General features: G+C 49.4%; 2 protein-coding genes, 1 long non-coding RNA gene and 6 other non-coding genes across 9 annotated transcripts in view; 6 read left to right on the top strand and 3 right to left on the bottom strand.

Annotated features, from left to right (window-relative positions):
* The first annotated feature begins 16,565 nt into the window (after positions 1 to 16,565).
* Positions 16,566 to 16,638, top strand: trnak-uuu (transfer RNA lysine (anticodon UUU)). Its single transcript has one exon. It is a non-coding gene; the product is annotated as a tRNA-Lys (tRNA).
* A 4,997-nt stretch (positions 16,639 to 21,635) lies between these two features.
* On the top strand, positions 21,636 to 21,709 carry trnak-uuu (transfer RNA lysine (anticodon UUU)). The gene has a single exon. It is a non-coding gene; the product is annotated as a tRNA-Lys (tRNA).
* A 7,507-nt stretch (positions 21,710 to 29,216) lies between these two features.
* Positions 29,217 to 29,289, top strand: trnak-uuu (transfer RNA lysine (anticodon UUU)). Its single transcript has one exon. It is a non-coding gene; the product is annotated as a tRNA-Lys (tRNA).
* A 1,962-nt stretch (positions 29,290 to 31,251) lies between these two features.
* trnak-uuu (transfer RNA lysine (anticodon UUU)) lies at positions 31,252 to 31,324 on the bottom strand. Its single transcript has one exon. It is a non-coding gene; the product is annotated as a tRNA-Lys (tRNA).
* Positions 31,325 to 31,877: 553 nt separating this feature from the next.
* On the top strand, positions 31,878 to 31,950 carry trnak-uuu (transfer RNA lysine (anticodon UUU)). The gene has a single exon. It is a non-coding gene; the product is annotated as a tRNA-Lys (tRNA).
* A 588-nt stretch (positions 31,951 to 32,538) lies between these two features.
* On the bottom strand, positions 32,539 to 32,611 carry trnak-uuu (transfer RNA lysine (anticodon UUU)). The gene has a single exon. It is a non-coding gene; the product is annotated as a tRNA-Lys (tRNA).
* Positions 32,612 to 53,381: 20,770 nt separating this feature from the next.
* On the top strand, positions 53,382 to 80,025 carry LOC144672009 (vacuolar protein sorting-associated protein 37B-like). The gene is made up of 6 exons (XM_078533942.1): positions 53,382 to 53,439; positions 53,521 to 54,223; positions 56,724 to 56,849; positions 66,960 to 67,131; positions 72,001 to 72,083; positions 78,824 to 80,025. The coding sequence occupies exons 3-6, from the start codon at positions 56,730 to 56,732 to the stop codon at positions 79,334 to 79,336; spliced, it is 888 nt and encodes a 295-aa protein (XP_078390068.1). The 5' UTR covers positions 53,382 to 53,439; positions 53,521 to 54,223; positions 56,724 to 56,729; the 3' UTR covers positions 79,337 to 80,025.
* A 1,045-nt stretch (positions 80,026 to 81,070) lies between these two features.
* On the top strand, positions 81,071 to 82,233 carry LOC144672010 (uncharacterized). The gene is made up of 2 exons (XR_013574051.1): positions 81,071 to 81,261; positions 81,302 to 82,233. It is a non-coding gene; the product is annotated as an uncharacterized LOC144672010 (long non-coding RNA).
* An 11,851-nt stretch (positions 82,234 to 94,084) lies between these two features.
* Positions 94,085 to 106,486, bottom strand: part of LOC144672003 (CD5 antigen-like) — a 45,717-nt gene continuing 33,315 nt past the window's right edge. The window contains exons 10-12 of the mRNA XM_078533938.1: positions 105,404 to 105,514; positions 98,968 to 99,076; positions 94,085 to 94,214 (exon numbers count right to left, since the gene is read on the bottom strand). Of these exons, the coding sequence (XP_078390064.1) occupies positions 98,982 to 99,076; positions 105,404 to 105,514 (206 nt within the window). The 3' untranslated portion in view covers positions 94,085 to 94,214; positions 98,968 to 98,981. The remainder of the gene's footprint in view (positions 94,215 to 98,967; positions 99,077 to 105,403; positions 105,515 to 106,486) is intronic.

Here is a 106,486-nt window from a genome sequence, read left to right as displayed (position 1 = left end):
ATGATCTATCAAGCGAAATGGATATTTACACTTTTCTTTCCAGTTTATGTTATGTGGGAGCATGTGGTACAATCTAGGAGCGAAACCGAATACACGCCTTGTGAGTATATCCATATTGGAATTCCTTGAATCAAACTTTTCAACTCCAAGAGTACTGTTTTAATGTTAAATTCTGTAACCAGCCTGTTTAGCGCGGGTTCGACAAAAAAAAACCTTCATGCTACAATGTTCCGTCATATTGCAGGTCCAATGGCGGGGTAAACCCTATTCGTGTGTTATAGTCATAGAGTCATCAAGGTCTACAGCACAGAAAAAGGCCCTTCGGCCCATCGAGTCTGCGCCGGTCAAACAAGTACCTAACTTTTCTAATCCCATTTTCTAGCACTGGGCCCATAGCCTTGTATGCCACGGCATCGCAAGAGCACATCCAAATACTTCTTAAATGTTATGAGGGTTTCTGCCTCTACCACCCTTTCAGGCAGTGAGTTCCTGGTTCCCAACACCCTGTGGGTGAAACAATTCTTCCTCACATTCCCTCTAAACCTCCTGCCCCTTACCTTAAATCTATACCCCTTGGTTATTGATCCCTCCACCAAGGGGAAAAGTTCCTTCCTGTCTACCCTATGACCCCATAACTCTATACGCCTCAATCATGTCCCCCCTCAATCTCCTCTGCTCCAAGGAAAATAACTCCAGTCTATCCAATCTCTCCTCCTAACTAAAACTCTCCAGCCCTGGCAACATCCTGGTAAATCTCCTCTGCACTCTCTCTAGTGCAATCACATCCTTCCCATAATGCGGATTCCAGAACTACACGCAATACTCTAGCTGTGGCCTAACCAGCGTTTTATACAGTCCTAGCATAACCTCCCTGCTCTTATATTCTGTGCCTCGACTAATAAAGGCAAGTATCCCACGTGTATTGTAAAACAAGTGATAGCGAACTGGCAAGCCGTCTTACATTTCTCCAATTTCATATCACGAAAGGAAAAGAGGCAAAAGCAGAGATGCACGTTAAATGTAGATGAAACCACAATTAGATTCCCTGCGGACAGTTCTGGACAGAAATGTATAGAGGCATCGGGGAAAGGGATCCCAAGGCTGATAGGGGAACTAATGTTTCGATTGAGGGTTTTTTCGCAAGTATATAAAAGGCCACCTTTTGGCAAATGCCGCGCACAGAAATAAAATTGCTTTAAAAATAAATAATTGCAATACATACTGAATGGAAATTCTATATTTTTGGCGGGGTGCACCGAATGCATTTTCGGCCAAGCATCCAATGCCTTTGTGTGAATTATCATGATGGACAGATATGAAAATGAATTACTGCTTACTCTCCGAAGCTGTGGCTCTGTCTGGCGGCGAATTTGACCAGTGCCTTGATGGTGGTGGCGGATGTGTTCCTGTTTCACGTCGACTTCGGCATTTGGCCCGGACCAAGATTATGTGCTCCCAGAAGCGCCGGATGTCATTGTGCCCTATCTGTGAGTACAGGATAAAATCTTCGCACATGATAGGGTCCCCCTTGTCCTCACTTATCACCCCACCAGCCTCCGCCTACAAAGGATCATCCTCCTCCACTTCCGCCAACTCCAGCATGATGCCACCACCAAACACATCTTCCCTTCAACCCCCCTGGCGGCATTCCGCAGGGATAGTTCCCTCCGGGACACCCTGGTCCACTCCTTCATCACCCCCTACTCCTCATCTCCCTCCCACGGCACCTTCCCATGCAACTGCAGAAGGTGTAACACCTGCCCCTTTACCTGCCCTCTCCTCACCGTCCAAGGACCCAAACACTTATTTCAAGTGAAGCAGCACTTCACTTGCACTTCCCTCAATTTAGTCTACTGCATTCGATGCTCCCAATGCGGTTTCCTCTACATTGGAGAGACCAAACGCAGACTAGGTGACTGCTTTGCGGAACACCTTCGGTCTGTCTGTCCGCAAGCATGACCCAGACCTCTCTGTCGCTTGCCATTTCAACACTCCACCCTCCTCTCATGCCCACATGTCCGTCTTTGGCCTGCTGCAATCTTCCAATGAAGCTCAACGTAAACTGGAGGAACAGCACCTCATCTTCCGACTAGGCACTTTACGGCCTTCCAGACTGAATATTGAGTTCAACAGTTTTAGATCATGAACTCTCTCCTCCATCCCCACCCCCTTTCAGATCCCCCATTTTTTCCCCAATAATTTATATAGATTTTTCTTTTCCCACCTATTTCCATTATTTTTAAATGCATTTCCATCCATTGTGTTAACTCTACCTTTTAGCCTTTTTCGATTCCTTCACCCCACCCCACCCCCACTAGGGCTATCTGTACCTTGCTTGTCCTGCTTTCTCCCTTTAATTAGCACATTCCTTAGATAATATCATCACCTTCAACACCTCTTTGCCCTTTTGTCTATGACATCTTTTGGTTATCTCCACCTATCACTGGCCCTCTATCCAGCTCTACTTGTCCCATCCCACCCCTTAAACCAGCTTATATTTCACCTCTCTTCTATTTTTACCTAGTTCTGTTGTAGAGTCATATGGACTCGAAACGTTAACTGTGCTCCTCTCCTCAGATACTGTCAGACGTGCTGAGTTTTTTGAGGTGTTTGCTTTTGTTATAAAATCTTCACACACTGCCGAATTATGCAAATCAGCTAACTCAGCTCCAGCACGTCTTCGCTTTATTTTATACAGACTGACTGAGAGTGGACAGTGCGGAAGGTGCTCGCTCCCATGTTCCTGCCCCACGCCAAGCTCCTAACCACTGAATCTAGCGATAGAAGAAAAACAATTGGCTTTTGCCTGACACACTTAACCTCGTGAAGCATCCTCAGCTGCTCCACAGGAGTGTTACCAGCCAAACCTGTCACTCAGACACAGGGGGCGATATAAGCTCAGGTAGCCAAAAACGTGGCAAAAGAAATGGGCTTGAGGAGCACCTTAGGGAGCATAGCTGCTGAGCAGACTGGTGCAAGTTGGTATATGGGCAGTGGTGTTTTGCTTGATTTCAAATTTAGGGAAGAGTGAAATCTAGCAGGCGGGCCAAGAGAGCATGGGATTGGTTGAGACTCCAGACACCAGGTACTGATGAGGGTTTTCCTGTCCAGCTACCTAGTTTCCACTCAAAGGCACACAGAAACAAATTGGACATGCTAAGCACGCCAAGCCTAAATATCTGACCCACCACAACGCCTCCATCCCCGCCCATCTAACCCCCCAACCAACCCCAATTCCCCACTCCCCACCACCCCCCGAGAATATTTCACAGCCTTTTATTGGTGACAATCTCATACTTCTCGTTTTGGATTCACCCAATAAGTGGGAAATGCATTGCCCTGCGTCTACCTGCTGACACCTCAACTTATTTGTAAGTATCTCTGTGATATTCACCGCTCAGACGCCTGTTTTCTAGTGGAAAGGCTCACTTGTAGGCACTATTAAATATCTTCTTCAGAATTCTCAAAACCAGCTTGGTTGAACTGCCTGTTGGAGACCAATTCATTTGTGTTTTTTTTTCACGATGGGGTCTCTACATATGGATGATAAAGGCGTGGGGGTAAATTGATCACAGTCAGCTACCTCTTGGGTAGAATGCTCGCCTTATCCACTGTATGACTTTTTATTTATCCGCTCCCCTGCCCACTCATTTCCAACGTGACCCTTGAATATCCCGCTATCTGAGATAGTGAGACAATACGAGTAAAATGACGCCCATATATGTAACTTTCCATGGAGGTCCATTAGATGGCAAATGGCGAGAGCTGTCTCCCAGTACATTGTTGCCCCAGGCCAATGCCCCATCCCATCTGTTTACTTTCCCCAGGTGCAACTATATTCTCTGCCCCATCCTCTGGGTTAAGTTCCTTTGAGTATTGTGCTGTTACCGTGGGCACGAGAATCCTCGTGGCCAGAAGTCATTTTGCTTATTTCCGAATGTCCTTAACATGTTCTCCCCACTGATACACAGGGATATCCTTACGAGCTCCTAATCATCCACTGGTTGCTTGTGCTGTTGGAGATATCCGTGCCAATCGCTGTTTCTATCCTCGGATGGAAGGCGCTGTGCAGAAATTCGAAGATGCAAGTCAATGAGGTTGGTAATTACACGAGACCTGTTAACATTTAGTGTTGACCCGCAGAGAAACAAGTGACTTGAATCTTCGCAGCGCCTTTTCTGACCATTATAATGCGTCTTGCACTGAACGAAACTGTGTCCTACCGATAGGAGTGTGATTATGACCAGCTGATATCTCGTGTGTGTTGGTTAAGAGCTCTGAGATTCAGAAGGATCTGGGTGTCCTAGTGCATGAATCACAAAAGACTAGCATGCAGGTACAGCAAGTGCTTAGAGGAGCTAACATAGAAAATAGGAGCAGGAGTAGGCCATTCGGCCCTTCGAGCTGCTCCGACATTCATTATGATTATGGCTGATCATCCAACTCAATAGCCTGCTCCCCGCTTTCTCCCCAAATCCTTTGACCCCTTTCACCCCAAGAGCGATATCTAACTCCTTCTTAAAAACATACAATGTTTTGGCCTCAACTGGTTTCTTTGGTAGCGAATTCCGCAGGCTCACAGCTCTCTGGGTGAAGAAATTTCTCCCCTTCTCAGTCCTAAATGGTCTACCCCATATCCTCAGACTGCGACCCCTGGTTCTGGACTCCCCCACCATCAGGAACATCCTTCCTGCATCTACTCTGTCAAGTCCTGTTAGAATTTTATAGGCTGCTCTGAGATCCCCCCTCATTCTTCTGAACTCCAGCGAATATAATTCTGTAGTATTACAGAATACTAACCGACTAAATCTCTCCTCATATGTTAGTCCTGTCATCCCAGGAATGAGTCTGGTAAACCTTTGCCGCACTCCATCTATAGTAAGAACATCCTTCCTCAGATAAGGAGACCAAAACTGCACACAATATCCCAGGTGTGGTCTCACCAAGGCCCTGTATAATTGCAGCAAGACGTCCCTGCTCCTGTACTCGAACCCTCTGGCTATGAAGGCCAACATACCATTTGCCTTCTTTACCGCCTGCTGCATCTGCATGCTTACCTTCAGTGACTGCTGTACGAGGAGGTCTCGTTGCACATTCCCTTCTCTCAATTTATAGCCATTCAGATAATAATCTGCCTTCCTGTTTTTGCTATCAAAATGGATAACCTCACATTTATCCACATTATACTGCATCTGCCATGAATTTGCCCACTCACTCAGCTTGTCCAAATCACACTGAAGCATCTCTGCATCCTCCTCACAGCTCACCCTCCCACCCAGCTTTGTGTCATCTGAAAATTTGTAGATATTACATTTAGTTCCCTCATCGAAATCATTCATATATATTGTGAATAGCTGGGGTCCCAGCACCGATCCCTGCATACCCCACTAGTCACTGCCTGCCATTCAGAGAAAGTCCTCTTTATTCCTGCTTTTTGTTTCCTGTCTGCCAACCAGTTTTCTATCCATCTCAATACACTACCCCCAATCCCATGTGCTTTAATTTTACACGCCAATCTCTTATGTGGGACTTTGTCGAAAGCCTTCTGCAAGTCCAAATACACCACATCCACTGACTCCCCCTCATCAACTCTACTAGTTACATCCTCAAAAATTCCAGTAGATTTGTCAAGCATGATTTCCCTTTCATAAATCCATGCTGACTCTGTCCGATTCTGCCACTGTTTTCCAAGTGCTCAGCTATTAAATCCTTTATAATGGACTCTATAATTTTCCCCACTCCCGACGTCAGGCTGACTGGTGTATAATTCCGTTTTCTCTCTGCCTCCCTTTTTAAATAGTGGGGTTACATTAGCTACCCTCCAATCTGTAGGAACTGTTCCAGAGTCTATAGAACCTCGGAAGGTGACCACCAAAGCATCCACTATTTCCAGGGCCACTAACTTCAGGACTCTTAACAGAACGTATCACTTATTGCGAGGGGAAATGATTGCAAAAGTAGGGAGATTATGCTTCAGCTGTACAGGGCACTAATGAAACCCTATCTGGAGTATTGTGTACAGTAATGTTCTCCTTATTTAAGGAAAGATATAAATGCATTAGAAGCAGTTCAGAGAAGGTTTACAAGACTAATACCTGGAATGGGCTGGTTATCTGATGAGGAAATGTTGGACAGGTTAGGCTTGTATTTACTGGAATGTAGAAGAGTAGGAGATAACTTGATTGAAACATATAAGAGCCTGAGGGTCTTGATTGGCTGAATGTGGAGAGGATGTCTCCTCTTTGTTGGGGAGGGGAGAGTGGGGGACGGCATCCAGAAGCAGGGGTCACTGTTTAGAATTAAGGGGTCGCCCATTTTAGACGGGGTTGAGGAGATTTTCTTTCTGTCTCAGAGGGTTGTGGGCCTTTGGAACTCTCTTCCTCCAAAGGCGGTGGAAGCAGAGTCTTTGAATGTTTTTTTAAGGCTGAGGTGATTCTCGATTAACAAGGAGGGCGAAAGGTTGTCGGGTTTCGGGGGGTATTGTGGGGTTGAGGTTACATTCAGGTCAGCCATGGTGGAGCAGGCTGGAGGGGCCCAGTGGCCTGCTCCTGATCCTTGTTCGTACGTTCGTATCTTCAAATCCATTAAATGAAGAATAAAATATTAACTTTGTATGGAATGGTCGCTGTGACATAAAAGCTGTGGGTGTCGGCGGAGGATGAATGCTTTTCAGATGCTGGCATGTTTCCCAAGGGTCAGCCTTGGACCAATGACTCTTTCCTAACTTCTAAAAATGAGCGAGAGCCTGGTGAAGGGAGCAACATGAGAAAGTTTGCGGCTTGGTACAATTTGATACATATTGATGAGTGGGGTTGCTGACTCCAGATGGCATAGACAGAATAGATGTTCTGGCCCTGGAGAGGGTCCAGAGGAGGTTCACGAGAACGATCCCAGGTACGAAAGGCTTAACATATGAGGAACGTTTGAGGACTCTGGGTCTCTACTCGATGGAGTTTAGAAGGATGAAAGGGGGATCTGATTGAAACTTACAGAATACTGAAAGGCCTGGATAGTGTGGACGGGGGGAAGATGTTTCCATTAATAGGAGAGACTAGGACCCGAGGGCACAGCCTCAGAGTAAAGGGAAGACCTTTTAGAACAGAGATGAGGAGAAACGTCTTTCTCCAGAGAGTGGTGAATCTATGGAATTCATTGCCACAGAAGGCTGTGGAGGCCAGGTCATTGAGTGTATTTAGACCGAGTTAGATAGGTTCTTGATTGGTAAGGGGATCAAAGATTACGGGGAGAAGGTGGGAGCATGGGGTTGAGAAACTTATCAGCCATGATTGAATGGCGGAGCAGACTCGATGGGCCGAATGGCCTAATTTCCGCTCCTATGTCTTATGGTCTTATGGTCTAATAGCGAAATGGGGTGAAGCGTGGTAGATAGAGCTGAACGCTGGTAGGTATAACGTTTGAAAAGGCGAATATGGCAGGTCAATGTACAATGACCATTCTGAAAAGCGCAGGTGAGAAGAGTAGTCTTCCTGTCCACACAGAACAATCATATCTGTTTTCATTCGTTCATGGGATGTGGGCATCGCTGGCTCGGGGCCAACATTTATTGCCCGCCCTTGTTCAAAGGGTACTTAAGTGTCAACCACATGTAGGCCAGGCCAGGTATGGCGGCAGATTTCCTTCCTTAAAAGACATTAGTGAACCAGATGGGGTTTTATGAGATTCGGCAATGGTTTCACCGTCACCGTCATCAGACTTTTAATTCCAGATTTTTATTGAAATCAAATTTCACCACCTGGCATGGAACCATAGAAAAGTTACAGCACAGAAGGAGGCCATTCGGCCCATCTTGTCCATGCCAGCCCGAGGACACCCAGGTGCCATTTCTAATCCCGCCTTCCTGCACCCGGTCCATAGCCCCGCAGCTTACAGCACTTTAGGTGCAGGTCCAGGTACTTTTTAAACGAGTTTAAAGTTTCTGCCTCTACCACCAACTTGGGCAGCGTGAGAATCCGGGTCCCCAGAACATTACCCTGGGTCTCTGGAATGCTAGGCAGTGACAATGCCCACTATGCCACCGCCTCTAAATGGAGTTACACAGTATGAAATCAGCTGATGGTGCTGCAACTTTATAAATAGCTGGTTCTGTGTCAGCCGGAGTGTTTGTGGACAATTCCTCACACCATACTCTTCAAATACCTAACGGCAATAAAACCGGTACATGGGGAAGTGTCCAGGCTTGTTACACAGGAAATGGACCTCAGTTGTAAGCAGAGGTTAAATTAGAGTCAAGTCGCTTCTAATTGGCAGAAAAATATTTTGGAGGTGACTTATTAAAAGCTTTTCAAGGCGCTGGGAGGATTCGATAGAAGAGTCAGAGAACGGCAGCTCCCTCTTGCGAGTGTGCGGACAGCCAAGGGACATGGAATTAACATTATTGGAAGCAGCTTGAGGAGAAATAAGGGTCATTTATTTCACACACAGTTGCCTGGATCTGGGGCGTTGTACCTGAAAAGAGAGAGTCTGGAAATTGCTTACAGAAGTAATTTTAAACGGGAATAGGACAGGTCGTCGAGAATGAAAACTTGACAGGTCTACGGAACCAAAGGATGGAGAGGAGATATGGGACAGATAATCACTGTGCTCCTTCAAGAGCTGGCTCAGTTCATAGCACCCTCGCCTTTGAATCAGAGGGTTGTGGGTTCATGTCCCACTCCTGGAAACCAAGAACTGTGATTGTACTCGAAAGAGTTGCAATCTGTGACTGTTGATAACTCGAAAGAGTTTCAAGAGGTCAGCACACGGGGGAGAGGCGGATGTGCTGTGGATGTAGGAGCTAGACCCGCATGGATAGCAGCAGGCAATGGACAGTGGAATACTTGGCGGGTTAAAGGCCAGGCTGAATGTCATTAGGGTCACAGCGCCAGGGGATCATGAAAGGTCTGGCAGCCAGTGTTATTTGGCGGGGCGGCTGCCCAGGACACCCAGGTTCCTGCTTGAATTCCGGCTCCGATCAGCTCATGATCCGGGCTAGACAGGTTATGTCATCGCTTCCTATTGATTCTGACACTGCTAATGTTGTTTTTAATAAAATGACCATTTAGTTAGCGTCAATGTCAGTGTAAATAAATTAAACTTTGTGTGGAATGTCGACTTCTGGACTCGGGATTGTGCTCAGTTTTTGCTTGTTTTTTGAGTTACGTTGATTTTCTGACTCAGGGCGAGACGGTTACCAACACCCTAGAGTTATTCTAATAATTCTGAGGTTCGTGTTCCCTTCTCTAAAAGACTGTTAAATATAGGTATATATGTGTGTGTGTATATATATATATATATATAGTGGATTCATACATATATATTCATAGGCACGTACATAAATATATTATATATATACTCGTTGAATTTTTTGCGAAATTCCATTCATACTCAAAATAAATCACTGCCATTTGAGGGGGTTTCCTTGTTCGCACCTAGGAAGTACAGAGGGTCAGAGGTGTACATGTCCAGTAGATCCATGAAGGCAGCAGCACAGGTAGATAAGCTGGTTAACAAAGCAAATGGGATACTTGCCTTTATGAGCCGAGGCGTAGAGTACAAGAACAGGGAGGTTATGTTGGAGTTGTATAAAACGCTGGTTAGGCCCCATCTAGAGTAATGTGTGCAGTTCTGGTTGCCAGACTATAGGAAGGATGTGATTGCACTGGAGAGAGATTCACTAGCATGTTGCCCGGGCTGGAGCGTTTCAGCTATGAAGAGAGATTGGATTGTCTCGGGTTGTTTCCCTTAGAGCAGAGAAGCCTGTGAGGGGACCTGATAGATCTATACAAAATTATGAGGGGCATAGATAGGGTGAATAGGAAGAAACGTTTCCCCTTAGCGTAGGTGTCAATGACCAGCGGCATAGATTTAAGGTAAGGGGCAGGAGGTTTAGGGGAGATTTGAGGAACCTTTTTCACCCAGAGGTTGGGGGGTACCTGGAACTCACTGCCTGAGGGGGTGGTAGAGGCAGGAACCCTCACAACATTTAATAAGTATTTAGATGAGCACTTGAAATGCCATAACACACAGAGCAACGGGCCAAGTGCTGGGAGATGGGATTAGAATAGATCGGCGTTGGATGGTCGGCAGGGATACGATGGACCGAAGGGCCTGTGTCTATGCTGTATAACCCTATGACTCTATGACTGTTCCTTTTCACCGTTTTGACGACAATTCTGCTTTCTTTCGCAGCCGCCCAATGAGTCCGCTCTTCAGGACCTCAGCTCTCGAACGCCCGTATCCCAGGGCCGGGCCTGTCCCAATGTGCCGCCGTCAGCGCCGCTCTAATCCACTCTTCATCGGCACAGCAGGAGGGTCGGCGGGAGCAAATCTGCCGCCGTCGTGAAGGAGTCCAGTCCATGACTGAGGTTGCTCTGGGCATCCAAGAACGCCCGTCGCTGACTGAACTAAAACAAACGGCTAAACAGGATAAAGAGACGTAGGGGAACTGGCCATCTGAATCTCAAAGGACAGGAAGAGGCCATTCCGCCCTTCGTTATTGTGCTGGCTCTTTTTAATATCTCTACAATTAATCAGTGTTCCCAAGTTATTTTCCCACCGCCCGTCAAGTATTTAATCAATGCACATTTGAAAGTTATTATCGTGCCTTCTTCCACCAATATTTCAAACCCTATATAAACATTTGCCCACTTTCCCTTTCATTCTTATCCCAAGTGCACACCCCTCCCCTCTCCCCTCTCATTCTCCCCTCCTCCACCTTGCCATCTTGTCTAATTACTGATATATTCCCAATAATACCTTTCTGCGCTCCTTCACTTTCTCCCATCTATCACTAACATGCCTCTCTTTCCATCCTCTGCCCAGTGCCGGTGTCTAGCCTCGCATCGCTTGTCTTCACCTCTCCTCATTGTTACCCACCCCCTTTCTCAGACTCACAGTCCCATCCTCCTCACGGCCTTTCATTGATTCTCGTGTTCGAATTCTCCACGCGTTGCACTTTTAAAACGAGGTTTGTTAGAAAAATACATCAAACCTCTGGGGAAGGTCACTTGGTAGAAACTGCTTCGTTCCAACCACGCCCAGGGTCCATGGGGACAGGGGAAAACCCCTTGCTCTACCCCTCCCCCTCGCAGATTCTCACCCCTTCCCCCGTCTGCCCCCATTTTCTCCATCAATTCCACACTGCACCCGTGTTTCAAACTCCGCCCTTCACTAGAAATGCTTCTCCGACGTGGTGAGGCCGTAGAGGGTGCGATCTGTTAATGAAGATTATATTCCTACTTACCTCTCTTTTCCCCTTTGAGTTGACCGCGTCTCCCTGGTATACAGCAGCTTGGCTTCCTTTCTCTTTCTGTGATTAAAACCACCGTGTCCATCCACAAACACGTCAATTCTTTACAGGGCTAAAAATAAACCGGCCCCTGTGCCACTTCTCCCTTGACTTGTTTCCCTCCACCTGCTCCCTCAATGCGCCTCTCCCAACCTCGCCGTGGGCGATATTTAGAGTTCACGGTTTAAAAGCGCCTGTCAATCCAATTGAGACCCGGAAAGCCAATCTCCGCCGGGCCGTTATCCCCATATCCCACCGAGGGCTTCACTCTGAACCGCCAGTGTCCTGAACACCAGGCAGTCTGGCGCAGTCTCTCCCATTCACAAATCAGGGAAAACCAGGTCCGGACAAACAGGGAAAAAAACACAAACCGCAGGAAGGTCTGAGTTACCTTTCAGCCCATGTGCCTAAATGCTACTGGTGGGTTTAACCCTGTCCCTGACCTACAGGCCCCAGGAAACACATTGGGCTGCGAGAGCGAGTTCCCACACGGAAGGATTGAATGATTAATATTATTAAACACGCTGCTCAGGAAAGCGCGGGGAAGGGGACAATGTCCAGCCTTCTAATGGACACCTTGCCCAGTCCAGTCTGTTTATTACCCAGAAGGTTACAGTTCTCACAATTTAGAAAGTTACTCGGAATTCGCTTCCATCCTTTCAGGGAGACGGGAACACACTTTCTCACAATCATCTCACAACAAGAAAATGATATGGCTTTCCCCCCCTCACTAACCTTCATGTACTGAGCCGTCACGTACCGCCCTCCAGTGTCCAGAATTCAAAAGATTCACAAGCATCTGTGCGTTTGGACAGCCGCTTTCAATCAAAATTCTCCTCTACATTGTCATCGAACACACCTCCTTCCCACTTCCCCCTCTCCCCTCTTCCCACTCCATCCCCTCTCTCCGCTCCCCTCCCTCTCACCCTCTCTCCTCCCCCTCTCCCCTCTCCAGTTCCCTCCCTCTCCCCTCCCCCATCCACCCTCCTCCCTCTCCACTGCCCCTCCCACTCTGCACCTCCCAGTCCCCCTCACCCCCTCAACCCCACCTCTTCCCCTTTTCCTCCCCATCTCTCCCTCCACCCCTGGTTCGGTGCTGCGAAATTCATGGATACTATATATGAAATTACATTCAGATGCTTCAGCGCAATGTCATAGCCTGTGGCTCAGTTGGCTAAAGGGCCGGTTCAGTGGTCAGGAGGTGCCGAGAGCTGCCCCAAAACTTATCTCAGATTGATCGGTTTCAACATCCCAGCAAAGGGGAGAGTATCAGCAGTTGTGGTGCAAATATCCACCCGTTAGAAACCTTCGAGACTGTGTGGTCAGTGCAGGGAAATACAAAGTCAACATAGTCCAGGGTAAAGTTCAGCGCTGAGTGTACCTGGTGGGACTGCAGCGGTTCAAGAAGGCGGCTCACCACCACCTTCTCAAGGGGCAACTAGGGATGGGCAATTAATGCTGGCCCAGCCTGAGAAGCCCATATCCCGTGTTAAAACTTAGTAATCTTCCTGATGTACAGGCATAAGGAGCTTTCTCGAACGTCCAGGTGGTGGCGGGAACTGAGACCGAACCCGCCCCCCACAAGGAAGGACTGAATGATCAACATGAGTGCACACCCGTCAGGATACGGGGGGAATGGGAACGCTAACACGTGAAGGTCTTGTATTTCCAAATCGATGAACTGCCCGGCAATATGTCATCGCCACAACTTAAGGGGTGACACAGAATTCGCCTTCTTGCTTTCACGGCGGATGACATCACACTTTCCCGCCACCAAGAACAAATGACGTCGTTGTCCTCACCCGCAATTGGGCCCCCCCGTCGATTTGTTACTTCCCGCTGTCATTCCTGGAACTGAATGTCGCTCCTGAACTAACCTCAGCCTTCAAAACATTGAAGGGCCCATTGCAGGATTTTGGGTAGCCGGTGGTCTCGTGGTACTGTGACCAGACTGGTCATCCTGCGGCCCAGGTTAACGATTTGGGGACCCGGGTTCAACAGATGTTGGAATTTAAGTTCAATAAATACCTGGAATTAAAAATCTAATGACCATCAAACCAATGTCATGAAACCCATTTGGTCCGCTGATGCCCTTTCGGGAAGGAAACCTGCTGCCCTCACCTGGTTTGTCCGACATGTGGCTCCCATGAGAAATGTGGTTGACCCTTAAAAAAACTCCCTGACCAAAGGTGGGCGATAAATGCTGAACTAGCCAGTGGCAGCCAACATGTGTCAAACAAATGCAATGAGCAGTTGCCACGTCACACCCTGCCACGGTGACATATCGTAGCAGTTAGTGTCAGCGAGTCGATTGATGAAAGAGAGGACAAGGGGAGTGAGTGGGGCTGCGGGTGTTGGAAATGTCCTGTGGAGGGCGGGTTTGTAATAAATGGAGAGTACGACTCAGATTGGAAGCATGCAGTGAATTATACATGTATCACCATTGTATTGATGCGCTCCAGAGTGTAATTTAGTCTATGTCGATGACTGGAATACCATTGCACTGTCTGTAATGACCGTGTTGAAATGTCTGTAATGTCCATTGATTGTGTTGAAGCTCCTCATGTTCTATGTGGAAATCTGGAATCTGATTGCACTTTTTGTAATGGCCACTTTGAAACGTTTTGCAATGTTCTTTCAGATGTTTTAAGAATAAAGCCTATCATTAACAATGTAAGTAATAGAGTATAAATGATATGAAGCATATATCTGTTGGAAGACATTTAAGATCGCAGTGTGAAAGCATGTTTTGGAAGCCCCTGTATCTCAATCGGTAGAGCGTCACAATTTCAACCTGAGAGGCCAGGGGTCAAGTTCCTCTTACCGCGTTGAATGTCTACTGCTGCCCTCAGATGAGGAAGAGATTGTTAATGAGCATTTTCACACAAGTCAACTGACCCTGGTTTGTGTTCAGTTTCCAAATCGTCTCGCCTTGCCGCAATTTCCTTTGGTTCAAACTTGTTTTTTCAGAATGTAGTTAAACATTTCCAGCTAGACTTTTTATTTTAATAAAACGCTTCCTGACTTGGCTCTTGATTGGCCGAGATATTCCCATTCTTCGGGCCAGAGGAAATGGGTTCTCTGTTGTGATGGTGGGTGTTATTTTGTTTAAATGTTTTTGGGAATATGGTGGTATTCTGTAGTGAAGGCTGTGTGCGTGTGTGTGTGTGTGTGTGTAAAGGAGTTAGATTCATGCATTTGTTATGAGAGGTTCTGGTGAGGTTGGATTTACAAGTAAATCGGTTGGATTTAAAATATACTTTATGAGGTAAGTGGAGAATTGATTTTTCAACTGCTGACTTTCAAAGGGAAGTTTAGAAGTGACAATGGACGTATAGAACTTGCAAATGTTTCTCAGGCAAAAATGGGGAAGGTATATTAAATTATTTTTTCACCCAAGGAAGAGGCATTAGGAGAACATAGATTTTTATATTTGGAGAATTAGGATTTCCTGCTTAGTAGACAGGCATTTTAACCAACTAAGCCACGGCACTGACAGCACCGAGATACTACTAAATCCAATCTTATCATCTGCATCAGTGGGTTTTCCTACCCGCATCATTTGGAATTGTTGAGACATGGTGAGGACTTCCTAACAGTACGAATGTTATGACCCAGTTGATAAATCTGAGTTATTTAAAATCCCAGAGCGAAACTTTAAATAACTGTCATAATCTATATTTTTAAGTGGTATGTTTGAGAGGCAGCTCTAAATTCAGGAATCAGACCACCAGTTCTTGATAGGTTTTTATATTAAACTAAATGAAACATCTTATTAAGTTACAACACATTTAAACACGTACACGTGGTTGCAAATTACTGCTACCATGACTTTTAACAAATTCCCAAACTAACCTCCGTTATTCAACAGCAACCTATAGACTTTATACAGACACCAGGCAAAGCATTTTCACCTTACAAATTCATAATGAGGTTTATTACACTTTGGGTCCTTTGCAGACACAGTGGGAGGCTTACAGGCTTTGAGCTTATATTGCCTCTGCCCTGCACACACAAAACTACTGCCTGTTATACCCAGCACATCTCATTGAATGTAAATTCTCATTGTATCACCAGCGCCTTTGAACTCCACCTCCTCTAACAATAATAAACCTTTCGTAGTACCGATTTTAGTAGGAATATAAACATATTGCGTGCTCTCTGCTAGCTAGATGCCATATTTCACTCCTCTTCTTGAATGTTCCATTCAACGAAAGGGAAATGCTCTCTACCTCTCTTATATCTCAAAACTAGTAACCATCAAAGCTCCCAGGCTAACTGGTTTCAAACTAATTTAGACGTATCCACAGGCCAACCCTGTATTTAAAGAAAAAAATCCAATAATATACATTAATAGCTTTATGACACGATTGATTGAAAACAGCGTCGCAGCCCACACACGAAAGATATTCAATTCAGCGCCTACAGGACAGAGCATGCGCAGTGCCGCCAATTGGATACCTTTCAAAATCGCACACGGGGATCATTTTTAATGGCACATTTACGTATTGACGAAATCTCGCCCTGCTGCACCAGTTCACACCTCTCAACGCCCTGTCATCCGAAATCATATTCTCCACCACCTGTGCGTGTCCGCCTGACACACGGACAATGAAAGGCCGGAGAGGTGACGCGTAAAGTCACCCTCTCTCGACACAAATGACGCCTGACGCGCTGAGCATGTCGATCATTTCCCATTTTAATTCTACATTAGATAGAGGTAAGAAGAGTGAGAGGAGATTGAAACACGGAACATTTTAAAGCGCTTGAGAGGATGCACTTTTTACACAATATTGCTCGCTGGAATTTTAAGCACAATTCACAAAAAGAAACTGGAGTTGGATTTTTGGCTGTAGAAATCGACGTCATTTGCACCGAGTCCAATGGGCATTCTTGTTTTCAAAGTGGATGACATCACACTTTCCCACCGCCAAGAACAAATGAGGTCGTTTTCTTAACCCAGAATCCATCGCCGTCAATTTGGATCCTCCCGCTGTCATTCCTGCAACTCAATGCGGGCTCCTTAATTAACATTATCTTCAACATGGTCAGGACTTAGTGCAGAAACTAGTGGGGGGAAAACTGTGAAATAGCGAGTAGTTTGTGGCAGTGAGAAGATTAATGAAGAGGAGGCAAAGTGAGGGAGTGGGTCTGCGGCTGTTGGAAATGTTCTGCAGAGGGCGGATTTGTTTCTAATGGAATGGAAAATAAAAGAAAGGGAGAGTGAAATGTCTGTTGTGAGACATTGAAAAGCGTGGTGTGAAAGAAAGCTGTCGAAGCCCGGATAGCTCAGTCGGTAGAGCATCAGACTTTTAATCTGAGGGTCCAGGGTTCAAGTCCCTGTTCGGGCGTTGCTGTTTAGTCTGTGAGCCTCAAGTCTGTCTGAAAGGGCAAGAAAAGAATCTGAGGAAGCCCCAGGTAACTTCGTCGGTACAGTGCCTGACATTGAATCAGAGCTTTTTTTTCCACCGCCCATGAGACCATGAAACACAATTCCTGCTGCTTTCTCCTGCTCCTTCAACAAAGGCTGAGATTGAGACATGCCAAGCTGAAATAGTCCACCCCTAACAAACTGTTTAAACACCAGAGATACCTCGATCAGAGCATCATTCCTGCTTCGACACTCAACAGAATGGGAGCCACAGTGTTCACATTTTACTCTATTTAAACGCACAGGAGCGCGGAACCTCTCTGGTTCCTCTGTTCCTGCTGACTCTCGGAGGTAGATATAATTCTGGAGTTGAACCCTGACTGGTGTCCGTCAGAATAACAAGGCAGGTGTAGCAGGTGGTGACCGTCCCGGCTGCTCCAATGTTCAGTTAGTCCACAGTTCATTTCCTACCTGACTCGCACCTTCCTGAATTGTCCTCACATTCCCTGATTCTCACAGGATCCCGAGAAATTATCGGTTTCGATCTCGAATATACTGAGCACCGTCCTCCCGTGTCCAGAATTCAAAAGATTCACAGGCATCTGTGCGCTCGGACAGCCGCCTCAAATCAAACTTCTCATTCACATTCTCTTCGAGCACACCTCCTCCCCTCTTCCCCCTCTCCCCTCTTCCTCCTCTCCCCTCCCCTGCTCCCCTCCCCCTTGCCTCCTTCAAGATCCCCCCACCATCTACCCCTCCCCACCACCTCTAACCTTCACCCTCCCCTCCAACCTATCTCTTACCCCTACCCCCACTCTCACCTCCCACACCTCCCCCACTGCCCCACCTCCCCTTTCCACCTCTCCCTTCCCCTCAACTTATCTCCCGTTGATGGGCTTCAACATCCCAACAAAGGGGAGAGTATCAGCAGCTGAGGTGCAAATTTTCACCTGATAGAAACCTTCGAGACTGTGTGGTCAACGCAGGGAAATAAAAACTCAAAATGGTCCATGATAAATTTCTGCGCTAAATGTACCTGGTGGGACTGCAGCGGTTCAAGAAGGCAGCTCACCACCACTCAAGGGGCAACTAGGGATACGCAATAAATGCTGGCCCAGCCAGCGAAGTCCACAACCTCTGAATATATTAAAAACAAACTTAGTAGTCTCCCTGATGTACAGGTGTAAATAGTTATCCTGAACGACCAGGTGGTGAGGCCAAATCCCCCCCCCACAGGAAAGGGCTGAATGATCAGTTTGAGCGCACACCCTTCAGGCAATGCGTGGGAGGGGCGATAATACGTGAAGGTCTTGTATTTCCAAATCGATTAACTGCCCTGAAATATGTCGTTGCCACAATTTAGAGAGTGACACCGATTTCGCCTTTTTGCTTTCAAGGTGGGTGACATCACACTTTCCCGCCACCAAGGACAAATGACGTCGTTGTCTTCACCCGAAATCCAACCCCAGTCGATTTGAAACTTCCCGATGTCATTTCTGCAACTGAATGTCGCTCCTGAGCGAACTTCAAAACATTCAGGTCTTCAGTGCAAGATTTCCGGGAGGCACTGGTCTTGTGGCATTGACATTAAAATTGGTAATCTAGCGACCCAGGGAATGCTTTGGGGACCTGGATTCATATCCCACTGTAGTAGATGGTGGAATTTAAATTCAATAAATATCTGAAATTAACAATCTAACGATGACCATGAAACCATTGTCATAAAAACCCACCTGGTGCACTAATGCCCATTTGGGAAGTAAATCTGCTGTCTTCACCTGGTTTATCCTGCCTGTGCTTCCAGACCCATGTTACAAATGTGATTGACTCGTAACAATGCCCCCTGAACAAGGGTGGGCTTTCAATTTTCACCTCGACAGTAACAGACAACATCCCACGAACAAATTTTTAAAAAAAGTTGCCATAACACACGCCACCACCGTGACATATCGAGCAGTTGGTGGCAGCGAGAAGGTTGATGATCGGGAAGCCGAAGGGAGCGAGCGGGTGTTGGAAATGTTCTGTCGAGGGCGGATTCGTGAGGCAGTAAATGGAGAGTGCGGCCCACATTGGAAGTATTCAGTGAATACTACATGTATCACAGTTGTATTGAAGCACCTCAGAGTGCGATTTAATCTATGCCGATAACTTGAAAACCGTTGCACGGTCTGACTGCCTATAATGACCATGTTGAGATGTCTGTAATGTTCATTGATTGTACTGAAGCTCCTCATGATCTATGTGGGAAACTGGAACCTGATTGTACTTTTTGTAATGGCCATTTTGAAAAGTTTTCTAAAGTTCTTTCAGATATTTTATGAATAAAGTATATTAATAATAAAGTGAGTAAGCAAATATCTGTTGTGAGACATTGAAGGTCGCTGTGTAAAAACATACTCTCGAAGCCCGGGTATCTCAGTCAGTGGAGCATCAGACTTTTAATCTGAGGGTGTAGGATTCAAGTTCTTGTCCAGTGTTCAATGTTTCAAGCTGTCTTGCGATGAGGGAGATATTGGTAATCAGCACTCTCGAAGAGCTCAACTGATCCTGATTTCCTTTCAGCTTCTAAATCGTCACATCTTGACGCAATTTTCTTTGCTTCAATCATTTTTCTTTCCAGAATGTAGTTATACATTTCCAGCTGGACTTTTTATTTGAAAAAAACACTTCCTGACTTGGCTCTCGATTGGCCTAGATATTCCCATTTTTCGGGCCAGAGGAAATGGGTTCTCTGTTGTGATGTTGGGTGTAATTTTGTTTAAATGTTTTTGGGAAAATGGTGGTATTCTATAAAGAAGGCAGTGTGTGTGTGTGTGTGTGTGTGCGCGCCCATGGTTAATTTAACTGGGGTAGGTTAATAAAGACAGTTTGTCTGTGAGGACTGAGGGATAAAAGTGTAAAGGCATTAGATTCATGCATTTTTAATGAGAAGTTCTGGTGAGGTTTGGATTTACAAGTAAATAGGTTGGATTTAAAATATACTTGATGAGATAACTGGAGACTTGCTTTTTCAGATGCTGGCTTTCAAAGGAAAGTTTAGAAGTGTCAAGAAACTTTTAGAACTTGCACCCGTTTCACAGGTTAAAAAAGGGGAAGGTATATCAAATTATTTTGGCTCAAAGTCGAGGCATTAGGAGAACGTAGGTTTTTATATTTGGAGAATTAGGGTTTCCTGTTTAGTAGACAGGCACTTTAACTAACCAAGTCACGGCACTGACAGCACCGAGACATTTCGAAATCCAATCTTATCATCTGCATCAGTGAATTTTCCGACTCGCATCATTTGGATTTGTTGACACATGGTGAGGACTTTCTAACAGTGCGAATGTTATGATCCAGCAGTTGATACAGCTGAGTTATGTAAAATCCCAGTGCGAAACTTTAAACAACTGTCGTAGCCTATATTTTTAAGTGGTATGTTTGAGAGGCAGCTCTAAATTCAGGAATCAGACCACCAGTTCTTGATAGGTTTTTATTTAAGCGAAACGAAACATCTTAATAAGTTGCAAAACATTTAAACACATGCACATGGCTACAAATTACTGCTACCATAACTTTTAACAAATTCTCAAGCTAACCTCTGTTATCCAACAGCAACCCACAGACTTTATACAGACACCAGGCAAAGCATTTTCACCTTACAAATTCAAAATGAGGTTTATTACACTTTGGTTCCTTTGCAGACACAGTGGGGGGCTTACAGGCTTTGATCTTATATTGTCTCTGCCCTGCACACACAAAACTGCTGCCTGTTATAGCCAGCACATCTCATTGAATGTAAATTCTCATTGCATCACCTGCCCCTAAGTAGTCCACCTCCTCTAACAATAAAACACCTTTCATAGTACCGATTTTATTAGTAAAATAAACATATTGCTTGGTCTCTGCTAGCTGGGTGCCATATTTCACTCCTCTTCTTGAATGCTCCATTCAACGAAAGGCAAATGCTCTCTACCTCCCTTATCTCTCAAAACTAGTAAATATCAAAGGTCCCAGGCTAGCTGGCTTCAAGCCAATTAAGATGTATCCACAGGCCAACCCTGTATTTAAAGAAAAAAATCCAATAATATACATTAATAGCTTTATGACACGAATGATTGAAAACAGCGTCCCAGCCCACACACGAAAGCTCAGCGCCTACAGGACAGAGCATGCGCAGTGCCGCAAATTGGAACCTTTCAAAATCGCACAAGGATATCATTTTTAATGGCACATTTTCGTATTGACGAAATCGGGCCCAGCTGCACCAGGTCACACCCCTCAACGCCCTGTCACCCGAAATCATATTCTCCACCACCTGTGCGTGTCCGCCTGACACTTGGGCAATGACGCGTAAAGTCACCCTCTCTCGCTACAAATGACGCCTGACGCGCTGAGCATGTCGATCGTTTCCCTTTTTAATTCTACATTAGATAGAGGTAAGAAGAGTGAGAGGAGATTGAAATACGGAACATTTTAAAGCGCTTGAGAGGATGCACTTTTTACACAATATTGCTCGCTGTAATTTTACAGCACAATTCACAAAAAGAATCTGGAGTTGGATGTTTGGCTGCAGAAATTGACGTCAGTTGCACCGAGTCCAGTCCGCATTCTTGTTTTCAAAGTGGATGACATCACACTTTCCCACAGCCAAGAACAAATGTGGTCGTTTTCTTAACCCTAAATCCAACCACGTCAATTTGGAATCTCCCGCTGTCATTCCTGCAACTCAGTGCGGGCTCCTTAATAAACATTATCTTCAAAATGTTCAGGGCTTAGTGCAGAAACTAGTGGGGGGAAAACTGTGAAATAGCGAGTAGTTTGTGGCAGTGAGAAGATTGATGAAGAGGGGGCAAAGTGAGGGAGTCGGTCTGTGGGTGTTGGAAATGTTCTGCAGAGGGCGGATTTGTTTCTGATGGAATGAAAAATAAAAGAAAGGGAGAGTGATATGACTGTTGTGAAACATTGAAGAGCGCTGTGTGAATGCGAACTCCCGAAGCCCGGATAGCTCAGTCGGTAGAGCGTCAGACTTTTAATCTGAGAGTCCAGGGTTCAAGTCCCTGTTCGAGACTGTTGCTGTTTAACCTCTGAGCCTCAAATCTGTCTGAAAGGACACAGAACTGCCACGAACTCGCTATGAATGTGACTGTCCAGCGTGTGGTTTTTACGAGTTCTGTTAAATCTATGAGTTTTCTTCCCTGAAGAAGGGTCATGGGGACTCGAATCGTTAACTCTGTTTCTCTCTCCGCAGATTCTGCCAGACCTGCTGAGTTTTACCAGCATTTTCTGTTTTAGTGGGATTTGATCAACTCAGCATTTACCATCGGCTGTGTCATAATAATTGACCAAGTTTTCGGCCACCCGTGAGACCCGCCCAGTTTTCTTCCTGACCCGAACTGATTCAGAAGTGGCTTCAGAGTCTCAATCTTTAGTTTCAAACCTAGTCTTGGTTTGAGTAGCTTCAATGGTTTTCTCTCTCTTTCAGAATGTTGTTCGACATTTTCCCGCTCATGATTTTTTTTAAACTGCTTTTAGACTTGGCTCTTGATTGGCCGAGATATTCCTATTCTTCAGGCTCGGGAAAAGGGAGCTTTCTCGGTATTTATCGTTTATTACCCTAAAGAGACCGCGATAGATCCAATCATCATCCGTCTGAGGCCAATAGGAAGAAGCATTATGCAAATTGTGCTCCTAATTAACCCAATAAAAAGCGGAATGGTGCTGCTGAATCTGCAATTCTTCCACCCCAGGTCAATACAATCCTGGTGTTGCTCTGATGAGTGTCTGTAAGAATGTCAGAAACAGGGGCAGGAGTGGCATCCACTGGCCTTCAGGACTGTTCCAACGTTTGATATGGTCATGTCTCACCTTGTCTGTAAATGTCACTTACCTTAACTTTTCTCATGTCCCTTTGTCCGGACAGGACACAGAAAAATATCCAAATCTGCCCCGAATACAATCAGTGCATCAGTTGCTTAAAGCTCCGTTTTTCAAGTGAGATGGACTCACGCACGTACAGGGATTTGAACCCTGGACCCTCAGATTAAAAGTTTGATGCTCTACCGACTGAGTTATCCGGGCTCGATGCAAATGCTTTTTTTTTAGATTTCCAGCATCCGCAGTTTTTTGTTTTTATATCGACGTAAACGCTGCTCAATCTTCTGAATTCTGGGCACGGGAGAACTGCGGAAGTGCGCTGATTATATTCAAGTCAGTGAGGGTATTTCCCGGGGCTCTGTCAGGTCAGAGGGATATGAAGACTGATCAAGAAAGGGCAATTGAGACAGAGGATGATTGATGAAGATATTGAATGTAGGAGCAGTCCTGAAGGCCAAGAGAGGCTAGTCCTGCTCCCATTTCTGATATTCTCAGAGACACTCATCAGAGCAACAAGCGGGATGATGTTGAGCTGGGGTGGAAGGAGTGTAGATTCCGCTTGTTAATTGGTTAATTCGCCGGACAATTTGCAAGTCGCGGTCTCCTGTTGTCTCCAGTATGTTAAAATGGAGAGTAGGCTGTCGGAGATATCCATAGTGTTAAATAGGTTAAACATGGAGAAAGTATTTCAGCTTGTTAAAATCTGGGGTCGCCCATTTCATCACAGAGAAGAGGAGAATTTTCTTCTCTCTGAGGGTTGTGCAACTTTGCAATTCTCTGTGCCTCAGAAGGCGCTGGATGCGGGGGTCACTGAATATTTTTAAGGAGGAGGTTGGAAGATTATTGGATAAAAGCAAACCACTGCGGATGATGGGAGGGGAGATGGGATTGTGGAACTCAAAACACCAACAGATCAAAGCCATGCTCGTATTGAATGGGGCAGCAGGCTCGAGGGGCCGAATGACCTTATTCTGCTCCTATTTTGTATGTCCTGAGGAAGGGATGGATGTGGGCCAATCAGTGGTCAAGTCAGGATGAACTTCTATCTGACAGAAATGCTCGCCGGGAATAATCAACACGGTTCACAAAGAAAGGGTCAAAGCTATGAAGACTTGGCGAATATGTGCGCTTGTGAATACATTCTGAAGCACATCTCAGTCTATTGCATTCAGGCAGCAAGAAACTCGGCGTCAACCTCTTACACTGCTGCGGTTCACACGAGTTGAATACATGGAGCTGAATGTATCACCCAAAAAGGGATTTAAACCCAGAACACTCAAATGTTAAGTCGAATCCTCTCGCAACCAAGCTCGATAACTGAGCTTCACTGTTTGTCAACAGATATCACATCTTCCCCATATATTGCATTTCATTCCCAGAAATCTTCCCGCCACAGACCATTTCCACCACACGCAGACCCACTCCCTTCTCTAGAGAAATCTTCTTCCTGTCCCCAATCCTCGCTATCCCACACAGCCCTGTGATGTGACAGCTGCTCTTTCATTGATTCTCCTGTTCGAATTCCCCACGCGTTGCACTATTAAAACGCGGTTTGGTAGTCCTACTCCCATTTCTGATATTCGCAGAGACAATCATCAGGGTTCAGGGTTCGGGTGCTGCTTTTTTCCACCGCCCATGAGACGCTGAAACACAATTCCTGCTGCTTTCTCCTGCTCCTTCAACAAAGGCTGAGATTGAGACATGCCAAGCTGAAATAGTCCGCCCCGAACAAACCGTTTAAACACCAGAGATACCTCGATCAGAGCATCATTCCTGCTTCGACACTCAACAGAATGGGAGCCACATTGTTCACATTTTACTCTATTTAAACGCACAGGAGCGCGGAACCTCCCTGGTTCCTCTGTTCCTGCTGACTCTCGGAGGTAAATATAATTCTGGAGTTGAGCCCTGACTGGTGTCCGTCAGAATAACAGGGGCAGGTGGTGACCGTCTCGGCTGCTCCATTGTTCAGTTAGTCCACAGTTAATTTCCTACCTGACTCGCACCTTCCTGAATTATCCTCATATCCCCTGATTCTCTCAGGATCCCGAGAAATTATCTGTCTCGATCTCGAATATACTGAGCACCGTCCTCCCGTGTCCAGAATTCAAAAGATTCACAGGCATCTGTGCGCTCGGACAGCCGCCTCAAATCAAACAACTCATTCACATTCTCATCGAGCACACCTCCTCCCCTCTTCCCCCTCTCCCCTCTTCCTCCTCTCGCCTGCCCGTCTCCCCTCCCCCTTGCCTCCTTCAAGATCCGACACCCATCTCCCCCTCCCCTCCACCTCTACCCTTCCCCCTCCCCTTCCCCCTCTCTCTTACCCCTCCCCATTCTTCTCTCCCACACCTCCCCACCTGCCCCACCTCCCCTTTCCACCTCCCCTCCTCGTCCACCTCTGCCCCTCCGCTCCTCCTGATCTCCCTCTCCCCCACGATCTGTGCAGTGAAATTCATGGATACAATGGGTGAAATTACATTCAGATGCTTCAGCCCAACGTCAGCGCCCGCGTCTCAGTTGGTGAAAGAGCCGGTTCAGTAGACAGGAAATACCGACAGCTGCCCCTCAACCTATCTCCCGTTGATGGGCTTCAACATCCCAGCAAAGGGGAGAGTATCAGCAGCTGAGGTGCAAATTTCCACCTGATAGGAACCTTTTAGACTGTGTGGTCCGCGCGGGGAAATAAAAACTCAAAAGGGTCCATGATACATTTCTGCGCTAAATGTACCTGGTGGGACCGCAGCGGTTCAAGAAGGCAGCTCACCACCAGCTTCTCAAGGGGCAACTAAGGATGGGCAATAAATGCTGGCCCGGCCAGCGAAACCCACATCCCGTGAATGAATTAAAAGCCAACTTAGTAGTCGCCCTGATGTACAGATGTAAAAGGTTATCTTGAACGACCAGGTGGTGGCGGGAACTGAGGCCAAAACCTCCCCCACCCACCCCGCCCCCCCACCCCCACCCTTCCAAACAAGAAAGGTATGAATGATCAATATGAGTGCACACCCGGCAGAAAGGCGTGGGGGACGCTGTAATACGTGAAGGTCTTGTATTTCCAAATCGATTAACTGCCCTGCAATATGTCGTTGTCAAAATTTAGAGAGTAACACCGATTTCGCCTTTTTGCTTTCAAGGTGGGTGACATCACACTTTCCCGCCACCAAGGACAAATGGCGTCTTTGTCTTCACCCGAAATCCATCCCCAGTCGATTTGAAACTTCCCGATGTCATTTCTGCAACTGAATGTCGCCCCTGAACGAACTTCAAAACATTCAGGGCTCAGTATAAGATTTCCGCGAGGCGCTGGTCTTGTGGCATTGACATTAAAATTGGTAATCGAGCAAGTCAGGGGAATGCTTTGAGGACCCGGGTTCATATCCCGCCATAATAGATGTTGCAAGTTGAGCTCAATAAATATCTAGAAATAAAAATCTAATGATGACCATAAAGCCATTATCACAAAAACCCAACTGGTGTGCTAATGTCCATTACGGAAGTAAATCTACCATCTTCACCTGTTTGGTCCGACCTGTGCGTCCGGACCCACATTAGAAATGTGGCTGACTCGCAAAAATGCCCCCTGAACAAGGGTGAGCTTTTAATGTTGACCTAGACAGTGACGGCCAACATCCGACGAATAATTTTTTTTAAAAGGTTGCCACATCACACGCCACCACTGTGACATATCGAGCAGTTGGTGGCAGCGAGAAGGTTGATGATCGGGAAGCCGAAGGGAGCGAGTGGGGCTGCGGGTGTTGCAAATGTTCTGTCGAGGGCGGATTCGTAAGGCAGGAAATGGAGAGTGCGGCCCACATTGGAAGTATGCAGTGAATACTACATGTATCACAATTGTATTGAAGCACCTCAGAGTGTAATTTAATCTATGCTGATAACTTGCAAACCGTTGCACGGTCTGACTGTCTGTAATGACCATGTTGAGATGTCTGTAATGTTCATTGATTGTACTGAAGCTCCTCATGATCTATGTGGGAAACTGGAACCTGATTGCACTTTTTGTAATGGCCACTTTGAAAAGTTTTCTAAAGTTCTTTCAGATGTTTTATGAATAAAGTATATTAATAACAGTGAATAAGCAAATATCTGTTGTGAGACATTGAAGGTCTCTGTGTGAAAAAATACTCTTGAAGCCCGGGTATCTCAGTCAGTGGAGCATCAGACTTTTAATCTGAGGGTGTAGGATTCAAGTTCTTGTCCAGTGTTCAATGTTTCAAGCTGTCTTGCGATGAGGGAGATATTGGTAATCAGCACTCTCGAAGAGCTCAACTGATCCTGATTTCCTTTCAGCTTCTAAATCGTCACATTTTTCCGCAATTTTCTTTGCTTCAAACATTTTTCTTTCCAGAATGTTGTTATACCTTTCCAGCTGGACTTTTTATTTAAAAAAGAAACGCTTCCTGACTTGGCTCTTGATTGGCCTAGATATTCCCATTCTTCGGGTCAGAGGAAATGGGTTCTCTGTTGTGATGTTGGGTGTAATTTTGTTAAAATGTTTTTGGGAATATGGTGGTATTCTATAAAGAAGGCTGTGTGTGTGTGTGTGTGTGTGTGTGTGCGCGCGCCCATGATTAATTTAACTGGGGTAGGTTAATAAAGACAGTTTGTCTGTGAGGACTGAGGGATAAAAGTTTAAAGGCATTAGATTCATGCATTTGTAATGAGAGGTTCTGGTGAGGTTTGGATTTACGAGTAAATAGGTTGGATTTAAAATACACTTGATGAGGTAAGTGGAGACTTGTTTTTTCAGCTGCTGACTTTCAAAGGGAAGTTTAGAAGTGACAAGGAACTTTTAGAACTTGCAAATGTTTCACAGGTAAAAAAGGGGAAGGTATATGAAATCATTTTGGTTCAAAATAGAGGCATTAGGAGAACATAGATTTTAATATTTGGAGAATGAGGATTTCCTGTTTAGTAGACAGGAACTTTAACCAACCAAGTCACGGCTCTGACAGCACCGAGACACTTCTAAATCCAATCTTATCATCTGCATCAGTAAATTTTGCTACACGCATCACTTGGAATTGTTGACACATGGTGAGGACTTTCTAACAATGTGAATGTTATGACCCAGCAGTTGATACAGCTGAGTTATTTAAAATCCCAGAGGGAAACTTTAAACAACTGTCATAACCTATATGTTTAATTGGTATGTTTGAGAGGCAGCTCTAAATTCAGGAATCAGACCACCAGTTCTTGATAGGTTTTTATAGTAAACGAAAAGAAACATCTTAATAAGTTACAACACATTTAAACACATACACATGGCTACAAATTACTGCTACCATAACTTTTAACAAATTCTCAAACTAACCTCCGTTATCCAACAGGAACCCACAGAATTTAAGCAGACACCAGGCAATGCATTTTCACCTTACAAATTCAACATGAGGTTCTTTTCACTTTGGTTCCTTTGCAGACACAGTGGGAGGCTTACAGGCTTTGATCTTATATTGCCTCTGCCCTGCACACACAAAACTGCTGCCTGTTGTAGCCAGCACATCTCATGAATGTAAATTCTCATTGTATCACCAGCCCCTTTGAACTCCACCTCCTCTAACAATAAAGCACCTTTCATAGTACCGATGTTATTAGTAATATAAACATATTGCTTGGTCTCTGCTAGCTAGGTGCCATATTTCACTCCCCTTCTTCAATGCTCCATTCAACCAAAGGCAAATGCTCCCAACCTCTCTTATATCTTAAAACTAGTAAACATCAAAGCGCCCAGACTAGCTGGCTTCAAGCCAGACCAATCCTGTATTTAAAAAAAAATCCAATAATATACATTAATAGATTTATGCCACGAATGATTGACAACAGCGTCCGAGCCGACAGGACAGAGCATGCGCAGTGCCGCAAATTGGATCCCTTTCAAAATCACACAAGGGTATCACATTTAGTGGCACATTTGCGTATTGACGAAATCGCGCCCTGCTGCACCAGCTCACATCTCTCTGTCATCCGAAATCATATTCTCCATCACCTGTGCGTGTCCGACTGACACTCAGGCAATGAAAGCCTGGAGAGGTGACGCGTAAAGTCACCCTCTCTCGACACTAATGACGCCTGACGCGCTGAGCATGTCGATCATTTCCCTTTTTAATTCTACATTAGATAGAGGTAAGAAGAGTGAGAGGAGATTGAAACACGGAACATTTTAAAGCGCTTGAGAGGATGCACTTTTTTTACAAAATATTGCTCGCTGGAATTTTACAGCACAATTCACAAAAAGAAACTGGAGTTGGATGTTTGGCTGCAGAAATTGACGTCAGTTGCACCGAGTCCAATCCGCATTCTTGTTTTCAAAGTGGATGACATCACACTTTCCCACCGCCAAGAACCAATGAGGTCGTTTTCTTAACCCTAAATCCATGCCCGTCAATTTGGATCCTCCCGCTGTCATTCCTGCAACTCAATGCGGGCTCCTTAATTAACATTATCTTCAACATGTTCAGGACTTAGTGCAGAAACTAGTGGGGGGAAAACTGTGAAATAGCGAGTAGTTGGTGGCAGTGAGATGATTGATGAAGAGGAGGCAAAGTGAGGGAGTGGGTCTGCGGCTGTTGGAAATGTTCTGCAGAGGGCGGATTTGTTTCTAATGGAATGAAAAATAAAAGAAAGGGAGAGTGAAATGTCTGTTGTGAGACATTGAAGAGAGCTGTGTGAAGGCGCCGCTCCGGAGCCCGGATAGCTCAGTCGGTAGAGCACCAGACTTTTAATCTGAGGGTCCAGGGTTCATGTCCCTGTTCGGGCGTTGTTTAACCTGTGAGCTGAGTCTGTCTGAAGAGACACAGAACTGCAAGGAACTCGCTTTGAATGCAACTTTCCAGCGTGTGGTTTGCCAGTGTTCTGTCAAATCGATGAGCTTTCGTCCCTGAAGAAGGGGTCATAGGGACTCGAATCGTTTACCTTGTTTCTTTCTCCGCAGACCTGCTGAGTTTTACCAGCATTTTCTGTTTTAGTGGGATTTGATCAATTTAGCATTCAGGCTGTGTCATAATAATTGACCATGTTTTCGGCCACACGTGAGACCTTGAAAAGCAAATATTTCCGGCCGAATTTTCTTCCTGACCCTAACTGATCCAGAAGTGGCTTCAGAGTCTCAATCTTTACACCTTGTGCCGGTTGGAGTAGCGTCAATGATTTTCTCTCTTTCAGAATGTTGTTCGACATTTCCCGTTAGCGTTTTTTTTTTACTGTTTTTATTCTTGGCTCTTAATTGGCCGAGATATTCCCATTCTTCAGGCTTGGGGAAAGGGAGCTTCCTCGGTATTTAACCTTTATTACACTAAAGAGACCGCGATAGGTCCAATCATCATCCGTCTGAGGCCAATAGGAAACTCTTTCGAGTTATCAACAGTCACAGATTGCAACTCTTTCGAGTACAATCACAGTTCTTGGTTTCCGGGAGTGGGACATGAACCCACAACCCTCTGATTCAAAGGCGAGGGTGCTATGAACTGAGCCACAGCTGACACCTCTTTAAAATTCATTGAAACACTTTCGAGTTATCAACAGTCACAGATTGCAACTCTTTCGAGTACAAACACAGTTCTTGGTTTCCGGGAGTAGGACATGAACCCACAACTCTCTGATTCAAAGGCGAGGGTGCTATGAACTGAGCCACGGCTGACACCAATTGCGCTGCTAATTAACCCATTAAAAAGCGGAATGGTGCTTCTGAATCTGCAATTCTTCCTCCCCAGGCCAATGCAATGCAGGTGTTGCTCTGATGAGTGCCTGTAAGAATGTCAGAAACGGGCAGGAGCAGCATCCACTGGCCTTCAGGACTGTTCCATCGTTTAATCTGGTCATGGCTCATCCTGTCCATAAATTTCACCTTCCTGAAATGTCCTCATGTCCCTTTCTCCTGACAGGACACAGAGAAATATCCAAATCTGTCCTGATTACAATCAGCGCAGTTCCCCCGTGTCTAGAATGCAAAGCCTGCAAAGTCCTTGAATGGAGAGATTTTGGAAGGTAAGTTGATGAAAGGACAGTGGCTGGGGACTGTGGCACTGGCTGTCAGAGTCTCAGAACAAGGCGTCGGCCATTATCACCGAGACGAGGAAACTGTTTTCATTCAAAGTCCTGTGATCCTTCTGAATTCTAGACAGGGGAGAACTGCGCATGCTCGCTGGTTATAATCGAGACTGAGGTGGATATTTCAGAGCAAATGGACATGAGGACAGTTCAGGAAGGGGACATTGAGGTAGGAGATGCACTATGACCATATTAAATGTTGGAGCAGCCCTGAATGGGCAGCAGATGCTGCTCCTGCTCCTGTTTCTGAAATTCTTACAGACACGGATCAGAACAACAAACAGGTTTACAATGACCTCGGAGCGGAAGGAGAGCAAATTCCGATTTTTAGTGGATGAATCGGGAATATAATTTGCAAACTGCCGGCTCCGATTGTCTGTAATTTGTTAAAATGGAGAGCAGACTGATGGAGATTTCTTTGGTGTTAAAGGTGTGAAATGGGGAGAAACTTATTGAGCCTGTCCCGTAGAACAGAAAGGTCTAGAATAATCCAGGCTCCAGTCAGGGCGCAGTGTTTACAAAAATATCTCGCTGTAAATTTACAGAAATAAATCAATCGCAGCAACACTTTGACACCCTTGGACCGACATTTTAAATGATGCCCCCAACCTGTACTTTGGAAAGTCCAAGCATCAGATGCTTAAAGTTCCGTCTTTCAAGTGAGACGGATTCCCGCCCGAACAGGGACTTGAACCCTGGACCCTCAGATTAAAATTCTGATGATCTACCGACTGAGCTATCCGGGCTTCATGCAAAAGTTACTCAATCTTCTGAATTCTGGGCACGGGAGAACCGCGGATGTGCGCTGATTATATTCAAGTCAGTGCGGGTATTTCCCGCGGCTCTGTCAGGTCAGAGGGATATGAAGACTGATCAAGAAGGTACAATTGAGACAGAGGATGATTGATGAAGATATTGAATGTAGGAGCAGTCCTGAAGGCCAAGAGAGGCTAGTCCTGCTCCCATTTCTGATATTCTCAGAGACACTCATCAGAGCAACAAGCGGGATGATGTTGAGCTCGGGTGGAAGTAGTGTAGATTCAGCAGCAGCTTTCCGCTTTGTAACCGGTTAATTCGCCGGACAGTTTGCAAATCGCGGCCTCCTGTTGTCTCCAGTGTGTTAAAATGGAGAGTAGGCCGTCGGAGATATCCATAGTGTTGAACAGGTTAAGTATGGAGAAACTATTTCAGCTTGTTATAATATGGGGTCAGAACAGAGAAGGGGAGAATATTTTTTCTCTCTCAGGGTTGTACAACTTTGAGACATTGAAGAGCGCTGTGTGAAAATGCGCTTTCGAAGCCCGGATAGCTCAGTCGGTAGAGCATCAGACTTTTAATCTGAGGGTCCAGGGTTCAAGTCCCTGTTCGGGCGTCGCTGTTTAGCCTGTGAGCCTCAGGTCTGTCTGAAAGGACACAGAACTGCCAGGAACTCGCTTTGGATGCGACTATCCAGCGTGTGGTTTGCACGAGTTCTGTTAAATCTGTGAGTTTTCTTCCCTGAAGAAGGGTCAAAGGGACTCGAATCGTTAACTCTGTTTCTCTCTCCGCAGATGCTGCCAGACCTGCTGAGTTTTACCAGCATTTTCTGTTTTAGTGGGATTTGATCAACTCAGCATTTACCATCGGCTGTGTCATAATAATTAACCAAGTTCTCGGCCACCCCTGAGACCCTGAAAAGCAATTATTTCCCGCCAAGTTTTCTTCCTGACCCTAAATGATTCGGAAGTGGCTTCAGAGTCTCAATCTTTACACCTTGTCGCGGTTTGAGTAACTTCAATGGCTTTCTCTCTCTTGCAGAATGTTGTTAGATATTTCCGCTAGCGTTTTTTTTACTGCTTTTAGATCGCAGCAACACTTTGACACCCTTCGTCCGACATTTTAAAGGATACCACAAACCTGCACTTTGAGAAATCCAAGCATTAAATGCTTTAAGCTCCATCGTTCAAGTGAGATGGACTCCCACCCGAACAGAGACGTGAACCCTGGACCCTCAGATTAAAAGTCTGGTGCTCTACCGACTGAGCTATCCGGGCTCATGCAAAAGTTACTCAATCTTCTGAATTCTGGGCACGGGAGAACCGCGGATGTGCGCTGATTATATTCAAGTCAGTGCGGGTATTTCCCGGGGTTCTGTCAGGTCAGAGGGATATGAAGACTGATCAAGAAGGTACAATTGAGACAGAGGATGATTGATGAAGATATTGAATGTAGGAGCAGTCCTGAAGGCCAAGAGAGGCTACTGCTGCTCCCATTTCTGATATTCTCAGAGACACTCATCAGAGCAACAAGCGGGATGATGTTGAGCTGGGGTGGAAGGAGTGTAGATTCAGCAGCAGTTTTCCGCTTTGTAATGGGTTAATTCGCCGGACAGTTTGCAAATCGCGGCCTCCTGTTGTCTCCAGTGTGTTAAAATGGAGAGTAGGCTGTCGGAGGTATCCATAGTGTTAAACAGGTTAAACATGGAGAAAGTATTTCAGCTTGTTAAAATCTGGGGCCGCCCATTTCAGAACAGAGAAGAGAATATTTTTCTCTCTAAGGGTTGTGCAACTTTGGAACTCTCTGCCTCAGAAGGCGCTGGGGACAGGGGGTCAATGAATATTTTTAAGGTGGAGGGAGATACATTGTTGTATATAAGCAAAACACTGCGGATGTTGGAAATCTGAAACAAAAACAGAAAATGCTGGAAAAGCTCAGCAGACCTAACAGCATCTGTGGAGAGAAAAACAGAGTTAAAGTTTCGAGTCCGTATGACTCTTCTTCAGAGTAGATCGATTCATGTTAGGAAGGGAATCAAAGGTTACGGGGGAGTTGGGAGGAGAGATGGGATTATGGAACTCAAAACACAAACAGATCAGAGCCATGATGGTATTGAATGGGGGAGCAGGCTCGAGGGGCCGAATAGTCTACCTCTGCTCCTGATTTGTCTGTCCTGAAGAATGGGAAGATCTCGGCCAATCAATGGCCAAGTCAGGATGGACTTTTATCTGTCAGAAAGGCTCGTCGCAAATAATCAACACGGTTCTCAAAAAAATGGTTCTGGAGTATGAAGTGGGTGAAGTGGATCAAGCATTGGTAAGTGATCATTCAGAGGGCAACGATTGTGTTCTCTTCAGTTTTAGGTTGGATACGGAAGGAGACAAAGAGCAATCCAAAGTATGATGAGATCACTGGGGGAATGCCAACTGAAATGTGGTAAGAATGGATCTGGCCCAGATAAATAGGAAACAACAATTAGCTGTCCAAATGGTAACACAACAATGGTCTGCATTTAAAGATGAGATACTCCAAGTGCAATCAAGGCACATTCCCACAAAAGGGAAAGGCAGGTAAAATAAACACAGAGGTTTCTGGATGCGAATGAGTTAGAGATTGCGAGGAAGCAGAGATAGTGTGCTAACGTCTGTTGTCAGGTAGATACTGTGGCCAGGAATCGGGCTAAATATTGAAGGTTCAAAAGGGAACTGGAAAAGCAAATACGAGAAGCAAACAGAAAGTATGAGAAGTGACTGGCAGCTAACACAAAATGGAACCCAAAGGTCCACTGTAGGCATAATAACAGGAAATGGGTGGTTAAAGGACGAGTGGGGTCGATTTAGTGATTTGTACATGGAAACAGGGCCACGGCGAACAGGTATTCAATGAATACTTTGCATCTGTCTTTAGCAAAGGAGAAGATGGTGCCCAGGTCTTGTTAAGGAGGGGGTGTAAAACACTTGAAGGGTTTGACATTTGAAAAGAGGAGGCATGGAGAGCCTGTCAGTACTTAAAGTTCATAATGAAAAAGGATAGGATCAATTGTATCCAAGGGTAATGAAGGAAGTGAGAGTGGAAATTGCAGAGGCACTGATCCGAATTTTGCAATCTCCATGTGTTGGTGCCAAAGGTCTCGAGAATTACAAATGCTACCCATGTTTTTCAAAAATAGGCGTGAAGATCAGCCCAGCATTTACAGGCCAGTCAGTTTGACCTCCGCTGTGTGGAGGTTTTAGAAATGGTAATTCAAGACAACATGCAGGGTCACTTGGGCACATGTGGGTTAATTGAGGAAACCAACAAAGATATGTTTAGGACAAAACTCAATTGTTTAAACAAATTGCCTGACTTTTTTGGTAAGGTAACAGAGAGCATCGATAAGGGTAATGCTGTTGATGTAGTGCACATGAACCAAAGGAATGTATTTTATAAAGTGGGGCACAACAAAGACTTGTGAGCAAAGTTAGAGCTCGTGGAAGGAAAGGGACAGTTGCAACATGGATATGAAATTGGCTGAGTGACAGGAAAGAAAGAGCAGTGACGAACATTTGTTTGCTTTCTGGAGGAAGATTTACATTAGAATTCCCTAGGCATGGGTGTCAGGACCCGTGTTCTTCTGTAATATATGTTAAAGATCTAGACCTTTTTTGTGCAGGGCCCAATTTCAAAATTTGAAATGATGCTACATTTGTAAATATGGTGAACCATGAGGAGAATATTGTAGCACTTCAAGAGGATGTGGACAGGTTGGCGTAAGGGGCGGACAAGTGGCAGGTGAAATTTAGTTGAGAGAAGTGCGAAGTGATTCCATTTGATCAGAAGGATGCAGAGAAGCAATAAAAAACAAAGGGTATAATTCTGAAGGGTTTGCAGGAGTAGAGGGACCTGGCTGTATATGTGCCGAGATCTAGATATGGCAGGGGGATTGGGAGAGTGGTTAATAAAGCGCAAAGCATCCTGAGTTTTATCAGTTGGGGCATAGTGTAGGAAGGCAAGGGGGTTAGTGGTATTGTCGCTGGACGAGTAATCCAGAGACCCAGGGTAAAGCTCTGGGGAACCCGGGTTCCAATCCCACCATGGCAGATGATGGAATTTGAATTAAAGAAAAACAAACTGGAATTAAAAGTCTAATGATGACCATGAAACCATTGTAGATTGTTGTAAAAACCCATCTGATTCACTAATGTCCTTTAGGGCTCTGCTATCCTTACCTGGTCTGGCCTTCATATGACTCCAGATTGTGGTTCACTCTTAAATGCCCTCTGAACAAGGGCAGTTAAGGATGGGCAATAAATGCTGGCCTAGCCAGCAACACCCACATCCCATGAATGAATGCAAAATAAAAACCCGTATAAAACACCAGTTTGGCCTCATTGTGTACAGTTCTGGGCAGCACACTTTAGGAAGGATGTGAAGGTATGAGAGAGAGAGTGCAGAAAAACATTCACAAGAATGGTTCCAGGGATGAGGAACCTGGGTTGCGTAGAAAGTTTGGAAATGTTAGGACTGTTCTCCTTGGGGAAGAGAATGGTGAAAGATTACGTAGAGGCATTCGAAATCCTGAGGGGTCTGGACAGAGAAGATAGGGGGAAACTATTCCCATTGGTGGAAGGATCAAGAACCAGAGGACACAGATTTAAGGCATTTGGCAAAAGAAGCAACGGGTGACACGAGGAGAAGTTTTTTCATGCAGCAAGTGGTGAGGATTTGGAATGCACTTCCTGGGATTGTGGTGAAGGCAGATTCAATTGAGGCTTTCAAAGGGGATGGAAGTGAATTGTTTATTGAGAGTGTCCACAAAGCCACAACTGGCTGAATGGGTTAGACGGATAGTCCAGGGAGGTGCAACCAAGATAGAGATGAGCCATTAGCTTATTTAATGTTGGAGCAGCCTTGAAGGCTGACAGAGGTTAAACCTACTCCTATTTCTTATATTCTTACAGACACGAATTAGAGCAACAGGCACGATTATATAGGCCTAGGATGGAAGGAATGCAGATTCACCAGCAGGATTCTGGGGTTCAGTAGGTTAATTTAGGAGTGCAATTTGCAGAATTCGAGTCTCTATTCCTTCAAGTATAGCAAAGTGAAGAGTAGTCTGATCGAAGTTTCTTGGTTGAAATGAACGGTTCGGATAAATACGAAGAAATGATTTCCCAGGGCTGGAAAAAAAAGTGTATTCTTGACAATACATCTGGGCCAACGAAAAGCAAAGTCAGGGAGGAGTATTCACATAATGGTTAGCGAGATAGAGTCATAGAGTTGGAGAGGTCTACAGCACAGAAAAAGGCCCTTCAGTCCAATCGAGTCTGCGCCAGTCAAACAAGTACCTAACTATTCTAATCCCATTTTCCAGCACTAGGCCCATAGCCTTGTATGCCATGGCATCGCAAGTGCACATCCAAATGCTTCTTAAATGTTATGATGGTTTCTGCCTCTACCACCCTTTCAGGCAGTGAGTTCCAGATCCCCACCACCCTCTGGGTGAAAAAGTTGTTCCTGACATCCCCTCTAAACCTCCTGCCCCTTACCTTAAATCTATGCCCCCTGGTTATTGATCCCTCCACCAAGGGGAAAAGTTCCTTCCTGTCTACCCTATCTATGTCCCTCATAATTTTATACACCTCAATCATGTCCCCCATGAATCTCCTCTCCTCCAGGGAAAATAAACCCAGTCTATCCAATCTCTCCTCATAAATAAAACTCTCCAGCCCAGGCAACATCCTGGTAAATCTACTCTGCACTCTCTCTAGTGCAATCACACCCTTCTGATAATGTGGATTCTGGAACTGCACACAATACTTTAGGTGTGACCTAACCAGCGTTTTTCCAGTTCCAGAATAACCTCCCTGCTCTTATATTCCATGCCTCAGCTAGTAAAGGCAAGAATCCCATATGCCTTCTTAACGATGTTATCTACCTGTCACGCAGCCTTAAGGGACTGGTGGACATGTATACCAAGATCCTTCTGATCCTCAGTACTTCCCAGGATCCTACCATCATCGTGTATTCCCGTGTCTTGTTTGTCCTGTCCAAGAGCATCACCCCACACTTATCCAGATTAAATTCAATTTGCCACTGATGAGCCCATCTGACCAGCCCATCTATATCCTCCTGTAATCTAAGGCTATCCTCCTCACTATTTACCACCCCACCAATTTTCGTGTCATCAGCGAGCTTACTGATCAACCCTCCTACATTCAAGTTTAAATCGTTTAGATATACCACAAACAGCAAGGGACCCAACACCGATCCCTGTGGAACTCCACTGGACACAGGCATCCAGTCACAAGAAACACTCCTCGACCATCACCCTCTGTTTCCTGCCACTCAGCCAATTCTGGATCCAATTTGTCAAATAGACTTGGATCCAATGGGCTCTTACCTTCGTTATCAGTCTCCCATGCGGGACCTTATCAAAAGCCTTGCTGAAGTCCAAGTAGACTACGTCAAATGCATTGCCCTCATCTACACACCTGGTCGCCTCTTCGAAAAATTCAATCAAATTGTTCAGACATGACCCCACCCCACCCCTTAACAAAACCATGCTGACTGTCCTTGATTAATCCCTGCCTCTCCAGTGTAGATTAATTCTGTCCCTCAGAATTGCTTTCAATGGTGTCCCCACCACTGAGGTTAGACTGATTGGCCTGTAGTTCCCTGGTTTATCTTTTCCTCCCTTCTTGTGTAACGGCACCACATTGGCTGTCCTCCAGTCCTCTGGTGCCTCTCCTGTGGCCAGAGACGTATTGAAAATTATTGCCATCACCCCCTGCTTTCTCCTCCCTTGCCTCACTCAATAGCTTGGGATACATTTCATCTGGGCCTGGAGGTTTAACTACTCTTAAGCCTGCCAGACCACTTAGAACTTCCTCCTTTTCTATGCTAATTTCTTTAATTATATCACAGTCTTTCTGCCTGATTTCCATACCCACATCATCCCTGTCATTTGTGAACACCGACACAAAGTACTCATTTTGAGCCCTACCTACGTCTTCTGGCTCCACACACAAATTACCGCTATGGTTCTTAAGGACCCTACTCTTTCCCTAGTTATCCTCTTACTCTTAATGTACTTGTAAAATAACTGGATTTTCCTTTATTTTACTAGCCAATGTTTTTTCATGCTGCCTTTTTGCTCTCCTAATTTCTTTTTTAAGATCCCCCTACACTTTCTATACTCCTCCTGGTCTTCCGCTGTTTTAAGCCCTCGGTATCTGCCATAAGCCTCCCTTTTTCTCTTTATCTAACTCTGTATATCCCTCGACATCCAGGCTTCCCTGTATTTGTTGGTCCCACCCTTTGTCTTTACTGGAATGTGTTGGCCCTGTACTCTCTCTATTTCCTTCTTGAATGAGTCCCACTGCTCTGACACAGATTTACCTCAAAGTAGCTGCTCCCAGTCCCTCTGGCCAAATCATATCTGATCTTATTAAAATTGGCCTTCCCCCAATTTAGAACGCTGATTTCTGGTGCATCCTTGTCCTTTTCCATAACAACCTTGAATCTAAGGGAGTCATGATCACTATCTACAAAATGCTCCCCCAGTGATACCTCTACCACTTGCCTGGCTTCATTCCCTAAATTTAAGTCCAGGACTGTCCCCTCTCTTGTAGGACCTTCTACGTACTGGCTTAAAAAGCTCTCCTGGATGCATTTTAAGAATTCTGCTCCCTCTAAACCTATCACACTATGACCAACCCAGTTAATATTGGGGAAGTTGAAATCCCCCACTCTTAGTACACTATTATTTTTACACTTCTCTGAAATTTGCCTACAAACCTGCTCTTCTATTTCTCTCTGACTGTTTAGGGCCTTTAGTACACTCCCAGCAATGTGATTGCTCCTTTTTTGCTTTTCAGTTCTACCCATATGGCTTCATTTGAGGAGCCTTCTAAGATGTCATCCCTCCTTACTGCTGTAATTGATTCCTTGATCAATATTGTGATAAACCCTCCTCTTTTACCTTCTTCCCTGTCTCGCCTGAAGACCCTATCTCCTGGTATATTGAGCTGCCAATCCTGCCCCTCTCTCAACCATGTCTCTGTGACAGCAATGACATCATACTACCATGTGTTAATTTGTGCCCTCAACTCATCTGCCTTATTCGTCAGACTCCTTGCGTTAAAACAAATACCATCCAACCTTGCCAAACTCCCTTTGCCTTTACTGGCATTTAATTTCTCTGCTTTCCAGACTCACCTGCTCTCTCTTTTAATTCTGGCTGTGCATCTCCCCCTGCTGAACCTCCTCTCAGGATCCCAACCCCCTGCCAAGTTAGTTTAAACCCTACCCAACAGCACGAGCAAACCTTCCCCCAAGGATGTTGGTCCCATTCCGGATCAGGTGCAACCCGTCTGCCTTGCACAGGTCCCATCGCCCCCAGAAATGGTCCCAATGTCTGAGACATCTGAAGCCCTCCCTCCTGCACCATTTCTCCAGCCACACATTCATCTGGACTAACCTTCTATTTCTATACTCACTAGCACGTGGCACCAGAAGTAATCCAGAGATTACTACCTTTGAGGTCCTGTTTTTTAATCTGTTTCCTCGCTCCCTAAATTCTGCTTGCAGGACCTCAACCCTCTTTCTATCTATATCGTTGGTACCGATATGTACCACGATCTCTGTCTGTTTGCCCTCCCCCTTTAGAATGCCCTGCAGCCGTTCAGTGACATCCTTGATCCTGGCACCAGGGAGGCAACATACCATTGGAGTCACGTCTACGGCTGCAGAAACGACTGCCTGCCCCCTCCCAATTGAGTCTCCTAGCACTATTGTACTTCCCCTCCTCCCACCCTGTGCATCTGAGCCACTCACAGTGTCATGAGCGTGGCTGCACTCCCCAGAAGAAGTGTCACTCTCACCGTTTTCCAATACAGAAAAACGGTTCTTGAGCGAGATGCACCCTGAGGATTTCCTGACTACCTGCCTGACACCTTTCATCTGACTGATGGTCACCCATTCCCTCTCTGTCTGCACTTCCATAAGCTGTGGGATGACCACTTCTAAAAACGTGCTAACCACGAAACTCTCAGCTTCGAGGATGCACCTCAGTGCCTCCAGCTGCCGCTCAAGCTCTGAAACCTGGAGCTCAAATAGCTGCAGCTGGTGGTACTTCCTGCACACGGGGTCAGCCAGGGCGCACGGAGTGTCTAGGACTTCCCACGTGTTGCAGGCGGCACATAACAAATGACTGAGCTGCCCTGCCATGCCTCTAGTTGAAAAGAAGTTGAGATTTACAAGACAATTCTTAGAAAAATGATTGAAGCAGCAAAAACCTTGAGGCGATGGGCATGTTTGGAAATTGAAGACGCATCTGAATCAATTTTATTTAGGGAGCAGGAGGGCTCAGTGTGAAATGCTGACCTTTTGTCACTTCTTGTAATTCGAACATTTTAAACTGATTTTAATCCTGGATGGGAACTTGAACCCTGGACACTCATTAAAAGCCTGATACTCTAGTCTACCTGCTGTAATATGGCTTCAAGCGATAGGAGCATGAAATCAAAAGAAAGGAAGTGTGTCGTGAGATCCAGTTTCATTTTCACTTTTGTTTTTAAGTAGAGCACACAGACACACACACACAGCTCTGCTGCTAATGTATCTTCAAGCTTTTTACACTTGTTTAAATATGTTCCCATGGGCCCAGTCTCAATAAATGAACCTGCAACGTGCTGACCCCATCCCGTATGAGTGATTTGTGCCATTTTGTCATTATAAAAACACAACTCCACTGACTGAGCTATTCGCTCTGCTCCCCAGCCACAGGTCTCTACCCTGTCTCAAAACCGACATTACACCATCCCCATTTCCTTCTTGGTAAATCCGCCCCCTACAGGACATTCCCACCACTCGCGGACTGACACCCATTACTCGCTCGTCCACAATGGCGTCTGATGTGACAACTGCGGTTTCCCAAGTTTATACACTGGGCCCTCGATATTTTGAAGATAACATTAATTTATGAGTGGCATTTAGTTGCAAAAACGGGAACGGGAATTTGCAAATTGACATAGATGGATTTAGCGACTAGGAAAACCATATCATCGGGTGTTCATTAGTGAAAAGCGTGAACCATCCACTTTGAAAGCAAGATTTCAGAAGACGGGAATAGCATACGGTCAATTACAGACTAACGCTCCCTTTAAGCTGTCCGATCAAACCCTCGCTGAGCATGTACAGCATAGGGTGAGATATAGAGTAAAGCTCCCTCTACACTGTCCCCATCAAACACTCCCAGGACAGGTACAGCACAGGGTTAGATACAGAGTAAAGCTCCCTCTACACTGTCCCCATCAAACACACCCAGGACAGGTACAGCACGGGGTTAGATACAGAGTAAATCTCCCTCTACACGGTCCCCATCAAACACTCCCAGGACAGGTACAGCACAGGGTTAGATACAGAGTAAAGCTCCCTCTACACTGTCCCCATCAAACATTCCCAGGACTGGTACAGCACGGGGTTAGATATAGAGTAAATCTCCCTCTACACTGTCCCCATCAAACACTCCCAGGACAGGTACAGCATGGGGTTAGATACAGAGTAAAGCTCCCTCTACACTGTCCCCATCAAACACTCCCAGGACAGGTACAGCACGGGGTTAGATACAGAGTAAATCTCCCTCTACGCTGTCTCCATCAAACACTCCCAGGACAGGTACAACACGGGGTTAGATACAGCGTAAAACTCCGTTGACAAGGACAAGACAATTGTGCAGGGTGGTGATACTGGTAATGGTAAGCCATATGTGACAGGAAAAGACAGTGCATACAAACATAAGAGTGCACCACAAAATAAGGTCAGGGTAGTGAAAAGTGGTGTTCAGACAGAATTAAAAGCCCTTTATCTGCACACACACAGCATTTGTAACAAAATGGAGGAATTGATTGCACAAGTAGAGGATTAAATGGTATCCATTACAGAGATTTGGTTGCTAAGTGACCATGGCTGGGTCCTCAATATTCAAGGGTATTTGAGATTTTAGATGGATAGGAAGGAAGGAAAAGGAGGTGGGGTAGCTCTGTTACTAAAGGATGAGATCAGCACAGTAGTGAGAAATGATCTTAGTTCGGGGTGTCATAATGTATAATTAGTTTTGGTGAAGGTAAGAAATAGGAGAGGAATTAAGTCACCGGTGGGAGTGGTCTATAGCCACCCTGACAGTAACTACACTGTAGGAAAGAGTATAAATCAAGAATTAATGGGGGATTGTAAGAAAGGTAATGCAATAATCATGGGAGATTATATCTTATTATTATCTTCTTATAGATCGGACAAACCAAATTGGCAAAGGTAGTGTCATGCCTGGGAAAAGATATATCCTATTCACAACATTTAAAACATAAACTCAAATAAATTAAAATGTCTAATGATGACCATGAAACCATAGCCGATTCTTGTAAAAACCCATCTGGTTCACTAATGTCCTTTAGGGAGGGAAATCTGCCATCCTTACCTGGTCTGGCCTACATGTGACTCCAGAACCACAATAATGTGGTTGACTCTCAAATGCCCTCTGAACAAAGGCCATTAGGGATGGTCAATAAATCCTGGCCCAGCCAGTGATGCCCGCCTCCCATGAACGAATAATAAAAGAAACTCATTACGGAATTTTCTGGAAGCGGCTTTTTCCTTTTTTAAGATGAATGCTGATGGGCCGCTCAAGATGGCTACCGAGGGTCATCTGACCTTTTCTATAGATTCAGAAACTGCCAAACTGCCTCAAAAGGACACGAAGATACCTGTTTGACCTGTACTGCAAGGTGGTTGGAGCACTGGGATAGAAAAGTTTTGCTACAGTTAAAAAGGGCTTTCATGAGACCACATCTGGAGTACTGTGTGCAGTTTTGGGGTCCACATTTAAGGAAGGATATACTTGCATTGGAGATGGTACAATAAAGGCCCATGAAAATGGTCCCCGGGATGAGAGGGTTGTCCTATGATGTGTGGCTGGGTAAATTGGGCTGATATCCGCTGGAATTTAGAAGGATCAGAGGCGATCTCATTGAAACACACAAGATTCTGAAGGGGCTGGACAAGGCAGATGCTGAAAGATTGCTTCCGCTGGTTGGGGAATCTAAAATGGGGGCACAGTCTCAGGATAAGGTGCCAATCATTTAAGACTGAGATGAGGAGAAATCGCTTCCCTCAAAGAATTCTCTACCCCAGAAGGTTCTCAATGCTCCTTCATTCAATATATTCAAGGTTGAGATTTATGGCCTCTCAGGGAATCAAGTGATATGGGGAGTGGACTGGAGGGTGGAGTTGAAGCACAAGATCAGGTATGATCGGGTTGAATGGCAGAACAGGCTCGATAGACCATATGGTCTTCTCCTATTTCTTGTATTCTTGTGTTCCAGAGGAGAGGTGTCACCACCTAACTCCTGAAATGATCCAAAAGGTGTTTCCTGACTTGAATGTGCAAGCCAAAGTATTATTTACATGTTTAATGTACAATCACGTGTTAACCATGTAACTGTTTCTTTATTTCTTTCATATGAATTAATGTAGACTGGGTTCTGATATAACCCTGCGTGCAGAATCTGTCTCGTGGTGATAACATGGACCATCGAAGTGAAGGGGGAACCTAGACCGAAGATATCTGAAGAACCATACCGAACTGCATTGTGGGCATGAGGATGCAAAGCAGGATGGTTAATTCAGCCAAGACAAATACCACGACGCCATGGGGAGGCGATGGCGTAGCTAATCCAGATGCACAGGGTAATGCTCTGGGGGCCTGGTTCGAATCCAGGTAACCTGGAAACCGTTGTCCATTGTTGTAAAAACCCACCTGGTTCCACCTGGAAGCCTACTGCTCTTACCTGGTCTGGTCTACATGTGACTCCAGATCAACAGCAATGTGACCACCCCCCTCCACCCCTTAACAAGGGATGGGTAATACAGAACGAATTAACAAACAAACAAAGCCTTGCTAGAACTAGCAAATTCTGAAATATGACTGAAAACTATAGGTAGATAAACTGACTGGGCCTTGTTAAGGGACAATAAATGTGCCTCTTTCTCCCAGCTTTGGAGATATGATAATAGCGTTGGAAATAACAAAGTGGAGCCAAACTGGCTGTGGTACTTCAAGTGTGACCTTCAAAAGGGGGCCTAACCAGGAGACATTTGGGGAAAGCGTGGAGATGTGTAGTGATACGATTAAGAAAACAATTAAGTGGGCTAAAACCAAGCATTACCTTATATGGCACAGGGCCATAGCAAAGAAAGGTATAAAGAAGGAGTCCACAGAAACATCGCTGCTGTCATGGGTTAGAGCGATTTGGTCAGTCACTCAGAGGACATGCACAGAGGATTTGTCCACAGGATTGACCACCAAGACGGAATCCGACTCTCACTCGCAGGGAAGCGAAGCAAACGGTATTATCGTGTGTGTGTGTGTGTGTCCTATTGCTTGGCTCTTTAATAAAGGTGTACTGCATTTGGTGAAACTTCATCCAAATTGTTGTGCGCCATTGGTATCCAGAGTAAAGGCAAGGACCTCCATACCAGGTAGAGTGTCCTGTAAATGGGCCGTTCCGATACCTGGGCAGTGATTGCCTCAAACCCCGAGGCGGGGATGTCTGCAAACGACAAACCAGGTTGTGGATGATCAGCTAAGCCAGCCCAACACCTTATCTGGCAAAGGAAACTGTGAGAAGCCACATGGTAAGGCTGCCATATTTTTCCCTTTTTAACCCTCTGTAAGTGCTGTCTGCAGAAAGACAATAAGGGCAGCACAGAAAGGGCAGCAGCATCCGTGCCTTGGTATCTGGAGACAGCGACTTCATGAGGTCTCCTCTTTAACTGCATCTTACTCAATTGTGTGTGTGTGTGCGTGTGTCTAGCACCCTTGCCTTTGAATCAGAGGGTTGTGGGTTCATGTCCCACTCCCGGATACCAAGAACTGTGATTGTACTCGAAAGAGTTGCGATCTGTGACTGTTGATAACTCAAAAGAGTTTGTGAGAAAGAGAGAGTGACGTAGCATTACACTTTTGGGGTGAATGTGTGAATAAATAATCCTCATTATTTAAACTCACGAAAAGCTTGCTGCTGGTTATTCAATTGTTCGCACACTCAGGGGTTACGAAACAAATATGTCTTCCTTCTAAAAAAAAAGCACGGTGATTATGGATAATAAGGGAACAGAACAGGGTTTTTAGCAGTTCCCTCTCACCCCTGTCTGTAACAGAATCCTGGAGGATGAGTTCATAGAGTGTATTTGGGTCAGTTTCTGAGAATAATACATCCTGGAATCAATATTTTAGAGTCGGTGATGCGCAATGAGACAGCATTAATCAATGACCTCATTGTAAAGGATCCGCTAGGCAAGAGTGATCACAATAAAATATAATTTCTCTCTTCAGTTTGAAAGTGAGAAATCTGGGTCAGAAACTTGTGTCTTAAACTTGAATACAAGGGTGTGAAGACAAGGCTAGCTAAAGTGGGATTGGAAAATAAGATAAAAAGTAAGATTCTAGAAAAGCAGTGGCAAACATTTAATGAGATATTTCATAACTGCCAACAAAGATATATTCCACTAAGAAAGAATGGCTGCCAAAGGGACGCACCACTCATGGGGCTGAATTTTACAGCCCCGTTTCGGCAGGGATGGGGCTGTAAAATGCAGCTAGACATTATAATCCCCATTGACGTCAGCATGAACGTAAAATCCCGCTGTTGTAAAATTCTGCCTGGATAACTAAAGAAGTTAAGTATGGCATCAAATTACAAGAAAATATTTAAAATTTTGGAAAGATCAGCCTTAGATCAGAAGATTAGGAATATTTCAGAAACCAGCGAAGGATAACTCTCAAAACTCTTAAACTGGAAGATAAATTCTACCATGTTATGATCACTCTTGCCAAGGGGAACCTTTACTATGAGGTCATTAATCAACCCTGTCTCATTACACATTACCAGGTCTAAAATAGCCTGTTCCCTGATCATTTCCAGAATAGATTCTTCTCAGAGATTGTCCGAAATACACTCTATGAACTCCAGGATTCTGATACAGACAGGAATGAGAGAGAACTGCTAAAATCAATGTCCCCTTCCCCTATAATTCGTAATTACATTTTTTTTAAAGGAAGAAGCGTGCATTTATTAACCCCTAAGTGTGGACAGTTGAAAACTAGCATGAAGCCTTTCGTGGTTTTACTTAAAAAAACAAAAAGAGAAATTAGGGTATGAGAGAAAATGAGGAATAACTATATAAAAACAGGCAGTAAAAACTTCTACAAGCATATAAAAAAAGGAAAAGAGTAGTGAAATTGAGTGTTGATCCCCTAAAGGGTGAGACTAGTGAATCAATAATGGGAAACAACTCAGTGGCAGAGACTTTGAACAAGTATTTTGTACTTGTCTTCAGAGCAGAAGACACAAAATGCATCCCAGGAATAGTAGAAAGGCAGGGGCAAAAAGGGAGGGAGAAACTTAAAACAATCTCGATTACTAGAGAAAGTGTATTAGGGAATCTAAAGGCTGATAAGACATCTGGTCCTGGTGGTCTGTATCCTAGAGGCTTAAAGGAAGTGGCTGCAGAGATTTTGGATACATTGCTTGTAATCTTCCAAAATTCCCTACAATCCAGAAATGTCCCAGTGGGGTTGGAAATCCACAAAAGCAAATCCACCATTCAAGAAAGGAGGAAGACAGAAAGAGGAAACCATAGGCCAGTTAGTCTATCATCTGTCATAGGGAAATGCTAGAATCCATTCATAAGCGGGTAGTAGCATTTAGAAAATCATAATACAATCAAGCAGAGCCAAAATGGAAATGAGAAAGGGAAATCATGCTTGACAATTTTATTGGAGTTATTTAAGGATGTAACAATTGGCAGGGTGGATATAGGACAACCAGTAGATGTAGAGTATTTGGACTGCCAAAAGGCTTTTGATAAGGTGGCGCATTAAAATGTTACTGAACAACATAAGAGCTCATGGGGTTGGGGGTTGGGTGATATATTAGCATGGATAGAAGACTGGCTAACTGGCAGGAAATAGTGTTGAGGTAAATGTTTTATTTTCACGTTGGCAAACTGTAATTAGATGAGTGCTGCAGGGATGAGTGCTGGGGCCTCAATTATTTATAAGCTATGTTAATGACTTGGATGAAGGAACCAACTGTATGGTAGCCAAATTTTCTGATGGTACAAAGATAGGTAGGAAAGTAAGTTGCGAGGAGGATACAAAGAATCTGCAAAGGGGTATCAATAGGTTAAATGAGTGGGCCAATAATTGACAGCTGGAGTATAATGTGGGGAAACGTGAGGTTGCCCACTTTGGCAGGAAGAATAAGAAAGCAAACTATTATTTAAATGGAGAGAGACTGAAGAATGCTGCAGTACAGAAGCATCTGGGTGTCCTTTACATGAATCACAAAAAGGTAGCATGCAGGTACAGCTTGTAATTCGGAAGGCACGTGGAATGTAGGTCTTTATTGTTAGGAGGCCCCTCATGGCAGACTGGCCAAGAAAGTAAGAGCCTATGGGATCCAAGGCAAAGTGGCACGTTGGATCCAAAATTGGCTGAGAGGCAGGAAGCAGAGGATGATGGTAGGGGGATGTTTCTGTGATTGGAAGTCTGTTTCCAGTGGGGTTCTGCAGGGCTCGGTGCTGGGGCCCTTGCTGTTTGTGGTGTACATAAATGATTTGGGCTTAAATGTGGGGGCATGCTCAAGAAGTTCATGGATGGCTTGAAAATTGGTAGGGTGGTAAATAGCGAGGAGGATAGCCGTAAACTGCAGGAGGATATCAATGGACTGGTCAGGTGGGCAGAGCAGTGGCAAATGGAATTCAACCCAGAAAAGTGTGAGGTAATGCACTTGGGGAGAGCAAACAGGGCAAGGGTTTACACCATGAATGGTAGGACCCTGGAAAGTACTGAAGATCAGAAGGACCTTGGTGCGCATATCCACAGATCCCTGAAGGTAACAGGGCAGGTAGATAAGACTGTTAAGAAGGTATATGGGATACTTGCCTTTATTAGCCGAGGCATAGAATACAAGAGTAGGGATGTTATGCTGGAACTGTATAAAATGCTGGTTAGGCCACAACTGGAGTACTGTGTGCAGTCCTGGTCACCACATTATAGGAAGGATGTGATTGCACTGGAGAGGGTGCAGAGGAGATTTACCAGGATGCTGCCTGGGCTGGACGGTCTGAGCTATGAGAAAAGATTGGGTAGACTGGGGTTGTTTGCCTTGGTGCAGCAAAGGTTGAGAGGGGACCTGATATAAGTGTATAAGATTATGAGGGGCGTAGATAGGGTGGATAGGAAGGCACTTTTTTCCATTAGTAGAGGGGTCAATAACCAGGGGGCATAGATTTAAGTTAAGAGGTAGAAGACTAAGAGGAGAGTTGAGGAGAAATTTTTTCACTCAGAGGGTAGTGGGAGTCTGGAACTCACTGCCTGAAAGGGTGGTTGAGTCAGAAACTCTTGTAACATTTAAGAAGCGTTTAGATATTCACTTGCATTGCCATAGCCTCTAGGGCTATGGGCCAAGCACTGAAAAATGGGATTAGTGTAGTCAGATCTTTGTTGACCAGTGCAGACATGATGGGCCAAATGGCCTCCTTCTGTCCTGTAATTGTCTATGAGCCTATGAGATTGTAATATAAAAGCAGGGAAGTCTAGTTGCAACTGTAGAGGACACTGGTGAGAGCATACCTGGAGTACCATGTACAATTCTAGTCTCCTCATTGAAGGAGGGATATGCTCTACATTGGAGACAGTTTAGAGAAGGTGATTCCTGGGATGAAAATGTTGGTCTATGAGGGAAGATTTGGCCTGTACTCATTGGAGTTGAGAAAAGTGAGAGGTTATCTTACTGAAAGATATAAGATTCTGAGGGAGGGAGGGGATGTTTGACAGGGTAGATGTTGAGAAGATGTTTCCTTTCATGGGGATTATCCAGAACTAGGGGACAAGGTTTAAAAATGAGGGGTGTCCTATTTAAGATGGAGATGGGAAGGAATTTCTTCTCACAGAGGGCTGTTAGGAATCCTCTTCCACAGAGACCAGTTGGGGGCTGGGTCATTGAACATATTCAAGGCTGAATTTAGTGATAATGTCACTGAGCTTATCATCCAGAGGCCCAGGCTAATGCTCTGAGGACATGGGTCCATGGGTTCAAATCCCACCATGGAGGCTGGTGGGATGACAATAATGGCAGCCATAAAGCTGCCATTGATTGTTGTAAAAGCTAACTTGGTTTGCAAATGTCCTTCAGGGATGGAAATCTGCCATCCTTACCCAGTTTGGCCCGCATGTGGCTCCAGCGGAAGTCCAGGCGTCAACCACATTGCTGACCTCATTGCTGGCCTTGCCTGTGATGCCCACACCCCATGAAAGAATAAATAAAACAAAACACAACTCCCCCCCCATCCTCCCCCTCACCCGCACCCACCCCCAAACCCCACCAAACTCCGCTTTTATCAGGAATTGGCTCTCTTCGTGCCCAGGGTTTATTTTTTGCGACGGGCCTCTGAACCTTTTCAGTTTTGGGGTGCCGTGTGATGTATAGCAGGACCAGTTCACACCGGTGCCACTTTGGCGCAAGGCAGCGCGAGCAATTCAATTTAAATTCTGCCGTCTACCGTGTTGGGATTTGGACCCCGCGTCCCTAGGACATTAGCCTGGGCCTCTGGATTACGAGCTGAGTGACTCTACCGGCACACCGCCATCCGGTGTCACGAAAGCTCAAGCGGTGGTGGGTGGGGGGGGTAGGGGTAAGGCCATTTGGCCCATCGAGCCTGCTCTGCCATTCGCGGCTGATCCGATTGTGGACTTAACTCCACTTTCCTGCCTGTTGAAGAGCCCTCACCCTCCCAAGCTTAAAGTGTGATTAATACCAACATCAAGGAACCAAAGGACAACAGGAACTCAGAGAACCCCTGTTGCTGAGTCTCTGAATATCCTTGTTATCAATTAATGCAGAGTGCAGAGTGGGTGTGGGGGAGGGGGGGAGGGGTGAGGTGGGGGAGGGGGGAGGGGTGAGGTGGGGGAGGGGCTTTATTACGTCACCTGAAACCCCTCTATCAGTGCAACAGGGTCATTCTCAACTGGTAGCTGCAGGGGAGGTAGGGAATAATATAAAAATCACCATTGCAAGCCCTTTACACTTAAACTAGATTTTCCCGTCAGTGATCCCAGGATATGAAAGGCCGATGGATCACAGCTGTTATTATTTCATGTGCTGTGAAAAATCTGAATTAAAGTGGTCACAGCCTGGCAACGGTCCCCTACCTGTCAAATGGATCAGTCCAATTCCCCTCCAGCTGGCCTGTTCTATGGTGAACCAATCCATCTTTCATTGAGGAGGGGAGATACTCGGTCTGCAATTTCAAATATGCATCTAAGTTATACACTTTTGGAGAACAAGAATTTTATTTATTTAAATATAATATCGGTAGAATTTTAAAAGGGTGTAAAGAAATTGAAGATGATAAGCGTGTGAAGCGATGGCAGCAAAAACTAATGAAAGAGCACTCCTATCGCTTGAGATGGCGGAGTCCACAGTCAGGGACTGTTCCAGTGTCCGCCATGGGAAAGAGAAGGGGGGGGGTAGGGGGAGGAGTCCGACGGGCTGATACTTAAATTGCGCAGGTCATGCGGAAAGCGGGCTGCTGAAGCACGAGGGACAATTTGGAGAGAACAGGAACAATCCCAGGTAAAAGCTCCGAGTTGCGCATTGTCGGATAGCTGAGTCAGCCTTGATGATGAAGAAGCCCCCCCCCCCCCCCCCCATATCTCTCAGGGTGACGCCGGAATGGTCGTGTCGGTAGGCGGGGCCGACCAGCGTCCAGCCCCTTCCCCCCCCAACCCCAACCCCGGGGAGAGGGGGTGATTGACAGAGCGGATCCCTTGCCTGAGTCATTGGGCCGGCGGCGGAGAAGGAGGTGGGTGCTTCGGTGGGGGAAAGAGGACGTTGGCTCGCGCAAGTCAGGGCCCGCCCCTTACCCGAGGCTGCGGCCTTCCACAGCGGAGACAGAGAGAGAGGGAGAGCGGGTTTGCGGAAAGAGGTCGAGTAAAATTAGAGCGGAGCGGGGCGGTTGGTGGAAGAGGTCCGGGGGGAGGGGGAGGGGGAGGGGGGGGGTAGGGGGAGGGGGGGGTAGGGGAAGACCCTCCACCTGCCTCAGTCTCACACACCTGTTGCTGGGGGCAACCCTCCGTGGCTGACCTTTCACCCCAGTGACCTTTCACCTCCCTCCACTTGTCCTGTTTGGGAGGTGTTGAAAGAGAGGGGGAGGAGGAGGAGGAGGAGGAGGAGGAGGGAGAAAGTGGTAAACTTTCAAACAGAGTTCACTCTCGCTTTTTACTCAAGGGGGGGAAGGGGAGGGAAAATACTGGGACTAGAGGGGGAATTCCAAGATAAAAGGAAAATAACTATCCTATCCTGTTTCTCTGGAAATAATCCTGTGCGACACAAGGAAGTGAATCCCGATTATTTTTTTCTTTGTTTTTATTCTTTTGAGGCCATCCAGGATTTTTAGGGAGGAGATGGGGAGGGAGGGAGGAGTGGGGGGGGGAGGGAGGGAGGGAGGAGTGGGGGGGGGGAGGGAGGGAGGGAGGAGTGGGGGGGAGGGAGGAGTGGGGGGGGAGGGAGGGAGGGAGGAGTGGGGGGGGAGGGAGGGAGGAGTGGGGGGGGAGGGGAGGGAGGAGTGGGGGGGGAGGGGAGGGAGGAGTGGGGGGGGAGGGGAGGGAGGAGTGGGGGGGGAGGGGAGGGAGGAGTGGGGGGGGAGGGGAGGGAGGAGTGGGGGGGGAGGGGAGGGAGGAGTGGGGGGGGAGGGGAGGGAGGAGTGGGGGGGAGGGGAGGGAGGAGTGGGGGGGGAGGGGAGGGAGGAGTGGGGGGGGAGGGGAGGGAGGAGTGGGGGGGGAGGGGAGGGAGGAGTGGGGAGGGAGGGGAGGGAGGAGTGGGGGGGGAGGAGTGGGGAGGGAGGAGTGGGGGGGGAGGAGTGGGGAGGGAGGAGTGGGGGGGGAGGAGTGGGGAGGGAGGAGTGGGGGGGAGGGGAGGGAGGAGTGGGGGGGAGGGGAGGGAGGAGTGGGGGGGGAGGGGAGGGAGGAGTGGGGGGGGGAGGGGAGGGAGGAGTGGGGGGGGGAGGGGAGGGAGGAGTGGGGGGGGAGGGGAGGGAGGAGTGGGGGGGAGGGGAGGGAGGAGTGGGGGGGGAGGGGAGGGAGGAGTGGGGGGGGAGGGGAGGGAGGAGTGGGGGGGGAGGGGAGGGAGGAGTGGGGGGGGGAGGGGAGGGGAGGGAGGAGTGGGGAGGGAGGAGAGGGAGGAGTGGGGAGGGAGGAGAGGGAGGAGTGGGGAGGGAGGAGTGGGGGGGAGGAGTGGGGAGGGAGGAGTGGGGGGGGAGGAGTGGGGGGGGAGGGGAGGGAGGAGTGGGGGGGGAGGGGAGGGAGGGGGGGGGAGGGGAGGGAGGAGTGGGGGGGGAGGGGAGGGTGGGGGGGGAGGGGAGGGAGGGGGGGGAGGGGAGGGAGGGGGGGGAGGGGAGGGGAGGGAGGAGTGGGGGGGGAGGAGGGGAGGAGGGGGAGGGGGGGAGGGGAGGAGTGGGAGAGGGGGGGGGAGAGGGGAGGGAGAGGGGGGGAGGGAGAGGGGGAGGGGGAGGAGGGAGAGGGGTGGAGGGGAGGAGGGAGAGGGGTGGAGGGGAGGAGGGAGAGGGGTGGAGGGGAGGAGGGAGAGGGGTGGAGGGGGAGGAGGGAGAGGGGTGGAGGGGGTGGAGGGAGAGGGGGGGAGGGGGTGGAGGGAGAGGGGGGAGGAGGAGAGGGGGAGGGGAGGAGAGGGAGGAGGGAGAGGGGAGGGAGAGGAGGGAGGGGAGGGGGAGGAGGTCTTCATTTTTGTCTTCATCTTACAGTCGAAGGAAGTGAAACCTGATTTTGTTTTGTGTTTTTTTTTCCCCACTTTTCTTTTTTCCAGACGTTTCCCTGGATTCGGATGGAGAGGATCTGAATCTTTTGCGGCCGCCCTGGATTGGCGGGTGGGGGAGCAGAATCTTGATTCGTCAGATTACCCTGGGCCTGGAGGGATTGCATCCCGATTTCCCACCCCACCCACGCCCTTCTTTTGGATTCAGAAGCGAGGGAATCGTGATTTCCAAGGTTATCCTGGATTTGGAAGGAAGGGAATCCTGATTTCCGAGATTAGCCTGAATTCGGAGGGAATGGAACCTGATTTCTGAGATTATCCTGGATTCGGAAGGAAGGGAATCCTGATTTTTGAGATTATCCTGGACCCGGAAGTAAGGGAATCCCGATTTCGTTTGGAGGTAATCCGGATTTTGCGACAGTGATTCCGGATTTGTGAGGGAATCCTGGATTCCCAGAGTCCTGATTTCTAGAGGGAGAAACAGTGACTCTTCGGACATTTCTCTCGCCTTTACTTTCGCTTTGAAAAAAAATTAAGGCTTCCAGGTTGATAACGATGTGTGGGGACGGAGTCGGATGAGTGACCGAGTTGTTGGGGTTCATTTTAAAACACGCACAGAGCGGTTTGTGTCGCTGCATCCTTTCGCTGCTAAATCCCTGAATTTATTCACGAACAAGAGCCAGAGGGCCCCATTTCTGAGCTGCATCCTCTCTCCTCCGTACAGCGAAGGTTTGACTACTGAAGGTGGCTTCTCCCTATCCCAGATTGCCTTCTGGATCGCCGTGCCTTACCCCTGCAATCTTCACCAGGTCCACAGGCTTGCCTGCGTTGAAGGAGTTGGGCTGTGTCCTCTGGGATTTAACGTTGAGGATTAAGAGCCGTTTTTTTTAGTGAGGTGGCGGGGGGGGGGAAGAAATCGCGGCCTCGCCTTTGTAGGATCGGCCCCGACACGTCGGTGAGGGAGCCGGGCGTAGACGCCAGCAAAGCGGCGAGACTGTGGAGTCGGACCGACAACAGGTACGGTGCAAATCACAAAGCGATTCCCGTGAATCCCCCCCCAGAGACCCCAGCCGAGAGGCTTAGGGCCAGCTCTCCCCGTGCCAGCGCAGATGGAGTGCTGCACTGTTAGGAGGCGCTGTCTTTCAGACGAGACGTAAAACCGAGGTCCTGCAGCCTCTTGTGGTCGTAAAAGTAAAATAACAAACCTGGCGGGCGCCATTTTGAAGACGAGCAAAGGGGTTCCGCGTGCTGGGACTCAACATTTATCCCTCATTCAACATCGCTGAAACAGGTTGTGTCAAGGCTGTGTGTGGGATCTTGCTGTGCACAATTTGGCCAGTGTGTTTCCTACATTACGACAGCAACAACACTTCCAAAGTGGCTGTAAAGCGCTTCGGGACGTCCCGAGATTGCGAGAGGCGTTGGACGAATGAAAAGTCCGGCTTCTCGCGGAATGATCCGGCACAGGAAAGGGCGGTTTGGCCCATCTTTTCCAAAGAACTATTCCACTCAGTGCCACTAACTCCTGCTCTTCATCGCCAATCCCAGCTTCTCCAATCCCTCCATTTGTAAAGCCAGGGATCCCTTGCTCCCCCCACCGCCCCCCAATCAGGTCAGTGAACTTGAGCACTAGGCCGGGTTGGAGCCTGGGCCTTTCTTGCTCTCTGTGTGTGTGTGTGGGTGGACAGGACTCGGTGTCCATCGCAGCTTGGTGCTTTAGCTCTGGAAATGGCGGAGGGTCAGAGGCTGTCTTTTAACAGATCTGTTTGCACCAGGGTCAGAACACGTGAATGCTGTGATGGCGAGATCACTCCTAATCTCCCCCCAGTCACAAACAAAACATTTGCAAATTGGACAGTTTTGGATGAAGCCCCTTTGAAACCAGGGTAAATGTTTCGGCTTTTTGTATCCTGGCGCTAAATTCTAATTGTCAGGGTCACTCAGTGATGTGTATGTACAGCTACACGGGGGTGGGGAACACTTGCATTATTACAGCCCCTTCTGTGATATCGGCAAAACGTTTCAGAGTCAAGAAGATTCATATGGACTCGAAACATTCTCTGTTTCTCTCTCCGCAGATTCTGTCAGACTTGCTGTGTTTCTCCAGCATTTTCTGTTTCTGTTTCAGAGCCACTGAGGTTCTCCCGTAGTGTGGTCACAGTTGTAATGTAGGAAAGGTGGCAGGCAATTAGCACAGTGCAGACCTCCACAGGAACAGAAGCAGAAAATGCTGGAAAAACTTAGGTCTAGCAGCATCTGTGGGGAGAAAAACAGTTAACGTTTCGCGTCCGTATGACTCTTCGGAGCTAAAGGGAAGTAAAGATGTGATGAAATTTCTACTGTTTAAGGTGAGCGGAGCAGGTGAGGCTGGATAAATCCACCCCGCTTAAACAGTATAAATTTCAGCACATTTTTACTTCTCTTTAGCTCCGAAGGAGAGACATACGAACTCGAAACGTTAAATGTTTTTCTCTCCACAGATGCTGCTAGACCTGCTGATTTCTTTTATCCAGCATTTTCTGTTTTGTTTCAGGTTTCCAGCATCAGTATTTTGCTTTCATCCACAGACAGGAATCTGATAACGACCAGATAATCTGTTTATCTAGTGACTTAAATTGAGTGACCTTGATTAGCCCCAGGACACCGGGAAAACTCCCCAGCTCTTGTTCGAAATAGCGTTAGTGGGATCTTTCGCATCCACATGAGAGCGCAGGCATGGCCATGGTTTAAAGTCTGACGCAAAAGGCAGCACCTCGGACGGTGCAGCACTCCCTCAGCACTGACCCTCTGACAGCACAGCTCTGCCTCAGCACTGACCCTCGGACAGCGCAGCGCTCCCTTGGCGCTGACCCTCTGGACAGCGCAGGGCTCCCTCGGCGCTGACACTCGGACGGCGCGGCGCTCCCTCGGCGCTGACCCTCTGGACGGCGCAGGGCTCCCTCGGCGCTGACCCTCTGGACGGCGCAGGGCTCCCTCGGCGCTGACCCTCTGGACGGCGCAGCGCTCCGTCGGCGCTGACCCTCTGAACAGCGCAGCGCTCCATCGGCGCTGACCCTCTGGACAGTGCAGAGCTCCGTTGGCGCTGACCCTCTGGACAGTGCAGGGCTCCCTCAGCGCTGACCCTCTGGACAGTGCAGGGCTCCCTCAGCGCTGACCCTCTGGATGGCGCAGGGCTCCCTCGGCGCTGACCCTCTGGACAGTGCAGCGCTCCATCGGCGCTGACCCTCTGGACAGCGCAGGGCTCCCTCGACGCTGACCCTCTGGACGGCGCAGCGCTCCATCGGCGCTGACCCTCTGGACGGCGCAGCGCTCCCTCGTCCAGCGTGAGTGTCAGACTGGATAATGGATCTTGAGCGGATGTGCAGCAGAGCTTGAATTCGCGAGCTTCTGATTAGGAGGACGATGGGGAGTTAGTGCCCCCACCCACTGAGGTGCGGTTAGCAGCTCATGGGCTGACGGAGCGGAGAGGCCGAGATAGTGTATGACTTCCCTCCTTGTGTCCCCTCTTCCTTCCCAGATCCCAATGGAAGCTCTCCAGTCGGTGTCTCTGATGAACAAGCTGAGGGGCTTGAGCCAGGCACAGCTCCAGGAGGTCCTGAACAGCCAGGAGAAGCTAGAGAGTTTGGTGTTGGACAGCGAGGAGGTGAGAGAATCGACCTGCTTATTAAATGAAATTAATTCCCAGCTGGGCAAGGCCGATATCTTATTGCACGGCCTGCCATTGTCCGCTTGATGCCGCGCTGGTGGCCCAAACCCTCATATCCAAGAACCAGCTGTTTTTGGAATGGGGCACGCATCGATTTCAGTTGAGCGAAATGAGCAATGTCACTCCGCAGAAATAAAATGGACGCATGCCACATTCCTAACCCACCTCGGTTGAGCTCCCTCTGAAACGAACACGACGCCTGCAGCCTGTGTGGTGAAGGTGTTCCCAGATTAGACCAGGGGAATTCCAGGATTGTGACTCAGCGCTGATGAAGGAATGGATGATACATCTCCATGACGTGCCTTTCTGTGTGTGTGTGTGTGTGTGTGTGTGCGTGTGTGTGTGTGCGTGTACAGAGGTGACCTTATTGAAACATATCAGATGGTGAGGGAATTTGAGAGGGTAGATGGATGTTTTCACTTGTGGGAGAGACTAGAACCAGGAGACACAGTGTAAGGAGGAGATGGGGAGAAATGTTTTCCCCTCAAACGGTCATTATCATGTGTAATTCCCTTCCCCAGAGAGCAGTGGAGGCTGGCTCTTTGAATTTATTCAAGGCTGAGTTAGGCAGATTGTTGATAGACAAGGGAGTCAAGGAAAGGGTATGAGGCAGGGAAGCGATCATAACCGGATCGGCCATGGTGGTGAAGCAGACACGAATAGCCTGCTTCCCTGCGGGATATTTCTCAGCAGAGAGATGGCCTCAGCCTCCCGTGTGGCACTGAGAGCTTTTAATTCCAGATTTTATTAATTGAATTTAAATTCCACCAGCTGCCGGGGTAGGATTTGAACCCGGGTCCCGCGTGAGTTTGGGGTCTCTGGATTACTAACCCAGCGATGTTACCACTACGCCACTGTCTTTCCTCTCGCTCTCCCTCGCTCTCTCCCTCGCTCTCTCCCTCGCTCTCTCCCTCGCGCTCTCCCTCGCGCTCTCCCTCGCGCTCTCCCTCGCGCTCTCCCTCGCGCTCTCCCTCGCGCTCTCCCTCGCGCTCTCCCTCGCGCTCTCCCTCGCGCTCTCCCTCGCGCTCTCCCTCGCGCTCTCCCTCGCGCTCTCCCTCGCGCTCTCCCTCGCGCTCTCCCTCGCTCGCTCCCTCGCTCGCTCCCTCGCTCGCTCCCTCGCTCGCTCCCTCGCTCGCTCCCTCGCTCGCTCCCTCGCTCGCTCTCGCTCTCTCTCGCTCGCTCTCTCTCTCTCTCTCTCTCGCTTGCTCTCTCTCTCGCTCGCTTTCCCTCGCTCTGGGCTCACTTAATGCATGAAGCGACAGCCGTGTTGATGTGAGCCCAAGGCTTAAATGCCGTGGATGAGTCACACACACAGGGCTCTGCATTCCCGTGGCTTAGCAAAATTAACGGCTGATCCAAGCCAAGAGTTTAAGACGATTACAGGATTTATTCGGGTAACCTGTTGGCGGGCGTTGGGGAGGGTGTGGGCTGCTTTACAGGGACTCCAGGACCAGAGAAGTGGAGGTAGGCCAAACAAGAGAGATGTCAGGAAGCACTCCTTTGTATAAAAGAGTGCTAGAAATATGGAACTCTCACTCCACCCCAGCCCCGTCAAAAAGCTGTGGATGGCTGATTCCACTGAGCTCTTGAGATTGAGATCGATTTTTTTTTAGGGGGTGTTGAGGGATCTGACACAAAGATAGGGGTCAATGCAGATGAGGTATAGTGTAACCATAATACTGGAGAACAGCAGAGCGAATTCAAAGGGCTGAATGGCCTCCTCTTCCTGCACAACAGGGTCGAGGGGTTGCATGGCCTCTTCCTGTTCCTGTGTAACAGGCTCGAGGAGGGGCTGAATGGTATATGTGTTCGAGGTTGCAAGGGCGGAATCACATGGGGAACCGAAGGCCCTCGGTAACGTGGCAATGCTGAGCCTGATGAGCTAATGCACTGTGGCCCTGTGGTCTGGCCTGAGGCAGTTTGGTTATGCAAATACCTGGAGACACAGAGAGAGAGAGCAGAGGCTGTAATACAAATACCTGAAGGGAGAGGTGGAGACGGCTGCGAGAAGCTGTATTTCAGGTTTGATCAGGAAGAGACGATTAGCAACCAGCAGCCGTATTTATTTCAGACATGGAGCACAGCCAGAGGGTCAGCACTGAGTGAGTGCTGCCCTGGTGGAGGCTCAGTACTGAGGCTGCGTCCTGTGCTGTCCCCCCACCAGGGCGCAGCCTGTGCTGTTGGAGGGTCACCCTCCACCTCCCCAGGGTGATGCTGGAGGGTCGTTTCACCCCCGCACCTCCCTTTCAACCCCGAGGGGCGAGCAGGTCTGGATCCAACCCCACCTTTCTCTCTCTCTCTCTCTCTCTCTCTCTCTCTCTACTTTCCATGTTTACGGGGAGCCTCGAAAGGGTTCACTGAGTTCCCCCCCCACCCTCCGGGGTCCGGTTCAACCCGCCCGGAACCGGCTGAAGCAGACGGGGGAGGAGCTGCGGAGCTGCCATTCTCCACCTCCCAGAAGTTTGCAGGATGGCTGCCTCAGCCTTCGCGTTTTTTGCCTGACCCTTGCTTCAGGCCTGAGCCGACGACTGGCATGGGAGAAGCGAACAGCGTCAAAAAAAAAAAAGATGAAGTCTGCCCCCCACTTCCCACCCCCCCCACCAAGAGCAGAGAGGTCAGTAAACTGTGACAGACGTGCCGGAGGGGGGAAGACGGGAGATGATTCTGAGTTGGCGCTCGCACCCGCTAAGCCCAACGAACAGCACGGAAAGAACAAATAACGTTGTCGTTGGATTATCCTGAGAACGTGTGTTACGCCAATTAAGAGATGTACAGAATCTAAATGGATGCTTGAGCTTTATTCAACACCGGGATATCTTCAAGCGCTGCTGATTCGCTGCTTGGGACCAGTATCACGTAACGTGGAACAGCGTTTGACGTTGTTCTGCCTGTCGTGGCTTTATTTCTCCCCCCTTCCACCCCCCCACCCCCCCCGCTGTAAACGGAGGGGCACGATTGACAAAATGCCAGGTCCTGAGAAAGCAAAGTTAGACCCCCGGATGGACCAAACTGGGATTGATTGAAAGAGGGGGGAAAACTGCCTCCGCTGTTGTGGAAGGGGCTGTTTGCGGCACGTCGCGCGCTCCATGACCTTTCCAACCGAAGCCCGGGCGGACCCTTCTCCAGGGAAGCGGACGACGAGATCGAAGCGATCCAAAAAAATCAAGCCGCAGAAGCGAATTATAACGTGGACGCAGCCGGAAAGGAAAGGCAAACTGTTTACACGCGGGGGATGTTAAAATAAAAACACAAGCTTTCCTCAGCCGTTCATTTGAGGAACGTTTGAGGACTGTGGGTCTATACTCGATGGAGTTTAGAAGGATGAGGAGGGATCTGATTGAAACTTACAGAATACTGAAAGGCCTGGATAGAGCGGACGTGGGGAAGATGTTTCCATTGGTAGGAGAGACTAGGACCTGAGGGCACAGACTCAGAGTAAAAGGAAGACCTTTTAGAACAGAGATGAGGAGAAACTTCTTTAGCCAGAGAGTGGTGAATCTGTGGAATTCATTGCCACAGAAGGCTGTGGAGGCCAGGAGTGTATTTAAGACCAAGATAGATAGGTTCTTGATTGGTAAGGGGATCAAAGGTTACATGGATAAGGCGGGAGTATGGGGTTGAGAAACTTATCAGCCCTGATTGAATGGCGGAGCTGACTCGATGGGCCGAATGGCCTAATTTCTGCTCCTATGTCTTATGGTTCTATGGTTCAGAGGGTCACGTCCAACGATTTGCCAAATGGAAAACACAACCGTCTCCGGAACGCGGGAACCACCTGCCTCTCGCCGGAGCGGGGGGAGCGAGGCACCAAGCGAAGAGGCGGGGAAAGCGAAAGGGATTTGCAGAGTTGCTCGGAGATCAGATTTGGCCACCCGACAGTCCAATCCCGCCGGATCGTCCCGTCAACGAAGCCCGGCGTGCGCCAAAATTTCTCACTCCCGGCTTCATGGCGGGATGGACCCAGCGGCGGGATTTGTGTCTTTCCTCGCTGCTCGATCTGTTTGACTCTCAGCGGGGTGGGGGGAGGGAGAGGATAATCGGCGCTTGCAGCAACGGTCGGTGGCAAGGTTTGGTGCTGCTCCGACGAGACCTTATCGAGGTTAAAGTGCATCACCGGCCGTGCGAGATTTTTTAAAATCGGAGCGAGCAAAGGGAGGCTTAGCAGGGCGCTTCTGAGAGGCTGCCCCCTCCTGCCTCAGGGGCTTGAGTCTCGAGAATGGATAACGGGAGAGAGAGGGAAACGGCGAGAGACTTTGAACCGGTATTTTGCACCTGTCATCACCGTGAAAGGATGCCGGTAGAATACAATCGCGGGGCAACAAAAACAGTGGGAGGCGGGATAGTTTTATCATTATCACCAAAGAAAATGTACTAGGAAGATTAATGGGCCTCAAGGCAAAGCAGCCTCCTGGACCTGCTGTCCTGTAGCAGAGGGCCTTAAAAGTATCTGCAGGGATAATACGTGCATTGGTTGCTAGCTTCTGAAATTCTGGAAAGGTCCCAGTGGGTCGGAAAACCGCAAATGTAACGCACCCATTCGAGAAAGGGGGGAGACTGAAAGCAGGAAGCTACGTACCCTGGTTAGGCTAACGTCTGCCAGTCTCCTATTCTCCCCAGCCCACTTTCTCCCTCCCCACTCCCCCTCCCCGTTCTCACTCTCGAGCTTCCCCCCACCCCCCACCTTCCCTGCTCTCGCACCCTGCCCTGCCCCATTCCCACGTTCACTCCCTCCCTCCCTCCACCGCCCCCATTCTCGCATCCTCCCTTCCTCCCCATTCTCGCTGTCTCATTCCCTTCCTCGTCCTGATGTCATTCCCTTGCTTTCTCCCACCCCCTGTTCCCGTGCTCACGCTCCCTCCCTTCCCCCAGTTCCTGCTCCCTCGCACCCTCTCCTTCCAGTTCTTGCTCTCTCGCTCCCTCCCTTCCCCAGTTCCTGCTCCCTCGCACCCTCTCCCTCTAGTTCTTGCTCTCTCGCTCCCTCCCCTCCCCCAGTTCCTGCTCCCTCGCGCCCTCTCTCTCCTGTTCTTGCTCTCTCCCTCCCTCCCCTAGTTCCTGCTCCCTCGCACCCTCTCCCTCCCGTTCTTGCTCTCTCGCTCCCTCCCTTCCCCCAGTTCCTGCCCCCTTGCATCCTCTCCCTCCTGTTCTTGCTCTCTCGTTCCCTCCCTTCCCCCAGTTCCTGCTCCCTCGCGCCCTCTCCCTCCCGTTCTTACTCTCTCGCTCCCTCCCTCCCTCCCCCAGTTCCTGCTCCCTCGCGCCCTCTCCCTCCCGTTCTTACTCTCTCGCTCCCTCCCTCCCCCCATTTTTGCTGTCAGGCCTGCTCCCTCCCCCTGTCTGGCCCTCACTCGCCGCTGTGTACTGTACATGTATGCGAGCGGGTTCTGAGACAAACACCTAGGCTGTTCAGTAACAGATTAGAGGAATTCTCTACAAACCAAAATAAAAACAGAATTACCTGGAAAAACTCAGCAAGTCTGGCAGCATCGGCGGAGAAGAACTCAGTCAACGTTTCGAGCCCTCATGGCCCTTCAGCAGAACTGAAGCATAGTTTCAACAAGGGAGAAATATAAATTGGTTTAAGGTGGGTGGGGGGGAAGAGACACATTGAGGGTGTGGTGTGAGCAGATAATCAAAAGATGTCAGAGACAAAAGGGTCAAAGAGGTGTTGAAGGTGGTGGTCTTTGTCTGAGAAAAGTGCTAATTAAGAATGCAAGACAGGATATTCAAAGTACAGCTCTAGTGGGGGTGGGGTGGAAAGACTAAAGGTTTTAGTTTTAGATTTAAAAATAATGGAAATAGGTGGGGAAAGAAGAATCTATATAAATTATTGAAAAAAAAGGCGGGTGGGGGGGGAAAAGAAACGGGGTGGGGATGGGGGGAGGGGGGTTTAAGATCTAAAGTTGTTGAATTCAATATTCAGCCCAGAAGGCTGTAAAGTGCCTAGTCGGAAGATGAGGTGCTGTTCCTCCAGTTTGCGTTGGGCTTCACTGGAACAATGCAGCAAGCCAAGGACAGACATGTGGGCAAGAGAACAGGGTGGAGTGTTAAAATGGCAAGCGACAGGGAGGTTTGGGTCTTTCTTGCGGACAGACCGCAGGTGTTCCGCAAAACGGTCGCCCAGTTTGCGTTTGGTCTCTCCAATGTAGAGGAGACCGCATTGGGAGCAACGAATGCAGTAGACTAAGTTAGGGGAAATGCAAGTGAAATGCTGCTTCACTTGAAAGGAGTGTTTGGGCCCTTGGACGGTGAGGAGAGAGGAAGTGAAGGGGCAGGTGTTGCATCTTCTGCGTGGGCATGGGGAGGTGCCATAAGTGGGGGTTGAGGAGTAGGGGGTGATGGAGGAGTGGACCAGGGTGTCCCGGAGGGAACGATCCCTACGGAATGCCGTCAAGGGGGGTGAAGGGAAGATGTGTTTGGTGGTGGCATCATGCTGGAGTTGGCGGAAATGGCGGAGGATGATCCTTTGAATGCGGAGGCTGGTGGGGTGATAAGTGAGGACAAGGGGGACCCTATCATGTTTCTGGGAAGGAGGAGAAGGCGTGAGGGAGGATGCGCGGGATATGGGCCGGACACGGTTGAGGGCCCTGTCAACGACCGTGGATGGAAAACCTCGGTTAAGGAAGAAGGAGGACATGTCAGAGGAGCTGTTTTTGAAGGTAGCGTCATCAGAACAGATGCGACGGAGGCGAAGGAACTGAGAGAATGGGATGGAGTCTTTACAGGAAGCGGGGTGTGAGGAGCTGTAGTCGAGGTAGCTGTGGGAGTCGGTAGGCTTGTAATGGATATTGGTGGACAGTCTATCATCAGAAATTGAGACAGAGAGGTCAAGGAAGGGAAGAGAAGTGTCAGAGATGGACCATGTGAAGATGATGGAGGGGTGGAGATTGGAAGCAAAATTAATAAATTTTTCCAGGTCCCGACGAGAGCATGAAGCAGCACCGAAGTAATCATCGATGTACCGGAGAAAGAGTTGTGGGAGGGGGCCGGAGTAGGACTGGAACAAGGAATGTTCCACATACCCCATAAAGAGACAGGCATAGCTGGGGCCCATGCGGGTACCCATAGCCACACCTTTTATTTGGAGGAAGTGAGAGGAGTTAAAGGAGAAATTGTTCAGTGTGAGAACAAGTTCAGCCAAACGGAGGAGAGTAGTGGTGGATGGGGATTGTTGGGGCCTCTGTTCAAGGAAGAAGCTAAGGGCCCTCAGACCATCCTGGTGGGGGATGGAGGTGTAGAGGGATTGGACATCCATGGTGAAGAGGAAGCGGTTGGGGCCAGGGAACTGGAAATTGTTGATGTGACGTAAGGTGTCAGAGGAATCACGGATGTAGGTGGGAAGGGACTGGACAAGGGGAGAGAGAAGGGAGTCAAGATAACGAGAAATGAGTTCCGTGGGGCAGGAACAGGCTGACACGATCGGTCTGCCAGGACAGTTCTGTTTGTGGATTTTGGGTAGGAGGTAGAAGCGGGCCGTCCGAGGTTGGGCGACTATCAAGTTGGAAGCTGTGGGAGGAAGATCTCCAGAGGAGATGAGGTCAGTGACAGTCCTGGAAACAATGGCTTGATGTTCTGTGGTGGGGTCATGGTCCAGGGAGAGGTAGGAGGAAACGTCTGCGAGTTGACGCTCAGCCTCCGCGAGGTAGAGGTCAATGCGCCAGACAACAACAGTACCACCCTTGTCAGCGGGTTTGATGACAATGTTGGGGTTGGACCTGAGAGAACGGAGTGCAGTGAGTTCAGAGAGAGACAGATTAGAATGGGTGAGAGGAGCAGAGAAATTGAGACGGCTAATGTCACGCCGACAGTTCTCAATGAAAAGATCAAGAGAAGGTAAGAATCCAGAGGGAGGGGTCCAAGTGGAGGGAGAATATTGGAGGTGGGTAAAAGGATCCGTTGAACGGGGAGAGGACTCCTGCCCAAAGAAGTGAGCACGGAGACGAAGACGGCGGAAGAAGAGTTCAGCATCATGCCGAGCCCGAAATTCATTGAGATGAGGGCGTAAGGGTATGAAACTAAGTCCTTTGCTGAGCACTGAACGTTCAGCATCGGAGAGGGGAAGGTCAGGGGGTATAGTGAATACGCGGCTGGGGCTGGGATTGGAAGATGGGGTGAGGACGGAGGGACAATTCTCTCTGTCTAGGTAATGCCTTTAGTTACTGGTCTCCAAACTGAGGTTTGAGCTGGGGTTCCAGCATTCTGAAACCTGCAAATTCTGCCACCTAGAAGGACAAGGGCAGCAGATAGATGGGAACACCACCACCTGGGAGTTCCCCTCTAAGCCGCTCACCATCCTGACTTGGAAATATATCAGCCGTTCCTTCACTGTCGCTGGGTCAAAATCCTGGAACTCCCTCCCTAACAGCACTGTGGGTGTCCCTACACCACATGGACTGCAGCGGTTCAAGAAGGCAGCTCACCACCACCTTCTCAAGGGCAATTAGGGATGGGCAGTAAATATCAGCATTGCCAGTGATGCCCCCTCCCTCGCCACTGTCATGATCTGTTCGCCATCTCTCACCGCATGGGGATCTTCCGGACTTGGCCCTTCTCACCACCAGCATCCCATTCCTTGTCTCTCTCCACGCTAGGGCCTCATCTCCTCTGTCAGGGCGCTGTACCATCTCCCCCCTCACTGGGGCCTAGTCACCTCCATTGGAGAGCTTCATGGTCTCCCTCCACACTGGAACCCAGTATCACCTCCATCATGGGGCTCCAAGGTGCATCTCTCTTCAATGGGGACACTGATCACCTCCATCATGGGGCTCCAAGGTGTATCTCTCTTCAATGGGGACCCTGATCACCTCCATCATGGGGCTCCATGGTGTATCTCTCTTCAATGGGGACCCTGATTAACTCCATCATGGGTCTTCATGGTGTATCTCTCTTCAATGGGGACCCTGATCACCTCCATCATGGGGCTCCATGGTGCATCTCTCTTCAATGGGGACACTGATCACCTCCATCATGGGGCTCCAAGGTGTATCTCTCGTCAATGGGGACCCTGATCACCTCCATCATGGGGCTCCATGGTGTATCTCTCTTCAATGGGGACCCTGATCAACTCCATCATGGGTCTTCATGGTGTATCTCTCTTCAATGGGGACCCTGATCACCTCCATCATGGGGCTCCATGGTGCATCTCTCTTCAATGGGGACACTGATCACCTCCATCATGGGGCACCATGACCTTCCTCCACATTGGGGGACCTTGAGCACCTCCATCATGGCACCCCATGCTCCCCTCACTCACTGGGAACCCTGACCACCTCCATCATGGGACTCCTTAGTCTCCCCACTCACTGGGGATCCTGATCACCTCCATCATGGGGCTCCATGATCTCCCCACTCACTGGGGATCCTGATCACCTCCATCATGGGGCCCCATGCTCTCCATACTCACTGGGAACCCTGACCACTTCCATCATGAGACCCCATGCTCTCCCCACTCACTGGGAACCCTGACCACCTCCATCATGGGACTCCATGCTCTCCCCACTCACTGGGGGACCCTGACCACCTCCATCATGGGACTCCTTGGTCTCCCCTCCCTCACTGGGGATCCTGATCACCTCCATCATGGGATCCCATGCTCTCCCCACTCACTGGGGGACCCTGACCACCTCCATCATGGGACCCTATGCTCTCCCCACTCACTGGGGAACCCTGACCACCTCCATCATGGGACCCTATGCTCTCCCCACTCACTGGGGGACCCTGACCACCTCCATCACGGGACCCCCATGCTCTCCCCACTCACTGGGGATCCTGACCACCTCCATCATGGGACCCCATGCTCTCCCCACTCACTGCGGACCCCTGACCACTCCTATCATGGGACCCCATGCTCTCCCCACTCACTGGGGGACCCTGACTACCTCCATCATGGGGCTCCATGATCTCCTCTCCCTCCCTGGGGGACCCTGATCACCTTGATCGTGGGGATCCATGGCCTCCCTCCGCACTGGGCCCACTGCACACCTCCGTCGTAGGGCTCCGTGGTCTCCCTCCGCCCTGGGACCCCTCTGACCTCCGTCTTGTCTCCCCCCTCAGGTGCAGAACCTCCAGCTGGAGCGGGAAATGTCACTGGCCACCAACCGCAGCCTGGCAGAGAAGAACCTGGAGTTCCAGCCCCTGCTGGAGGGCGGGAAGGGGCGGCTGCAGGAGAAGTACACGGAGCTCCAGAGCCTGTACGACGCAGTCCTGGAGCGGAAGAAGCAGCTCGGTAAGCGCGTGCCCGGCCAACAGCTGGTTCAACCTCGGCCCACCCGATGCCTTGAAGCTGCAGGCTGAAAGGCAGGAATGGGCTCCAAGTGCCGACCACGTGGGCAGTCGCTCACAAAGGCCCGTGGAGTTGGTTACGAGCACGTTACCAGAGCCATAGCTGGGCCTATGTTGCTATCTCTGCACGCTTGAGATTAATCGGCTCTTGGGGAGCATAATTACAAAGTTTGCAGACGTCACGAAATGTTTAAATGTCATCAGGAGTGAGGAGGAGAGTAACCGATTTCAGGAGACCATAGCGTCAGAAACAGGAGCAGGAGCAGGCCATTCGGGGTCCCTAGCCCGCTCCGCCATTCGATAAGAGGAGGTAGCGGAGATAGGGAGGGTTGTAGGAGCTGGAGGAGGTTACAGAGATAGGGAGGGTTGTAGGGGCTGGAGGAGGTTACAGATATAGGGAGTGTTGTAAGGGCTGGAGGAGGTTACAGAGATAGGGAGGGTTGTAGGGTCTGGAGGAGGCTACAGAGATAGGGAGGGTTGTAGGGGCTGGAGGAGGTTACAGAGATAGGGAGGGTCGGAGGGGCTGGAGGAGGTACAGAGATAGGGAGAGTTGTATGGGCTGGAGGAGGTACAGAGATAGGGAGGGTTGTAGGGCTGGAGTGGGTTACAGAGATAGGGAGGGTTGTAGGGGCTGGAGGAGGTTACCGAGATAGGGAGGGTTGTGGGGCTGGAGGAGGTTACAGAGATAGGGAGCGTTGTAAGGGCTGGAGGAGGTTACAGAGATAGGGGCGGTTGTAGGGGCTGGAGGAGGTTACAGAGATATGGACAGTTGTAGGGGCTGGAGGAGGTTACAGAGATAGGGAGGATCGGAGGGGCTGGAGGAGGTACAGAGATAGGGAGAGTTGTACGGGCTGGAGGAGGTACAGAGATAGGGAGGGTTGTAGGGCTGGAGTGGGTTACAGAGATAGGGAGGGTTGTAGGGGCTGGAGGAGGTTACCGAGATAGGGAGGGTTGTGGGGCTGGAGGAGGTTACAGAGATAGGGAGCGTTGTAAGGGCTGGAGGAGGTTACAGAGATAGGGGCGGTTGTAGGGGCTGGAGGAGGTTACAGAGATATGGACAGTTGTAGGGGCTGGAGGAGGTTACAGAGATAGGGAGGATCGGAGGGGCTGGAGGAGGTACAGAGATAGGGAGAGTTGTACGGGCTGGAGGAGGTACAGAGATAGGGAGGGTTGTAGGGCTGGAGTGGGTTACAGAGATAGGGAGGGTTGTAGGGGCTGGAGGAGGTTACCGAGATAGGGAGGGTTGTGTGGCTGGAGGAGGCTAGAGATAGGGAGGATTGCAGTTACTGGAGGAGGCTTCAGAGATAGAGAAATGGCGATACCATGGAGGGATTTGAAAACAGGATGGGAATTTTATATCGGCCGTTCCTTCACTGTCGCTGGGTCAAAATCCAGGAACTCCCTCCCTAACAGCACTGTGGGTGTACCTACACCACAGGGACTGCAGCGGCTCAAGAAGGCAGCTCAGCACCACCTTCTCAAGGGGCAATGAGGGATGGGCAGTACATGCTGGCCCAGCCAGCGACGACCACGTCGGACCGGGAGTCAGTCTAGGTCAATGAGTCGAGGTGTGATTGGTGAAGGGGACTTGGGACAAGGGCAGCAGAGTTTTGAATGCATTCAGTTGCAATTAAAATCCAATTCATGCCTTCAATTGGGACAAACGCCATGGGAAGCATTTGGAAATCTGAGATTTATTGGTGAATGTAGACCTGCCAATAAGGTTCTATCAGCTCTTGGGATTGCCAGAGGACCTGGAGTAGACACTTCCCTACTCCACCCACTCTATCCCCACAGCCCTGCCCGCCCCCCCCCCCCCCTCCCCCACCCACTGCAGCCACTTGCTTTCCTGGGAATGACTAAACAGCTGGAGGAAAACCCCAGGGGAACAAGATACCCTGGAAATGATTCCTTTCCAACCCCCTCAGCTGATTGAAATCCCGTTCTGCACAGAAATTTGCCATTCAGCTCCTATGCTGACTCCTTGAAGGAGCTAGCTAATTAGCACCCATTCTACTCTTTTTTTCTGTAGCCCTGCAATCTTTCCTTTTCGAGTAATTATGCAATTTACTTTTGAAAGTTTGTTTTTACTCATTTATACACTAGACGTGGTCGTCGCTGGCTGGGCCCATCCCTCATTGCCCCTTGAGAAGGTGGTGCTGAGCTGCCTTCTTGAACCGCTGCAGTCCCTGTGGTGTAGGTACACCCACAGTGCTGTTAGGGAGGGAGTTCCTGGATTTTGACCCAGCGACAGTGAAGGAACGGCCGATATATTTCCATGTCAGGGTGGACGGGAGCTTTCAGGTTTCCATGCATCTGCTTCCCTTGTCCTTCTTGGTGGTAGTGGTTGTGGGCTTGGAGGTGCTGCCTAAGGAGCCTTGGTTGTAGATGGTACACACTGCTGCCACTGTGCGTCGGTGGTGGAGGTGATTGCATCTGTTCCCCATTCAGCTGGTGTATTCCAGATCACATCAGATCGCTGCATAAAACAAAAAATATCTCTCCTGGCTCTTTAGCTGATTATCTTAAATCTGTGTCCACTGCTTCCTGCCAGTGGGAACAGTCTGTCCCCATCTACTGTATCGAAAGCCCTCCCATCACACTTGTGGGTGTTACCCATAAAACCACTTGCTCTCTACATGATGCAGTCTCTGCCGTGTCAAGAGCTGATTGAGCTCCCTCTCTGTCATGTAGATAGTGTCAGAACCAGCTATATCAGCTCGCAACGCATTCCAGGGATTCACTACCCTCTGGGATGGAGTACTGTGTTAAACTTGTGTAAGACCTGGGGCAGACTATACCCGGAGTTATGGTTCCAGTCTCCGTATCACACTGGGAGTCACTGTGCCCAGCTCCGCTCTCCATATCACACTGGGAGTCACTGTGCCCAGCTCCGCTCTCCATATCACACTGGGAGTCACTGTGCACAGCTCCGCTCTCCATTTCACACTGGGAGTCACTGTGCACAGTTCCGGTCTCCATATCACACTGGGAGTCACTGTGCACAGCTCCGCTCTCCACATCACACTGGGAGTCACTGTGCACAGTTCCAGTCTCCATATCACACTCGGAGTCACTGTGCACAGTTCCGGTCTCCATATCACACTGGGAGTTACTGTGCACAGTTCCAGTCTCCATATCACACTGGGAGTTACTGTGCACATTTCCGGTCTCCGTATCACACTGGGAGTTACTGTGCACAGTTCCAGTCTCTGTATCACACTGGGAGTTACTGTGCACAGCTCCGCTCTCCATATCACACTGGGAGCCACTGTGCACAGTTCCGGTCTCCATATCACACTGGGAGTCACTGTGCACAGTTCCGGTCTCCATATCACACTGGGAGTCACTGTGTACAGTTCCGGTCTCCGTATCACACTGGGAGTTACTGTGCACAGTTCCAGTCTCTGTATCACACTGGGAGTTACTGTGCACAGCTGCGCTCTCCATATCACACTGGGAGCCACTGTGCACAGTTCCGGTCTCCATATCACACTGGGAGTCACTGTGCACAGTTCCGGTCTCCATATCACACTGGGAGTCACTGTGTACAGTTCCGGTCTCTGTATCACACTGGGAGTCACTGTGCACAGTTCCGGACTCCATAATACACTGGGAGTCACTGTGCACAGTTCCGGTCTCCGTATCACACTGGGAGTCACTGTGCACAGCTCCGCTCTCCATATCACGCTGGGAGTCACTGTGCACAGTTCCGGTCTCCATATCACACTGGGAGTTACTGTGCACAGTTCCGGTCTCTGTATCACACTGGGAGTCACTGTGCACAGTTCCGGTCTCCGTATCACACTGGGAGAGTCACTACGCACAGTTCTGGCCACGTTATAACAAAGCTTTAGTAGTACGAGAGAGGGTGAAAATATGGTACCAGTCCGGAGAGGTTTTACCCATCAGGAAACATTGAACAGGGTGAGGTGCTTTTCTCCAGAACAGATGAGGCGGAGGCGTGGCCAGTGAAGGAGATGATAGAATCAGACAGCATTAGTGTGAGGCCCTTCAGCCCATTGGTCTGTGCCGGCTCCTTGAGAGAATTATCCAATTAGTCCCATCCTGCTCTTTTTTTTCCCATAGCTCAAAAACCTTTCGTTTTTCATTTAAGATTTAGTATTGAATCTGTTTCCACAGCCATCTCAGGCAGTGCATTCAGAGTGCTGTGTTCAGTTCTGATACCACTGTTTAAAATGGTGAAGCAAAGCTACAGGGTGGACGCCGAGAAGCTTTTTCCACCTGTGGGAGCCGGGTGAAGCTAGGGGATCATGGAATATTAGACGGTCACTCATAATTCCCCAAGCAAGGAATTCGGGAGAAACATCTTCACCCAGAGCGTGGTGAGAATGTGGAGCCCTCTCTCCCACGGGTTGAGGCCAATCGTGTCGATGTATTTGAGGGGAAGCTAGATAAACGCATGAGGGAGAAAGAAATAGGACATTTTGATGGGGTGACGTGAAGAGCGGGCTCTTGTGGAGCATAAGCACCACCAGCTTGGACCAGATGGACCGAATGGCCTGCCTGTCTGCTGTTGACCACCATCTTGTCCTATAAAAGAAAAGAACAGGAGGACAGTCAGTCAGTCAGTCTGCCTGACTGCCTCTGTGGTCGCAGAGTTTAAACTCAGAGCTCCCCCACCCCCCTCCTCAAACCTGATTCGCGTCCGTTGGATCAAAGAGCAGATTTGTGCGATTTTTCTTCTCAGCAGCGACCTGGCAGCGAGGGGTGGGAGGTTACGGAAGAGGAGGTGCGTTTAGGAATTAGATCGGCACGGAGTGATTTTCTAAACGTTTTACCTGCTTTCCAGGGAGATTTTCGAATGCGGCGGACACAGACCACCTGCTGTCAGTGCTGCAAGCAGAGGGAGCCAAGATAGAGGAGGAGTCAGAGGTAAGCGGCTGGCTCTGCTGTTTCATCATTCCACTCTGGAGAGGGCAGGGCTGGTTGTCCACGTGCGCGCGTGTGTCTGTGTAGTATGGAAAGGGGGAGAGGGGTTCCTTTGTGTGTTGCCTGGGAGTTTGGGGGAGGTCGGTGGAGGATTCACCGCAAGAGGATTTGAGTGCAGAAGTAAAGATGCCTTGCTTCAGTTGTATAGAGCCTTGGTTAGGCCACACCTAGAACCAGTCTCGGAATAAGGGGCAGGCCATTTAGGACTGAGATGAGGAGGGATTTCTTCACTCAGATGGTGGTGAACCTTTGGAATTCTTTACCCCAGAGGGCTGCGGAAGCTCCGTCATTGAGTATGTTCACGACGGACAGATTTCTAGACACTAATGACATCAAGGGGTAACGGAGAGAGGACAGCAACATGGTATTGAGGTAACACAATCAGCCATGATCTAGCTGAATGGCGGAGCAGGCTCAGGGAGCCTCCATCTGCTCCTACGTTCCTATGTTCTGTGTCAGAGCACACGCACACTGGCCTGTAATACTTTAAGATTTCGCCCTATTTTTCTGGACTCCTCAACCAGAGGAAGTAATTTGTCTCATCCTGATATGGTTAGTTCTCAAATGTAGCCAGCCAGAACCTGATATGTGAGGTGCCTCATATCTAAGCGACTTCAGAATGATATCCCTTAGCTTGCCTCTGAAAATCTCTCTGTTTCTCTCTCTCTCTTTTTGTTTCTCTCTCTCTCTCTCTCTTTCTCTCTCTCTCTCTTTCTCTCGCTCTCTCTTTCTCTCGCTCTCTCTTTCTCTCGCTCTCTCTTTCTCGCGCTCTCTCTTCCTCTCGCTCTCTCTTCCTCTCGCTCTCTCTTCCTCTCGCTCTCTCTTCCTCTCGCTCTCTCTTCCTCTCGCTCTCTCTTCCTCTCGCTCTCTCTTCCTCTCGCTCTCTCTTCCTCTCGCTCTCTCTTCCTCTCGCTCTCTCTTCCTCTCGCTCTCTCTTCCTCTCGCTCTCTCTTCCTCTCGCTCTCTCTTCCTCTCGCTCTCTCTTCCTCTCGCTCTCTCTTCCGCTCGCTCTCTCTTCCGCTCGCTCTCTCTTCCGCTCGCTCTCTCTTCCGCTCGCTCTCTCTTCCGCTCGCTCTCTCTTCCGCTCGCTCTCTCTTCCGCTCGCTCTCTCTTCCGCTCGCTCTCTCTTCCGCTCGCTCTCTCTTCCGCTCGCTCTCTCTTCCGCTCGCTCTCTCTTCCGCTCGCTCTCTCTTCCGCTCGCTCTCTCTTCCGCTCGCTCTCTCTTCCGCTCGCTCTCTCTTCCGCTCGCTCTCTCTTCCGCTCGCTCTCTCTTCCGCTCGCTCTCTCTTCCGCTCGCTCTCTCTTCCGCTCGCTCTCTCTTCCGCTCGCTCTCTCTTCCGCTCGCTCTCTCTTCCGCTCGCTCTCTCTTCCGCTCTCTCTCTCTCTTTCTCTCTCTCTCTCTTTCTCTCTCTCTCTCACCCCCACCCTCACTTGCGCTTTCTCGTCCATCCCTGCTCCATGCCTCTCCGTCTCCAGTTCTTTCCCCTCTCTGACACAACCTCCCTTCACCCCAACTCTTGCTCTCTTTCTGTCACTCCTCTGCCGCCGCCTTTCTCTCTCTTCCCCCCCTCCCCCTGTCTCTTTCCTCCTCTCTCTCTGCCTCTGTTTCTGTCTCTCTGTCTCCATCTTTCCCTCCCCTTTCCTCCTCGCTCTCTCTCTGTTTCTGCTTCTTTCTTTCTCCCCCTCTCCCTTTCCCTCTCCCCCCCCCCCCCCCCCCCCCCCCCCCCCACCTTTCCTTCCTCTCTCTCTTGTGTGTGTTGAGTTGTGATCTGGAGCGAGTTGCCTGAAAGGGCAGCGGGAGCAGGTTCAAAAGGGGAATTTAACAAATGTTCGCCACAAGGACTGAATCACTTCAGCAATGTGGAGAGACTGGAGAAGCTGGTCTGTCGAGCAGGAGGGTTAGGAGGTGCTTTGATTGAGACGTTGAAAATTATAAGGACTTCTGATGGAGTCAGTGGAGAGAAACTGGTCCTACTGGCAGGTGGGCCAGTAACCAGAGGGAGACCCCTCCAAAAGAACAACGGTGGGAGATATTTCACGCAGCGAGTTGTTGTGATCTGGAATGCGCTGCCTGAAAGAACGGTGGACGTAAATTCAATAGTAACTTTCAAAAGAGGAAGAGTGTGTTTACAACAACAACTTGCATTTGTGCAGCGCCTTTAACATAGTCAAAACACCCCAAGGGACTTGAGAGGAGAGGTTATGGAATAAATTTTGACACCAAGTTGTAGGAGCATACGAGCATAAGAAATAGAAGCAGGAGTAGACCACACGGCCTGTCGAACCTGCTCCACCATTCAATACGATCACAGCTGACCTTGGGCTTCAATTCCATTTTCCCACCCCCCACCCTTCCCCCTACCCCTTATCCCTTAATTTCCTGAGATCAAAGACCTCTCTATCCCGGCCTTAAACGTATTCGGCGATGGAGCATTGGCAGCCCGCTGGGGGTAGAGAGTTCCAAAGATTCACACCCCGTTGAGTTTCTCCTCATCTCAGTCCTCAATGCTCAGCCCCTTACCCTGGGACTGTGCCCCCACTACCCCCTGGTGTTTTAGATTCCCTGACCAGTGCAAACGATCCCTCAGTGTCTGTCCCTAACAAGCCCCTTCAGAATTTTGCCGGTTTCAGTGAGATCGCCTCTCATTCTTCTAGACTCCAGAGCGACCAAACCCAATTTTCTCAGCCTCTTGTCATAGGAAGACCGATCATCCCAGGGATCAAGCTACAGTGAACCATCGCTGTACTGCCTCCAGTGCAAGTATATCCTTTCTTAGATGTGGAGGCCACAACTGCACATGGCACTCCAGACCTGGTCTCGCCCAAAACCCTGTGCGACTGTAGCACGACCTCCCAACCCTTGTGCTCCACTCCCCTGGCAATTAAGCCCAACAGAGATATTGGCGGCAGGCGACCAAAAGCTTGGGTCAGTGAGGTGGGCTTTCAGGACCGCCTTAAAGGAAAGAGGGAAGCCGGGGACAGAGAGGTTCAGGGAGGGAGATCCAGGGCTCTAGGGCCCCAGGCCGCTCAAGCCAACGATGGAGCGGTGGAAATCTAGAGATGCCCAAACTGGATCTGGATAGGGAGATGGTTTGCAGGGCTATGGGAGAGAGAGAGAGAGAGCAGGGAGTGGAAAGAATTGGACAGCCGTTTTGATTGCTGGCAGTTTGGGTGAGTTAAGGGAGTGTTCACCTCTTTGTCAAAAACCGCCATGATGTTCGCATCTGGGATTCAACTGAAATTTACTGCCTACGTTCTCAGTTTCCCAGCCTCGAGCAAGGGTTTCAGGACTCGACTGGGAGAGCGGATGAAGTTAGCTAATGAAGGGAGGACGGGCACAGGTTGTTTTTAGCGCCTGTCACTCTCTGAGTAGCCCTGCCTGGCGTCTGAGCACGAACTTGGATCGCCAGTGTTTAAATATAGGCTTTGTGGTTTCTGTCTGCCCTGCCCTGCCTGTGCTCGAGATCACTGAGACCTCCCTTTTCCAACTTCCTTCTGAAAGCGAATGTGGAACCCTCCCAGTGCCGCATGCAGCAGTGGCCCTGTCACGTTTTCAGCGCCGATACACCAGTTTGAATAGCCGCAGTTTAGCAGTTCCCCGTTTTAAGGGTTTATTCACGGCCAGTGCAGTGTCAGACCTGGGATAACAGGAGACACGAGCAGAATACAGATCCGTCCCCTGCCTCGCCTCATTTCCCGATCGGATCCCCAGCAAAGCTTTGCCCACACTTGACCGTTCCGATACACTTTCGGCTGGTCGCCCATCTTCCAGCCTCTCTGAACTCGAGCTCATGGCAAACTCCGCTCCATCACATCGTAACTCGTGCCGAGTCCCTATTGCCCATCCCCACCACCTCTCGCTCGCTCACTGTCCTACATTGGCTCAAGGTCCAGAAATGCATTGATTTTTAAACTTCTCTTCTTTGTTTTCAAATCGCTTCATGCCCTCGATCCCTCTCTATCTCTGTAACCCCCTCCAGCCCCTACAACCATCCCTATCTCTGTAACCTCCTCCAGCCCCTACAACCCTCCCTATCTCTGCAACCTCCTCCAACCCCTACAACCCTCCCTATCTCTGTAACCTCCTCCAGCCCCTACAACCCTCCCTATCTCTGTAACCTCCTCCAGCCCCTACAACCCTCCCTATCTCTGTAACCTCCTCCAGCCCCTACAACCCTCCCTATCTCTGTAACCTCCTCCAGCCCCTACAACCCTCCCTATCTCTGTAACCTCCTCCAGCCCCTACAACCCTCCCTATCTCTGTAACCTCCTCCAGCCCCTACAACCCTCCCTATCTCCGTAGCCTCCTCCAATCCCTACAACCCTCCCCATCCCTGTTACCTCTTCCAGCCCCGACAACCCTCCCTATCTCTGTAAGCTCCTCTGTCCTCTACAACCCTCCCTATCTCTGTAACCTCCTCCAGCCCCTACAACCCTCCCTATCTCCGTAGCCTCCTCCAATCCCTACAACCCTCCCCATCTCTGTTACCTCTTCCAGCCCCGACAACCCTCCCTATCTCTGTAAGCTCCTCTGTCCTCTACAACCCTCCCTATCTCTGTAACCTCCTCCAGCCCCTACAACCCTCCCTATCTCCGTAGCCTCCTCCAATCCCTACAACCCTCCCTATCTCTGTAACCCCCTCTGTCCTTTACAACCTTCCCCATCTCTTTAACTCCTCCAGCCCCTACAACCCACCCCCCCAATTGCTCTCGAACAGCATGCTGCCTTCCAGCTCTAGCAGGTCTGCATATTCCTCCAATTCTAGTGCGTTCCCCTCCTGATTTTAACCCCCCCCCACCCCTCCATTGGCGGCTGTGCCTTCAGCTGCTGCAGCCCTTGGGTCTGGAATTTCCCCCAGTCTCTCGCTTTCCTCCTTTACGAATCTGCCTTAAAACGTTCCCTCTTTGACCAAGCTTTTTGTCACCTCCCCTGATATCTGACCACATGCTTCAGGGCCAACCTGTGATAACTGCTCCTGTGGAAACGCCTTTGGTCGTTCTTCCGCATTAAAGGCGCCGTATCGATGCAGATTGTTGTTGTCAGACCGTCCAATCTCCAGCCCTGGTTCCAGCCAGAGTTCCTGGTTGGAGACAGCAGCCCAGAAACCCTTGTAAGCGAATGAGGACGCTTTTGAGATAGAACAGGCTCGGAAGAGTTGAGAGATGGTGGCCCTTGTGCTTTGTTTTTTTTTTGTTCTTTGCTGATTGGAAGTCATCAGCAGACTGATTGATTGTTTCTCAGTTTCCAAATGGATATGGAGATTTCAAAATGGCCAATCGAGTCATGATTTCAAAAGGGATGCTTCTTTGGTGTCTGGGTCTGGCCTTTGTTTCATGGCTTAGAATGCCCCGGTCGTTAGCCTCTGAACACCGTCCATGTGGAGGACCTAGCTTCGGGAAGCCAACGCCTGGGCAGACCCTGTGACTCCGCCCGTTGCAAACGATTTGTGCCCATTGCCCCCTCAATGGCTCCCCCTTTGAAATGGACCTGAACAGCCCTGGGCCTGTTAACATGGTTGGGGGGGATAACATGTTTCGATCTCTGCCAGTCCTCTGGTTCCGCGATCCTAGCAGTGATTCCTTACAGTGGGGTGTGAGGTTCCACAAGGATGAGGAGGGGAGAACTCCTTTGTTCGGGTAACTTCTGTTGGAAGCTTTCACAGCAGATGGCCCGACCTTGAGTCATGTGACTAATGGCAGCTATCGTTTTGGTTCAGCAAAAGTTCATTTAAACATTTTAAAGAAATAAAGTTTTTTGATGTACGTCGTTTTGATTTCTTTTCATGTCTTATTGACATGGACAGGTAGGTGAGGTGGTTGAGAAGGCATATGGGACACTTGCCTTCATTAGCCGAGGCATAGAATATAAGAGCAGGGAGGTTATGCTGGAACTGTATTAAACACTGGTTAGACCACAGCTAGAGTATTGTGTGCAGTTCTGGGATCTGCTTTATAGGAATGATGTGATTGCACCAGAGAGAGTGCAGAGGAGATTTACCAGGATGTTGCCTGGGCTGGAGAGTTTTAGTTATGAGGAGAGATTGGATAGACTGGGGTTATTTTCCTTGGAGCAGAGGAGGTTGAGGGGGGACAGGATTGAGGTGTATAAAATTATGAGGGGCATAGATAGGGTAGACAGGAAGGAGCTTTTCCCCTTGGTGGAGGGATCAATAACCAGGGGGCATAGATTTAAGGTGAGGGGCAGGAGGTTTGGAGGGGATGTGAGGAAGAATTTTTTCACCCAGAGGGTGGTGGGGATCTGGAACTCACTGCCTGGAAAGGGTGGTAGAGGCAGAAACCCTCATAACATTTAAGAAGTATTTGGATGTGCACTTGCGATGCCGTGGCATACAAGGCTGTGCGCCTAGTGCTGGAGAGTGGGATGAGAATAGTTAGGTACTTGCTTGACTGGCGCAGGCTCGATGGGCCGAAGGGCCTTACTCTGTGCTGTAGACCTCTATGACTATATGCCATGACAGCAACGTGCAACATTTACATGAGCAATATCAATGATAAACATCTTGATAGACTGATGCGTTTACATAGGTAATTCCCATTATCAATGCCGTCACGGCGTGACATGTTTACATAGATAATTCCCATTCTGATGTTGACATAGGGCATGCCCATTGCGGCGTGACGTGCTGAAAGTTTTCAATGCTGATTTCTGTTTTGTGTGGCAGGAGCTGGCGGAGAAGTTTCTGGAAGGCCGGTTTGCCCTGGAGGAATTTCTCGAGCAGTACAATGAGCAGCGCAAGCTGGCCCACCTCCGCCGCGTCCGGGTGGAAAAGCTGCAGGAGATCCTGAGCCGGCCCCTCGCCGTGCCCGCGCCCCCCGAGGAGCCCAAGCCCAGCCCCAGCTTGCCCCTCCGGCCCCCGCCCCCTGTCCCGCGGCCCCCCGCCGCCCGCCCCCAGCCCCTGCCCTATGACCCCAACCCGAGCATGGCGGGCGTCCCCCAGCAGGTGATGCCCCCTTACGCCGCCGCTGCCCCCCCGCACTTCTACCCCCAGCCCGGCCAGCCCCAGTACCCCCCTTACCCCATGCAGGGGCACTTCCCAGTTGCCCGGCCGCCTTACCCGGCTTACCCCATGCCCGCCTACAGCTATGGCCCTTCCGGCCACCCCCCTCTCCCGCCCAGGCCTGGGTACAGACCACCGCAGCCTGGTTACCATATGCCCCAGCCTTACTCGCGGTAGGAGGCACTGGGAGTGAGAGTCGCCTATGCTGCTGCCAGTGGCTGCCTTGGAGTGTGTGTGTGCGCGCGCATGTGTAAATATTATACATATTATAGTATTTATTTTGGCTGTTGTATCCCTGGGCTGCACGAGGATGTCCTGTGGGCGTATACACACCGTTGCCCAGCACGGGACCCTGCCCTCTGCCAGAGTGGCGCACTGGTATTCTTTTCCTTCTGTTTTTTTTCTTGTCCCCTGCAGAAAGGTTCCTTCCTGCTCACTGGCTGCCCCTGATAGAGCCCTGGTTCTGTTGGCTGCACGGTCTCCCTCGGAGTCAGGAAGTTATGGGTTCCAATCGCAACATGAGAGGCTTGAGCCTCGGGATTTGAGGTGGGCACTCGTCCTGTGCCAGTACTAAGGGAGCGGCGCGCTGTGTGAGGGGCAGCATTGAGGGAGCGCCGTGCTGTGTGAGGGGGGCAGCATTGAGGGAGCAGTGCGCTGTGTGAGGGGAGCAGCATTGAGGGAGCACCGTGCTGTGTGAGGGGGGCAGCATTGAGGGAGCAGTGCGCTGTCTGAGGGGCAGCATTGAGGGAGCGCCGTGCTGTGTGAGGGGGGCAGCATTGAGGGAGCAGTGCGCTGTGTGAGGGGGGCAGCTTTGAGGGAGCAGTGCGCTGTGTGAGGGGACGCAGCATTGAGGGAGCAGTGCGCTGCCTGAGGGGCAGCATTGAGGGAGCAGTGCGCTGCCCGAGGGGAGGCAGCATTGAGGGAGCAGTGCGCTGTGTGAGGGGAGGCAGCATTGAGGGAGCAGTGCGCTGCCTGAGGGGAGGCAGCATTGAGGGAGCAGTGCGCTGCCTGAGGGGAGGCAGCATTGAGGGAGCAGTGCGCTGTGTGAGGGGAGGCAGTATTGAGGGAGCAGTGCGCTGTGTGAGGGGGGCAGCATTGAGGGAGCAGTGCGCTGTGAGGGGCAGCATTGAGGGAGCAGTGCGCTGTGTGAGGGGCAGCATTGAGGGAGCAGTGCGCTGTGTGAGGGGGGCAGCATTGAGGGAGCAGTGTGCTGTGTGAGGGGGGCAGCATTGAGGGAGCACTGTGCTGTGTGAGGGGCAGCATTGAGGGAGCAGTGCGCTGTGTGAGGGCCAGCATTGAGGGAGCAGTGCGCTGTGTGAGGGGGGCAGCATTGAGGGAGCACTGTGCTGTGTGAGGGGCAGCATTGAGGGAGCAGTGCGCTGTGTGAGGGGCAGCATTGAGGGAGCAGTGCGCTGTGTGAGGGGGGCAGCATTGAGGGAGCAGTGCGCTGTGTGAGGGGCAGCATTGAGGGAGCAGTGCGCTGTGTGAGGGGCAGCATTGAGGGTGCAGTGCGCTGTGTGAGGGGGGCAGCATTGAGGGAGTGCCGCACTGTCAGAGGGGCAGTGCAAAGGGCGTGCCGTGTCGGGGGTTGGGGCATTGGCGGGGCGGTGGAGACTCGCCCTGAGGGAGCATCGCGCTGTCAGGCGAGGGGCTGCCTTTCAGACATTTGAACAGAGGCTCGTCCCCTCGGGTGGATGTACAGTAGGTCAGAGGCAGCCCATTCAGCCCCTTCCTCGAGCCTGTTACACAGGAACAGGATGAGGCCCATTCAGCCCCCTCCTCGAGCCTGTTACACAGGAACAGAATGAGGCCCATTCAGCCCCCTCCTCGAACCTGTTACACAGGAACAGGAGGAGGCCCATTCAGCCCCTCCTCGAGCCTGACAGGCAGAAACAGGAGGAGGCCCCATTCAGCCCCCTCGAGCCTGTTACACAGGAACAGGAGGAGGCCCATTTAGCCCCTCGAGCCTGTTACACAGGAACAGGAGGAGGCCCCATTCAGTCCCCTCGAGCCTGTTACACAGGAACAGGTGGAGGCCCATTTAGCCCCTCGAGCCTGTTACACAGGAACAGGAGGAGGCCCCATTCAGCCCCCTCGAGCCTGTTACACAGGAACAGGTGGAGGCCCATTTAGCCCCTCGAGCCTGTTACACAGGAACAGGAGGAGGCCATTTGTCTTGGTTTTTCTAACCTCGGGATCGCTGCACAGTGATCAGGAGCTGACTGTGCACTGCGCTCTTTCAAGTCAGATGCTGCAGCAATACCCCGTCTGCCTTCTGGAGGACTGGTGCCTGTTTTAAGGAGCTGCCATCTTCAGCCTGCTTTGACTTGGTCTCCTCTCCTGTGCCCACCACCACCACCCCACCTCCCCCCCACAAAGCAGCGCCAATGAAACTGAGCTCAGCGATGGGAGCTGACTCAGTGCTCAGTGACCCTTCACCCCAGTCAGTGTGCGCATTAAAGACCTTCGGACACAGGTTCCAGACCCTAACCCCAGCGCTTGCGTTCTGAGCGCGATGATGCCGTTTAGCGGTGCTTCCTCCTGCAGTGGAACAGCTGCGGGCCCGAGGCCGGCGCTGGCCTGCTGGCGGGGGCTAAGGAGGCCGCCACGGGGAGGGCAGCAAGCCGCTCGGGTTGTGGTCAGCAGGGCGAGAGGGTGCCACTGCCTGGGAAGGGTGCCAGGGCGGAGCCGGGCTCCCGGTCCCGAGCCTCCCCCTGCCCCCCGAGCGGGGGATGTGGGACATTAAAGAAACCCAGAGCGAGGGATACTGCAGCCACGGGACGGTACTCGGAGCTCTAGCGGGGCTGATAACTGATTGCCTTTTCAAGCTTTGTACATGCAGCGTTCACAGAATGGTGCTGTTTGAAATGAATGTATTGACCATTGACACAGACGATTACAGAAAGGGTCTGTTTTAATCTCAAAATTTTTCCTGCCTTTCTCTCGCGAAGCACATGATTTACCAAACTGATTTGAATGATCCAGAGATGTGCATTTAAAAGTAAAATGTAAAAAAAATAAAATAATTAAAATATTTGCCACTGTTCCAAATTAAAGTTTTTGCTTGGCTGGTTGTTTGTTTGTCCAGTGTTTGTTTGTTTAGTGTTTGTTTGTTTGTCTCTGCACCTGTCCCTGTGTTGAATTAACTTTGGATAAGTCAGTATTTGTTTTTTAAGGTGGAAGGAGTGGGATTTGCTTATTGCAGTTGGCCAGTATTCACAGGGGCCAGTACAGCACGGGGTTTAGATACAGAGTAAAGCTCCCTCGACACCGTCCCCATCAAACACTCCCAGGACAGGTACAGCACGGGGTTTAGATACAGAGTAAAGCTCCCTCGACACCGTCCCCATCAAACACTCCCAGGACAGGTACAGCACGGGGTTAGATAGAGAATAAATCTCCCTCTACGCTGTCACCATCAAACACTCCCAGGACAGGTACAGCACAGGGTTAGATACAGAGTAAAGCTCCCTCTACACTGTCCCCATCAAACACTCCCAGGTCAGGTACAGCACGGGGTTAGATACAGAGTAAAGCTCCCTCTACACTGTCCCCATCAAACACACCCAGGACAGGTACAGCACGGGGTTAGATGCAGAGTAAATGTCCCTCTACACTGTTCCCATCAAACGTTCCAGTACAGTTACAGCACGGGGTTAGATACAGAGTAAAGCTCCCTCTACACTGTCCCCATCAAACACTCCCAGGTCAGGTACAGCACGGGGTTAGATACAGAATAAATCTCCCTCTACGCTGTCCCCATCAAACACTCCCAGGACAGGTACAGCACGGGGTTAGATACAGAGTAAAGCTCCCTCTACACTGTCCCCATCAAACACACCCAGGACAGGTACAGCACGGGGTTAGATGCAGAGTAAATGTCCCTCTACACTGTTCCCATCAAACATTCCAGTACAGTTACAGCACAGGTTTAGATACAGAGTAAATATCCCTCTACACTGTCCCCATCAAACACTCCCAGGTCAGTTACAGCACGGGGTTAGATACAGAGTAAAGCTCCCTCTACACTGTCCCCATCAAACACACCCAGGACAGGTACAGCACGGGGTTAGATACAGAGTAAAGCTCCCTCTACACTGTCCCCATCAAACACTCCCAGGACAGGTACAGCACGGGGTTAGATACAGAGTAAATATCCCTCTACACTGTTCCCATCAAACGTTCCAGTACAGGTACAACACGGGGTTAGATACAGAGTAAAGCTCCCTCTACACTGTTCTCATCAAACACTCCCAGGTCAGTTACAGCACGGGGTTAGATACAGAGTAAAGCTCCCTCTACACTGTCCCCATCAAACACTCCCAGGACAGGCACAGCACGGGGTAAGGTACAGAATGAAGCTCCTTTTAGACTGTCCCCATCAAATGGCCTCAGGGTAGCTGCAGCACAGATTAGTTGAAGTTCCCGCCCACATACCTGACCTGACAAACAAATACTTCCCTCAATCTAGCTTTGTGTGTGTATAAAGGAACTCCCCACAGCACCTAAGGATGTGGATTGAATTGTACTCATGGTTTCCATTCAGTCATAGTTACATTGGCAGGATATGAATGATTCAGTCTGCTCCTCATCCCCATGTACACATCCTCAGTGAGTTACTTTTTCCAATGCCTTTGACGTTATTTTTTCCTTGCGTTACCTCTGAGGCGCAGAATGTGCTGTGTGAGTGTGTTCAGTTGAATGGTGAATGAATCATCAAACTCTCAGACAAAGTCCCAATTCACTTCCCCCTTGCCCACTTTCAAGCACATTGCAAAGCGAGCATGTCACCTATCCTATCCCACGTCAGGCCACATGGACGCAGACAGAGGGGGGGTCCATTCAGCCCATCCTGCCTGGGCTAGCTTTTTGAAGGAGCTATCACCTTAGCCCCACTTGCCTCAACAAGGCTCTGCATGTCGCCCTGATTCTGCTCCCTCCCCATCCCCTTTTTCAAGCACCCAGTTCGCCTTTTGAACCATACCGTTGAATCTGCTTCCACCACCTTTTCACTCCAGGCGAATGCAATTTATTCCACATCGCAGCCACTCGCTTGTGGATTAAAAAAAAATAAACTCCCCCTCTGATTCTTTTGCCACCATGAACACTCTCCTCTATCCCCACCCCCTTTCCGATTTCCCCTTTTCCAACAATTTATAATGTTTTCAATATATTTTTCTTTTCCCACCTATTTCCGTTATTTTTTAACAAAAACAAAAATACCTGGAAGAACTCGGCAGGTCTGACAGCATCTGCGGAGAGGGACACAGTTAACCTTTCGAGTCCGTATGACTCTTCAACAGAGCGTTGTTTTATCTCCACCTTTTAGCCTATTTTGATCCCTTTCCACCCACCCACTAGGGCCATCTGCCACTAGCTTGTCCTGCTTTCTACCCTTAATGTCACCATTAGCACATTCCTTAGATGATATCACCACCGTCAACACCCCTTTGTCCTTTGTCTATGACATCTTTGGCAATCTCTCCTTTTCCTCCACCTATCACTTGCCCTCTATCCAGCTCTACCTGTCCCAAACCCTCCCCCACCTCAACCAGCTTATATTTCACCTCATTTCTATATTCCCTCAGTTCTGGTGAAGAGTCACACGGACTCAAAACGTTAACTGTGTTCCTCTCCGCAGATGCTGTCAGACCTGCTGAGTTTGTCCAGCTATTTTCGTTTTTGTTTCAGATTTCCAGCATCCGCAGTATTTTGCTTTTATCTTTAACCTGTATCCTTTTGTTGCTAACCCTCCTGACGTTCGAAACTGTTTCTCCTTGTCCGACCGGACCTGGGTGTCCTTGTCTGTGATTGGCTAAAAGCTAGCATACCGGTGCAGCAAGCAATTAGGAAGGCAGATAGCGTGTTAGCCTTCACCGCAAGAGGGTTTGAGTACAGGAGTAAAGATGTCTTGCTGCAGTTAAATAGAGACTTGGTGAGACCTCACCCGGAGTATTGTGCGCCGTTTTGGACTCCCTAACTAAGGAAGGATACACTTTCCATAGAGGGAATGCAACAGATGTTCACCAGATTAATCCCTGGGGATGGCGGGATTGTCTTATGAGGAGAGATTGAGGAGACTGGGTCTGTATTCCCGAGAGTTTCGAAGAATGAGGGGTGGCCTCTTTGAAACTTAGAAAATTCTCTCAGGGTGTGACAGGGGTAGACGTGGATAGGATGCTTACCTTGGCTGGTGAGTCTAGAACCAGAGGACATAGCCTCAGAATAAGGGGCTGGCCATTTCGGACTGAGATGAGGAGGAATTTCTTCACTCAGGAGGGTGGTGAATCTTTGGAATTCTCTACCCCAGAAGGCTGAGCATCATTGAGCATGTTCAAGAGAGAAATCGATCGATTTCGGGAGACCGATGACATCGAGGGACATGGAGATAGTGCGGGAAAGTGGCGTTGAGGTAGATGATCAGCCATGATCCAATCGAATGGTGGAGCAGGCTTGATGGGCTGAATGGCCTGTTCCTGTTCCTACGTTCGTGCTATCAAGGCTCCACATAAGTTTGACTAACTTGACTCAAACCCCTTCATCTCTCCGCTGAAAGGGGAACAGTCCAGCCCCCGCATTCTAACTGAAGCCCCTTGTCAGTGGTAGCCTTTCGGTAAACCCCCTCTGACCTTTCGCCCGAGCCATCACCGCCTTCCTGAATTGGGATGTCCAAGGCCGGACAATACTCCGACTGGGGCCCACCCCCCACCCCGTGGGTGCCTTATAGCCCGTGAGAGAGGGCAAAAGTATCAGCGTCCACACAGATTCCGTATGCATTCCCGTCTCTCTTTGAAAGACTCACAACTTTTCTCTCCTCACCTGCTGCGGTTCGGTTAGTAACACCCTGGCCCTTTTAGCACCCCAGAGTTGCAGGTCAAGACCCCCCCCGCTCCAAAGACGCGGACATCAAATGCCAGACCAGTGCTTTCCATTGCCGGCACTGAAGGACCATCGCCTGTTCGTTTCTCTCCTTCTGTTAGACCCACCGTGGGCAATTCACTCAGCTTTAGGCCGTAAGACGTGGGAGCAGAAGTAGGCCATTCGGCCCTTCCAGTCTGCTCCTCCGTTCAATGAGATCGTGGCTGATCTGACAACCCTCAGCTCCACTTTCCTGCCTTGTCCCCATCACCCTCGATTCCCTTACTGATTAAAAACTTGTCTGTCTCCGCCTCGAATATACTTAACGCCCCAGCCTCTTCAGCCCTGTGCGGTAAAGAATTCCACAGACTGACCACCCTCTGAGAGAAGAAATCCCTCCTCATCTCTGTATTAAATGGGCGACCCCTTACCCTGGTCCGAGACTCTCCCACTGAGATTCCTCCATTCCTCACAACGCACGTCCTCGCTTCCCCCTCTTCTATGCTCCTTCGTTCTTTATCCCTTTCTCACTTCTCCCACAATCCCTGTCTCCCATGGTTGAGGTAGCGGTGTAGGACTCCCCTGGCCTCAGTCCCCAATCCATCCCACCCCCCCGGGCACCAAAACCCCCTCCTCCCCCTTCGCTTTCTGGGGTTGCTGGCTGTTGCAGTCCTTCGCCTCCGCCAGTAGAGGGGAGTGTTGACCCACATAAGCCAAATTCTCTGACTTCAGAGCCAAGCAGAGTTAATAACTCCAGACAGTGGTGCATTACCTGTGCTGAGATCAGTGTACCGTGAGTCGAAGACTCAACGTGGGACTGGGTACTTGGTGCTTCAGCGAGGGGTTGTTGGGCATCCTGGCACCAGGACAAAGGCGAGCACTTCACCTGCGCCCGTGCGGGTGTTTATCTGCACAAGCAGGTATTCAGAGAGGATTCCTTACTCCCACTGCCACCACAGACAGGGGCTGTGGTGGATCAACCTCTGGCTTCTGGCTGCTGGTGCCCACAGTGACTCAGCGGCCAGTTCAGTGACCTGGGAGTCTGAAAGTCATGGGTTTGAGTCACACACTAGAGGCTTGAACACGAAATCTGGACTACTACAGCGCTGGGGGTGGGGGCTGCACTGTTGGAGGGTCAGTACTGAGGGAGTGCTGCACTGTCAGAGGGTCAGTACTGAGGGAGCGCTGCACTGTCAGAGGGTCAGTACTGAGGGAGTGCTGCACTGTCAGAGGGTCAGTACTGAGGGAGTGCTGCACTGTCAGAGGGTCAGTACTGAGGGAGTGCTGCACTGTCAGAGGGTCAGTGCTGAGGGAGTGCTGCACTGTCAGAGGGTCAGTACTGAGGGAGCGCTGCACTGTCAGAGGGTCAGTACTGAGGGAGTGCTGCACTGTCGGAGGGTCAGTACTGAGGGAATGCTGCACTGTCGGAGGGTCAGTACTGAGGGAGTGCTGCGCTGTCGGAGGGTCAGTACTGAGGGAGTGCTGCGCTGCCCAGAACTAGGGGGCACCATTTTAAAATCAGGGATCACGAGTTCGGACAGCGTCGAGGAGGGTTTTATTTTCTCTCTGAGGCCTGTGCGAATGTGGAACTCGCTGCCTCAGAAGGCGGTGGAGGTGGGGGGGGTCATTGAATACTTTTAGGGCGGAGCTAGAAAGATCCCTGTTAGGCAAGGGGATCAAAGGTTATCGGTGGGTTGCGGGGGAATGTGGAAATCGAAACACAAACAGATCAGCCAGGATCTTGTGGAACAGCAGAGCAGGCTCGAGGGGCCGAATGGCCTACTCCTGCTCCAAATTTCACCTGTTCATACGTATGAACAACTTGTTTTTGTATTAAAAAAGGTCAAACTCCCGCCTATTCTCTCGCTAGCTCCCTGAGACAACGAAGTTGAACACAAAGGCTGAGGCACGGTTTGAAAGGAAGAAAGAAAGCTTTATTATTATTGAGGTTTTTAAACAAGCGCAGTCCTGCTGTATTCACACTGAGGCCAGGCCAGTATCCCGATCTCGTCTGTATAGGTTACTTTCCCGCGCATTACTTACAGCACAGGGATCGGATCATTGAAGCCCAGAGCTGCCGCCGGAGTTTACACTCACGTTGAGTCTCCTCCCATCCCTATTCGCGGAGTCCTGGCACCAGGAGGGTGCCCATTCAGCCCATCGCGTCCAGTGCCGCCTCTCCATTGCTGCTGTCCCCCTCAGCTCCAATCGCTCCCCACCCCCCGCAAGGGCATTCCCATCGAGTGCCCCCTCAGTGCCCTTTTGCAAACATTAATTTTTGGCCGTTCATTCATGGCTTGTTGGGGCCAGGCGCTGGAGAACTGAGTGGCTCGATAGGCACTAAAAGGGGCCATTTTAAGGGTCTGGGCCCATTTCCCTCCCTAAGGGGCATTTGTGGGACCGATGGGGTTTTTTTTTACCACAATGGGTTTCACCGTGGCTTTTAATTCCAGATTTTTTTTAAAAATCGAGTTTAAAACCAATTTCGCCATCTGCTATGGTGGAGACTGGAACCCAGGTCCCCAGACAATTGTCCTGGGCGGAACTAGTCCGGTGACAATACCGCTACTCCACTACCTCCCCACACCACTACCGCCGTGGGGAGATGGTCAGTTATCCACTGCCTCTTCTTTCGCCAGCCTCAGTGGCAGCATGTCCCGGCCCTTCCCCCCACCATCAAAACCCTGGGCGTTGACCCGATGTAGCTGGGGGACCAGCACCACATGTAAAACAGCGCCCCCGGGTTCCAGTCCACCCACGGTCCTTCCTGTCAGGGTCTGTTGTATCATTGGCCCCACCGCAGTTCTGCCAATTCATTGCACACCAACACCCCCACCGACAACCCCACACCCAACCCCAAGCCCCCTGCCCTCCCCCACACCTCCCCCCACCAAAACTGGTTAATAGATCATTGGGCAAGCGCTGGTGCGGAGAAGGACAGCCAATTCCCCTCCCAACCTTCCTCTTGTTGAGCACTCAGACCTCCCCACCTCCCCCTTCCCTCCCTCCCTTTGATGTCCCGTACCCTTCACCCTGACCCTCACCACGGCCCACTCCTGCCCCACGGGCACCAACTCAAATAATTGAAGCCTTGGCCCAAATCTTTTAGGCGCCTTCGAAATGGCGGGTGCGAGAAGGAGCTAGCGCTGGGTTGGGGGGGTGTTGGGGGGGGTGGGGGTTGACGCAGCCAGGCCCTCACGTGCCACTGGCGTGCGACATGCGCCACCCATGCCGGACGGGTGCCATCCATGCGCGGGCAGCACATGCCACGGGTGTGCGACGCAGGTCACGGAGGCATTACATAGATACGTAGCCCTACCCTGTTTGTGAAGGGTCACAGCTGAAAAAGGAGGCATTCTGTTGAAGCTCTTCACCTTGAACTTATCAGGGTAAACCAACAGTGAATTTACACCGTTTATATTTATATTTTTACAATTTATCGAGTTGACCTGCCTGGTTTGAATTTGAAACAAAATCTTGGCGGTTAACAGTTAACATGCATTCTCCTTGGCAACACCTCTACCAATCAGAGTTCGCCTGCTGATCAATCCGCACTCTCTTCTCATGCGGTGTAAATTGTTGTTCGCTTTGCTGTTAGTTTATCCTGATGAGCGCAAGACGAAAAGCGTCGATCCTATGCCTCTCTTCTCAGCAACACTCAAGCTCCACACTAGCCAGGTGACTATGTGTGTCACGGGCTATGGAAGCAGGTGGGTAGGAGGGAGTTAGAATGCAGGCGAGCCCCGATCTAATTGATTTGTGGAACGGCCCCAAGGGGCTGAAGGGCCACCTCCAGGCCCCTTCCATCCCCGAGTCCGTATCTTCCCGTATCCCCGCGTCCTCCTGTCGCTAGGATCCGGTGTTCCCATGTCCCGCCATCGGTGCAGGGTGCATGTATTCTGCAAGTCTGGGGACAGAGCCACCAGAAGGGAGCCTGTGCGCTCACCGTCGCCAAACCTCCGCTTGCAAACGCCCGATGGCCGCCTCGCTGCCCGTGCACTGGCGCTAAAGCGGGCAGATGGGGAGCGGGCAGGGAAAACAGAGAGGAGAGGGCGCGGAGTCCTTATGGGAAAACTTTCCCCCCCGACCCCGGCCTAGGAATTCCTGACCCTCTTGTGTGGGTGGTGTGGGGTGGGGGGAGGTGGCGAGGTCGGGATTGGCAGCAGAGGGAAGGATTTGAAATGGGCGGCTTGCCCCCTCCCCCCTCCCCCCCACCTCGAGGTTGGAGGGCAGGGTCGGGGGGGTGCCTCATCCAGTCTGGAACCTCTGAGGACCATGTCACCCAATGGGGCTTACGCTCCACAGGGGACATTCCACTCGGGGCGGGGGCATCACAGTTTACCCCACCCCCCCACCCACCGCAGTCCACCCCGCCACACCCATCTTCGCCCCCACCCCCCCAACACCGACCACTCATAGATTCTACCTTCCACTAGCCCATGAACTGGAGTGGAGGGTTTCGGGTTGGGTGGGGGTGGGGGGTGGTGGTTGTATGGCACTGGTCATCCGCTTTCGCTTGTGAGCCCGGCTGCTGTTCGCCCTCCCCAGCAGCAGGGGGCACTGACCCCTAAACTTCAGAGGGTGCAGGAGCAGAGGGACCTGGTGGGTCGATGGGCGCAAATCGCCGAAGGTAGCAGGGCAGGTTGAGAAAGTGTTTAAAAAGGCTGGGGTGGGGACCTGGGCTTTATAATTGGAGGCAGAGAGCGCAGAAGTCATGGTGAACCTTTCCCAAGACCCCCGGTCCAGTCGTCACTGGAGTGCAGCGCCCAGTTTTGGGGAGCGCAGCTTCGAAAGGGTGTTAAGGCATGGGCGCCAGCGCAGGGAAGGCGGTGGCGTAGTGGTGATGTCACTGGGCTTGTAAACCAGAGGCTAAAATCACGGGGATGTGGGGTCAAATCCCGCGGCTGCTGACATTTCAATTCAGTCAATAAAATCTCTGGGGTATAAAGCAAGTTCTCCATAATGGTGACCACCAAGTTATCCCCTGAGGTGAAGGAAAGCTGCTCTCCTTCAACCTGCCCCCTCCTGCCATGTGACTCCAGACCCACAGTGATGTGGTTGACTCTTAACTGCCCCCGACACCCCCCAGTCAGGAGATGGTTGCGCAAGAAGATATTCAGTTGAAGGGGCAGGTTTGAGATGCTCAGCTGGTCTTGACAGTGATGCTCACATCCCACGAAAGGATGGACCAGAGCAGGGGTGGTGCATGGATTGGAGAAGCTGGATTGTCCTCCTCTTTGGAAGAAGATAAGTTGGAAGGAGGTGTTCAAAACCATAGAAGGAGGCCATTTGGACCCTTGAACCTGCTCTGCCACCTTGATGAGATCCAGGTTGATCTGACCGTGGCCTCAACTCTGACCTGTCTACCCCTGATAACCTTTGACTCCCTTGTACATCAAGAATCTGTCTAACTTGCCCTTAAAGATCTTCAATGATCCAGCCTCCACTGCAGGTGGTGGCTAAGGCATATGGGAGTACTTGCCTTTATTATAGAGTATAAAGAGCAGGGAGGTTATGTTGGAGCTGTATAAAACGCTAGTTAGGCCACAGCTGGAGTACTGCGTGCAGGTCTGGTCACCGCATTATAGGAAGGATGTGATTGCACTGGAGAGGGTGCAGAGGAGATTCACTAGGATGTGGCCCGGGCTGGAGCGCTTCAGCTCTGAAGAGAGGCTGGGGTTAGTTTTCCTTAGAGCAGAGATGGCTGAGGTGGGGACCTGATAGAGGTATACAAAATTATGAGGGTCATAGATAGGGTAGATAGAAAGAAACTTTTCCCCTTGGTGGAGGGATCAATAACCAGGGGGCATGGATTTAAGGTAAGGGGCAGGAGGTTTAGAGGGGATGTGAGGATTTTTTTTTCACCCAGAGGGTGGGGTGGGTAAGTGGAACTCACTGCTTGAGGGGGTGGTAGAGGCGGAAACTCTCACAACAATTAAGAAGTATTTAGATGAGCACTTGAAACGCCATAGCACACAGGGCTACGGACCGAGTGCTGGGAAATGGGATTAGAGTAGGTAGGTGATAGCATGGACACGATGGGCCGAAGGGCCTGTTTCTGTGCTGCATCACTCTATGACTCCATGCCCTCTGGCGGAGAGAATTCCACAGACGAATGACCCTCTGAGGGAAAAAAAATCATAATCCTCTTCTCTGCCTTAAATGGGAGACCCCTTATTTTTAAACTGCGTCTCCTATGTTGGGTAACATCCTTCCCCCTCAGGACCTGATACGTTTCAATAAGATCACCACTCATTCCCCTAAACTCCAACGGATACAAGTACAGCCTGTCCAACCTTTCCTCGTAAGATGCCCCCCTTCGACCCAGGGATAAGTCAAGTACACAGCGCTCTAGATGTGGTCTCACCAACGCCCTGTGCAACTTTAGCAATACTTCCCTACTTTTATACTCGATTCCCCTTGCAGTAACTGCTAACGTTCCATTTGCCTTCCTAATCACTTGCTGCACCTGCATACCAACTTTTTCTGTGGCCAGGACATACACCAGGACGCCCAGATCCCTCTGCACCGCCAAGTTCTGCAGCCTCTCTCTCTCTCTCTCCAAGTCTCTACTCTTCCCGCCAAAGTGAACACATTCACATTTTTCCCACCTTACAGCCCTGACTAAGTGTCGAGAGAGAGGGGCAGTCCCAATTGGTGGAAGGATGTAGAAACAGGGGGGCCCTGGTTCAAGGTGATTGGCGCGAGGACCAAGAGCAAGGTGAGGAAAGGCATTTGTACGCAACGAGTGGCTGGGGTCTGCTCCAAGGTGGTGGAGGCAGATCCGGTCGAGGCCTTCGGAGGGAATTGGATCATTACCCGAAGGGAAAAGATTGTTGCAGGGCCGTGAGGAAAGGGTGGCGGGCGAGATGAGCTGAGTTGCTCTTGCAGAGAGCTGGTACAGGCACAGTGGGCCGAATGGCCTCCCCCTATGCTGTAACCATTCCATGATTCCATCTGAGGTCAGTGGGCACAAACTTGCGAGTTTGGATCTTCTTGTGCCCCATCCCCACCCCCTCCCCACCACCCCTCCCTCCCCCACTCCCCACCACCCCACGCCCCTCTCACCAACCTAATCTGACTCGGCATTGCACTGAGCCAGCCTCGTACATTTAACAAAGCGCCTCCATTCTGCCCAATTAGCTCGTTCTGCTCCCCCACCCCAATTCCTGTAGCACCCTGGGACATAGACACACCTTATTACCCGCTCAAGATCAGGCCGTTTGGTAGCACAGAACTAGGGTTTTGCTGAGGATTGCACTCGTCAGGATAGACTCGCAAGAATAACAGATCTCAAAGCGAACAACAATTCATACCGCAGGGGAAGAGAGTGCTCACTGGTTGGCAAGCGGACTCTGATTGGCAGAGGCGTTCAAGATTCACAGCCACGCAGGCCCCACCCACAACGCCCGAGCCTAACCCAATCTGACCGCGCCCACAAAGCTAGACCCTGCCACCACCCACCCACACCCCCCACCCAACGAAACTGACCCCACCAGCACCCCCCCCACCACTCCCATCCCCCCACCCACCCACCCCAGGTCGATTTCTGCCAATTGTACAGCAAGGGATCAGGGAGGCAATCATTTCCCTGAGAGGAACACGGGCAGTTTTCAAACCTATTCACACAAAAATTTCGTTCAGAGGCTGACCAATGAAACGAGCAAAGAGGCGCGGCATCCTTTTCTACAGTCATTTTCCAGTGAACCCGACGACTGACAGATAGCAAACCGGGCAGTGCTATAAAAAAAAAACGTTTGGCCCTTTTTGCTGATATATATATATACATTTTCGGCTCTCCCAATGCCGCTCAAACCGAGTCACCCGTCTTCAGTGCGTCAGGGAACGCAGTTTAATGGAAGGAGGGGGAGAGAGGTAATTAAACGACTGCGTTCTGTCATGCTGCCCGCTTGCCTGGGCGCAGGGAAGATGTACGACTTTGCCAACGCTTTAGGGGCGTCGACTAGCGGAGTTCAATTTCCGGCGCAGTTTGTGGGCAACAAAATGGGAACTCCAGCCCAACGAGCCTTAATAGTCATTCGACCCAGGGGGTCGGGCAATGGTGGGGGGGGGGAGGGTCTGCCCATGTCCCTCGATGTCCAGGCTGCCTCCTTGCTCGTCGGCCCTCCCCGCATAACAGTCAACCCGAGCAGACCCCCCCAAGAGTGCGTTGAACTTCCAACAATGCTCCCTGCATCTGTAAAAAAAGAAAGGAAAGACGAGACCATGTTGGCCTGTTAAAGGGCGGATGTTCTCACTGCAGGTCCATTGCTGAATAAAAGAGATAGGTAGAAGCTTTTCGCCTTGCACTCATCAGGACACTTTACCAGAATACCAATAGGAGCAGAAAACAACAATTTACACTGCATGGGAAGAGAGTGCTGCTTGGTTGGCAAGTGGACCTTGATTGTTAAGGAATTAGAAACTTAGAAACCAGGAGCAGGAGTAGGCCATTCGGCCCTTCGAACCTGCTCCCCCATTCATCATGATCATGGCTGATCATCCAACTCAATAGCCTGCTCCCCGATTTCTCCCCATACCCTTTGATCCCTTTCACCCCAAGAGCTATATCCTTCTTGAAAACATACAATGTTTTGGCCTCAACTACTTTCTGTGGTAACGAATTCCACAGGCTCACCACTCTCTGGGTGAAGAAAGTTTTCCTCATCTCTGTCCTAAATGGTCTACCCCGTATCTTCATACTGTGACCCCTAGTTCTGAACTCCCCCACCATCGGGAACATCCTTCCTGCACCTATTCTATAGAATCTCGGAAGATTACCACCAATGCATCCATTATTTCCAGGGTCACTTCCTTAAGTACTCTGGGATGTAGTTTATCAGTCCCCGGGGATTTATCGGCCTTCAATCCCATCAATTTCCCCAGCACCATTTCCCTACTAATACTGATTTATTTCAGTTCCTCCCTCTCACTAAACCCTGTGTCCCCCAACATTTCTGGTATGTTATTTATATGCTCCTTTGTGAAGACAGAACCAAAGTATGTATTTAGTTGGTCAGCCATTTCTTTGTCCCCCATTATAAATTCCCTTGTTTCTGACTGCAAGGGACCTACATTTGTCTTCATCAATCTTTTTCTCTTCACATACCTATAGAAACTTTTACAGTCAGTTTTTATGTTGCCTGGAAGCTTACTCTCGCACTCTATTTTCCCCTTCTTAATCAATCCCTTGATCCTCCTTTGCTGAATTCTAAACTGCTCCCAAACCTCAGGTCTGTTGCTTTTTCTGGCCAATTTGTATGCCTCTTCCTTGGATCTAATACTATCTCTAATTTCCCTTGTAAGCCATGGTTTGGCCACCATTCCTGTTTTACTTTTGCGCCAGACAGGAATAAACAATTGTTGTAGTTCACCCATGCGCTCTTTGAATGTTTGCCATTGCCTATCCACCGTCATCTCTTTAAGTAACGTTTCCCAATCCATCATAGTTAACTCGCGCCTCATACCATCGTAGTTTCCTTTATTAAGATTCAGGACCCTAGTCTCAGAATCAACTACGTCACTCTCCATCTTGATGAAGAATTTTATCGTATTATGGTCGCTCATCCCCAAAGGGCCTCGCACAACTAGATTGCCAATTATTCCTTTCTCATTACACAATACCCAGTCTAGGATGGCCTGTTCTCTCGTTGGTTCCTCAACGTATTGGTCCAGAAAACCATCCCGTATACACTCCAGGAATTCTTCTTCTACGGTGTTGTTACTAATTTGATTTGCCCAATTTATATGCAGATTAAAGTCACTCATAATTACAGATGTTCCTCTATTACATGCGTCTCTAATTTCCTGTTTAATGCCATTCCCAACATTACCACTACAGTTTGCGGGTCTATATACAACCCTCACTAACGTTTTTTTGCCCCTTAGTGTTTCTCAGCTCTACTCATACAGATTCCACATCGTCGGAGCTAATGTACTTCCTCACCATGGAGATTGCACCAGTGATGGTGACTGGCAGTTATACTGTTGTTTCCCCCTTAGATTAGTATTCGTGCAAAGTGTCCTGATGAGTGCAAGATGAAAAGCCTCAACGTGTCTCTTTTTTTCAACAATACTCAAGCTCTGTACTACCAAATGACAATTTGTCTATTCCTCAGAATAATGGGGCTCACGGCATTAAGAATAATATTCAAAGGTTTATTTAGTTACAGTCGTTTGATAGTGCAGAACTTGAATATTGCTGAATGTCGCCAAAGCTTTATGTCTTGCACTCATCAGGACAAACACAAGAATGCCAAATTTCAAACGATCGGAACAATTTACACTACAGGAGAACAGGATGCTGATTGGTTAGCAAGTCGGCTCTGATTGGCCGAGTTGTTGCCATGGAGAAAGGGGGACTCCCCAAGCTCCCCGGCAATTCAATAAAGACACAAGGCGTGAACATGTTCCTTTTTATTGCAGAGAATAGGTCCCTGTGTGTGGATGCAAGTTGCTTTGAGCAAGCATAAATGAGCCATGTTACAACCTCGGCTGATATTCCTAAATTGGTTGTTAGTGCCGCTATTGGCACCCGTTTCTCCTGTGGCATAAATTGTTGCGATTGCGTGAACTTTGGCATTCTTGCATTTGTCCCGATGAGTGCAAGATGAAAAGCTTCAGTAACACATTCCTCTTTTTAGCAATATTCATTTATTTACATTTTCATTCTACCATGGGACACTTGGTGGTGCTGGCTAGAGCAGCATTTGTAGCCCACCCCTAGCTGCCCCTTCAGAAGGTGGTGGTGCTGAGCTGCCTTCTTGAACCGCTGCAGTCCCTGTGGTGTAGGTACACCCACAGTGCTGTTAGGGAGGGAGTTCCAGGGTTTTGACCCAGCGACAGTGAAGGAACGGCCGATACATTTCCAAGTCAGGATGGTGAGTGACTGGGAGGGGAACTTCCGGGTGGTGGTGTTCCCATCTATCTGCTGCCCTTGTCCTTCTAGATGGTAGTGGTCGTGGGTTTGGAAGGTGCTGTTGAAGGAGTCTTGTTGAATTCCTGCTGCGCATCTTGTAGATGGTACACACACTGCTGCTACTGTGCGTCGGTGGTGGAGGGAGTGAATGTTTGTGGATGTGGTGCCAATCAAGCAGGGCTGCTTTGTCCTGGATGGTGTCCAGCTTCTTGAGTGTTGTGGGAGCTGCACTCACCCAGGCAAGTGGGGAGTATTCCATCACACTCCTGACTTGTGCCTTGTAGATGGTGGACAGGCTTTGGGGAGTCAGGGGGTGAGATACTCACTGCAGGATTCCCAGCCTCTGACCTGCTCTTGTAGCCACAGTATTTATATGGCTAGTCCAGTTCAGTTTCTGGTCAATGGTAACACCCAGGATGTTGATAGCGGGGGGATTCAGTGATGGTAATGCATTGAATGTCAAGAGGCGATGGTTAGATTCTCTCTTGTTGGAGATGGTCATTGCCTGGCACTTGTGTGGCGTGAATGTTAAAAAAACCATGTGGGATGACTGGCTCTGTAAATAGTACAAAAGCAAGGAAATTATGCTAAAACTGTACGAAGCACTGGTTTGACCCAATCTGTAGGATTGTGTCCAAACCTGGGCCCCACAATTTAGGGGAGGATGTCAAGGCTTCGTAGAGGCCGCAGAGGAGATTGACCAGAAGCGTCCCGAGGATGAGGGACTTCAGTTCGTGCGGAGAGACTAGAGAAGCTGGGATTGTTCTCCTTGGACCAGAGAAGGTAAAGGGAAGATTAGATAGAGGTGTTCAAAACCATGAAGGTTTCCGATAGGGTAAATAGGGAGAAACTGTTTCTAGTGGCAGGAGGGCCGGGAACCAGAGGGACACAGGTTTAAAGGTTGGGGGGATCTGATTGAAACTTACAGAATACTGAAAGGCCTGGATAGAGTGGATGTGGGGAAGATGTTTCCATTAGTAGGAGAGACTAGGACCTGAGGACACAGCCTCAGACTAAAGGGAAGACCTTTTAAGACAGAGATGAGGAGAAACTTCTTTAGCCAGAGAGTGGTGAATCTATGGAATTCATTGCCACAGAAGGCTGTGGAGGCCAGGTCATTGAGTGTATTTAAGACGGAGATAGATAGGTTCTTGATTGGTAAGGGGATCAAAGGTTATGGGGAGAAGGCGGGAGAATGGGGTTGAGAAACTTATCAGCCATGATTGAATGGCGGAGCAGACTTGTTGGGCCGAATGGCCTAATTTCTGCTCCTATGTCTTATGGTCTTATGTCTTATGGTCTTAAAGCAGTTGACCAAGGGAAAAATTAAATCAGAGGGGAGATGAGGTTTAATTATATTTGTACAGTGAGTCGTTGTGATCTGGAAGGCGCTGCCTGAAAGGTTGGTGGAAGCAGAATATACTCAAAAAGGGAACTGGGTAAGTATTTGCGGGGGGATGAGGGGGAGGAGAAATTTGCATGGCTATGGGGGAAAAGCAGCAGGGGAGTGGGGTTAATTGGATAGGATCTTGCAAACAGCCAGCACAGGGGATCTTGCAAAGGGCCAGCACAGGCAGGATGGGCCACATGGACTCTGTCGGGGAAGTGTCATTCTCTGTTTAAGGCCTTCTGGCAATCTGTTAGGGCGTTGCTTACCCTCGCCACTGGCTGTATCACTTGTCAGTCGGTCACCTCTCAAAGTGACCTTCACATGCAGTGCGTTATGGCCAATTAATATAACCCTTTCCTTTTGCCTCCATCTTTGTAGGTGACCAAAAGGCCAGAGGGAACTAATTCAATCAACCCAGCGGTAATGGGGGTGGGGAGCTGAAGGTGAAGGGGGGGATTCCCTCGAAGATTAGGGTTCAAGGGTTTTGACAGCGGGCTGTGGGAGGAGATTAACTAGATGGATATGTTCCGTGACAGGGGGTGGAGTGAACGTTGGAACGTGGAACTGAGGTCATCGTCATGACCTTTCCCCTTTACCCTCCGCTTTTACAGCACCTCACTGACCAGGTCTCTGGATACTCACTCCGCCTGAGGGTGCTACAATCGCTGGGCGTTTGTGTCGAAGAAGTCATAGTCACTTTCTGAGGAGTTGTCTCGCACGATTACTGGGAGGTTAGCTCTCCGCTCCAAAGCTGTTGAAAACAAGGACATTGATCGGTGAGCTGGGAGCAGTAAGAACATAATGGTGGAAGACATTCTGATCCATACCCTCCTTATCTCTGTAACCTCCTCCAGCCCCTGCAACCTGCCCTATCTCTGTAACCTCCTCCAGCGCCTATAACCCTCCCTACCTCTGTAATCCCCTCCAGCCCCTACAACCCTCCCTATCTCTGTAACCCCCTCCAGCCCCTACAACCCTCCCTATCTCTGTAACCTCCTCCAGCCCCTACAACCCTCCCTATCTCTGTAACCTCCTAAAGCCCCCACAACCCTCCCTATCTCTGTAACCTCCTCCAGCCCCTAACAACCCTCCCTATCTCTGTAACCTCCTCCAGCCCCTACAACCCTCCCTATCTCTGTAACCTCCTAAAGCCCCCACAACCCTCCCTATCTCTGTAATCCCCTCCAGCCCCTACAACCCTCCCTATCTCTGTAACCCCCTCCAGCCCCTACAACCCTCCCTATCTCTGTAACCTCCTCCAGCCCCTAACAACCATCCCTATCTCTGTAACCTCCTCTAGCCCCTACAACCCTTCCTATCTCTGTAACCTCCTCCAGCCCCTACAACCCTCCCTATCATTGTAATCCCCTCCAGCCCCTACAATCCCCCCACCTCTGTCACCTCCTCCAGCCCCTACAACCCTCCCTATCTCTGTAACCTCCTCCAGCCCCTACAACCCACCCTATCTCTGTAACCTCCTCCAGCCCCTACAACCCTCCCTATCTCTGTAATCCCTTCCAACCCCTACAATCCCCCCTATCTCTGTAACCCCCTCCAGCCCCTACAACCCTCCCTATCTCTGTAATCTCCTCCAGTCCCTACAACCCTCCCTATCTCTGTAATCCCCTCCAGCCCCTACAATCCTCCCTATCTCTGTAACCCCCTCCAGCCCCTACAACCCTCCCTATCTCTGTAACCTCCTCCAGCCCCTAACAACCCTCCCTATCTCTGTAACCTCCTCCAGCCCCTACAACCCGCCCTATCTCTGTAACCTCCTCCAGCCCCTACAACCCTCCCTATCTCTGTAACCTCCTCGAGCTCCTACAACTCTCCCTATCCCTGTAACTCCTCCAGCCCCTGCAACTATCCATATCTCTGTAACCTCCTCTAGCCCCTACAACCCTTCCTATCTCTGTAACCTCCTCCAGCCCCTACAACCCTCCCTATCTCTGTAACCTCCTCCAGCCCCTACAACCCTCCCTAACTCTGTAACCTCCTCCAGCCCCTACAACCCTCCCTATCTCTGTAACCTCCTCCAGCCCCTACAACCCTCCCTATCACTGTAATCCCCTCCAGCCCCTACAATCCCCCCACCTCTGTCACCTCCTCCGGCCCCTACAACCCTCCCTATCTCCATAACCTCCTAACAACCCTCCCTATCTCTGTAACCTCTCCAGCCCCTACAACCCTCTATATCTCTGTAACCTCCTCCCGCCCCTACAACCCTCCCTATCTCTGTAACTTTCTCCAGCCCCTACAACCCTCCCTATCTCCATAACCTCCTAACAACCCTCCCTATCTCTGTAACCTCTCCAGCCCCTACAACCCTCTCTATCTCTGTAACCTCCTCCAGCCCCTAAAACCCTCCCTATCTCTGTAACCTCCTCCAGCCCCTACAACCCTCCCTATCTCTGTAACCTCCTCCAGCCCCTACAACCCTCCCTATCTCTGTAACCTCCTCCAGCCCCTACAACCCTCCCTAACTCTGTAACCTCCTCCAGCCCCTACAACCCTCCCTATCTCTGTAAACTCCTCCAGCCCCTACAACCCTCCCTATCTCTGTAACCTCCTCCAGCCCCTACAACCCTCCCTATCTCTGTAACTTCCTCCAGCCCCTACAACCCTCCCTATCTCTGTAACCTCCTCCAAGCCCCCACAACCCTCCCTGACTACGACTATGTCAGGCTGTTGCTTGACTGGTCTGTGAGACTAGCTCTCCCAATTTTGTCACAAGCCTCCCCCGCCCCCCCACCGATGTTAGCAAGGACGGCATTGTGGGGTCGACAGGGCTGAGCGAGTTTGCCGTTGCCGCGTCGGTGTCAAAGTCGATGCCGAGTGGTCTGTACGGTTTCATTAACAACTTGACACATCCCAAGGGCTTGCTCGGCCCTTTCAGAGGGCTTTTAAGAGTCAACCACATGGCTGTGACTCCAGATTTCCACAGCATAAGGGGCATTTGTGAACCAGGTGGGTTTTTAATGACAGTCAACAATGGTTTCATGGTCATCGTTAGAGATTTGATTCTAGGTTTTTATCGAATACAAATTCCACCATCTGCCATTCTGGGATTGGAGCGCAGGTTCTCCAGAGCATTCCCGTGGGTCTCTGGATTAATAGCCCATTGACAACATCACTGAGCCACCACCTCTCCTGAATGTGAGCTCGAAAGGTACAACAGAGGAATTGTTCTCTGCCAAGAGAATACAACATGGAGCAGCAAACAGGTCTTTGAGGTGATGTACGCCACCCATCATCAGGCTTTCTCTCTCCTGAAGAGGGATGCCTACATCGACCAGGATCTCCTCCAGACGGCGGAGAATGTCAAGACTACCAGTGTCGCTGAAAATAAAACTTTTTTTTGTCGCATGTGGCGCATCTGTGTGTACTGGAAGCTACATATATTAATGCACGGGGCCCTGTTCTTTGCAGATGAGAAAGAACCTGTATGCACATTGCGCCTGTTTCAGCTAAACAAAATCAGTGACAACCATTGGCTGGTTCATTTCCTAGCACAATGGCTTGACCAATCAGAGTCAAACCGCTTGGTTTAAATCTTAAACAATACTTGGCAGTTAACTGTCAGTCGCCATCAACTTGTGCATCCTCCATGGCAATGCCTCTACCAATCAGGGTCCACTTGCCAACCAATCAGCACTCTCTTCTCATACAATATAAACATGTTGTTTCCCCTGACATTTGGCATTTTCTTGCAATTTGTCCTGGAGAACGCAAGATGAGAAACTTTGACAAAAGAAAATGTCTATTTTTTTCAGCAATACTCAAGTTCTGTACCACCAAACAACCACCGCTGTCGTCAGCCAGCCAGAACAACACGGCCCCGAGTCCTCAAGAACTAAAGAGCATTCAGGCTTGGATTTCACCTTCGATCTCTCCTCTCTTTGCAGGGCAGATTTGTCCATCATCATTCCAGGTTCCGGAAAGCCCCCAGTGATCAGACCCAACCTCCCCCCTCCTCTACGAGGTTAGCACGGCACCTCTGGTGGAAGCAGTGCCAGAGAGGGATCGGCAGTCTGAGAAGCCTCTACCGCCAACCGTGATGATGGTACAGCTGGTCGACATAGCAACCACTGTGCACACGCTGCAACTTCCAGCCAGCGTGCCGCAACCACAAGAGGTAGCAGTCTCACACCATCGACAACAAAAAGGGGTGAGAGTACCACTAAACATGCTTCTCACCACAGCAACGCTCTTCCTCAGCCTCAGAGGGCTTCAAAATGGCAGAAAGAAGGGAAAGCAGCACCAAGGAGATGAGTGCCATGTTCGTCCTATAAAGAGAAATATAATTTGTTCCAATATTACTGTGAAGCAGGCTTGTGGGGGCTGTGTGTATGTGTGTGTGTGTGTGTGTGTGTGTGTGTGTGACTAATTTAATTAAACTAAAGACATTCAGACTGCAAGGTTTAAATCATCGAAGGGTTAGGGGTAAAAGCAGGCATTTTGAAGTGGCCATGAGAAAGCTAAGATGGGATACAAGTGGACACAGCGTGAATAGGAATTTGCATTAGGAGACAAGTGAAGAGTTGAATTTTTGGTTGTTGAATTTCAAAGAGAAATAAAAGGAAGTTTTACAACTGGCAAAGATCGTAAATGAATAAAGCAAAGTTATTAAGCTTATTTTTCCTGAATGTAGAGGCCGTGAAGACAACATGAAAGATTTTTTATATTCTGGGAAAGGTAGCTTCCAAAGAAAGTTAAGAACAATGGATTTAAGATGAAAGAGTAAAAAACCTATTTAAAGAAATACTAAAAGTTGTATGAGAGATATGGCCACGTGGTATCTTGAAGAGTGTGTTGTGCAAGAGCAGACCTGTGAAGTAAGCAGCCTCTAGTCACCCCAGAGAAGTGTTTGTTTGTTCGAGAAAGCAAGATTTTGACACAAGCCTTGAATTTGCATTGTTGAGTGAGAAGGAGAGAGAAGCCTGTGAAATACCTCCCTTATAGCAACAATGGGTGCCTTGCAGTAATATTACTGGATTTTTAAAATAGATTAAGAATCTGTAGGGACTGTTGCCTGGAAAAAGGTGTTTATTTGTGAGCCGAGCTAATTAGAAATCTTTTGGGAAATGTTGTAAGTCTAAATTTAACTGTGTAACGGGAAATGTTGTAAGTCTAAATTTAACTGCGTCACTGTAATTTTGTGTGTTTAGGTTTTCTTTTCTTTTGTGAATAAATGTTTTAATTTAATATTTAAAATCTCCAAAAGTGGAAGTGGAATCTTTACTTCTGATGTCAGCACATGTACCTTCTCGTAATAAATACAAATTGCAAAACCATTGTGATAGCTTGGCCAAGTTTCCCTTTGGGATTCGGTCAAGCTGGCAAGTATCACCTGCCATATCATAACAGTCCACCCTGCAAGAAACAGTCGAGGACAACAGCAACCATGGACTGACGTAACAGGCAAATGGACCAGACGTGGTTCCACAAGAAACACTGGAAGAAACAGATGAGAGGACATTCAAGTGCCAGTCCAACCTCCAAGCCAACAGGAAGAACTGGAAACAACAGGGCCTGCTGCTCCTCTGACAGAACGGCAAATGAGATGTGGTCGGGTCATAAGGCCTCCAGACCACCTTGAACCTCTAACTTCAAGGACTTGAAAGGTGGGGGGGTGGGTAGGGAAATGTTTTTATTGCCTATGCTTGTAATAGCAATAATGTTGGAATAGCATTAAGGTTGTTACAATAAGGTAAATGCAGAACACTAACAACAAGACGAGATTTGATGTATATTAATGTAACTCTATATGCATGGGATAAATTCTTGGTGGGGGGAGGTGTAGTATAAGGGTCTGGTAAGTACAGGGTTAATGTAAGACTGAGTACTGTACCGTCCACACAGCGACGTAAGAAGGCACGTGAGCCAGAGCTAGAGTCAGTTTGGTGTTGTCCAGAGAAGCGCTAAGATTTAGGCTTGGAGGTATCTCCTTGCCTGTACCCTTCACTGTATATACGTATATAGTGACAAGTAGTTAATAAAGGCTTGCTGTGAACATACAGAAGAGTCCGAAGACTTCCTTAACAGACACATTCTGTATCCAACACCATTACAACACACACTGTCTGCCACATTTAGAACACGAGAGCATAAGAACTAGGAGCAGGAGTAGGCAATTTAGCCCCTCGAGCCTGCCCCGCCACTCATTACGATCATGGCTGATCTCATTTCGGCCTCAACTCCAATTTCCCGCCCTCTCCCCATAACCTTTCAACCCGTTACTGATTAAAAATCTGTCTATCTCCTCCTTAAATTTATTCAGCGTCTCGGCATCCACTGCGCTCTGAGGTAGTGAGTTCCACAGATTCAAGACCCTTTGAGAAAAGTAATTCCTCCTCATCTCTGATTTAAATCTACCACCCCTTAGCCTAAAACTATGACCTCTCATTCTAGAATGCCCCACAAGGGGAAACATCCGCTCCACGTCTACTTTGTCTATCCCCTTTAGCATCTTATATACCTCAATTAGATCTCCCCTCATCCTTCTAAACTCTAGTGAGACTAGGCCTATAATGCTCAATCTCTCCTCATAAGACAAGCCCCACGTCTCTGGAATCAATCTAGTGAACCTCCTCTGAACCGCCTCCAATGCAACTACATCCTTCCTCAAGTAAGGGGACCAAAACTGTGCCCAGAACTCCAGGTGCGGTCTCACCAATGCCTTGTACAGTTGCAACAAAACTTCCCTATTTTTATACTCTATTCCTTTAGCAATAAATGCCAAAATTCCATTTGCCTTCCTCATTACCTGTACCTGCATACTAGCTTTCAGCGATTCATGCATGAGGACACCCAGATCCCTCTGCGCTGAAGCGCTCCGAAGTTTCTCTCCACTTAAATAACGTCGCCTTTTTATTCTTCCGACCAAAATGGATAACCTCACGCTTATCCACGTTAAACTCCGTCGGCCAAGTTTTGGCCCAAACGCATATACGACATGACAGAAGTGAGCACATTTCAAAATGTGGCCCCCATTGGGTTGTCAAGCGCTTTTGGGACATTGGTAAAAAGGCAATGCAGAAACGAAAGCCTTCTCTTATTCCCACCTCCATCTTCTTACCTGGGTAAGCAGAGAAAGAGTCCTTCTGTGGCGTTCCTGCGTAGAGGTTGCCGTCCGCACTCTGGGTGGAGACCGGTCTGAGATTGGCGTTGTTATTACAGTGGAATGACACTGGCAAAATAACGTTAAAGAAGAGACCGTTAAACACCGGCCTTCACTTCTGGGGACAGCGGGGGGAGGGGGGAGGTCAACTCCAGTGGGGGGGCAGAGGGGCTGAAGGGCTCCTCTCTCTTTAATCGCCTCAAAGAGGGGTCAGTCAATTAAGGCGTGGACTTTTCACCCTTTAGGACCTGATATTTTCTCCCTGCCGCTCGTAACAGTCGATGCGAAATGCGTTTTCCTGTCTCGGGCCGATTACAAGAGATCTGTCTCCCTTTCAGGGTCGATTAGAAGCCCCATTCTGAAACGCCCCCAGGTGGGTCAATGGGAGAACTGCAAGGTGGCTCACTGTGTCCGTACTCCCCTTTGTCTCTGAGCGTGAAGGTTGTGGGTTGAAACCCCACTTTGAGAGGCTGGAACCACATAATCGAGGTCAACGTTTTGAGTGCAGTGCTGAGGGAGTGCTGCACTGTCGGAGGGTCAGACCTGAGGGAGTGCTGCACTGTCGGAGGGTCAGTACTGAGGGAGTGCTGCACTGTCGGAGGGTCAGTACTGAGGGAGTGCTGCACTGTCGGAGGGTCAGTGCTGAGGGAGTGCTGCACTGTCGGAGGGTCAGTGCTGAGGGATTGCTGCACTGTCAGAGGGTCAGTACTGAGGGAGTGCTGCACTGTCAGACTGTCAGTACTGAGGCAGCGCTGCACGGTCAGAGGGCCACTACTGAGGGAGTGCTGCACTGTCGGAGGGTCAGTACTGAGGGAGTTCTGCACTGTCGGAGGGTCAGTGCTGATGGAGTGCTGCACTGTCGGACGATCAGTACTGATGGAGTGCTGCACTGTTGGACTGTCAATGCTGAGGGAGTGCTGCACTGTGGGAGGGTGAGTACTGAGGGAGTGCTGCACTGTTGGAGGGTCAGTACTCAGGGAGTGCTGCACTGTTGGAGGGTCACTGCTGAGAGAGTGCTGTACTGTGGGATGGTCATTACTG

This window comes from Cetorhinus maximus, chromosome 35, assembly GCF_964194155.1.
Source record: "Cetorhinus maximus chromosome 35, sCetMax3.hap1.1, whole genome shotgun sequence".
In the NCBI taxonomy this organism is placed as follows: domain Eukaryota; kingdom Metazoa; phylum Chordata; class Chondrichthyes; order Lamniformes; family Cetorhinidae; genus Cetorhinus; species Cetorhinus maximus.
This window is presented reverse-complemented; position numbering and strand designations above follow the sequence as displayed.

Coding starts and splice junctions, on each gene's coding strand:
- LOC144672009 (XM_078533942.1), top strand. CDS start 56,730: ATGGAAGCTCTCCAGTCGGTGTCTCTGATGAACAAGCTGAGGGGCTTG. Junction 67,132..72,000: donor GGAGCGGAAGAAGCAGCTCG/GTAAGCGCGTGC, acceptor CCTGCTTTCCAG/GGAGATTTTCGAATGCGGCG. Junction 72,084..78,823: donor AGATAGAGGAGGAGTCAGAG/GTAAGCGGCTGG, acceptor TTTGTGTGGCAG/GAGCTGGCGGAGAAGTTTCT.